The sequence below is a fragment of the Dendrobium catenatum genome, unplaced genomic scaffold, assembly GCF_001605985.2.
Source record: "Dendrobium catenatum unplaced genomic scaffold, ASM160598v2 fragScaff_scaffold_740, whole genome shotgun sequence".
Lineage (NCBI taxonomy): Eukaryota > Viridiplantae > Streptophyta > Magnoliopsida > Asparagales > Orchidaceae > Dendrobium > Dendrobium catenatum.
In genome coordinates this window covers 585,922-726,582 of record NW_021319202.1, presented here as the reverse complement: position 1 = coordinate 726,582, position 140,661 = coordinate 585,922, and the positions used below count along the sequence as shown (strand labels likewise).

The window sequence follows — 140,661 nt, the reverse complement described above, 5'->3', positions numbered from 1 at the left end:
TATATATATATATATATATATATATATATAATTTTTGATAAAATTTTATTATTATTTAAATATTAAAAACTTGTGTTATGATTCTAAATATTATATCTTATTTTTTGAATATGAATTTATTGTGTGTCGGAACATTTATGATGTTATAGATATAACATTTAACATTAATTTTGTACAAAAGTCCAACGCACAAGCAAATAAAAGAGTTGAGATGTGAGAGGCTGAGAGCCACAAGAGGTATTAGATTTTTTATTTAAAAAATCAATGAAAGGGAAAAACCATTGGGTAGACTAATTGAAATGATTATAAATAATGATTTTTTTAGAAGGAAGGCATTAATACAATATATCAAATATATATTGTACAAAGCATATTATATAATTGGGGTTGAAATAATCTAATAACATGATAACTACTCTTAAGATATTTAATTTGACTAAAAATTTATTGAAATCGTAGTTTTGAAGATCCCAAATTTAATTTCGATAGGTTCAATTCAAATATGCCTCTATATTCACGCCCCATTAAGACTTTGATTTCTTTTGGGATGGCTTTCTTACTACTTCTTGAAATAACTTTTTAATAAAATTTTTTAATTTATATACTAAATGCTGATTTAAGAAGTAGTAAGAATGTCGTCCCAAACGAAGCCTATATTTGGCGCCGTATCAAAATTAAATCAAAATATCTTAATATTATTTTTTTTTAAAAAAATTACTATGTTAGAGCATACTAATCATTTTGGTGATTCAGGAATACATGTCCTCTTCGTAATGACCAAAAGAAATAGTTTTGTTGCAATCGTATGATTAAAGGCTTGCATATAATTCCAAGAAACTAAATTATAATTTGATTGTAATCAACTAATCATAATAGCTTAGATGTTTTCATAGTTTTAATAATTTCTATAATATCATTAATGGTAATTTGGATAGAGATGAACTGGAATTGTCTTCAGATTAGAAATGATTATAAAAGATGAATAATGCAGGCGTCCACATATACTTGCTTAGTTGCTTGCAATCAGTATTTAGTTATCCAAGTCATATATAACAACACCAGCAATTGTATAAAGGACGACGGATAAAGTTGATTGCTTTGAAAAAGACAACGGGACGAACAGCCAAACTGTAACAGCACCAATAGATCTCAAGGAGGCGATAAGCTTACACTATATCCATATATTTATTATTTTTATTTTTATTTTTAAAGGGAAACAGGATCAAAGATCCACCGCAAAGTTTATAGGTAAGTAAAATTATAAAGAATAGATCATAGATATGTCTAAGAATAGAGAAATTATTCTGTGCGGAGACCGGATGCAGAACGCCGTCTAGAGACCAATCAAAATTCGTCACGTCAGCGGTACCGAGCAGTATTGAGCCGCAGTACCAAGCACAAAGGTGATGTAGTGCATTCTAGTTGGTCTCCGGACCGCATTCGGCGTCCGCACAGCATAATTAATACTAAGAATAAAGGGAGAAATAAAAAACCATAAAAAGACTCCTCATTAATGAAGGGTCCACAATTAGGTAAAATGAGCCGCGATACCGAACAGTATCGAGCTGCGGTACGGAGCCACAGTACCGAACATAGGGGTGATATAATGCATTCTGATTGGTCTGCGGACCGCATTCGGCGTCCGCACAGAATAATTAATCCTAAGAATAAGGGTAGAAATAAAAAACCTTTAAAAGACTCCTCAGAAATGAAGGGTCCACAATTAGGTAAAATGATAGAAGTTGCGGAGCAAATAAACGGGTAGAGGCCATATTCAGCAGAGTTTTAAGTTGGTGGGATCCTTTTGAGCGCTGCTGGTATCAAAGTTTGCCTTGACCTTCTTGGCATTGGAGCCACGAGCATAAGCTGTTAGAGAAAATAAAAATAAAAAAATCAAGTGAAATATTGTGAGTCAAAGAGCTGGGTAAACAGAGTCCGAGTTCTCCAAAAAACTGTTAAAAAAAAAAGAGAGAAGAGAAAAGAGAAAGAAGACATTCTAAGAAAATGAGGGCTTTAGATGATTGCATTGATGTCATACTATATAAAGAGAAGTATATGTATGATATAATACAACATATTGAATGACTTCTGTAATATTAAGCACTCCAAATTCTATCATAAACTAGATGACGAACAAAGATAATTGAGCTATTCTTTATATTATTAATCCAAACAACTATCTATAGATGCCTAACATTTATCCACACATTTAAAATTGATCTTTCCCCTAAGGTAGAATCATATAGCAAGGCGAATACAAAATAAGGATCCCATGCATAACATTCAAGTCAAATAATGAAGCCGATTATGCTGATGAAGCTACAGGTGGTAGGCGATCATCAAGCCAAACTTTTTTTTTTTCAGATTATTCGTAATTGACCATTGAGCTCTCCACCACTTTAATTGATTTATATAATAGTGATTTGGGTTGGCTTGAGCATGATAAGAGTGTCTTCAGAAATTACAAGTTATAGAAATTGTAGAGGGAGTTTAATGTTAGTTTGAATCAAATAATGAACTTGAATAGGAGCTTGCATTGCCAATGACATCAAGCAAGGAGCTTGAGAATGCCCTTCTATTTTTTATTGGACCATTGGAGTCAAAAAAGATGTGTCAACGCTAGGTTGAATCACACAAGGGGGTCAAGTCGATGATTGTTATTTGTTAAGTATCTGAATGCATTGAATATCACATGCCAACCATCAATGAACTAAAAAGCTATAAGGAGTTGCGTTAATTCTAATGATATGGAGGAGGAGCTAGAGATTTCTTTTGGAAAATTGGGATATAAAAGTTAAGCATGGCTCAAACTTTACTTTGAGCATAGTCAACCATCAATTGATATTCGACATAATTTCTAAAACTTCTAAATTTTATTGAACTTTGCGGTTAGTTGTCCGCAAAGAGTTGAGTCGATTAAATCTACGAGGATCAGTGCAAGTGTGAGTATACATAGAGGGTAAGATGAGTGCGTAAGGGAGTTCAGGAAGGGTGTCAGTCTGTATTGTTGGAAATAGGAAAGCTGTTGGCATTGACATCAATGCTGGTAGATATGATAGAGAGGACGAATATATGACTATAAGGGACAATCGACTCTATTTTACCCTGTTTTAGGGAGATCTAGATAGGAAGATGATAAATTGAGTACAAGTAGAGGTATTGAAGAATGGATAGATGATGAAATGTTGGGACTAACATAGATGGATCGACAATAGGTTGATGGTCACTGATGGTGTTGATCTCCACAGAAGTACCAAATTGTTAAAATCCTAGAGAAAACATGAGCTCTAATTTACTAGCACCTCTATGAAAATGAAGGGTTGATGAAGGGGGAAGAAAAAATTCTTATCAAATAAGTGTTTAGTTTATTTTAATCATGTTATACAACTTTAAAAATTATTGCTGCAAAATTGATTTCAAACCATTTTAAAAAGATCAAGGAGGGTAGAAGCAAGTGGGAACATAGTCCAACTAGTTATCCTTCCAAAATAAGAGTGAAGTATCTTTAGAGAAAGAGTATAAATTTCTATTTAAAAAAAAAAAAAACATTGTACTAATTTCTCTGATAAAAAGAGTCTCCTTTCTTTTGATGAGATCATGTTGGTTCTTGTCAATCAAATAGGGAAGAAAATTAACCAAGTGATTAGCGATAGTTTAAGTTAAAATTTTGAAGTAATCATTGAAGAGAATATTGAGACGACACAGCTTAGGGGGAGGAGGAGATTCTTTTGAAGTTGAGACAAATAAGGGCAATATCTATTTTTTTATAGAGAAGTGGTACAAGTGTTCCCGTCCAAGAAAAGGCAAATAAATATTCTTCCACAAATTCCTGAAATTTTTAGAAAAAAATAAAATGAGTGGAACCACTAGGACCAATAGATTCCTATATTTTCAAATAAAAATAGCTAATTTTATTTCATGCATGATTAAAGAATTATCAACGGTTCCTATTGATGGATACATGCCATTTAAAAAAAGATTTACATATGTGGCACTAAAATTTAAGCATTTATATATATAAGCTAAAATTCACTATTTATAAGGTAAAACACTTGGTTAATCTATCTTAATGGGCTCCATAATTTTTTTTTATGAAGACGAGGAAGTCAACATGAGGAGGGATTATTCTGTGCGGAGGCAGGATGTAGCACTACATCCAGAGGTCAATCAGATGCATCCACGTCAGCGGTATCGAGTCACGATACCGAGCGATACCGAACTGCAGTACCGAGCGAAGGGGTGACAAGGTGCATTCTAATTAGTCTCCGGACGATGTTCTACATCTGCATAGAATAATTTCTTCAAGATGAGAGAGAGGAGCGACAGCACATGCATCATATAAAGGGCTTGTGAGGATTCTTGTGGTAATTGCAGCCGAAACCAAGGTGCGAGACAAAGAATGTGATGTACTCAGCTTTATTTCTAATCCTTCATTTTCCCTACTTCTCATTTTATCCTCCTTTACTCCTTTGTATTTGGCAATAGAAGTGGCCAACGTTCCTAAGTTTCTGGCTATAAGATCAATGGCATGTGAAAGAGTGGTGAAGGATGACTAAATTATAACGGATAAGATAAGAGGGTATTAGTTTTGATGTCATTTGATGTTTTAAATGTTATCTGAGTAGATAAGAAAAATCTAGTTGTTAAATATGCAAGTGGATGAATTTTTAATGATATATGTATAAAGATTATCCAAAAAATAGCCATTAGGTCTAAAGTCGGAAAAAAATATTATGTGCGGAGATCGGATGCAGAACGTCATTTGGAGACCAACCAGAATGTGTCACGTTAACGGTACCGAGTGAAGGGGTGATGTGGCACATTCTAGTTGGTCTCCAAACATCGTTCAGCGTCCACACAGAATAATTAATCCTAAAGTTGAATCAGGGTTGACTTTTTAGCTAAGTGCGATCACAAATTTTTTGAATTTTAACAATGCTAGTAAGGTTAGTTTTTTTTTAATGAAAATTTTGAAGCAATTAAGTTAAATTCACACATATATCACATATATAAGCTAAAAACTTAAAATATCTTCGAACATAAAATCTTTTGATTGCTATTCAAAACTCTCAACCAATAATAAAGGATGGGTTGAGTCTAGTTAGGTTAGAAAGAAAACTTATGGGACTCTGCAGCCACCGGGCAGAGGGACGGCAAACCCGTTCACACGTGCCAGGTACGTGCTGAACCAGTCTGTGATTATCTTCCAAATCCTTATTGGTTAAAGAATGCAACGGCTACGGCTAACAGGCTATTTAAACCCTCCGCAGTCCCCCTTCTTCTTCCCCTCCTCCTGCTTTCTCTTACTCTGTTTTGATTATTATCGATTATTCAGAGCTTTTTCCGTTTTTTATCCTTCCGCATTGAGCCTCGCCTTGTTTTGCCTGCATATTCCGGTAGGTTCCTCTAAAAGAATCATCTTCCTTCTATCCTTTTTCATCATAAACAATTCAAGGCTTTTGAGATTTCTTACATATATTTATCCAATTTTATTCTTTTTGTTCTTGGGTCTTTCAAAGTTCTCTTTCTTTGGGGCAGCTTTGTATGCTTCGCTAGATTTTTCTAAAGAATGTTAGCATCTATGAGATTATTTTGGCTTCCTATGTGAAAAAGATGAAAATAATACTTATTTCCGTTAAGCAAGATGATTAAGATTCTATGCCAATTGGTTTTCTAAGTTTTATATGTTTGGATTTGAAGGAATATTTTTTTCCAAATGGCCTACGAGAATCTGTATCATAAGGAGCAGAGGTCGTCGAAGGTGGATTGCCTAATCTTTGGTACGCATTTTGCCCTGAAACTTTGTTTTTTATATATCAAAACAATAACGTTTGTTATATGTTCCCTTTTATTTATCTATATTTTTTCCTTCTTTTTGGCGTGAACATAAAGATCTTGATGATACTTTATACCCTCTGAGCTCTGGCCTAGCTGGCGAGTGCCTCAAGAACATTGGAGGTGTGTTTCTTTCCAAGCTTTCTTCTTCTCATCCTTTTAGTAAACCCTCTTCATGTTCTCCTGACATGCTCTTTGAACTTATTCAATCCATAGAGTATATGGTGGAGAAGCTTGGGATTGAGAGGAGTAAGGTCTCAGAGCTAAGCAACCTGCTTTATAAGAACTATGGGACAACCATGGCGGGATTGAGGGTAATTTAGCTCATTCTAATGTCCTTTTTATCTAGTTTATGCTCATTATGAAATGTCATTCTGAATCTCTTATGCTGTTTGCGCCATTTATTTTCAAGGCAATTGGCTATTCTTTCAACTACGATGATTATCACAGGTTCCAGCTAATTCCCATATATTTTTTTTTCTTTTCTTCTTTTCATGTCATATTTGCTTAAATGTTAATGCTGTTTTCTTTGCCAAACTTGTAGTTTTGTGCATGGGAGGTTACCTTATGAGAAGCTGAAGCCGGATCCTATCCTTAGGCATCTTCTACTTAGCCTGCCAATTCGCAAAGTTGTAAGACTTCAGCAACTAATTACTACAAACAAAAGTACAAAACCAATACCCTCACTCTTGTGCTTCTTCACTAACTTCTGTTTTGTCTATAGATATTCACCAACGCAGATAAAGTTCATGCCGCCAGAGTACTGAGCAAGCTTGGTTTGGAGGATTGTTTTGAAGGAATTATATGCTTTGAAAGCCTGAATGATCCGAACTACGAATTGTGTGGTTCGAACAATCTATTCGATATTTTGGAGCACTCGGCCAGGCCTATCGCCGGTGCAGAACTCCCAAAGACACCAATTCTTTGTAAACCATCGGAATTTGCCATGGAGCTTGCTCTTAAACTAGCTAATATTGATCCTCAAAGAGCTGTAAGCATACCACTGATGGCCACTTAGGTTTCGTTTGGGACGTCTTTCTTAGTGCTTCTTAAAGCAACTATTCAGTACAAAATTAACTAAAAAGCCGTTTTAAGAAGCAGTAAGAAAACAGTCCGCAAACGAAAACGTTAAATATCCATATAGCATGAGGTTAAAAGCTTTCTAAATTATGTTTCAAATTAACGTTCTGTAGATATTTTTCGATGATAGCGTGCGAAATATCCAAGCTGCTAAAAGGATCGGTCTTGGTACAGTGCTGGTGAGATTCCATAACTATCAGTTTCTGTTATGGAATTGCTTAACTGAATTTTCTTTTTAATAATTTGATTGAATTATTTATTACATAGGTGGGTTCTTCACATGCGGTTAAGGGCGCAGATCACATCCTGGAGAGTATCCACAACATTAGAGAGGCACTGTCTGAGCTTTGGGAAGAAGATGAGAAGTCAGAAGATGTGCTGTATCAGAGCAAGATTGCCATAGCGACCTCGGTTACAGCCTAATTGATTAATTAACCGGCTTTGTTTCCGGTTACTATACTTACTATATATTTAAGTTGGTAAATCAGGGAATAGAGGGAAAAAAAAAAAATCGTTGCAGGATTTTTGTGTCTCCCAGTTCTGATTGTAATATAAATAACTAGTTAGTTCAAATTCTTCTTGATTTCGTGTTGTTGCTTTTGATGTGATTTTATATATAATCATTGATGCTGAATTTAGACATTTGAGAGAATGAAAGAATAAAGATGACCGGTAGAAGGAAAACTGAATAAGAAATGTGGAATTAAGAAGAGAACCTCAACCACATGATTGGGGTCTTACTATAGAGATCACATATTGTTGAGTGGAAAGTACAACTATACATGGAACAAAGAAGAAATAGAAAATTGTAGCGGAAAGAAAAAAATGTCGAGATTTAATGTGGAAAAGTTAGAGACTCAGAAAAAATCATGGAGCCACACCACATCGTGTCTAACCCAAAAATTTTGGGTCGGGTTCAGGTCGGGTTTTTGTGTCATGTCAAATATTGACACCCCTTGTTGGAGTGCCGCGACACTCAATTCTATGTGTGTTATCTGCATGACAGCACCAAGGTTTGGAGCGTCATAGTGCTACAGTACTCTTTGTCTTTTTCAATCAAATTATGCAGTGCTGAGGAGCTCTGGTACACAGTGCTGGGACGATGTGTGGGAAAAAAACTTTTTAGATGGAAAACCCCCTACAACCTCCAGTGAGATCAACAAATTGAATTGAGGTGTGAGGTAGCAATACAACTCGATTGATCAGCATAATCAGATTCCACACAAAAAACCAACACAGATTTGAGGGTTGCACACAATTTTGAGGATTGCTTTCTTTTCTTTTGGATCATTTCTTGTAATAGATTGAATCAATGGCTCATAGGTTTTGTTTTAAATATTATATTCTGAGAGAGCTTATGATATATTAAGCTTATAATCCCTTTTTACTTTAAAACATAGACCCTTTGTAAGTTTTATTAAAAAAAAAAAAAAGAAAGAAAGAAAGAAAGAACAAAAAAAACCAATTGAGTTTTTATATATTTATCTTCATAACGGGTTAGTATGGCATATCTGTGATAGTTTAGAGAACACAAATTCAAATTGAATTATCATAAATTCAAAATTTTCATAAGCCAAAAATATAATTCCTTGATCTTCAAAATATTTGGCCCAACCAACAGCCCATGATATCTGGCACTTAAAACCTGTAGCTTAGGCCCATTGGGACATTACAATTGTTCACAAGGCCTGTTTAGCTATTGTCGACTATGTCGTCTACAGTCAGCACTCACCATCGTATCGTCTCTCATGAATTGTTTGTTTAGTGCCCATTTAATTGTATGGAGATATAAATATATTTCAATTATCGTATGCATGAAAAGAATATTACATTTGAAAGGATTTGAAGATTTTTATCAAAAATAAAATAAATATTTATTGATTAAATTAAATTTAATAATAAAATTTAGCAAATTTAATGCTTTTTTAAAAATAAATATCCTAAACTATGAATATCCCAAATGTAAATTAATTATTATGGGGCTACTTTATTGAGAGTATTTGACACGACCCGAAATAGGATACGAATCCGGCCCGGAAAAATTCGGGTTCGGGTCAACCCGAACCCGTAACGAGTCGGGTTCGGGTTGAACAAATCAACCCGTTTTAAAAATCGGGTCGGATTCGGGTTGACCCAGCAACCCGAAATTGACCCGAAAACTCATATTTGACCCGAAAACTCGAGATTGATCTGTTTTTTACCCGATTTTGACCTGAAAATCGAATATTGACCCGGAAATTAGCAATTTTAGGTCAACTTCGGGTCATTCGTGTCGGGTCGGGTTGACCCAGACCCGAATTGGGTCGGGTTCGGGTCTAGAAACCCGACCCGTTTTTAAAAACGGGTTGGATTCGGGTTGACCCGAACAGTGCCGGATCAGTTCCGAGTTCGACCCGAATCCGACTCGCTGATCCGAATTGACACCCCTAGTATTTACATGGAGTAAAGCTTTAGATTGAACTCACCTTATAATTCATTTCCGATGTATTTCAAAATTGTCCGGGTAAGATAAATTCAAAACATAGCTAGTCTCACAGCTCCGCACACCCGCAATGTCCAGACTCTTGTGAGCTCCACACACCATGACCTCCTGCACATACGGCCTCCGCTCTCGTCCCAATTTTTAACAACATGCAACTCTCACTAATCCCAAGTACAACCATCAAAATGAAGCTCAGCACATCCGCATATATGCCCACATAACGACCTTTGCACGGTTGTTTTTATTTTATGGCTTAGGTTAAAATATTTGTAAGAAATTGAAATATAATTGAATTAGAAAGTAAAAATAAAAATCATAAACATACATATCATAATCTTAGATAGACCGTTTGAGATATTTTTGAATAACCATTAATATTTTTTTTTTATCTATAACTAATAAATCTAGAATGAAAGTTAATATAATAAAGCTCAAACATGTTATATTATCACCGAAAGAAACCAACCTAGTTAGGGTTCAAAACACTTAAGTTGCTTTAAAATTTGAAATTGATATTGAGGCCCCACAAAAGCAATGAGCATAGCGTTCTAGAACGCTAAAAGTAACCTAAATGTAATTAAAGGATTAGAGTACCATGGACCATGAGCTTCTCCGTGTCCTAAATAACTCTTATTAAATCATTTATATTTAGGCTTTGTTTGATTACCCGACGCCTTCTGTAAAAAATAGTTTTAAAATTTTTGTTTGAAAGAATTAAAGTTTTTAACGGAGAAGTCAATATTAAAAAGTTTTTGAAAACAGTACAAAAATGAAATTCCGAAAAAAAAAAAAGCAGTTTTACAAAAGAGTCAGATACATACAACCCATAAATAACTTTGCCGTTTCGAAACAGAAAAGACAAAATTAAGCCGTCTCAAACAAGACCTTAGTAACCTACCTAAGAGGACATCACTATGATGGTTGACTGAGCAAAGCCATATGTTTAAGTGGATCAAATTCTCAATTGAATAATCTTTTTTTATTTTTTTATTTTAATGTTAGTTTACATTTATATTTATTTGAACCATGTTAATTAAATTATTAAGAAATTTTGAAGTAAGCTTAAGAAGTCACTGATTGTGTATAAACTAAAATTTTCTGCAAACTAAAATTTGTTAAATCTGATGTTGCATAGAATTTTGAATTGGCAAGAGTAATATCTCGTGCAACTTGCCCGGGCTATATCTCATTTTGCCATTTACCAAGGAACTTTTATTTGGTCCGGTCACAGGATGTAGCTCTAAGTTCAGCCGCTAATAGAATCGCGCAACGCGTTCTCACTATTTACCTCGCGGACCGACAACCCGACCCGGAACGGACCCAGGATGGCTCGGTATTTCTCAATTTTGTTAGGTATTGCTCGATATTGCTAGGTATTGGTCGATTTTGCTCTGCAATAACCAATACTGAGCAAATACCGAGCAATACCGAGCAAATACCGAGTTGTACCGAGTTTTCTAGAAAAACTCGGTACAACTCGGTATTTCTAGAAAAATTCGGTACAATTCTGTATTTCTAGCAAATACCGAGTTTTTCTAGAAAAATTCGGTAAGAAAAAACTTGGTACAACTCGGTATTTGTCTTCACAGAGCCGTATTTCTCGTTATTGTCAAGCAATACTTAGCAATACCGAGCAAATACCGAGTAATACCTCGTAATACGCGAACATAGCATTCATGGGTTCCGGTTCGGGCAAGTCATCGGGCCGCGCGGTAAAGAGTAAGAGCACGTGGCGACATGTTATTGGCGACCGATCAGAGGAAGTAATAATTGTTCTTTACCAAAACGTTGAATTCGTACAACAAATTTATGAAGAATGCATTAGCTTATTTAGAGAATTCACCGATCTACTAAATGTACTCGCCAAAAAAAACTCATTGAGAATAGTAAGAGGTCCTTGCACAACAAGTGAAATAATGGCTATGTCATGTCTTAATAACAATAGTATATAGTTGATAGTTTGAAAAAGGTGATCCAAAACATATTCGACCATTTTGCACAAGTTTTTCCTCTTCCTTCTTCCCCTCATAGTTGAGAATCAACTATGTCTATTAGACAATGACACTGCTTAACTTTGAGAGTTTCTACTATGATTATTTAAAAATGATGAGCCTTATCTCCCTAAGGAGAGTACCATGGAAGCACAATTCTCTTGATGAGAAATAAAATATAAGGATCGATTAACAAATGCTTTCTATGTTTTAATTGTAGAGGTTTTGGACCCTTCGAAGTTATTATGTTGGTACTTGATTTCTATAATGATAAATCTAATCCCACTAACCATGTCAATCAATTTGGGTTGCTGATTTCTCTTCTAATTGTTAGTGACATGTTGAAATATTTTTTTTTTCTTTGCTACCTTCAAGGAGGCACCACTATGGTGGTTCTATAATTTTTCTTTAAAAAGCATCATATCTTTTATTGAATTTAATTAACAATTTACAATTTAGTTCATTAGTGCTTAGAAGTTTTGAAAATTTGTCAAGATCAACAAACACAAGAGCTGAATGAATCACTTCAATATTTGGTAATTCAGCTCTTGCCATAAATGTTGAATATGTAGAACTATGAATCTCCTAATACTCAAAAGGCACTCATTTAGGGCACTCATTTATGGCCTTCAAGAGGGCCAAATTTGTTATGCTCTTAACTTGCAATAGTTGAAGAAATTGGTCAATAATGAGATCGACATGCTTTAGAAAAATTATATGACATTGAAACCCCTTCCTCTCTAAATCTGTGAGAGATTCATAACAACATCCACATGCATGCTAGCATCAATATAAGTCAATTGACAATCCATATTAGCAATTTCAATAACTAATTGAATTATACATGAACTAAAGCGATTTTGCAATTATTGTCAATGGTTTAAAGATGCGGCTTCTTTTTAAAATGGATAAGAGTTGGATAACCAAATCAAAATGAAGTTGTGAATACACCAGTGGAGTCAAAGATTTTTTAGATTTTGCTAGTCAAAGTGTGAATCTATTAGAAAAAATATTATGTCCATGTAAATCATGCATCAATAGATTTCCTTCAATAAAAGATGTCAAGAAACATGTTATCTTCAATGGATTCTTTACATGATACATTCTTTGGAATCGACATGGGGAGGATCATTATGTTGTTGTTAGAGGTGCAGTAAATGAAGGTGTTGACAATACGTCTAATTTTGAATCACAAACTATTCAACTTGAGCAATCAAATATATATGATATTGAAGGATTATTAAGGGCTATATTTGCTCCAATCAATGACTCGGTTAACTTAGTTGATCAGCATCAAAACCTTAAGCAAGATTCAACTAAAGAAGATGAAAAATACTCAAAATTATTAGAAGATGTGGGAGCATAATTATATACGGGATGTAAGATATTTTCAAAGCTATTGTTCAATTTATATTTATTTTGTTTAAAATGTCTAAACTCTTGAACTACAAGATCTTTCGATGTGTTATTAGAGTTATTGATTGAAGCATTTGCATAAGGGACTTCATTGCTTAGAATTACATATAAAGTTAAACATTTAATGAAGGTTTTCAATCTTGATTATACAAAGATACACTCATGTCCTAATGATGCCCTAATGATTGCACATTATTTAGGGACATAAGTCCAATCAAAATGCATATGAAGCTTATGGAGCCTCAAGATGGGTTCCTAATCAAAAGACCAATATTGCACAAGAAAAGAAAGTTCAAATGAAGCTCACAAAAATTAATTGTTTGATATTTTTTCTTTATTCTAATACTTCAAAGATTATTTAAAAAAAAAAAAAATCTACAAAGGATATTATTTGGCATGCTACGCAATCAAATACATATGGTATGTTGTGACACCTAGCTAATGGGAAAGCATGGAAATCATTCGTTTCCAGATTGCCTAATTTCGTCGTAGATCCACATTATGTTTGTCTTAGTTTAGCCACTGATAGTTTTAATCCTTTTAATATTATGAGCAGTACATAAAACATTTTGCCAGTGCTTTTGGTGCCATACAATATGCCCCTGTAGAGTGGAATGAAGCAATTATCTTTTAGTCTTTCAATGATTATGTCAAGTGAGAAAAATCCTGGAAATGACAATGACATTTATCTCAAACCTCTGATTCATGAACTACAATAGCTATGGTAAAGTGTTCAATGTTATGATGGAGCAAGCGAAGAAAATTGTATGATGCGTGTATCGTTATTGTGGGCTATAAATGACTTTCCCTCATATGACATGTTATGGGGGGAGGACTAAAAATAGGTTTGCTTGTCCATGTTGTGCGCAAAATACAAAGTCCTTGTGTTTGAACAAGAATAAAAAGTTTGTATTTATGGGCCACTAACGAGGGCCTACATCATCTCATTTATTAATTCATAAGCATAAATAGTACTTTGATAATATAGATGAACTCAAATCTGCGCATGCAATGATTTTTGGTAGTGAAATTTTGACTAAATTATAAATTATTAATTCACTCTTAGAAAAAAATAGTAAAGACAAGTTAAAAACATAGATGAGAGGGTACAAAACTGCAATATCTATCAACGAAAGTGTTGTCAATAAGTGGAAGAAAAAAAATAATATTTTTTATTTTATTGGAAATATAACTCATTATCTCGTAACTTAGATGTGATGTATATATGGAAAATTGTTTGTGATAACTTCATCTCTGCATTAATACAGGATCTTAATAAATCTAAAGACAACTTGCAAGCTCAACAGGATTAGGTTCAAATTAGAGTGAAGTCTGAACTGCATTCTCATGATCTTTTGGATGCTAGTTATGTTTTACCACTGCGTTCTTTTACCATGTTGAAGAAAGATAAGTTGAGATTATTGAAGTTCTCAAGAATATGTAGTTACCAAAGGGTTACTCATCAAATATTTCTAAGTGTGTTAATATTAAATAGTACATAATAATAGGCCTAAAAAGTCATGATAGCCATGCACTACTAATTGAGGATATTTTTTCTGTTGCATCAAGATCATGTGCACTATCGATTGAAGTAATAACTATCATTGTTGGAATTCACATTTCAAGAAATTCATTTATGCAAAGGTGATAAATCTAGTTGAAATCGACTAGAAATAGAAGGAAATTGAGTTGACTCTATGTGATATGGAGAAGTACTTGCTGAGTTGCTCCCATCATTTTTTGCTATCACAAATTCACAATCCACTTGCTCATCCAGTTGATTGAAGTGAAACTTGGCAGGCCTATATATTCTAGATTGCTGTATCTTTTTGAGATGTAATATTTATTTAGTCATCACTTAAATGTGTTATTACTTTGTGGGGGATGTTCATATATTTTTATTTAATATATAGATTTTTCTTAGTATTGAAAGATTTTGTTAGCAATAAGTCACAACCTCAAGGGAAACAATGATCAATTTTCCCTAACAGACATCAAAAGTGTAAAAGAAGGAAATGAAAAATATAAAATGGTATGCACAATATTTTTCTTATATATGACTGATATTTTGTTTTGAAATGTTATCAGAAATTTGATTTTATATTTGTTTTTAAATAATTATATATATTATGATGTATGATAATATGAATTTTATTATCAGGATTATTACAAAATTTGATGTTACTTATTATGTCCAATATTCCTCGGCCGATTCACTTATATTTGCTCATGTCATTTGGTTTGAGTTGATATTATCATAATCATCTATTGCTTTATTTGTACATTTCTTTAACTATGATGGTTTGTATGTTAAATGAAATTGCTTTTGACTTGAGCTATTATTTGCACACCCTCATGAATTGATGCATGTTTTCAAGTGCCAATTTAGCTATATATTTTGTAGAAAAGTTCATTTAATTTTTTTAGTATTGAATTGTAACATATATCAACAGTTACATGGTTTTGTTCTGTAGAAATATATGTAGCTTGCCATTGGTGTTAAATTTTATTAAATATTGCAAATATAATTCTATTTGATTATTTTATTATTGTATATAGAATGATAATATGATGGAGGTTGTTCATTATGTTTTTTTTTATACACCAAATTCTAAAATTGCACTAGATAAACTAGTTAATTTAATAATCAAGCAGCACTAATAATAATAATAAAATCTTACAAAATGACAGCGGCTTTAATCAATGTTATGTGGTGAATCGTTTAGCATAGCAGCGATTTTAATCTTTGCTATAGGATCATCCATATAGAATTACAACGGTAAAAGTAAAAAAATATGTACCTAATGCAACAACTTCGGGAGCGTCGGGGAAACCATTTGCAACAATAATAAATACAACGGATTTGTAATTGTTCTTAAATCACTACAACGAATTTTGCAGGGGTTTAAATTGCTGGTAAAAAAGTGTTGCGAAAGCCATAGTTAGTAGAAGTGATAGCTCATAGGATATCAAAAATTAAAATTAAAAAAAAAAATACAATTTATCAACAATCCATCTCCATGTTCATTTTTTTCATCAGCTGTATTAGGTCGCTATACATAGGAATCATCCATTATGGCAAAGGAGCAGTTGGTAACATCAGCTTGTCAAGCAAGATGACAACTAGTCTTGCCAAAATCTACAAGCAAAAGATGGTTCATTTTTAGTACTTGATAAAAAAAAAAAAAAAAAAGAATCCAATTAATTTTAGATTTTAATGAATTTTTGTTGAATAAGATTTTATTTGGGATGACTTTCTTAATTTTTTTGAATTTTTTTCCTTAGTAAAAAAATATTTTGAACTAAAATTTTTTGTTCTTAAAAACTAATTTATAAAACAGTGAGAAAGTTGTCACAAATATAGTCAAAATCAACTTCAATTGGAACTCAAGCCAACTTATCCTTCAAAACTTTGATTTCTCACTGGCAAAATACATCGCTTTTTCCAACTCTCTTCAAAAAATTCAATGACTTTTGCGGTCCTTCAAACCTTATGCTATAGACTTCTTACTCCACTCAGCTTAAACAATGTTGATTCCTCTATATTTAGGAAATTTTGCAAAGCCATTTGATTATATATTATCAAGTTCTTGACAAGCTCACTACTTTTGATTACTAATCAGAACAACTGTTGCGTCCTCCTCAGGCAATTTACTCTTCATATCATAGGTGACATCCAAGGCTTTGAACTTTTTAGGGTTTAGGCAATTTAGATTGAAAAGTTCACAAAAGTACAAAACTGACATCAAACTTGGCATACAATCGCTTATGATTTCTATCATAAAAGAAACCTATCTGCCAACAATCAACGTGCTTCCCTCTTGCTTTCATACGGTGTAAGGCTGTCGGGATTAGAGGTGCAAACGAGTCAAGTCGGGCGGGAGTCAGGGGGTATTCGAGTCAAACTCGATCGTCAAAAGTCGAGCTTGAGCTCAACTCAACGGGAAAAAAAGAGCTCGTCGAGCTGCTCATCGCATGGCGATTCGAGCTACTCATCCGCGTCCGTCTATCGCCACTTGCCATTGTTCGTCTGTTCACGTCATCTTCGCCAGAGTCCGTTCGTTCGCGTAGTCTTCCCCAACGTCCGTCTGTTCGCGTAGTCTTCCCCAGCGTCCGTCACGAGCTATTCAACGTTCGTCAGTTCACGTCGTCTTCGCCAACATTCGTCTTCGTCCTCTCTGTTCGCGTCGCCTTCGCCATCATCCGTCCGTTCGCATCATTTTCCCGCCGACAAGATCTCGCATTTCATTTTCCCGCGTACACGATTTCTTTTTCCTGCTAGCCAGCGTTTGTCTCGAGCTGCTCGACGAGCTCACGAGTCGAGCAGAGGGTTGTTCAAGCTCGAGCTTGATAAGTTGTCGCGCTCAAAATCGTGTTCGAGCTTGACTCATGAGTTCGATAAAGCTTGACTCGTCAAACATGTTACCGAGTCATGCTCGACCCTAAACTCATGAGTTGGCTTGACCCGTTTGCACCCTAGTTGGGATTCCCTCTTGCTACTCACGCAACTTGCGCGGAAAGAAAACATGGCTTAACCTTGTTCATTAGCTTAAAATTTAAATGCTTTTAATATGTTTATTTGTAGAATTTTCCAATACTGCTGACCATAGCGTTAACCTAGCTTATTAGTTTTCCACATAAGCGCTAATCTTGCTATTAGATTTCCACATAAAGAACATTTATTGACCTGGAAGCGCTTAACTAGTATTTGGCGTCAGTAGACGAATAAGCCAAGCCTAAGGGCATCTCCAACCGAACGGCAAACAAGTGTTTGCCGTTCTTATTTTGCTCCAACCGATCGCCATTTTTTAGGCCATTTGATTGCGGATGAAAAGTGCGACGCCAATATTGGCGTCGCACTGTTCACTCACGCCATTTTTTCTCTCAACCGAAAAAACGCGCGAAAGGGAGGGCGATCGTTACCTTCTCAAAAACATCTAAAATGGCGTTCGATTGGAGCATCACCGCGCCATTTTGAAGTTTTGCGTTACTTTGCCGTGAAAAATGAAGTTTTCGGCTGGAGATGCCCTAAGGAGCTGAGAAAGTCGCTTTCATAACAGTAAATGCCCATTTGCAAAGCCGGACTGACCTCTGGCAACTCCTCGTAGGGACCTTGTCCTTCTTAACTCGGCCGTTGCAACTGAAGACATCAAACCTAACCAGAGTAGTTACAGATTTTATTTTATTTATTAGGGAAAATAGTTAATTAATAAAATAATAGAAGAAACTTATTTAGATTTATCTTTTCAAACTAAGTTATAAATATTAATATTTTATATTTTAATGTTTTGATATAATGTATTAAAATTGTTTTATATAATTTTTTCCAGAGTTTTGCACTCTTCTTTGTCTTCTTTCATGCCAAAATGGAATGCTTTTAATATTACGCTGGTCCTCAAAGACAGACTTTTAAAAGAGGGGCAAATTATTATGTCCGGTGTCCGGATTCGTCCGAACACCAATCCAGATGCGTCACGTCACCAAAATACACAGGGACCCAATATATTCGGGTGACATGACGCGTCTGGATTGGATGTCCGGACGTCCGGTGACCGGACGTAATAATTCGCCTAAAAGAGGAGGACCATTTGTAAGAGAGAGGGATGGAGGATCCTTCCTCTCCTTCCTCTTCCTAAATCAAAGTATAGGCAATCTGAGTGTATTATAAAATAAATATATAGATTTTAAAATTCTAAGTGTATGATTGGAAAAAAAAAAGCTTTGTAATTTTATGAAAAATTTATAATATATCCCTTAGGCTAATTTTTTCAATCGAGATAATTTGTAATACATTGCATACAGAAAAAGTGGTTGTCATCCACATGTTAATGTTGTTAAACCCCGTTTTATTCGTTGGATGATGATGGGCCATACTTCATGCTATATGTAGGCCAAGAGCCGTTGGGAGAATATAAGGAAAGAAGAGAGGAGGTGGGTAAAAAAAAAGAGGTGGATTGTAGAGAGATACAAATTTAGAGAAAATTCTTATTATTCAAATCAGAGATACAATAATAGAGAAAATAAGAGCCCTACACTATGGAGCTTAAGCCTTGTAAGAAAAATAATACAATGCTTTGTGTGTCTCTTTCTTCTATGGATTCTCTTAAAAATAACATAATTTTAACTTTCTTTTTCTATCTCTATAATTTGGCACATGTTCTTCAGAGTCTCCTCCCTCGTCCCTCCCTTTTTTCTTCTCCCTCCCCTTTTTATAGAGTTTGGAAGAATGTAGTTGTCCCTGCATATAATTGTCTCATTAATCTATAGTAATAAATTGTCAGTGCTAATCTAGTGCGCAGTTAAAGAAGGCGATTTAGATAGGATCGAATGATAATCAACAGTCGGTCTATCGAGACGCAAGGGGGTGAGTGACATCTAACTGCCGTTAGTGAGAGATGGCAGGCCGATCTGGATCACCCTGTTGAGGTAAAAAAGGCGAGTAACATCTAAGTGTTGTCTCCAAGCATATGTGAGAGTGAATTTCTTTAAGAGGTGGCAATGTGTGATGGCAGCTCCTTGACTTATAGAGCATGGGAGAATTAACTTTGGCTTAAATAGAAAAAGATTTGCCTGGTTGAAAAACAACTTATGAGATTGCCTCCACCCCCTGCCCGATGCAGGGCAATCGCTTGGAGGATGTGACCGGCCGCGATTTTCCATGCTCTAATTTTAAGCTCATTTTAGCTCCTGAGCGAGACCCTCAAACGAGTTGTCTCGAGGGAGGAGTATATCCTCATTTTGATCAAATTGTTCGTAACCTATAAGATACCTATGAACAGATACCTGCACAGATAATTATGGGTGTGCAAACATGACCCTGCACATCATTATAACCCCTCTCACATACAACACTACCCATCGACATAGTCCTACCTACCAATCGCCAATACAATCTGCCCACCAATGCAACCTCATACTTGTGATCCTACATGTGAGATGACCTCTTAAACAAAGCAACCACCACTACCGATAGCTTGCTATCACCCTCATGTTGGTTGTCATCATCATTCTCAACCTTGTCACCTTATATATATTTTCATGCATTAATAAAAATAGATATTAAGCTCTTTGCTTTAGAGATACTAGTTTTGCATACAGATGTATGTAGATTATGATCTTATTGGAGATCTTGATGGTAGGAGCACAACTGGTTATATCTTCAATTTGGGAAAGACTTCAATGAGTTAGGTTTTCAAGTTGTAGAAGATTATTGTTGTCTCAATCACATAAGCTGAGTACATTGCTATCACTGAGGTTAGCAAGGAGATGACATGACTGCAAAGTTTCATGGCAGAACTTAGTAAAGGGAAAAGGAATGGGAAGTTAAACAATGATAGCATGATTGTCAATTATTTATCAAGCTAAGAATATTGCATTCCATGTTAAGACAAAGCACATCCAATTTCGATATCATTTCATCATATTGCTCCTAAATGATTACTATTATCTTTGGAGAAGATACGCATGACACAAAATCATGCTGATGAAGATGTTGACATAAGATAAATTGAAGATATGTGTAGCTTTAGTTGGTCTTCATGAAGGTTGAGGGCAAGGATGAGCTACACTACATATATTATGATTGGTGCTATAGATCGGGAGAAGGATTAATCTCAATTACTTTCAAATTAAAAGATTGTTAGTTCTGTGGCGAATCTGATTGTGTCGGTCCATCGGATTATTACATTGCCTCGAGCCTTAATTATGTTAGTCAAGCTCGTCCAGGGGTTGTAGGGGGTCCTCCCCATGCTTGGATTCAAGTTCTTTGCACCTAGAAAAGTTTTTCGTACAACAATACAATGTTGCAACGCTGTGTTCCCGAGCAGTACAACACTGTTTAGTCTAGTTGGAGATAGACAGATATCAGAGTGCCATGAAGTGTAGTGATGCTTCAAACCCTGGCATTTACAGTCATACTAGAGATAGAGAGTAGAGCTTCGTGTTCTCCCAACTTGGTGTCACAACACTGCAAGTCATGTTGGGCAATTTTCCATATTGTTTTTTCATGTTTAACTTGAAGAGTTGTATTTCTTGGAGTTATTGAAATGTTCCTTTTCTAGTTCTAAGTGTAGAATGGTGCAAGAGTGACGAGATACTAAGGGACATAGAAAGAGATTTGTACAATTTCCTCCCAAATTTTATAGTGAATTTCTTTGTGGTGTGACTTTGTGATGTGATTTTTTTTTTAGTTTTAAAATTTTCCACGTTAAATTTTGATGTTCTTTCTTTCTCGCTGTATTTTTTCTTTCTTATTCGTGTTTGCTCTAAGATTTTTGTCCCAACTCCATATTAACAAAAGAAATTATTAGAATAAATACTAAACAATTTGATTTTCATTCTTACGTGGAACTAGTATATGACTGGTACTAAGATTTTCTAATAAGTATATAATCCAATCAGTATCTTACACAGAAGTTTAAAGGAAAAAAAAAAAAAACTTTTATTTAAATACCTCAGGAAGCTTGCCTCAAAATTTTTATTTTTTGGAGATCCCATGGTCAATAAAAAGTTGCATTTAGTTGCTTGACATAATGTTTGTAAACCAAAGAAACTTGGTGGTCTTGGCTTACCGTCCTTGCCTGCTCTCCCTTTTGGGTTTAACTGTTCCCTTATTCTCAGGATTTATAACAGCAATTCCCCTTTAGCTGCTTGGTTGCTTTCTAAGTATAATTCTCCCTAGAAACCGCCTAACTCTAAAGCTACAAAGTTCTGGAAATTCATTTGCTCTACCGCTATTACAGCCAAAACAAATTTTAATTTTTTTATTATATCGAGTTCTCCTGTTTCTTTTATATTGGATTATTGGTGTAATGGGAATAGGTTGGTGGATAACACTGTTGCGATCCACTCCTCCCAACTGGCTCGTTGTAATGTGGGCAATTTCATTCTTGGAAGGAGTTGGTGCCTCCCTTGCTCTCTACCCACGGCTGTTACTGATGAGATTCTCATGGTCAATATCCATGACCAAGGTTCTAAAAGCCTTTTTTGGGGTAACTTACCTAACTCTAAATTCAGAGATTTTCGTACTTAATTCTACAAAACTGCTCCTGTGTGCAACTGGTCCAATTCCCTTTGGCACAAGGGTCATGTTCTGAAATACTCAGTTTTCACCTTGATGGCTTTAGTGGGAGGTCTAAAAACTGCTATGGATCTCATTAAACACAATATTCAGGTGGACTTAACATGTTCTTTATGCCATTTCTACAATGAAAGCTCTATGTATCTCTTATTTAAATGCTCTTACACTCATAGTATTATTACCTCTTTGATCCCTGATTGCTCCTCTATCCTGCTTAGATCGAACTTGTTGTAGTTGTTTGATTGGGTGGATGGACATCCCACTTTTTCTTTGCAATAAAAAAGATTTTACTAGCTCATTATATGTTGTACGATTTACCATGTGTGGAAGGAAATAAACGAAATGAGGTTTGCACATTTTGCTTCAAGTCATTCTACGATCTCCCTTAAGATCAAGAGCAATTTTTTCTAAAGTTTATAAATGGAAGGATGGATATATTACTATTGGATTTGTTATAAGGGGATGTTTCTTTTAGTTAAAGCCCTATCGGTTGCTCTCTGATGTTGGTTTTTGGGGCTTGGATCACTCTCAGTCGCTGCTGCTGGTTGTTGGATTTATGGATTTTCAATTTTGGCGAGTGCTAAATGATTTTTTAGCTGTTTTTGGGGCAATAATGCTAGATTGCTATAGCCTCCCCCTGGATGGCGGTATCTTGCAACATGATTACATCTTGAAGGCATTCCTCGCAACCAGGGGTGTTGTTTCTGGTCCGTTAGGCAATTGCAATATGTTTTTCTACTGAGCCCTTTTGCAGCTCTTCCTTAGCTGCTTTTTTTTTTAATTTCCCATTAATCTTTTTTGTCATGTGTATTTTTGGTGCGGAAAAATGTAGTCCTATTTTTTGTCTCTAGGTGGTTCTTTTCCCTTATCTTTTTTTTTTTTTTTTTTTTTTTTTTTTTGAATAAGTCTTTTGGTATCAGGTATAGTGTGATTAATCACATCAAATGAATATTGACATTCAAAGAATAAGTGATTAATGCTTTCCATGTTAACATTGCAAAGACTACAGATTTCAGGAACCAAGATCTGTCTTTTTTTCAGAACATCAGCAGATTTCAAACCACCTTTAAGAGCAAGCCATGAGAAACAGGAAAACCTCAAAGAATGATGGGGATGCCAGATAAATTTGTCCCAATTACAGGGGGACAAGGAACAATAATATTCAAACATAAAACTTCCAAATCTACCAGATTTTGAAGAAGCTTTACCATCCCAGATTAAACTGTCGGTATTGCAATCTACTATAGGAATATCAGAAATCTCATTTAATAGCGATGCAGGCAAGTATACAGGAAGAGTCCAGGCACCATTAGTAATGAAAGAGGATACTAACGTGCTTAAATTAGAGGTTTGAGACCAAGCATTACCTTGAGGCCTATCAAGAATATAATCATTATTAAGCTAGTGATCCCAAAAAAAGGTCAATTTCTGGAACCCGAACCCGACCCGTTTTGAAATCAGGTCGGGTTCAACCCGGATTTTTTGGGTCGGATTTTCGTGTCGTGTCAAATATTGACACCCTTAAGAAACTCATCTGCTATATAGCAAACAAGAACTGGAAAAACTGAATAAGCCTCATTTTAGTGCAAATAGAAATGACGATAAAATAAACCAGTACAATACCAGCTTCTATTACATTCTTCCCTACCCATAAGCAAGCTCGAAACAGCAGCAAACAAGAACTAAGAACTCAAATAATAGCTAGGTTTCCAAGCCGATAGACAAATAAAGATTCGTCCTCTCCATCCCAGAAGCAGCCACTTACCGTCTTCATCAACGCTGAAATCCTTGTGGTAATGAACTCTCACTCGACTCTTTACCATCTTCGTAATCTCTGAGCTAATATGAAACTGCTCGAACCCAGCCCTCAAACACCTCACCTGCGTTTGCTTATACGTCTCCGGCCTTTCCAACCTGTCTGCTCCCTCACAAGAGATAATATTAATGGCACTCTTTCCATACAGATCCCTCTCAACCAGCATCCTCTGCTCGTGCTCTCTCGGCATAGTCACCTCTAACATATCAAACAATGCAGAGAAATGGTACAAAGCCTCACGAAATCTCGTCAAGAAAAATGGAGCTCCTAAGGTCCCGCTTGCAGTCACATTCACAAACACAGCAGGGTTGAGTTTTCTTATGTTGTTTAAAAACTTATCTCTCGGGCAATCTACGTTCATGGTTTCATCGCCCAAACAATTTAGACGGAACACGCAGTTAACGATTAGGACCTCCTCTTCGTCGAGGTGGAGGTCCTCAACCTTCACCTCATCAAGCTTCGACGCCAAAACTTGGTAAGAAAAAGGGATGTGGAATCTCTCGGCATAATGATGCAGCCGGCGACCAGTCTCCTCTATTCTTTCTTCCGGCCGGAATCCGGGCTGGGGGACATCGATTCCGGTGATGCGAAGCTTCGGAGGCCCGCCGGGTAGGGCTGATAGCATCTTCATGAAGGGGGGCCACTGGAAACCGAAGTATATGCCGAAGTCCAGAATGTGGACTCTGGTTGCCTTCCCGATTGCGTTGATGATCGTCTGGTTTGAGAAATGGTAGGAGACCATCTTAAGGGGGCTGGCGGCTAGGTAAATCTGGTAAGCTTTCAGCACATCGGAAGCAGTCTTACGCTTAGAAACTAGGGCGTTGTAGATCGCACTCCCAGTTCCAGCCAAGCGAGCTTCGAGGCCGTCGGCGAAGTAGTGAGCCAGTCTCTGCCAAGCGTCGCCGTGAGGGTTCGAATGCTGCCGGATTTGTCTCAGTAACTCGTAGGCTCTTTGGTGGTCGCCGGCTGCTACAGTCTGTGCACATTGCATCAGTAGAGTTTGGAGATCCACAACCTCCTTCTTTGGTTGCTTCTTTTTGCTGCGGGATTTCCGGCCTTTTCCTGGCTCTTTAACTTCAGTGATTTCTGAAGAGTTTTTGTTTGCTGCTTCGTTCTGGATAGTTTCTCTAATGGTGGTGATAACTTCGGGAAACTTTTGGTTGCTGCAGAGGAGAACCATGTCGAACATCTCGGAGGAAACGGTTGGTTCTTCATACGAGATTGCAGATTGTTTGCTACTCCTCTGTTCTTCCAAATCAAAATTAATGTCGTGTCGGCCTTTCTGCCGCCTGCCACTTGCATCGTCGGCCCTGCCCTCAATGGAAGCAAGATCTTCTTTCAGTTCATGGGGCGATTCGAATCCGATATCGCCTGCATCCAACTTAACTTCGTTGGGAAGGAACTTCATTGCCTCTGCTACTCCTTTCTCAAACTGGGATGCAGGGAGATTTTTGTAAAGCAGATCAGAGAAATCATCTGCATCACCTTCCAGGAAACTAGCAACGCTATAGTCTGAGCTGATTGAAGTCTGGTAAGAGTAGATCCGAGAGTGGGGGAGCTCAGTGGATTCTGGATAAGCCGGATCTTGATTGTTGTCTGCAAAACCATTGACGCCGGTGATGCCGCTGCTGTGGAAATTGTGGCTCCGATGACCTTCTGAGCTCTCGGAGCTCGGACTAGAGTATATTGGAGGACGATCCGGAGAAGGAGGGTACTTCTCACCGATGATTTCGTAAAAGGGCTTTTCAGTGGCTTCGAGCGCTGGGTTGCTTTCAAGCATATCGAACTTATCGTCCATTTCTTCCTCCATGAGCATCTGACCGATGTAGTCCAAAACCAAATCGGAAAAGACATCCGAGTTTCCCTGAGGATCCACCTCATGACTAAGATAAGAGGAGTTTGGAAGCTCATCAAAGTAATTTTGTTCATTGAAGAGCTGCGGTTCTCCAAAATCAGGATTCGTCGCTAACGACTCCTCCTGCGCAAGAAATTCGTCCACCGAAAAGAAATCTTTGTATTTGAAATCATCATTGGCTTCATTACTCATCGGATTCTTCATCATTTCTACGAAAATTACAAGCAAATTTGTTAAAACAGCCCTCCAAATCGAAGATCAGAGTCGTTTGTCATTATTAAACACCTTTTATGATATCTTTTTCATTAGGAAATCTCGATTTCAAGCCAAAAACTAGGTTATCAAAAACAAAACAAAACAAAGCCTAAGAATTTAACGAATCCACTTTGCTCCATCCACAAATGAAAGCTCCAGACAACGACGTAGCTCTACTTAAATCATCGGAAAAAAAAAAGAGAACAAGCATCAGAGTTAAGCGACCGATCATCACTCCAAACAAAAAACCAATAGAAGTTGATGAGATTTAAGTTGTGTCCATGATTAGTTAAAAGAGTCATTGAGATTATGGTAGTCTACTTTTATCCAATATGCCTTTATTTTAATTCCAACGAAATCTTTGTGTCAGTTGGGTTCAATAATCCTATTCACATCAAACTGGATAGGGTTCTTGTCAACGATCATTGGCTTCAATGCTTCCCCAACTCTTTTTACAAAGTTAATGATCCGGATTGCTCTGATCACTCGCCCTTAATCCTGATCAACTCCTCTGAATGCAAGTGAGGACACCGTTTTTTATTCAAAAATTACTGTACCAAGATGCCTGAATTTTGGAGTTGCCTTTTGGATGTGTTTTCTCAACCCAATGAGAGTAGCCCTCTTAGCTCTTTCAATTACAAGCTCAAGACACTTAAGAATGCTATGAAACACAAAAGCTGGACAAATGCGTCTCTCATCCAAGGTGATGTTGACACACTCAAAGATCTCTACCACTCAATCCTATCTCAGATTCAAAGCAACCCTCTTGATCCTGATTTGAATGAAAAGCTTAACCTTGTTAGCTCTAAGCTAGCTTACTATCAGGAGACTCTTTCTAGTTGGATCACGCAAAGAGCTAAGATTAAATGGTTAACCCATGGTGAAGACGATTTGAAGTTTCTCTATTCAAAAATCAACATTACCAAAAATCAAAGCCGTATCAAAAGCATTACCAATGAGCAAGGCACTTTCACCAATCATGCTGATATTGCCACTGTCTTTATCAACCATTTTAAAGATCTATTTAACTCCCCGGCTCCCATTGGTCTTTTTCAGACGGAGTTGATTATCCCTCCGGGGAGTTCTGTTCCTGCTCACCTCACTTCTTCTCTCACTGCTCCAGTGACTATAGAAGAAATTAAAGCTATTGTTTTTTCGGGTAATCCAAACACAGCTCCAGGACCTGACGGTTTTACTTTTGGGTTCTATAGATCCTCTTGGAATGTAATTCAACATCATCTCTGCAGAGCTATCTCTTCTTTTTTCACCACTGGTTTCATGCCTAATCAGATTAAAGCAACTGCTGTTGCTCTCATTCCTAAGCAAGCCCATGCCAGTAATGTTAAAGATTACAGACCTATTGCTCTTTGTAACGTTATTTACAAAATCATTGCAAAAATCATTGCAAACCGTATGAAGATGGTGCTTCCCTATATCATTCACCCCAGCCAAGGTGGTTTCATCCACAAGAGAATTATTTCTGATAACATTCTATTGGCTTCTGATATTCTGGGTTGTTTTAACCTTAAAGCCAAACACAAGTTTCTATGTGCCAAATTTGACATTACTAAAGCTTTCGACATGGTGTCTAGAGATTTCCTTTACAAAAGATTAAGTGATAAAGGCTTTCCTAGCTTATTCATTTCTTGGATTAGAGCTTGCACCACTAATGTCCATTTCTCTATTTGCATCAATGGGATTTTGGAGGGCTATTTTAATTCTACTTCTGGGATCAGGCAAGGCTGCCCTCTATCCCCCTACCTCTTTGCAATCATTATGGATGGGCTGTCCTCAATTTTTGAACATGCTGTTGCTAGAAATGTTTTTCATCCCATCAGATCTGGGACGTGTGAGATCTCCCATCTTATGTTTGCTGATGACTTGCTTGTTTTTGGAGCTGCCACCACTAGGAATGCTTGCTCTATCAATTCTATTCTGAAGGATTTTGCTGCTATAACTGGTCTTAAGGTAAACCCCCTAAAAAGCTCCATTCTGATTTCCAAAAATACTCCTGCAGCCAGTGATATCTGTGATATCCTCAATATTCAACAAGCTAACTCTCCAATTAAGTATTTGGGATTGCCCATTTTCTTTAGAAAACTCAGGCAGAGTGACTTCGGGCCTTTACTTCAAAAAATTTCTGCACAGTTAGAGGGCTGGAAAGCCAAAACGTTATCTATGGCTGGGCGTGTGCAATTTATTAAATTCACTATCTCAAACACTTTGGCCTACTGGATTCGGGGTTCGATTATACCAAAAGGCTGCTGTAAGCTTATCACTAAGTTGTGTTCCAGATTCGTTTTTTACGGGAAAATTAACGAAAAGAAACTGGTAACCGTAGCCTGGAACAAAACTGCTTGTCCTAAAGCTAACGGAGGATTGGGTATTCCTTCCATTCAATCTCTCAAGCATAGTTTTGCCTGTACCACCATTTGGAGATTCCTAAACTCTGACTCTCTTCTCTTTTCCTGGTGGAGAGCTAGATATCTTTCTCTGTGGAACCCAATTGGCAATAAAAAATCTCAATATTGGGATTATTTAAACGCTAAAGCCAAGGAGATTCAGGGCTGCATCTCTTTTACTGTGAATGCCCTCAGCAAACTCTCATTCTTTTGGGACCCTTGGTGTGGGGGAAAGTCGGTTGCTGACTATGTTGGAAGTGCTAACTCTTACTCCTGTTTTGCCTTTCTGTTTGACTGGAACATTTCTCAGGTGATCCAAGGGAATTGCTGGTCCATTCCGTCTTGTTTTGACAACCAAATCACTGCTCGGATAAACTCTGTTCACATTAATCCTGAACCTGAGAACCATTTCTGGATAGGCACTCAAAACCCAAGCTTTAAAGATTTCAACTCTCATTTTTATGCTAATGAATTGGTTGTTCCTTGGCATAAATACATTTGGCACAAGAATAATGCTTTGCGTTTTTCTGTTTATGCTTGGATGATGTTCCATGGGGGTTTAAAAACTGCTGACATGTTGGCTTTGCGCGGTATTATGGTTCCTAGATTATGCCCCTTCTGCCATGCTGATTTGGAATCTAACACTCACCTCTATTTTGAATGCATCTACACTTTTGATATTGCTAAAAGGCTCTTCCCTTGGATGAATAATCTTTTTATGAGGCCAAACTTCTATCAGGTTTTCGACAGCATATTTGAACAAGGGTTTGATATTAAAACTAGGAACAACTATCTCCTTATTGCCTCTGCCATGATTTACTATGTTTGGAGAGCGAGAAATGACAGACGTTTTGGTAACACCATAGACAGCAAGGCCACAATTATAGCTAAAATCAAAAAAGCTGTGTTGATTAAAGCTTTAAGATGGAAAAAGTAAGTTTTTGTGTTCTCTGGTGGTGGAGAGAAGCTGTTTCTCTCGGTTCTTGCTGGAAGATTTTTGCTCTGTTGCTAGTGCAGCCATCTACTCTGGTTATTTTGGAGATTCTACAAGTCATGCTATATCCTGGGGAATCTATTTTTGACAGGACGATGATGATCGCCGATCTTTTCGGCACCCTCTTGGATGGCCTCTTTAGGCAACCAGAGGTCATGCTCTTTATAGGCCCTTCGATCTCCAGTCCCTCTCGTGAACTTGAGCATTTTCTGAGTCCTTGGCTTCCATTGCCATTAAAACCATTTTTGCTTTTTACCAATTGTATTTTTCTTCTTTAGAGTCCTTAATCTCTTTTTGTTTGTGAGATTAATGGACTATAGTTTTGTTTTTTCTTACTTGTAATCCTTTTTTAGCAATATGATGGGCTTATGCCCCAAAATTTCCCCAAAAAAAAACTATACATTCACTCAATAAATTCTTTACTACCAAAAGAAATAGTCAATGATGGTTGCAGTAATATTTTTGGTAAGAGAAATCCGAAATTTTAGGAAACTCAAATTAATGACATGAAATTTAAAATGAATTTAACTTTGACGTGTATAAACAAGGGGGTAAGAGATATACCCTAAAATTATTATTGTTGAATAAAGAGGATGAAAAGAGAAAATTTAAGAAAATATTAATTAAAATTATTTAAAAAATTTTATGAAGATTAGCTTCTTTTGATCACTATTTTTATGTACTAATAATTTATTTTAGGAAGTAGTAATAAAGTTGTCTCAAATTAAAGTTTTATTTGGGACAACTTTCTTATTGCTTCTAAAAACACGTTTCTAATTAAAAAAATTTTATTTTTAAACTAAAAAATTATCTTAAGAAGCAATAAAAATATACAAAAAATATTTAACTTTCCATTATAACCACTTAGATACCGTCATAAAAACTGAAAGAATGTACAGAAAATATTAAATTCAGCTCATGGGTTTAGTATTTGATCAAAACTAATCTAGTTTGGTTGCAATGATGATTTTGTCAAAATTTTAAATAAAATTAATCTGGATAACAAATATCAGCTAGTGATTTAATTACATTGAAAGAACTTCCAACTTCCTCAAGCTTTTGCAACATTTATACTCATCGAATTGAAAAGGCTATTTTTATGTACCTTGATGAAGTGCCTGCACATGCATGATACAAAGTTGTATTGGAAACATAAGTTAGGGATACCATGAACCTTAAAGATTCTCTCTCTTGGACGTAAGATAAACAAAATAATGCAGCTCCCCTGGACTTCGTTTGGCACGACTTTTCTTCTGCATTTTAATGCAACATTTTCGTAAATTTTTGTACCATAAAGCTGCATTAAAAAGCAGTAAGAAAGCCGTCCCAAACAAAGCCTTAGACTACCAACCAAGAGGTCTTGGATTCAAGTCTTGTATATGCGATGTGTGTATGAATCTGCTTTAATTGACCTAAATGTCCAAAAAAAAAACAAAATAATCAAGAAAACACGTCAGAATTCAAGAGAACTGGCTATAAGCACGCCACATAATTCGAAGTTGAGAATAGTTTTATAACTCTGGCTGAACGACATAACAAATGGTTGAATAAGAAAACAAATAAAAAAATTAAAATTAAGGTCACTGGATGCCCAATATTCTAACAGTATGACTTTATCACGATGTAATAGTAGGAAGAAGAGCTTGTTTAACTAAGAGTCAGCTATGTCACTGAATATAAAATCCAGCAGCAGTACAATGAGCAAAACAATTAAATTCGCTCAAAGTTTATCATCACGAATCCCGCAGCAATCTAGGGCCAGCTTCACGATTTTTTAATGTGTGCAGATGCCGAACGGAGAGAAAAATAGGATGATTCTCTTTGTCTGATTTTCTCTTTGTCTATAGTCAAAGTGCAACTACTACAGTAATTGCGCTTTGACTGTATTTTTACTCTAGATAGAAAAAAATAGAATGATTCTCTACATCTGGTATCCGCACACAAAAATCTCTTGAGCTTCACAAATCGTCCTCTTCATTCATTCCCAATGAGTCAAGGTGCTAACTAGATTTGCACAATCTCTAGCATTACTTCTCATGGTAGCTCTCTTTTCCTGCATGATTCTTTGGAATTTTTTCTATTTACCTGTCTCGTTGGTGCAATTTCATGTATCTTTTTCACTGCGTTATCTTCAATATGTGCCTCATATTCCTTTATTATAATATAATCTAATTATAATTTGCTCTAATTTCCTAGCTTTATTACATATCAGTCTTAATATCCTTATTTCTGCAATAACAAAAAAAAAATCTTTATTTCTGCAATACTCGAGTACAGTCATGTTGCTACACCCAAAGGACAATTGTATCCTTTTTTTTAATAACAAAAAAGTTTTAAAATGTGGAATTAAATAAAAATAAATAAACCCCTAAACCTATTTTCTCCTACAAAGTGTGTGAAATAATTATCCGACCTGAAATAAATTGGGTTTGGGTTTATTAAACGGGTTAGATTTGAGTTAACCCACCAGTTAGATTTTGATCAGAAAATGACCCGTTTAAACTTTTTTCTCAAATTCTTTAGATTTAATCTCCTTAAATTTTTAATCAATTTATCTAAACTTTATAGTTAACAAGTTATCAAATTTCTTTTTTAATCAAAACGAGTTATCAGGTCAAATTTGGGTCATTTGAATTACCAACATATCATGTTCGGGTACATCATTTTGACCCGTTTATTAAACAAATCGAGTGAATTCGAGTCGGGTCAAATTCGGGCCAGAAGCACACGCGTTAACCCATTTTGACACCCCTACCTAGCAACAGCCACCCCCATTCTTTCCCTCTGGATTTACTTTCATTTTCTACAAGACTAAACTCCTTTATCATTACCTCCTCTTTGCCTTAACTATGTTTGTGCCTCCCCAACCACACACATCACCTTAGCTCCCTTTTCTAGCTAGCCACCCTAATCGACCACTGCTTGCAGCTCCCTTGCAAGCATCCCCGTATCCATCGCAGCCCTAGCTACCTCCACACCACCGTCGACCAGCTCTGGCCGACCACTTTCTTCCCTCTCGTTCCCTATACCTTTCTTCCTCTCCCACTTCCTCCACCTTTCTCTCATTTTCTCACTCTAAACAAAGAGAGATCTCTTTATCTCTACCTCATCCTCACCACCCACATCCATCCAACCACTCTCACTCTTTACTTTCTCTCTCTAAACAAAGAGAGAACTACCACTTTCTCACTCAACACAGAAAAAATACACTCAATTCCCTTTCTCTCTCTACTCTCTCATTTCCTCTCTAAACAGAGAGAAAACTCTCTCTCTAAAAAAACATCACTCCTCATTTTCTATCTAAAATAATAATAATAATTAAATATAAAAAAAGGTTTGTGTTTGTTTGCCAGCTCGCTTTATCACCGTTCACTTCGTCAATTCATTCGTGCACGCAAGCATAAAATGCAATAACGGGAAAATCTTCAAGACCAATTGCCGACGCATTTATGGTGCTGAGTAGAACTCATATATGTTTTACCGAGGTGGTAAGGAAAAACTCGTAAGTGACATTTGCTACATGGGGAATAAACTCTGGAAACTTCATTTATGGTGTGTTTAGCATGACAACCAGAATTCATGCACACTTTTCTAAACATAGTGAGAGAAAACTCGTCAAAAATATTCATGAAACAACGGGTAAAAAATATAACACCCCATTTGCTAGTGTTTGGCACGATGATCATAACTCATACATTTTCTCCTTAGTGTGGCAAGGGAAAACAAACAAGTGACCTTCGCAACACGACGAGTAAATCCCATTAGTGATGCTTTTGATACAACAAGCATAACGCATACATCCTTTTTTTAGAATATCGAGAAAAACTCTTAGGTGATGCTCGCGGCATAGCTAGGAAATTTATATGGTGCCAACTCTCTTGTGCAAGAACCTTATATGCGTCTTTTCTGACGCAGAGGGATTTTAATAAATTTCTCTAAGAGTGTCATAAGAGGCCAACCATATACATATTTCTTAACGTGGTGCAAGCTAAGACTCCCCATAGATTTCTCCTATGCAAGGCAGTCACCAAGAGGCTGATGCAATTTGATGAATTGAACAACACTTCAAAAAAATACATATAAGGAACATAAAAAAGAATAAAATGCAGCTACATAAAGTGATGAATATAAAGCCAAACACTAAAAATGCAATGCAAAGAGCCATAAAAGAGCCAAATATTGAATAATTAATTAAAAATACAGAATTTATAGGGTATTTTGAAACGCTTGTGAGTTCTAGCACTCAAAACCTTGATAGCCCATAATAATGAATTCGAATGAACCAAGGCATTATAAGAGCATTTACGGCATTTCCAGTTGGTTTTTTAAACCCTTTGAGGCCAAGAGATATTTTCCAATTCCATAAAATGCTAATTTTTTGCCAACAAGATTAATTTCTAGGCTATATTATTTCCATTGAAGGCGAGAAGATTGACCCATCCAGAGTTATCATCATCCTTGAATAGTCAATTTAATCGCTGTCCCCAATCAATGAATTGCTCAAGCAAGAATGGCTCCAATGAACTGAAAAGGCCTAGTCAGTTCGGGAAGCTGAAATAACAAGTGACCACCACCCCTATTTAGTTTTGTCGGATTTCAACTAAGTATTGAATGTGAAATGTGGCGTGAACAATATGTGAGTAAGAGCCTTCCTATTTTAAGGAGAGCATCCAATTGCCTTTTTCAGTGAAAAGCACAGCGAAGCTCAGAAAAAATGTTCCACCAGCAACAAAAAATTCTGTCTTTCTGCCAGCACTGACCCAGTGGAGCCATTACTTGCTATCTAATGAATTTATTTTGTTTATAGGTCATGAAACCCTCAAATATTTGCATAGTTAATACACGTTGAAAGGCAAGCATGCCAACTACCCTGATTTCCTTTGGCGTTCCATTATATAATGAAACATAAATATAAAAGCCTTAATAAGGTGGCGGATGTATTGAATAGGTGGTTGCATGCATTAATTGTAGATCTCCAAACAAATGTAGTGGTATTTGCGATTGAGAAATAGTTGTATTCCATAGATAATGGCTTCAAGAAAATATGGGAACTTACAGACAATCTAACTGTAACAATGGATATACCTCTTCCGTGGCAAACAATTATGCCTCCCAAAGTATTATTTACAAGAAGCTATGATTTTCAAATGTCATGATAGGGGACTAGTGAGCCATTTCGAACAAGACAAAACTCTCGCACTCATTTAGGAAATTATTATTTTAGTTGTTACTTACCAATAAACAGATCACCATATCAAGCAGCGTCGTATGTCACTGGGCCAAAATTATTAGAGCATAATAATACTGATGCTAAGAGACGTGTAGACTAATTGTATTTACATTACTTATGTTGTGTTGTACACTTGTCTGTCTCCCTATAAGGAGTCTATATATAGTATGTACTAACTTCTATCTGGATAATGAAATCATTTTCTTCTTGTCTTGTGTATCTTGCTATGTCTGGTTCTTCCTCTGCATCTTCAGTTCTCTTATCTTCTTCTCTCAAGAACTCATTCAAGATCTCTCAGTTCTTCATGGTATCAGAGCGGGAGTGAAGAAAGCCTCGTTCAATGGCGGATTCGGCCACATCTGGACTCAGTGATCACTCATATCACATGGCATCCAATGTTGTGGGCATCTCTACCTCGTTGAAATTCGTTGTTTCCAACCACAAGACATAGTCACTACTCAACTATCTACATATAGAAGCTAGTACATACTATATATAGACTCCTTATAGGGAGACGGACACATGTACAACACAACATAAGTAACATAAATACAATTAGTCTAAACGTCTCTTAGCATCAATATTATTATGCTCTAATAAAAATGAGTGGACAAAACATGACAATGAACATGCCACTCTCTGTGCCAAAATTTTCATGGGTAGATGTGAGCATGGACTTCGTTATCGGCAAACCCAACACGTAGAAAGATAATGATTCAATCACGATTGCAATCGATTGGTTTCTAAGATGGCCAATTTTCCCCCCTTAAATAAGTCGAGTGATGTCACATATACAGTAAAAATTTACTTCAGGGAAATTGTGTGATCATGAGGTATCCCTAGAACAGTTACCTCTTATCAAGATGTTAAATTTTTTTAGCCAAATTTTTTAAAACACTATTAAGAAAATTGGAAACCAATTCACAATTAAGATACTGCCCACCACATACCAATAGGCAAACTAAGTCAATAAATCGTAGCTTGTGGAATCTCTTAAGATATTTTGTGAGCAAAAAAATTCATTAGTGGGATTAAATCTAGCACAAGTAGAGTTCGCATATAATCACTCCAATAATCAAACTACTACTCAGAAGCCCATTCGAAGTTGTCTATGATCGTAATCCCATTACACCCATTGAGTTACCGCCCCTTCCCATAACCACCAAATTTAACCTAGATTTATACAAAAGAGCCCAAGCAATTCAACTATTGCACAAACAAATTCGTTAAACAATCACCAAGAAAAATTCTATATTCCAACAAAAAGGAAATAACTCTAAAAGGTGGTAGTCTTCTAATACGCCTTAGTATCAAAAATAGCCCACAAACAAGATGAATTCACTGCAAACATAATTTTATTACTAAGAAAACAAACAACAAAAAGCAAGATTCAATTGATCCTCAATTCGAGAAGAGGACCAATCTCTCCTAAGTTTAAGATGTCGCCAGAGACCAAGCAACAAGACACTAAGAAAAACAGAACTATCACAAAACAATAACATACCCCTAACTCTCACCTTTCTCTCTTATTTAAAGCCTTCACAAAAATCAGCCCCAAGAATCCCCAATTCAACTGTGGGCCCCATCCATCTTGCCTAAACCAGAATTCTACTTTAGGTAAGGGATCTCCTTCAATCAACCTCCCCCTCCATCATGCCAAAATAAGCTTCTCAATTTCAGTCGTCGGCCCAATCAATCAGCCACCCCCTACTCTTGCCTAATTCCCTCTTTCCCTTTCACATCGTGGGCCCCATGGGCCTGATTTGCTGGCTAGGCGGAACAGCTTGCCTACACCAACTGTAAAACAGGGCTCGACCCCAGGTCTGAGTCGGCTGGACCGGTCTATCAATACTCAATTCCCAAAAAACCACATTGTCCTCAAAGTGGAAGGTCGGAAAATGCTTTTGTATATTGATTTTGGAAGAATGAATATAGTGGAATGTTTTGATACATATGATTATTAGTTGCTTCATCTGAACATATAGATTTATATTGATGATTTATAGAAAATTTGATAAATGATTAAAACGATGAAAAAAAATAATTTTTCTAAATTTGATTCTAGGGCGTGACACAATCCAGGTCAGAACAAGTACAACTACGTGTTGCCACAAAATGTATTACAATCCTCCTTCATTAGAAAAAATATCATCCTCGACATTTCAAATCACAGATCAGAGAAATAAATCAGGGTATTATTGTCTCACCTCAGACTCCTCTCAAGTGACTTCTCTTTCTATCATGTGCTTCCACTATACCTTGACCATTGGGATTTGCTTATTCCTTAATTTTCTAATACCATAACTCAAAATACTTCCTAGTTTTCTCTGTAACTTAAATTTTGATGCATTTCAACTTCATTTGCAGATACTCTATTCCCATAATCAAATACTAATTTCTCATAGATGATATATGAAACATATTATGAATATCAGATATGTGCTCAAACATGAGACAACTATAATCTATAAGCAAACTTTCTAATACTTTCAATTATTTCAGATACTCCAATGTATTTTGAACAACTTTTCTTTCTTTTTGAATATACTTTCTGATCTTCACATATACAAAATCTTCAACATAAAATGAGTGAAAACTAAATCATCATTTTATAAAGCATATTTTCTATCTACAAATAGTCAAATGAACCATTTCAAGAATTTTAAATCAATTGTATGTGAGCTTGGAATCTCCTAAACAATCACATCAACATGAGGCATGCATGTACATTTAATATGACTTATTTTTTTCTTTTGGGTTTATATTCCTTGATCAAGTGTAAGACTTGAAGCATTAATTTTATCTCTATACTCTCCCTTTTAAACTTGTCGATTAGCCACTTTTATCTCTATACTCTCCCTTATTACCCCTTCTGCTTCTCTTATTATGCTCAAATGTTATATATGTGATTGATTTTTATCAAATTCTCAACCATCAGGCTTTTTCCTTCTTCTTTTTTCTTTTTTCTTTTTTTGCACAAATTTTGAATTTTTGAAGTGTCTTTTGTGATCCATAATTTTGATTATGTTAGCTTCTACTAGAAGGCTAAAATCATTTCTCCTGAATTGTATTTTTTTCATTTTCAATTTTAATAAAAAGCGGTAAATTGTTACATTAAGAATGATTCAAAGCTTGATTTCCAATAAAATTTGCATATTTTTTGCATTAGTTGATCGCATATAAAGCTATATTACATGGTAAATGTATATTAAAAAGCCTAGACCCTTAAATATTCTACATCAACACACAACTGCTCACATCAAAATCCTTATGGCATGCTAAAAGTACATTAAAAAATAAACCCTAAAATATTTTACAATAGCTCACATGCAAATTCTTCACAGTCCACAATATCTTTAAACTCGTGCTATTCTACTAATATCCAAATTCCAACTCAAACCACCTTTGTGTTAGTTACTATAACTTTGCTTTCAGATCCTTGACTCTAAGGCTTTGTTTGGGAAGGCTTTCTTATTGCTTCTTAAAGTAACTTTTTAGTACAAAAATTTTGATTTTTGTACTAAAAAACTGCTTTAAGAAGCGATAAGAAAGTCGTCCCAAATGAAGCCTAAATGTTTGTAAAATAATGTTTTATTTAATAATAAAAGAATAAAAACCTATCTCAAATATTTCATTAATTAAAAATATGCCACAAGACTAATTACAGATAAGTAAAAATGCAACAACTTTTAGATAAAAAAACTCCCATACAATACTTAATTTAAGACGGTAAATGACTTGCATTTATAACCAGTTAACAAACAAATATAAAGACGACTAGTTTTTTGAGGTTTGATGGCACTTTCATCTTACCTAGCAAAATATGAGTTGTGATTATTTTCTTTGGCATTTTTATCCACCATACATAATCCTGATTTTCAAAATAAAAATCCTTCAGTCACGTTAGGACTGCTATAGGGTAACAATTCCATGCTAAGCAGCTTTGACCAAACTCACATAGAACCAATTAAGATTCCATATGCCATCTTTCATTTATTTGGCAAATAATTCAATATCAAGCAGCCTTGAACCAAATTCCCATGGAGCCAACAAATGTTAACCATCTTATATCCAGGGGTGGATCCAGCCTTAATTTTCAAGGGGGGCAAATTTATAAGTAAAAGTGTAGAGTTTTTTTTTTCCATAAATATCCTTACAACTAAAAATTGTTCCAAGGGCGCTACCTCTCTACCTCTATTTGTTCATCGTTGTATGCTTCGCATATATGTCAGGGGTCTAAGGGGGCAGCGCCCCCTCGCGGGATCAAGGGGCAGCGGAACAAATTTTGGTTGTAAAGATATTTTTGGATTCTCTTTACTAATGTTCTTTGTATTTGGTTTATTGTTCCCTAACAATAACATATCCGCACAATCTCTTTAATTATATTGGGGCAATTGCCTAAAGACCATAGTATTTTAAAACTTTTAGGGGGGAGGGCAATTGCCTAAAAACTCTTGTAATAAAGACTAAAAAATACATAAAGTGAGACAAATTACTTAAAAGAATCATATAATAATTTTTTTTTTCCAGGGTGAGACCGTCGTATTTTAAAACTCCTAATACAATGCAAATCGCTAATGATGTTTCTCTTGGAACAGATGTGAATAAGCAGAGAATATCAATTTATATTAGGTTTGATTTCATATCTCCCTTACAAAGATCCCCATTCCAGTCTGGCACTTTCGCAGTCACAAGAAACCATCTTTTTTCCTCGCTTTAAAGACCTCCCCTCGATTTCGTCTGAAACAGCGAAAAATTGTTAATTTCCTGAATAAAATTGAGATCATAATATTTGGGACTGTTTCAATGAAACATCATGGAAAGATTCGAATCAAATGCATTGGAAGGATTTCTTAACCGGAAACAAAACAAAAAAGAAAATCCAGATGCTACTAGATATGTTTCATGCCCTAAATATCACGACGCAAAGTTTCAGAGGAAAAGAAAGCATTGGGATGTAATGGAGACGACCTTGCCGTGGATCAGACTTTCTAGTTAGAGATGGACAACACCGATTAATATACTGGGCGAAGTAGAGAGTGGCCGCCGTAGGGAAATTTTCCTTCTGCGCGTTCTCTCGCCTATATAAACGCTCTTTCGGATGCGCCGTTCGAAACAGAAATATATAAATTCAAATTTGATTTAATGGTTGTTTCTTGTTTGTTACTAAAAAAATTATTAAACACGAAGCGGGAGAAAATTATTTTCTGCTAGTGAAAGTTTTGATTATCAATTAAAAAATTTTGAATTTGAATCTCGAATATATGGGTTTATCTTAATTAATCTAAATATTCTAACAAAAAATCAAATATAAAAAAATTTAGTCTAAAAAAATTATATTTGAGTTATTTGAATAAATATAAAAATAATGTATGAGATTTTTTTTATTTGAAGAAAAATGAATGCACCATAAAATTTGAAGAGGCAGCTAGTTTATGGCTAGCGATGGTGATGATTGTTGAAGGTGGCGGACCATCAGCGAAGGTTGTGGTCGACGACGATGGAGGCCAATGGGAGGCAAAGGCTGTGGTGGGAGGTGGTAGTCAGACGTGGCAACGAGGGTGTTGGTGATCAGCAATAGTGGGTGGCCAACAACAACGGTTGGATGAAGATGGCAAGTGATCGATTGAGGACGCTGGTAGTTGGCAATGGCAAGTGGGTGGTGACGGCAGCGATGGAGAGGGTGGCCAATACGAGGGCAGTGGGGCAAGTTTGTGATGTCATAGGATCTAAATGAATAATTGAAAGTCTAATCCTATAATTATGACTCAACCACCAACAAAAATAATCAAATCTATTTCAAAATCTACATAATAATAGACGTGCAATAGTATTTCATTTCATCAAAAAGTATACGTATAATAATTCAATCCAAAAGAAACTATACATCAAAATAATAAGAGTCGGATTACAAAAGAATATCTCGACTATCCCCATCTAGAAGATCCTGCCTCTAACTCTTCATATTCCGTCGGGCCTTCACCTTTTTTTCCTAAAATGCCAAAGAATTTTATAAAGTAAGCACAACAAGCTCAATATATTTTTTTCCCACCCATCACTGCATCACATATATTAATGTCCATTTAAAATAAAATATTAAACCATAATTTAATTAAAACTCGATAACTTATAAATAATGAATAAAGTATTAGAAGAATATGATTTTCTAGGATTTGGATATGTAATTTATTTTGGAGTTCTTAATTATACTTTAAAGTTATGTTCACAGAGATTTTAGATATATCACAAAATACTTGTTATCAGAGGTTCATTAGCATTTGAAATTATTTTCACCGGGATTCATATAGAAATTCATGATTTATCAACACTTAGTTTAGAATATAACTTGTTTGATTCATTAAATTATTAGAATATGCAATGTATGATTATAATGCATATGTTCTTATATTTATTTATAACTCTCCACTTTCACTTTTGCCTCCCTTTAACCTCCCACACCGGCATATAGCAAGTGGGGTCAGAATCAAAACATAATAGTACAACATAACCTCTCACACCCATTTTCGACAAGTGAGACCATAATCCCTCCCACATTCACATGATGAGATCAATTTCTTATTTTTAGTATAGTTTTTTAATTAAAATAATTTACTCGAACTCAAACATTATGATGTGTTTAGATATTCATTATTACAATTGAAAGACTTCAAAAATGTTTTCAAAATATAATTAGTTTTTTAAAACAACTTCCTTTATTGTTTAAAATATTATATTTATTTATAAAGTGTCATAAACTCATTCAATCAAGCAAAAATCTTAATGTAAGTATCTGTATTAAAAATTTTTAGAATCAAATTTAGGAACATCCAAACTTAATTTTGGCGGAGTTATAATTGAAATATGAATTCCGATTAGGCAAATTTGACTAGCTCGTGATTGTTTCATTATAATGTCATTAATACTGTTAAATATTAAAAACTATCAAATGATAATGAGGATCCTTTTTTAACTTGTTTGGAATGATGTTTAAAATTTTATCAAAATGACTAAATTATCTCAAATAAATATTATAAATAGACAATCATTATCCACTTGGAGGAGACATTGAGTTAGAGAGAGCTTACAAATTTGAAAAATTCTAAATTGATGTTCAATGACCAACACTAATGATCACTATCACTAACCATTATCATCTGACTAAGATCACTCAACTTTGTTCACCCAATTATCATCACTTAATTAATGCCATGTGATTGTGTTTGCCTAATTAAAATACTACTCACATCACCAAGTATATTAGGTATATTTGAAATACTAAATAAATATTAAATATAAAAAACTTCATGTATTTCTTCATAAGTATTCATGTGTGTTGGAATAGTTTGTGGCGGTAGAGAGATGGTGAGTTTATTGTCCTAGTTTTGCTCGAAGATTCAACACATGTATAAATGAAAGAGAGGGGTGGAGTAATCATAAGATACATGCATGTAAAACCTTAAAAATGGGTAAAAATCATGGGACTTTGTCTGTTTAAAATGAATCCACTAGTGTTATTATTGATTATAATGCCCTTCCTCAGGAGAAGGTGTTGGCTCAATGTAACAATTAAAAATCATATATAACACATTATATAGTTGGAGTTAGAAGAATCAAATGACTTGAGAGCTGTTCTCAAGTGAATGTTGTCATGTTTGTTTAGTTAGTTGGATTGTAGTCGGACAACAGTGGCCGGAGAGACTCTAGTCTAGTGACTGAGGTCGAAGGGATTGTAGTCAAGCGACAGAGGTCGAAGGGCCCCTTAGTCGAGTGATTGAGGTTGAAGGGACCTTCATAAAATAATGGTGGTCAGAAGGATCGTAATCGATGGGCGACAAAGGTTGGAAGGCCTGTAGTCGGGCGACTGAGGTACGTTGAAGGACCATAATTAGGAGACAAAGGTTTGAGGGACGTACTACAGTTGGGAGATAGATATATGTCAGAGGGATTATAGTCGGGCGACGGTGATTTGAGGATTATGGTCGGGTGATGGTGGTCTAAGGACCGTAGTCGATAGGCGATGGAGGTCAGAGTGACCATGGTCGGGCGACGGAATCAAAGAGATTATAACCGGGTAATGATAATCGAAGAACCTTAATCAGATAACAAATGTCAGAGAGACTGAAGTCTGACAACAAAGTTTGGAGAAATATAATTGAGTGACTATTATTTGAGGACTATAATCAGAGGGTGACAGAGATTAGAGAGACAGTGATCAGGCGATGGTAGTCAAAGGGATCATTATCGAACAACCATGTTTAGAGGGTTGTAGTCTAGCAATGGAGGTCAAGAGGATTGTAGTATGGAGATAGAGATTTGAGGGACCATAATCGAGTGATTGTGGTATGGGGATCATTGTTAGTGGACGACATAGGTCGGAGGGATAGTAGTCGGCGAGCGATGGAGGTCGGTGGGATCGTAGTCGGGTGACGCTAGTCCAAAGACCATAGTCGGGCGCTTTAAAGGTTGGAGGGACCATTGTCATGTGATGGAGGTTGAATGAATCATTGTTAGGCGGTAGAGATTAGGCAAAGACCAGGTAGTGGAAGCCATATAAAATTTCGATGATTATGGTCTAATGGAGTTCCAACAGCCGTGGCTGGGTGGCGAGAGTTTGCCGACGGTGGTGCTGAGATAAAGCTCTGGGATTCTTTAATCCTTATAGCTCTCTTGAGTATATAGACCCTTTTATGTTGGAAGAGGGGGTCTATTTATAAATTTTGAGAGTGACATGCTCTGTAAATATGGAGATAATTCTGAGTAAATTTGGAGTGCTCCATCAAATGACACATTCCCTTGATCATGGAGTATTTATTCAACATTTAAGCACCTTAATAATGTTGCAATTAAGTTATCATAGGCTCGTTGCATTAGTCTCATCGAGTTGCTTGATTCGACTATAAGCATGCTATATTTTGATATCAATTGGTTATTCAATTAATGCTTTGGAGCTTTCAAATATGCTTTAAGTCCTTGATTTAAGCCCATTTGGGCTCAGATTAGATTGATTTAGTGTTGTCGGGTTTATCTCTCCGAGACATCGAATTTGACTATAAGTTTGTTAAAATTTGAGTTTGGATGGTCCCCGAATTTAATATTGAAAGGTTAACTATATTTTTCAAGATTCATATTTGATCAAGGTGATTTTTGATAACATATAATTAAAGTATACTAACTATATTTGAAATATTAAAAACATTATTAAGCACACGTAAAGCACACATATGGTTTTGAAGCAGTCTTCCATTCATCCCCAATCATGCTCCTAGTATAACGGTTATTATTATTCAAATCAATTTTGGAGAAATAGTTTGTACCATATATCATATCAAGCATATCATCAAATTTCAATCTAACAAACCTATACTTGACAATTCTTTTGTTGATAGCCTTGTTTTTAGTATGCATCATTTATGTTCCATCTTTCTTATAAGTTCAAATGCCAAGATCTACACAAGGATTAAAATGACAAGAACTACATAAGGGCTGAATCTCTCTTGGGGCAAAAAAATTAAACATTTCTTCCACCTTCCTCTTTAATTCAACATGAGCTTTGGGGTTCATCATACAATGGGGGAGCTTAAGAAGTTATGACCCTATCATTATGTAAATATTATGTCACATATCACTCAATCATGTCAAATCATTAAGTCTTCATTAATAATAAAATTAAACTCATATGATAGGGATGATGCCACAACTAACAAGTGATTCTCAAATGGATTAGATGTAACTTCTTTCATTTGGAGCAAGTGAATGGAAGTAATATAAGAAAACTCTCTCTAGAAACTACCAAATCTAATTCTATTATTAAATAAGGTGCAATCATAAATAGAGTATGTTAACCAATACTAATATTAGAAATAAAATCAATTACTCTATTAGCAGGAGACTCGATTATAATTAATAATAACTTAGCATTCTTCTTTTGACCTTATTTAAGTTGAGTGCTAGATCTTAGCTTGCGGGGTGTAATTTGCAATGTGTATTTTCTTAATAAGTTTGACATGTAAAAAAATTATGATCTTATTATTATACCTAAACACATGATTGTTATACCAACCATAATAAGTGACACTAGTCTTATAATGTCAAGTTATTCCTGGGAGAATGTATGATATATCCATAAGAAGGATATCAGTCTATATATGATCATCACAACTATTCACCTTAATGGATAAAAGATAAACTAGTAATGGGTAGAAATATATGATTCACTTGATTCACATGAAATAGTTCAAGATGTGGTTCAACTTTTAAGTTAGCCATAAATAATGTAAAAATGGATACAACATGCATTATACTATAACAATTCAACTTGCACCCCTCTTATTACACTTAAAATAATTAATTTTCCAATTAGTACTAATATCCCCCTTAAATGAGCCATGATGTCTTGTGTACTTCCAATGAAAGGGCTATGCCTAGTATTAAACCTCTATGTGATTGAGAAAGTGGCCTAATTCACGGACTTAAAAATAAAGGCTATACACTTTAACTTTTCCACCATCAAGGCATAATGAAAATAATTCTCAAGTTCGATCTCAAAGATCAAACATTTCCACATTATATTCATAATGTCAATTATAAAATTGATAATAAATTTCTTAGTGAGTTATTAATCATCATTAACAAAGTTAGTCATAACAAATAAGTCCTTAAATGTATTAAGGTATTCAGGGACTTGATGAATCTCCATACTTTAAGGTTATCAATTGTTCATGTAATTTATTATTATAGTATCCAAAAAAATATTTATCCCTAAGCATCTCCTTTAACTCCATCTAAGGTTGGTTACTTATTAAAAAAAAAAAAAAAAAAGGTTGGTTGATTATAATATATCCTCCATTATTAACATATTAGTACAATACATCTTTACATGACCAACTAATTTTATTTTGATAAAGTTGACCCTCAAATATTGATCCATCAACTTCCACTAAAAAATATTTATTTGAACTATTCAATTCAAGAATTTTTTTGAATTATAAATACCATCATAATAAAGTGACACTATTTTAATAATTCTAAAATAATTATTGAAGTCTGCAACCTGCCTATTATGGTGATCTGGCTAACCCATATTTTGCTAATTTGATGGTCACTTAATATGTCTTCTTAATATTTGGATATATATGATCATCAACTAGTTATGGTGAATAGGTTATGCAAGAGCAAGAAGTTGAGAATGTACCTTAGCGGTAAGATTTTACATATGAGTCACAACTTATATTTAATCTCTTTCATTTGATTTCTATTCTCAGAAGATATATTTTTTTTTTATTCTAATCTCAATTGTTTGGAGTATATTATCTAAATTTTCTATCATTTTACTTCTCTATTTGATACGTAAAGGCTGACTTGAGTGGCATATATACAAGGGTCATATAAGAAAGATGCTAATTTATTTCTTGATAAAATTTCCTTATAATAAATAATCCTATGTTAGATCAATGCAAGGAATGCTACCCTAATTTTAAAATCTTTTTTCAATGATTTTAACTAGCAAATTAGCACATAAGCTTTACTTAGTATTCTTTGAAAAAAAAAAACCACAAGTTAAATCAATCTTTCATAAATTGTTTAGTAAAGAAAGGTGCCGAGGAGTGGCTGAGGAGATTGAAAAAGACTTTTGACGGAATGCAGTGTCCGTCAGACAGGAAGGTTCCTTTAGCAGTGTTTCTGTTGGATGGAGAGGCTGAGCACTGGTGGGTTGGCCAGCAGGAGGCTAAGTTTCAGGGCAGATTGAACTCTTTGATTACCTGGGAAGAGTTCACTGAGGTATTTCGAGATTGGTTTTACCAACCATAATAAGTGCATGTAAAAAAATAAAAATATGATCTTATTATTATGCCTAAACACATGATTGTTATACCAACCATAATAAGTGACACTAGTCTTATAATGTCAAGTTATTCCTAGGAGAATGTAAGATATATCAATAAGAAGGATATCAATTTATATTTGATCATCACAACTAGTCATCTTAATGAATAAAAGATAAACTGGTAATATGTAGAAATATATAATTCACCTAACTCACATGAAATAGTTCAAGATGTGGTTCAACTTTTAAGTTAGCCATAAATAATGTGCAAGTGAATATGATATGCTTTATACTATAATAATTCAACTTTCACCCCTCTTACCACACTTAAAACAATTAAATTTCCTATTAGTATTAATATTCCCCTTAAATGAGCCCTGATGTCTTGTGTACTTCCAATGAAAGGGCTAAGCCTAGTATTAAATCTCTATGAGATTGTGAAAGTGGCCCAACTCATGGACCTAAAAATAAAGGCTATACAATTTAACTTTTCCACCATTAAGACATAATGAAAATAATTCTCAAGTTCTTAAAGATCAAACATCTCCGCATTATATTCCTAATGCTAATTATAAAATTGATAATAAACTTCTTAGTGAGTTAGTAATCATCATTAACAAAAGTTAGCCCTAACAAATAAGTCCTTAAATGTATTAAGGTATTCAGGGACTTGAAGACTCCCATACTTGAAGGATATCAATTGTTCATGTAATTTATTATTATAGTATCCTTAAAAATATTTAGCTCTAAGCATCTCCTTCAAGTCCATCCAACTAAGGTCAGTTATTATAATATCTCATTCATTATTAACATATTTGTACAATACATCTTTACATGGCCAACTAATTTTATTTTGATAAAGTTGACCCTTCAATACTGATCCATAAACTTCCACTAAAAAAATATTCATTTGAACTATTGAATTCAAGAATTTATTTGGATTATAAATACCATCATAGGAAAGTGCCCCTATTTTAATGCTTCTAAAATAATTATTGAAGTCCTCAACCTGCCTATTATGGTGATTTGGATAAACCATATTTTGCTATTGATGGTCTCTTAATAGGATGTCTTCTCTATGTTTGGATATGTATGATCATCAACTAATTATGATGAATAGGTTATGCAAGTGCAAGAGGTTGAGTATGTACCTTAGTGGTAAGATTTTACAAATGAGTCACAACTTATATTTGATCTCTTTCATTTGATTTCTATTCTCAGATGAGATTTTTTTTTATTCTAATCTCAATTGTTTGGAGTATATTATCTAAGTTTTCTATCATTTTACTTCTCTGTTTGATCTGTAGGGGCTGACTTGAGTGGCATATATACAAGGGTCATATAAGAAAGATGTTAATTTATTTCTTGATAAAATTTCCTTATAATAAATCCTATGTTAGATCAATGCAAGGAATGCTACCCTAATTTTAAAATCTTTTTTCAATGATTTTAACTAGCAAATTAGAGCACATAAGCTTTACTTAGTATTCTTTGAAAAAAAAAACCACAAGTTAAATCAAGCTTTCACACAACTCTTCTTGGCCTATTGGTTGAAAGCTTAGGCTTTCAACTAAGAGGTCCAAGGTTCGAGTCCTTGTGTATGCGTTGTGTGTGTGAGTTTGCCTTAAATGGCCTAAATGTCCCAAAAAAAAAAAAAAAAAAAAAATCAAGCTTTCATAAATTGTTTAGTAAAGAAAGGTAGCATGTGAAATTCTTGTAGTCACTTTCCCATCTAAATCTTTATAATTTTCAATTCATTTTCACCAATTTTGAGAAATTCACTACACTAATCTAAAAAATATTTATTGGTGTAAGAATATGGACAAAAGTGATGAATATTAAGGCTTCGTTTGGGACGGCTTTTTTCGTGCTTCTTAAAACAGCTTTCTAGTTCAATAATAAAAAATTTTGTACTAAAAAACTGCTTTAAGAAGCAATAAAAAAGCCTTCTCAAACGAAGCCTAAATTTCATGGATTTCTTGGATCCTATACATGCAAGGAGTAAAATCACAAGTTATTCAAATAACACATACAGCAAAATGTGATCTGATACCCAACGAGAAAGGTTTGACCATATATAGTTGTACGCACCTAATCTTGCCACTTAGAACCAGATGCCCAAATGCTCGACTTAGCGTTAGGTGGCTAAAAATTAAATCTTTTAGACATCTATCAATTAAAAACTGATACATTTACTCAATCAGGCACATATGGTCATTTTTCTCTATTTTAAGGCTTATAATGAAAATTTCACTAAAATATATACAGGATCCGATTGGGTAACGTGGTTTTTAATGCAACGTGCAAGACTAAAAAAAATTAAGGATAGACTCTGAAAACCTTAGATATGCAATAAGATTCGTAATTTATTGATAATCTAATCGACGCACAAATTGAAAGCAATAATCCAACAGACGAAAATCATTCAGCCTAGTTTTAAATGAACAGCATTACCTGAGATTTTTTAATTCATTTCCGATGGGTCCCGCGGTTTCATCAGCCAGTGGCAAAATCGTCTTTTCTGTTGACCAAGTTCTTAGATTTCTCCGTTCAATGGCCGTCGCCCCCCTCCAAGAAGGCAGCGCCAATATCTCTTCCTTCTTCCCTCTTTCCTCTTCCAAGAAGGCGCCTTTGTCTTCTCGCATCCCTGAACCATCCGAATCTATCCGTGGTATATGATTGTCTATTCGTCGGACGATTAGGGCTTTAATTGTCCGAATTCCAAATCTATTGAGTGTCAGTTTGCCGGTCTCGCCTTGAATTAGGGTTTGCGTGATGAGTTCGAAGGACGAGAAGCCGGAAAACGGCGGTTTCCTTTCTTCGATATCTTCAAGCGTGAAGTTTTGGGGCAGCGCGGTGCAGAAGTCTGTTACCGGGTAAGGAATTGTTCTAGATCTGCTCATTATCATTGTTACCTTTGAGTATGAGTAGTTACAAGTTCGATCTGTGGTCGCGATGGTTGTACATGTACTTAAGAGCTAGGTGGATGAGATGTTTACTTTTATCTAATTTTATACAGATCAACTGTATTGCTGATTGTGTTGTAGTTGATCAGAAATTGATTGCCTGATATAATATAGTTTACCTGCTGCTAATGCCTTTGCAATGTCTTGTATGGCCTTTTAATCCTCAATCTCAGTCAGTTTTATTATTGTTTCCATCAGTTACATATCCAGCTTCTCTGTCTGTTTGCTTTCAGAAGCAATTGCGGATGTTTTTTTGGAGTCCAGTTGGGTATAGTCAAACACGACCCTTAGATGGACGTTGTGTGATAACCACCTTTTGAAATAGATTGTTGTAAACTGTGAACAAATTAACAATGATTTATTTTTTAAATTAATGTACAAAATATCTGCATGAAAAAAATAATGATTTGAATACGCTTATGCAACAAAATTTATGAACATTTGCCATTTCGTTAGTAAACTTACCAGTAAATAATGAATGGTTACTTGTGGCTTTTTGGAATTCTGCTTTTCATGCTGATTCTGTGGTCTTGCTTATAAATTTTCATAGATATCTGCATAGCTATTTAGTGGCCAATGCCTTCCCTTTGTAAACTTTGTTTTAAAAGTTTATTCTTTAAGAGCTTATCACAACCCTGCTTTCTCAACTGATAGTTGGTGGCAGCTTTTGTTTGTTTTCCATTAGCCTTGTTGCAGTAAAATTTTTGAACTGTAAATGACATGCTAGGATAGCAAAGTCATCACTGTCATGCTTGTTATCTTCACTTTTGTTGGCATCTTTGATATAACTACAGTGTATCAAGAGGATTTGCTACTTATGAATCTTGTTCATCCGTGAAATTACTGTTGTCCTGGAAATGGAAGAGTAAAGATGTTAAAGGATGTGTTGTTTTCAAGTTATATAAATTAATGATTTCTCGTACATTAGAAAATAAACATTAAAATATCCTTGATTGCAGATATTGCAGTATTGTTTTAATGACCAGCCTCTCATGCTTGAGAACTTCATCAAAATATGAAAAAGAAACATTTTTTATGAATTTTATTTTTATTTCTTGTGACGCGTTTGTAAACCAAACTAGTGAATGCATTACAACTGTTGTGCTTCCCTTTACTGTTGTATATCTGATTGGTTAAATCATTTTGTTAATCCAAAATCCCGTATTTTCTAGATTTAGTGTTTTGAATTTCATATTATTCTTGATGACAAACTTGAGAACACCAGCTTGGCTGAGTTATTCAAGTTGAGAGGAAGGTATACAAATTTTTATTTTTTTTGGCTTTATGTGTTTTAGGTTGTTGGGCTATGAAGGGCTTGAAGTTATTAACCCTGAAGGGGGCACAGAGGATGCAGAAGCTGAGGCTGAAAGAGGAAGATGGAAGAAAGAGGTACTTCTTCTATTTCACTATGATGCAAAACTCTCCCAATACATCTGACAACTGCTAATGTTGCAGAAATATTTCTTTAAGCATTTATTTAAGTGATTAAATAATTTGTCCTTTCCTTGAAGTGTTATATAACTTGTTTATTGTTAGCTAACACATCTGTATTGTCAGCTTATATTTATGTCAAATGATGTTAGTTTATGCTTTAGCATAGATTCTCGATGCTCTTATGTTGATACTTGGTAATTCTTTCTATCTTATTTTTTGTTATGTGATTGGCAACTGTACATGTTTTCAAGGACAAATTTGCTTCCTATTATTTTTTTTGGTCCATATCAATATTTTATATGTGATAGCTGAATGAAGAAGTGATCTATAGAGATGTAGAATATCAAACTCTTTGGTATTAATCTTATTTGCAAAAGAAATTAATTTATATCTTTTTGGTATTGCATCAGGCTAGGAGTTTATAATGTTTCACTTTTTTTGCGCTATTGGCATTGTTTTAGTTGTTTTTTTAGCGTTCAATGTTCTTTCTATGGTATATATTTTCTTTTGATTCTTTCCTCTGTATCACTGTATGCAATAGTTTTAGGGCCAATTTGGCATTGCTACCTTAGTGTGTTGTTTTATATTGTGTTGTGCTGTGCTGTACTATGATCTAAAATGGAGGACTGTATTGTGATAGATGAACTGATTTGGTAAAAACAACTTATATAGTACATCAATTTGTTAAATAGTGAAAATACACATTTTCTAATTAAAAAATATTGTAAACTACATTTATCTTCAAAATATTGCGCATCAAATAACTGTGTAAGATTTGTAATTTGTAAGTAATTATCGATGAATACACTTAAATGTAGAATGCTAAGTACAAATTTATAGAATGATGGAGATAGTAATAATAGGTCATTTTTTTAATAGAAAAAAGGTTTTATAATCCATCCATCAAAAGAGCATCTTGCATGATAACTAAAAATAAAATAAATAATACTTGAATTTCTTTGAAATATTCATTAAAAATTTAATATTGCAGTAAAACAACACAGTCATCTACCAATTAACATCTCTTTCTAATAAACTCTTGTGTGATGTGATGAGTGGTTTTAGGGGAACAAAAACAGGATATTTTGGGAACGAGCATTCTTAGTAATATCTACAGAAATATTCCCCTTTCCAATCAAAGCGATCCACTCATCTGGGAAAGAGCATTCAAGAAAAAGAACCTTGATAGTTTTTTTTATCATCATCAATCTTGTTTTTTGTTTTGATAGTTTGTTTTATCATCATCAACCTTGCTTTTTTGTTTAGAAACCTGAATTAGCTTGGTGTGTTGAAACTAGTCTGCTAATTTGGGTTAGTCGATGTAGTGGATGCATATCCTTTCTTACCTATCAATTTTTTCATGGTCTTTTTTTGTTATGACATATCAGCAATTTTCAATTTGTTTCCCTCCACTTTCCTTTTTTCATTTTTCTCTGACTAACATCCATTCATTAGATTACTGTCATCTCTTGTTCCTTCCTTTTCTAGTCCCATTTTCATCCTTTAGACAAAGAAGCAGATGGAGGTGCCAGTTCTGAATGACTGAGGAGCTATGTCGATTTTCAGTTTAAATAAGTGTTTTCATCCTTGCAAAATGAATAAAGGCCTTGTTTACTATAGCAATGCTGTCGAGCTTCCTACATTCTGGGTTGCACCTGACGTTGTGTTTGCAGCTGATGGAAAAACAACTGCTGCTGCTTGGTTAAATAACATCTTTATTTCTGTCATAATTCGTGGAATCAATTTTTCCATATCTTTGAAGATAACAAAAATGTTGTGCGTTCATTGAACTTTTTTTTTTTTATTGCTTGACCTGCTTTGACCCATCAAAGTCATGCTTCGTCATATCGGCCACATTTGAGCAATTCAGACTTTCATTGTTGATTGTTATTTGTAAATCAAAATGAATGTAGACCATAATTGGCATCTAATTCTTTGAGAAGTTTGAGCTATTCCGGAATTTATCATTTTATGAATATTCAGAACATAATTGAAGTTGTCATAAATATTATCACCTTACTAACAATATTTTATCCCTATTATTTATAATTTTTGAAATGATTCAGAAAATCAGGTGGGCATTTTGTCATGCTTTATATTTGGTCGGGTTCCCTTCACATTTGATTATCTCTTGTGCTGAATTTGTGCTTATGATTCTCTTTTATAGGACAGGGATAGTTATTGGAAGATGATGCAGAATTATATAGGAGCAGATATTACTTCATTGGTGACCCTTCCAGTGATAATCTTTGAACCAATGACCATGATTCAGAAAATGGCCGAGGTAGATGCTGCTTTGCCTTGAAAGTCGCTGCCCAATCTTTTTTTTTTCAAATATGTTTCTAATTCGATTTTTTCTCTTCAATTATATTGAAATCAACAGAACTTTCAGTTTAGAAGGTATTATTATTCCATGATTTTTTTTGTTATGATATGGCTCTTAACATCTGCTTGTGTTCCGAGTCTTCATTGTTACTTGTTTATCGTTACAACACAATCTCCTTTTATTTATTTTTTTCAAACTATGATCATTTTGACTTATTGTGACTCAATAAGATGCAACATAGTTGCAATACTTTATACATTAATTAATGCTTTTAAGTGGCAACATTTTTTTCCACTACTGCATGCTCAACTGAAGTGGGCACGCTGACCCTTGATATCAGCAATCATTTCAAAATAGCAAGAAAGCTAGTTTTCATGATAATGAATGAAAACAGTTCAGCTAATTGTGAATACAATAGTCTTGTTCTATAATTTTAAAATTGAGCTGACTTTTGATTTAAGCAAAGGAAAAATAGTTTTGCATGGAGTGCATTTCAGTAGTCATCTTATTTTTACTTTTTGTATGTAGCTTCTGGCAAATTTTAAATTTGTTCATGGAATTTAGATTTTGAAAAAACAAGAGCTAATTGTGCTTGATATATATTGAGTGTGTGATCATTTTTGTCCTTGGCTAGGTATCATCTTTATAGCTTCTGATTGTTCTCGAATCTGTACTTCGTTTATTTCAGTTCATATGTTTCAAAAATTTTGAAAGCCTAATTGTTGACATCCCCTCTTTTTCTTGGTGGAGGGGATGGGGTGTGGAGTGATGAGGAGGGCCATGTTGTTATAATAAGAATTTCTTTAATACTAATTGTTTGAACAATAATTTGTTTATGCGAAAGCGACTAGTGGGATGAATGCAATGAACAAACAAAGTAAATAGTAAAGGGATCAGCACAACAAAACACTTCAATATTTATATGGTTTTCTTGTAGCCTACATCCATGAGAAGAAAATAGAAATAGATCTGCTATTAAAAATATACATATGAATGCAGCAAAATAAATTCTTCACTAAATTTAAACACACAATATCAGCACAAAGAGCTAAAGTTCTATAAGCAAACTTCGAACAAAAGAGATTCACCTGGATGTTGTTTGAAGGTTGCATCACGCAATTGCCTATTTATTGCTCTAAATGAGATTGAAGAAAAGAAAGCCACAATAGCCTGTAAGGGAACCAATGTACTTAAGAAATAGCTTGAATATGGCTCGATTAATGCTCTATAAGTTTATTTGAATTACTAATTGGAAAATTTTGAATGTTTTTTAAATGCGTAAAGGTTAAATGAACCAAGTTTGAGCACAGACTAACTCTTTTATTACATTTTTAATTACAATTTATTTAAATATAACTTATATAAATATTTATGATTATTTTTTAACCAAATTTAAACACACAATATGATGGGGACATCAGATATTGGAAGGTTTATCAGAGACGTGGCCGCCGATCTACGGCCACGATCGAGTCTTTATATTTCTGAGTCATTGGTGTATTTTATTATTCATGTATTTTCTTTTTGCTTAGGTGTCTTTTGTTATTTCTCTTTGTACCCCACTTATGGGAGTTGTCGTATGTAAGCCCAAAGGGCATTTGAGTCTTTATTTCTTTGAGTCCATTGTACTTGGCTATATATAGCCATTTGCTTATTGTTTCATGGTTAATGAATGATTATGAGATATTTTCCCACACTTGTCTTCTTGGAGCTTTTGAGAGAGCTTGAGAGAGAGAGAGTTAGAGATCTTGGTGGAGCCTAGGAGAGGCCACCCGTCGTACCCAACAGTCACCACCGGTGGCTCTTGGTTCTACCTCCCTTCATCCCTTCATCCCCTATCAATCTCCCGGCCTTAGCCCCCACCTGAGACACCCCTCTTCCTCTCCCAAACCCCACGGCCTCACCCTTACCCGAGCCCCTCCCTCCATAGCCGCCGGCCACCCCCACTTCTCCGTCCCCTTGAATTTTCCTAATTGGGTTGATGATTAAATTGAGATGATCAAAGATTTCAAATCCTTTTGAATTTGAATTCGAAACCTTTCCTAATTTGATTGTTCTATTTTAGGAAAGTATTTGAATGAAATCCTTTTGAATATTTTATTCATTTGGATTTAATTTGAAACTTTCCTAATTCCAAAACTTAAATTAGGAAACCCAAATTAACTCCACAAATTACGCCCAATCCTATGCTAGCCGCCGACCATACAAGGCTCAAAACGCCGGCCCCACTTCAAGTCTTCCCCTTTTGGATTTCTAAATTTAATTCTCTCAATTGGGAATCAATTTAGGACCCAATTAATTAGAATCCGGAAATTCAAATCCTTTCCCGTTTGGTTTAATTCTATTTCAGGAAAGTTTCCTAAGAAGAGTCAATCTGATTTTAAATTAGATTGGACAATTCCCAAATTTTCCTAATTCCTAAATCCTATTTTGGAAGCCTCATTTAACTCCCCAAGTCTCTCCCCCATCTCCCTTCATAACCGCCAGCCCCCTTACCTTACCCGCCCTTCCCTCTCTCTTACTAATCTCCCCTCTCTCAATTATTCTCTCTCACACAACAAAAATCTGAAACTTATTTCAGATTTTCTTTTGATTGTTAGCTCTCATCCTCTCACCAACTCAAGAGAAACTTCTTTCTCTTCCTTCACCTCATGAGCCCTAAGCAAGACATAGAGGAAAGTTCTTCCTTTGTCCCCATGCATGGGGGATCCGGCAACTTACTACGGCATCACTTGGGACGAAGACGGCTTCACCGATATCCTACAATCTACTTTCTTCGACGTGAACCCGAGTATTGATCACACCGTTGAAGACTACGTGGAGCGCATCTTGTTTGCATTGACGGAAGCCATTGACGAACACTTCGTAGGCGTCGAGTGGAGGATCTCCACCTCTCCCTAACGAAGGTTTCTCTTTTCCCTTGCGTCTTATTCCTTTTAGTCTAAATTCTCGTTGGTTTGATTGCAGTCACGACGGGCTCTTCTAATTGCTCTTGCTTAAGCTTAGTAATTGTAGGACTTGAGCGCACCTCAATGCATCCTAAGTCTCATTGTTATATTAGGGATTAATTTGAAAACTACTATTGCTCATTGTGTTGTTTTCTATTTACTTTTTGGAAGCTTCAAAGTTCTTCTCATGCGATTTAGCCTAAGCAGATAACTACTTCTAAGTTTTGATTCATCACTTTAAATTGCTAGTAATCATGTTCTAATATTATTCTGATCATAACTTGTGCAAAATCTAAATGAATTAAAACATCGCATACGTAGTCCTGCATCACAATATCAGCACAAAGAGCTAAAGTTCTATAAGCAAACTTCGAACAAAAGAGATTCACCTGGATGCTGTTTGAAGGTTGCATCACGCAATTGCCTATTTATTGCTCTAAATGAGATTGAAGAAAAGAAAGCCACAATAGCCTGTAAGTGAACCCATGTACTTAAGAAATAGCTTGAATATGGCTCGATTAATGCTCTATAAGTTTATTTAAATTACTAATTGGACAATTTTGAATGTTTTTTAAATGCGTAAAGGTTAAATGAACCAAGTTTGAGCACAAACTAACTCTTTTATTACATTTTTAAGTACAATTTATTTAAATATAACTTGTATAAATATTTATGATTATTTTTGAGCTTTTTGATTTTTCAAACTAATTAATGTTATATTGATTTGATACTATATTGTTCTTGATACTCTATTATATTTTGTAAAGTGTGAGTTTGAGCTGCTTTGTTTTTAAATTTTATTCATGAACATAATGCTTGTTTGTTTGGAATGTTTATGCTTGTTTCAAATTTCTTTGTCCAATGATCTCTTCTCATTTCTCTATTTCAATAAGCTTGCTAGTACTTATTTATGTTGTATGATTGTTAGAAATTTATTCGTGACTTGTTTAATTTGTGTCAATTAGATCATTTGGTTAATATCTTGGATTCAAGTACAAGTCATAATCATAGACAATTTTAAACTAGTCATATATAAATATGTATATATATATATATATATATATATATATATATATATATATATATATATAATATGTGTGTGTGTGTAGTGAAATTTTGACTGAAGCTCGAGCTGAATTTATATTATGACATACCCAAGTACGATACATGGTGTACTTGACTCGATTACAACCCTAGCTATGACTATCACCATTTTTTATAAGAGGAATTAACTTGATCTCCAATCTGAGTCACGACCGCAAAATTGCCGTCAAATTAAATGTCAAAGCTTCAATTCGCTCCTCATTAAGGAGATCTTCTATGCAACATTATGGGCTTACAAAAATTGATGCAATGTCACATTCCTACCTTTACTCAATAGTCTGGTGATATAGTTTGGATCTCCTCTAAGTCCCTAGCTAAGCTCTTTAAAGCATCCAGACCCCTATAGAGTTGAGCCTCAAGCAACGACAAAAAGCTTAATGAGTGCGTAAACTTGATACTTACATGGCCAAAGTTGTTGATAGAGAAAGAGAGAAGCTATATTAATGTGGTGGATAAATAAATAGATGATCAATATAAGTGTAGATAAATTAATCATTACCAAATGATTGAGGTGGTAATGTTACCAAACCTATGCTGAAGACATAAGCAATAAATAAGTTCAAAGAAGATATATATATATATATATATATATATTAAATGGATGGCTTCATGAAGCAACATGGGATGTATCTCCATTTCTAATGGTCAAAATTTCATCATGCATGTATCTAATGGCAGGGGGATGAACCATCTTTTTTAAGGAGAGATGAACCCAATCCTATGCATGCTTTTCAAAATTAGCTTTTAATTTTCCTCTTCTTTATTGATGCAATTATGCCTTGGATAGTTGGATGTCCACGAAAGATAAAAAAAATTACAATATGTTTTAATAATCTAACGGAGGTGGCCGTCCATCAAACCACACTATTGCCTTCTATTCTTCAAGATCTTCCACTGATTCCATAAGCTTGTGATGCATTAGTTGAACTGACTGAAATTGTACATGTTGAATCTTATCTCATAGGTACTTGGTTCTTTGTGTTTTGTTATAATACAAATTAACATTAAGAAATAATTTGCAAAAGATCCAATTAATCATTTCCAATGATCTTTCCTTGTGCCTATATTATATTATGTTTAGAACTTCAAACTACAACCATGAAACCATCTGCTTAAATTTGCATTTAAAAAGAGCTTATCAACACTCTTGGTCATCATGGCCACCACTGCATCTCTACATACTTAAGGGGTGCAATAACTCATGAGAATCTGCATCATATTATGCTTACAGGACTAAAATATACAATATTCTTAGGTCTAGCCTGTCTAGTGCATGCCTCTCCACAATCAATACCTTAGTCACATCATTATACACCTTCATCCTTTCTATGTCATAACCATATGTATTATATATTATATTATTTCGTGCAAAAAATAACCCTATGAGGACATATATGGTATGAATAAGCTATAATTTTAGAATCTATTGTGCTTTACATCTAGCCCCTACTATTACAAAACGAAGATCACATTGACATATGTTAATTTGTCTGTGGTTGTCATTGGCATACTTCTTCAAAAGTTGGCAATTTTTTTGATACCCTTTATTCTTGCGTTAGAAGCAAATTATGCCCTTATTGCTCTCTATGGAACTTTCCTCTATCGACCTTGTGTAGTATTTGACCCCCTCTTTTGTTGATTTTTCCTTAACTAACAACCCCTTTATTGACTTATCTTCTTCATCCTAAAGGTTAGAAATCATATCCTTAGAAAGGAATGAATATTTAACATCCGCTTAGCTGATAATATCACTATCATATAAAATGATAGCACCAAAAAAAAACAAAAAAACAAAAATGGAGGTAAACAGTACATGAATTACGACGCTTGATCTTTATTCAAATGATGTACTTGAATTCATTAAGATTTGACTTACTAGATGTATTATCTTTCTTGCAAAGAAAGTTACAAACTTTTTTCTAGTACAGCTTGTTGGAAACTCCATGGGTCATGTATTTTGAATCATAATCCTATGGCAATTGTTTCCTCAAAGAATTTTGTAAAAGGCCTTATATGCCAATTGTAATTGGTTCGTCAAGAGCGCTTTTTCATCTCCACATTCTCTACTTCACTCATATTGTCAGACATCTTTGAACCTTTGGTGTTCTTTTGCAAATCCTTTTGGACTAGCCCATCTAACATATGTGTTCTTCAAAGCTCAAACTTACTGACGCATTAAACTTTTTCATTTGTATTTGTTGCAATCTAATTCTTTACTTATGATACCAATTTGTCAAACAAGAATCTTCTTGCACCAATTGTTATAGCGAACATGTTGATGTGGAAATGCCATCCATGATAGAATTTAATGAGCACACAATAGAAATTTCATAGAGATGAAGCACAATAAAATGCATCAAAGTTTATGCTCTTTGACCATGTAGAATAACTACGCTGGAGATGAGAAAGGAATTAATCCTCTAGTATGAAACATCATAGGCGTGCTAATCATTTATTAAAAAAATTCCCAATCTCATTACTAAGATAAACATTTTATCTGTCAAAACAAACCACTACGAAAGCCTCCTACTATTTTGTAAAAAATAAGAATCATACAAAGAGGAAATAAACAAATATATCTAAATCGTAACAAAAGATCACTTAGGTGATCCTCTGAGACGACACAACACAACTGCCTATATATGACACAGAGTGAGACCAAAGATAAGAATGGCGCAACCTAACCAAGTGAAAAGTGCTTTGCCCCTTTGCAAACTTCCCTTATCATCTTTTATAAGAGTATTTGACTTTACCCCAAGCTGTCACAGACAAAACTGTCCCAAGTGAAGGGGGTCCCAAGCAACGCTGCAGGCTCACAAAATTTGGGACAACTTTCATATATGTCAATAGAAATATTCATGTACCATTTAAAACTGCATTGTTTTTGCAAAGGATAAAATCAAAGGAGATTTTTTTTGTGGTCATATTGGCAAAATACTAGGAAAAAACCTGATTTAGTGTGTAGCTATCTAGTTGTTGTACAAATGAGTATTTTCAGTTAAAAGCCTCTGCTTCAATAATTCAAAAGTAATTTATTCACTTTTTAATATGCATGAAGTTGTTATTTTTGCTGGGAAGTCAATCATATATCCAAAAGCATTTGAATGTTAGTTCACTGCATTACTTTGTGCTATATACTCATTTCTTTTGTTACCGTTTACCACTGGTATGTTACAGCTAATGGAGTACTGCCATCTGCTGGACCTGGCTGATGAGACAGATGATCCTTATATGCGATTGGTCTATGCTTGTAAGTAAATGCTGTGGTTCTTTGTTGATGCTGCCTTCGTAAGGAGCTACTGATGGTTTCTGTTATTTTGCAGCTTCATGGGCGATCTCCGTCTACGTTGCCTATCAGCGAACATGGAAACCTTTCAATCCCATCCTTGGAGAGACTTATGAAATGGCCAATCATGGGGGAATCACATTCATTGCAGAGCAGGTTTGTTTCTCGGGGCTTGTATGAATTTGGTTTACTTTTTTTAGTTGGCCAATAACTATCCTGCTCATTTTAGAGAAGGGCAGCTTTTGTTATAGACTATTAAGTATCTATGTGAATGCTACTTATGATTGTTTCTTGGTTTCTTTCAATTTAAGGCCTGAAAATGTTGAGAAGCCTAATGTTGATGACGATGAGTAATTTTTTGTGATATGAATATTCTTTGTCTGGTTTTAATTTTGTTTATTGTTTTTCAATCACGGAGTTTAATTATGTTTAATTGCAGGTGAGCCATCACCCTCCAATGAGCGCTGGGCATGCTGAGAATGATCATTTTGTTTATGACATTACCTCCAAATTAAAAACCAAATTGTTAGGGAATTCTGTCGAAGTATACCCTGTGGGGAGGTGAGTTATACCGTTTGAGTTTCTAATGGCCATTTTATTGTCTTTTACATGACACCCAGTTATACTTTGTTCAGCAGCTGAAACTAAAGCTTTTCCTGTGCAAATTTGTGTTTTTTATAAGGCTGCCATTCTAGGCAATATTTAAATCTTATAGATTTTTAAAATTTGATGCAGAACAAGAGTGAAACTGAAAAAGGCTGGCGTAGTCTTGGATTTGGTACCTCCTCCCACAAAAATTAATAATCTTATATTTGGTCGTACTTGGATTGACTCTGCTGGGGAGATGGTAATGACAAACTTGACTACTGGAGACAAAGTTGTACTGTACTTTCAACCTTGTGGTTGGTTCGGGTATGCCTTTGTTCATATCTTCCACTGTCACGTCCATGCATCTATGCCAATTTGATCTATAATTTGATATTCTCTGCTTTCTACTGTCCCTCTGTAATATTTAGTAGCTTTTGGTAGTTTGTGTTATGTTAAAAATTGCTATTATGTTTGAAGAACTTCCTGGTTACGTGTTTAATTTATCTATAACTGCTGATTTGTTGCACATGACCTGCCATTACGTATTCTTTAGTGATGCAGATAACCAACTTCCTGTCCTATTATTTAAATTGGATACAATGTGGACTAGTTTGCTTTTGTTTTTGTTTTTGTGTTTTTATTCTTTAGAAGTGTTTCTTAATGCTATTGGTACTTGCATTGCACGACTTGACCTTTGTTAGCTGCTCATGTGTACAGGTCTGGCAGATATGAAGTGGACGGATATGTATATGATGCAGCAGAGGAACCCAAAATATTAATAACTGGAAAGTGGAATGAATCCATGAGATATCAACCTTGCGATGGTGATGGCGAACCACTTCCAGGAACTGAGCTCAAAGAGGTTATTTCCATTTCCAAGATCTCCATTTCTATTATGTTTTGCATTGACCAGATATAACATTCTAATCAAATTATTCGCTTAGTCATATCATTGATCCGAGAATGGAAAATATGAGTCATTATGCGTCAAGTCTCTAGCAATACACTGATTCGAATCTCAGTGCCATTATTAATTTGTCAAAATCACAATTTCTTATATGTTTGTCTGTATTTGAGGCCATCATTACTTCGTTTTTATACATGCACAAATAATTTCTTAGTGTTTATCATCTCAATCATAAATTACTATTTTGACGTATCCCTGTATGTTTTGATCAATTATATTGCTTATTGAAGAGTTTTTTGTTATTTCTGACATAGTTGAAGAATCCAAAAGTTCATGCCTAGCTTTGCTAAGAGAGTTTGGTGTTCCGGGTGGAATTTTTAGGTGTATTAGATTGCAGATACAACACTACAAAGAGATTTCATTCTCGTTTTGCAAGGACTTTAAGATCATGAACTAGGTTTCTCATAGGTGCAAGCCTATATGGTTAATTGCCTATGCTGATGACCGGCAAGAACTTTCAATTAAGGCTAGTGTTTAGATGCTAAATACTTAATGTATAGTAGCATCAATTTAATTTTAGATTGATGAAATGTATTGCCTTTTGCATAAAGTGGATAGTTTTTTTTTTTTTGCATAAAGTGGATAGTGTTTTTTTTGTTTCTTTGTTTATTGGTGGTGGTGGGGTGATGATGAACTGGATCAAGATTGCTTTCTTCCATTATTCCTAGTTGTCATGGACTCTGGTCTATTTAGTTAATAGAGGTAGTCGATCCAACCTACTAAATTATTCTTGTCAATATCCATGGGTTGATTCGTCCAATGTAATTTTATTGATTTGTAATGTATGTTTATCTAAGGAGACACACCTAAGTCTCATAGCTAACAAAGAACTTTATGCCCCATGAAGTGCCCCCTATAATTCATAACTTAAGACTTTTTTAACCCATCAAGGAATTAACGAGCTTTGATCGTGATCATAATTTAATGGTAAAATTATCTAGTTAGAGTGCCCCGATCATTAGTTGTGGTGTCATTTGGAAGCAAAATCAATGGTTAGAGGACAAGTTTCATGTGTTAATCAACGAGAAATCATTTGAGATTGAATATAATGATATATTTTGATGCGATACCGGATTTTTGATAGCTGAGATTATTCTTAAATTGATCAAGCTTAACAAATGGTTACAGATGATAGATGATTATTGTTTTAAGTTCAAGAGAAATAGATTCCTATGTCCGATTTGATTATCATCATTTTGTTCTTTTTAATATAGTTTATATGACATATTTAGGATGTTCAGACTCATTCTTAACTTGCATTTTTGTTATTTTATTTCATTGTATTAAAGTTCAAATACATTTTTTTTATCGTTTCTTATGGGTTCATTCAGTATGAATTTTAGCTGCTTCCTAGCATTTTTCAGCATATGGGGGTATCTATTAAGGAATTTGGGCCTTCCCATCATGTTAGTTAAGAAAGGATCACACAATCGGTATCCAAAGGCACCACGACTGGGGGTATTCTATCCCATTATGCTTAAAAAATTACACTTGAGCCTTCATCTATTTATTGAGAGAGTACGTCAGATTTATACTCTACATTATAACAATGTGAACAAGATCTTAAATTTGAATTTTTCCGTCATGCTAAGAAAAACACATATGCGACTTACCTATGACACTGCTAGTGTCGGTTACAAGTTCTCCCTGTCATGGTAAGAAAAAACTTGTATGAGTTTCGCTCGTCTAGCTAAACGTGTTGCGTTAGTAATTTTGAGAGTTTTGAGTTGCATTTTGTACCTTCATGCACATGCATTTTGTTGACGATGAATCAATATGAACTTGCAAGAACGAATACATACACTCTTTTTTGAATTTTTCTTTTCTCTTTTTTTGTTTCTCTAATTTTTTTACTTTTTTGAAAAGAAAAAGTATGAGAGAGAGAGAGAGAGAGAGAGAGAGAGAGAGATGGAAGTAGAGATTGAGGGGGGAACGAGATAGAGAGAGAATGCGAGAGCTAGATAGAGAAAGAGTTAGAGAGGCAAAGTGTGTGTGTGAGAGGTGAGAAAGAGAGGGGTAGGGAGATATGGCTATTGGGATTTTTGTGTCTACATAAGTGATGCGAAGCAGGAGAAGTTGGAAACTTGTCAATGATGAGATGAGTTGACACCATCTGTGTTTTGGTTGCTTGCAATGAAGAGATAACTGCGAACAAGTGACATAGTCGAGTGAACTAGTGTTTTGTGTAGAAGGTTGTTGTTGGAGAAGCAAAAAACTTCAGGCCAATGAGCTTAAGTGTTGATTGTTTATAGGGAGGGTGAACAATGTTGGAGGTTATTGAATGGTGGGGTTGGCTATGGTCTGGGTGGGTTTGTGGGATGTTTAAGCTGAAGAGATGAAAGATAGGAGTGTTGTTGGCGGATGAGAATACCCGTTAGTAGATTACGAGCAAGACCAATGAACTGCTAGGTCGAGAGAGAGAATAGGAAAATATGAGATAAAGCATGTTTGTAGGGATTTTGCGTTAGAGAGGTCCATGGTGAGTTTGAGCGAGTTGGGGTTTGTGAGGTTTTCAATTGGAGAAAAGAGGCTGCTGTGCAATTAGGCAGAGATGGGAGATGAGGGAGCCTTAATGGAGGGCTATGGTTTTTGGAAGCCAAGGAGAGAGGATCAGCCAAGCACATGGAGACTGCAGGGATTAGATTAGGAGATGGTAGGTGTTGGGAAGGGTTAGGCGCTGTATAAAGTCGAGGATTTTTGGTGTAGGGGGGATTTAAAGCGATTTGATTTTTTTAAAATAAAAAAATAAGTAAATTAAATATGCGTGCTCATATTCTCTTGAATTTCCTCGTTTCTCATGCATATTGAAATTTGTGCCATCACCTCATGCTCGAGCAAATTTTATGTTTTGCCTTCGTTCATTAAGTATGCCAATGTATGTGTCTAAGCTATTTTTGACTTTTCATACGAGTCAACGTAGTCCTTTTTACAAACGGGCAACATTTAATTAATTATGTGCGACATTGGGCTTATAGCCTGTCTTTTTTTCATCATGTGGCTATGTGGCAATATGATTAGTCCTTTTTGGGTATTTTTAGCATCTTAGACGCTTTGATGCTCTCCATTTTACGAAACGAGCTATGGTTGAGTTGTTTTGTGTGGCATGTTGTCCATCTTTTATTATTTTTGTGATGTTTGATCGAATTGCGCATGAGAGGTCATTCCTTGGTGGTTTCAATGCTCCAGACTCATTAGTAAAGTTTATTTCGCAAAGCAGGCATTTGCTCAATCAATCCTTGTGCAATGTTGTGTCTGACTACTATTAACGCCATTTTTGGTTGGTTTTAACTCTTGTTGCATTGCGACGCATACACCTAGGTCAACAATAAGTGTAATCTTTATAACACTCAATGCTCAAGCACTTTGTGATGCATGATATCTTAGGGTCTAAATTATTTGTTATTCTAATTCAGGATAATATACCTAAACTACACACAAAAGATTAAACTTTGCAATACATTAACTCTAGTTAGTCAAAATTTAGTCTCTTTTGATTCAAATTAGAAAATATACAATTTGCTTCAAATAGTAATTTAGATATGGCTTAATTTGAAATTAAATTAGAATATTGGAGCGAAATATAAACATGCAATGTTTAGAATTCACATCGCAAATGAAAATTAGATTGTAATAAATTCGATCATATTTCAATTACATACAAAATTAGCACATAATAATAGATAGAAACGAACAATAATAAAAAGCATCGAATTGAAGATTCATGCTTCATGCTCATGCTAGAAATCTTTCCCTTGGATTTTTTTTTAAAGATTAGCATCGCTTCAAAGAATTCACATCTAAAGTTTTGAGTGGAAAATTAGAATTTTATTGAGCATAGATTGAATCCTGATCAACAACTTCTGGAAATAATTATGTTTTATATTGTTTAGGAAGATTTTCTAAATCAAGAGCCACTTGCCAGGGCTTCGAGGAGGGAAATAGGGTTTTCGAATGGGGGATAGCAGGAAGGGAGTTTTATTGTGGAGGTGGTGGAGTGGTCGACCATTATGAGAATCTTTTTTGGTAAGGGGAGTGGGAAATTGGAGGGGGACGGCCCAAGCCATGGGGATCGGGTCATGTGAGGCGGATGGAAGAAAGTGGGACCATCCTTGATACACGGGGGAAACATGGATGGATCATGACAACCACTACACAGGAGGAGGAAGAAGCTGTTGGAGCCGTGGCAATCCTAAAGTGTGAAAGCTGAAGATGTACATAATTGATGAGAAGAAGAGTGAGAGTTCAATAAGTGATACACAAGCTTCTTTCGAGGATAAACTGACCGACAAAGAGAAAAATGTGAATGAAGAGGGCAAAGAAATAAAATTGCAAAGCCAAGCTGATGATGATGATCAGGAAATCTACCGCATCAAATTACCTGGAGTAGCAAAGATTGGTGAAGGTGAGCCAAAAAAAATCAAAACCATGCAATTGTCTTTACTAGAGGGGAGGCTCTTCAGGCAATTGATATGAACCATGATAACTATTTGAAAGAGGCTTTGAAAATGAGGAATATTTTGGAGGAATTCAATGAAGATCATGGACTACGCCCACCAACCATTCTTGGTGTACGTGAGCACATTTTTACAGGAAGTATTTCATCTTTGGGATGTTGAATGTCAAACCAAGAAATAAGTTTTGAGACAATTGAACAAAGGGCTCTGGCTACTCCGCAGAATTTCCGCTTCTAATATGGGCATTTAGATGTATCTGACAAGAATTTTCACATCATTAGAGGTGGCATAAGTAAGGCTTCTTGTGGAATCAACCTAAGTGAGGATATCTTTGCAGGATTCAATTCGACATTGAGGCAAGGAAATATCAACCACCGTGAGTATATTCAGGTTGGGAAGGATCGTGATGTTGGACTCAACTAAATCTTCTTGTTTGAAGCAAAGGTTGCCAGTAGCAATGGAGAACAAATACTTAGCAGATATATCTATCGCTTGGGCCACCAGTTTGACTTGTTCCATATGCTTTCTTACTACTTCACAACTGTGGAGTTCTATGTCAGTTCAATGATGGTTGTTATCATAGTTCACCTTTTCCTCTATGACAAACCTTACCTGTCATTAAGTGGGCTTGAGACTACCATTATGAAGCAGGTACTGTTGAGAGGAAATAATCTTATAAAGACTGCTGTGGTATCTCAATCTACCGTCCAATTTGGCCTATTGATGACCTTACCCATATTTATGGAGATTGGGTTGAAAAGGGGATTCAGAACTGCATTGGGCGACATAATCATCATACAACTTCAATTGTACTTAGTTTTCCTTACATTCTTGCTTGGAACAAAATCCAATTACTTTGGATGGACAATCCTACATGGTGGAGCAAAATATAGAGCTACCGGACGAGGATTCGTTGGGCGACATGTAAAATTTGCAGAGAACTACAAGATGTACTATAGTAGTCATTTTACAAAAAGGGTATGTAACTTATGTTGCTGCTAATTGTTTATTAAATCTACGTGTTTGTAGCTGCTGATTCAACAACCTTTATGCTTCTCACTACATCCATGTGGTTCCTTTTTTTTTCACCTGGATTTTTGCGCCATTTCTTTTAAACCTTTTTGACTTTGAGTGGGGAAAAATGTTGATGATTGGGATGATTGGAGCAAGTGGATAAAAAGTGAAGGCATGGGCAAAGAGGTTAAACTGTTGAAAGATTGTATATTCTCTAGAGTGAAGTATGAGCAGATAATGAAGGATGTAGAATTGGATCAACCGATCAAGTGCTAAGTGGTTCTCGCAGAAAACAGATTTTATTGTTAAATAGATGATCAGGAGACAATTTCCTTCTTTACACCTTGAGGACAATGTGTCTCTTTTGGGAGGGGAGTATTAATATGCTAGGGGGTCCAGCAGAAGGTATTTAGAAGGTTCCTAATCAAGGGATGTTGTTTAAGAAGATCATAGATTATGTTCTATATAGACATATTGCTTATTCTTCTTGTTATCTTCATATTGATATTTTCAAGCTATCAAATGTCGAACTATATCATACTTTTTCAAATTAAAAATAGAGGGAGCTTCCTAGGAAATCATTTGTTTTCATCAAAATGGCATTCCATACATGTAATAAACAGTTGGACCCGTACTACGACACCAAGAAAATTAAATAGATAAATCCCGCAGAAGAAAAGTGTTTCACAGTTGAGACTTTTAAATCGCTTATGTCTATTCTTTGATGCCAATGCTGGCTAACATTCCATTCCCTACCACATTCAAAGAGGTTTTACTTGGTTAAAACCAGAGTTAACGTAAATAAAAATAAGTTCTAACTGAAGCGGTGGTTTCACCATCTAACGGAAGGAGCTTTGAAGTGACAAAACAGAATGCAGGCATTTTTTGGAGTAAAAAAAGACTGTTTATGAGCAAAAATCACCAATCTTACTATGTAGAATGGATCATTTGCTGTTTTTAGATCAGATCGCTGTTGTTCCTTTTATTAGAATTTGGTTCGTGCTTCTTTTTCCAGGCAATTAAATGGTTGTGTGAGTATATTGATTATTCAGAGGAATGAAATATCCTATCATCTGTATATTTAATAATATCTTTCTATTAATTGTTTTTTCCCTATCAGAAGCATGGCACCTTGTCTTGTCGCAGCAAGAAACAAGTGGTGTTGATTACTAAACATGCTTGCCTAAATCATCTTAAATAATATAATGCTATATGGTCGAGGAATATATCTAACTTTTGAAGAAATCTCATTACTTCACTCCATTATACCAATTATTTCTTAGCTTTGCATTTTTTTCAAATAAATGAGCCATACTTACATCTTGGCAGACCTTTAAATGCTTCAGAAACTGTATGTTACTACTTATGACCTTGACTATGGCCGGTGTAAGTAGTAATAGCGAGTTATCATGCAACATTTTACTGGAAACGTGCCTTATAAAATGGAAAATGACGCATTATCTTGCTGTTCTAAACTACTTTCTCAATGAATATGTGTAGTTATAATATTTTTTTGATCTCCTTGTGTAGGTATGGAAAGTTGCGTCAACCCCAGAGAACGATAAGTTTCAGTTTACTTATTTTGCCCATAAAATAAACAGCTTTGACACTGCGCCTAAGAATTTGTTGCCCTCGGATTCCCGATTGCGACCTGATAGATATGCGCTGGAACTGGGTGAACTGTCCAAATCTGGTTCTGAAAAGAGCAAGTGAGTTTTTTTTTTTCCTCATGTTTTTTTACATATTCATGGGCCTTATGAATCTCTAAAATTCTGGGAAATGTGGAATATGTTTTAATCTATGTTGCACCGATACACCTATTTATAAATGCATGTTGTATCTGATACACCGATACACCTCCGATACGTGTCAGATACGGCTTTGCCGTATCCAATTAAAATACTATTTAATTTCAAAAGGACACGTGTATCCGATATGCGTGTCCATTGAAAAAAAAAAGCCGAAAAAGACCCGTCATATTTACTTCCACGGTTGCGAGTGAGATTCTCTCACTTCCAAGATGGATTTGAGTCTCTTGATGATATGGAAATATTAGAAATGGCTAATCTTTCACTTGATGAGCCTGAATTAGAAGCTATGATATTTATTGAAGATGATATAGAACTTCAAAGACAAACCACTGAAGAAGCAAATCATATCATTCCTTTCATTGAATAGTTGAAACTTCATGTGTTAGGCAATTTATGTTTATGCTTTGATTGTTGTATCAGACATTTAACGCTTACTTTTATTTTGATATTATAATCTACAAGGCTACAAATGATATTACTTTCATTTTTTTTTTTGTAATTTCAAATATTATGCTTTGATTGTTTTCTTAATTTTTATATATGATTTATAAATTATAATGTCGTGTCCGTGTCGTATCCGTATCCTATATTTTTAATAATTGACGTGTCCCGTATCTGTATTGTGTCATATCCATGTCTCCTTGTCCGTATCGGTGCAACATAGGTTTTAATGTAACCTCACATTAGCAAAACTTGATCGATCATCTACACGCAATGTAATGCTGCCATGATTTACTAGTGTTTCCATTTTCAAATGTTGATAATATTCATGGCTAGTTCATATCCTTCTGTCCCTATTCTTTCAGATTGGAAGAGCAGCAGAGAGCTGAGAAGAAACATAGAGAATCCCGGGGAGATAAGTTCACCCCAAAATGGTTTAATATTACAGGTGAAATCACTCCCACACCGTGGGGTGATATTGAAGTGTACGAATACAATGGAAAATACAGTGAGCACAGGGCTTCCGTCGACAACTCGGATACGATAGAAGAGGTCGACGTCAAATCGATCAAGTTCAACCCATGGCAATATCCAGACCTCCATTAAGTGAGCCTTTCTATCTCATGTCAAATCCTCTTTCACCGTCGTTTGTTGGAGTGGATTTCGTTTATTCTAGTTTGCCCAGGAGGAATGATTGGTTAGTTTATGTAAACTTGAATCTCTTTGTTGTTTCCTCTTTGTTATTTTTACATTTTCTAACGAATTGTTAATTCATAGAAGCATATAATTTAGTTTCCTTTTTGTTTTTACTTCACTCACTTCATGGAGAGATTATTAGGTGCGGAATGCGGACGGGGAGAACCGTCCGCATAAGTATTGGGTACCTAGCAGTACCTGCATTGGGTACCCAATATTTGTACGGACGGTGCGCACTCCGCACCTAATAATTTTTCCACTATGGCACCGGTTCCTAAATCTTTACTAGCGGTCTCCGAAACTGTTTGCAGTAATATATTTTTAGGACTAGTGTATTAATTATGACGTATGATTTTATTTTTCTATTAGTAGTTGTAATTATTTGTTTGTATTTCATATGATTTGATGAAAATAGCTAAAATCAATAGAAAAATATTGAAAAAGGCTTACCAGCTTACCCTTCTATCCTTATTTTGACGACTTTGAGTTCATGATATTTGAAGTTCTTAATCCAGGAAATTTGAAAATTCGCATGAATATAATCGTGTGTGGTTGTTCATTTCACTCATAATTTTTTTTTTTTGCATTAAAAACTGAATCTGAGGGTTCATTTTGAACAGGTGAATTAATCAAATATCTATATTTAATTATTTTCCTTGATATAAGCATCTCCTAGATTTTGAAGAGTATACTAAGGGCTTGTTTGTGACTGATTTTTTATTGTTTTTTAAAGTAGTTTTTTTAGTACAAAATTTTTAAATTGTGTATTTGAATGTTGTTTTAAGGAGCAGTAAGAAAGTCGTCTCAAACGAAGCTTAAAATATAATTCATATTTTTGGTTCATTAAATATTTAATGATATGTGTAGATATGAGTTATGTCAATTTTTTAAGATTATTAGGACAATAATAAATATTTTAATGATATAGCTGTTATTTTATCAAATTTATAGCAGTTTCAACTTTCAAATGATAGGAAAAAAAAAAAACTTTGGAAGCATTTCGAAAGGATAACCTACTAGTCTTTTGTAAATGCTGGGAATTTAAAGGCCGGCAAAATTATTCAATGTGGATATGATTCATAGTGATTAGAAACTTTAGCTTTGGCACTTGTTACACTAATATTTTTTTTTTTAGTGGTGAAGTTATCATCTCTAATTTTACATAAAATCATTTAAAAAACTCACATGAATAAGAACAAGCATGTTGATAAAGTTACATTTTTTTTATCTTTTGATGAAGAAGAATACTAAAGTGATGGAAGCTGTCAACTTCAATGATGGATTTTTTTTATAAAATTTTGTTTGAGAGGTTGTTCTCATCATTCTCAGGAATCTGAAGAGGGAAGTAATGCTAACTTAGCGTTTTTATCTTTTTAAAAATAGAAAAAACTATTACTTGCAGTGTCTGTACGCATCCGAACTAACCATAATAATATGCATTGGATGATGTGACGTGTCCGGATTAGTTTCTGAATGCATTGGGACTCCACACAAATAATCTCTCTAAAATGAATCAAATGACATGACTTCTCTCTTATTGTCTTCCACTTGACTGTAGCATTTTATGAAATCGAGCAAGAAGAAAAGGCTTGTCATTTTTTTTTTAAATAGGAAATATATTAATAACACAAAAATAAAGGTTACATCAGCATAAAAAGAAAAACTAGCAGATAAAAAAATAAACAACAGAGAGAATTAGAAAACAAAAGCGAGCTCAGAACAAAGACAAAGCTTTCAGCGTCCAGTGTGTCCCGCACGGAACCTCCAGAAAGCGAAGAACACACCCCGAGAAAGCACACCTATGGTTGCCACCAGCAAAGAAGGACTAGGACGCGAGCCCCAACCACATCATAGCCCAAAGCCTCACGTAGCAGCAAATCAAACAGTAAATCCGCCAAATCCCGAGAAGAAACAGCAAGAATCAACAAACATACGAAACGAAAAATCATCTCCTGCGTCGACCTCTACCCCAAAATTTTCTGCGAGAGCCAACATTTGAAGTACGCACAAGAATAAAATCATTGTCGGACTCAACAGACTGCGAATCCGACTCCACATCCGACGAATCAACCAAACAATTATTCTGATTCCTAATATCCAAACCAGAAGAATTACCCACACAATTGGCCATCACTTGGGAATCAACCACGCTTACAGGGACCACAACTAAACTGTTGGTAATCAAATTAACTTCCTCTCTTCCCTTCTCAATTTCAGCCGGCACCACCGCAACAGGCATAACACTATCAGAACCACCATCTGCATCTTTTAAACCTTGAACACCCCCATTAGAATTCACAACACCCATAACTAGCGAGCCATCAGAATACACCAGTACACCACATTCATTGCACCAAAAACCACCTCCGGCACCACCACCGGAGAACCATGGTCACTAACATCAGTCACAACCGGAGGTACAAAAGGAGCTGCATCGGGGGATTTAAAGGACCCATCCAAGAAACCGGGGTCACAAACACGACTAACCACCATAATGAAAGGAAAAGGCAGAAAAATGAGAGGGCAAACTTCCCTGGACAGCAACCTGAAGAAAACAAGCCCTAGCGGCGGAGACGAGAGTCCGGGCGGCGGCGCGAAGCCCAGCCGTCGCGAGAGTCCAGGCGGCGGCGCGATGCCCAGCCGTCGCGAGCGGCGATATGCCCTAGCCGTCGCGGGCTTGATGCCCTAGCGGGAGTTTTTTAACTCCCAACTTCTTGTATGCGTTCTAAGAAAAGGCTTGTCATCTTTGTCCATGATGAGCAATTCCAAATCAATCGACATGCTTTTTTATTCGACTTTTATTTTTTTAAAAAAAAGTGTAATATCAATATGTATAGAGTTATTTATCTAAAAGTAAATTTAAAAGCTTTGAGATTTATTATGATTATTTTTTATTAGAATATTCTCATAAAAAATTTTCATTCTTGAGCTGATTGATTATTGAATTTCATTTAGCCTGTAAGCATGCTGGAATTCTTAAAAATTTGTAATTATTAGATAGGAAGCTGTACCAATTCCAGGCAGATCGAAATTAATAAAACATAAACGATGAATGCTTGAGACTAATCAAATGATGGAGTGCTATTCATTCCTCTTTTTTACTTTTTTTTTTTCAACTAAAACTATGTAAGTGTGAAAAAAAGTCTTAACATTGAATGAAAATTTAGTGTATTAAGTATGAGAAATCTTTAATAAAATGTAGTAGGCATGAATTATGAGAAGTTATAGGGAATGATAGCTCGTGCACGTAGCTCATCTTGGTTTGTTAGTTGAGAAATTTGGTTATCAACTAAGAGGTTTTGGGTTCGAGTCTTGCGTATGTATTGTGTGTATGTGTTTGTCTTAATTGGCTTATATGCCCCCAAAAAAACCCCTCGTGCAGTAAAGTATGGAGTATGTACATTTTTTACCTGAAGTTTCATTTGATACTATTAATTTTTTATTGCTTTCTAAAATAGTTTTTTAATACAAAAATTTTTAATTCATGATTTGTTTTTGTAGGAGGAAGCTATTTTAGAAAGTTGTCCCAAACAAAGCCTAAAACAATCACTATCACATCATGATCCCAACAAAATATCCATTAATCCCCCACTAAAAAACAAAATATCCATTATAGTATAGGTTGTTTAGGAACAAATATCACTTTGCGATCCCAAACGGAAATTCTTTTTTTTTTTTTGGTAATATTTGAATGAATTATTTTATATTTTTTCCTGCTTTCAAGAAATTTTTGTACTAAAAAATAAATTTTTAAAAAGGTAAAAAAGTCCTCCCAAACAAGGCCTAATCTAGGCTGAGCCATGTCATAGTGGCCTGGCCCAATCTTAGTACAAGAAAGAAGCTTGTCGATGTTCAAATTGGAAGAGATTAATACATACTTGAGGCCATATAAGCCCTACCTACATATTCACTTAATTGTAGGCCTCCTCAATGTGTAGATTTGTATTGTCTAAGCCCCTTTAGTCTAGGGGAGGTTGAGGAGCACTACTCCATCACCAAATAGTACTTAGTGCGCTCACATTTGCACAAATGTGTCACCCGCATTAACTGTGATTTTTATTGTCTAAACTAAAATGAAGAATATTCATTCTTGTATACTTGATATATTATGCACATATATTATTCGACCGATAATACTAAAGCTATTGCACTTATTCAAGGACTCAAAATCGCCTTTTCACCAAGGTTGTTCACTGAAGGATTTTGAATACTTGCATGAAGTATTTGTAAGCCAGTTAGAGGTTCTTTCCCATAGAACTAAGCAATTATAATTGCCATCAATTTGAAACCTACATGAAGTTCTTCTATTAATAGTTGACTACAAGTTAAAATTGTTTGCGATATTGAGTTCAATCTATATAACTAAAATGTATTTTGCCATACAACTAGGGCTACAAACGAACTGATCTCTGTATCAACCATGAATCAAGCTTCTTAATGAGCTTTGTATCAAGCTTTAAACAATGTTATTTATGAATATAAACGAGTCGAATATATAGATGTTCAAGCTTATCATTTAACCTTCAAGTATTTAAAAATAATTTGAAGCTTGTTTAATTTCTTAATCAAATGATTAGAAATGACCTATAACTGAGTCAAGTTATTAGTAACTTGTTGAATGCTTGCTTTGTTTGTAGCCCTACATACAACCAATTTTGTAACCAATTGAGACTTAGCTTTAGGATCTTTGTCATCTTTCTACCCCTCATGCTTCATCTATTTTTTTCTAATAAGGTCTTACTATCTTTTCATAAACAACAATAAATCCAAATTCCTCTAAGATATGTTGTGTGTATCAGTTGATGCAGGCCGCTCTCCCTTATCTTGTGCCGGCGGAACATCATTTTGGCCACTTTCCATTGCTGCTTTAGCTACAGGCGCCACTACCCTTGTTTCCTGCATTAGCTGCTTCTGTTACTACTTTTTACTAGTCCTAGTATCATCTTTGCTTTAGTTTGCTTTTCTAGAATTAGCATTTTCTTTGCTTATTATCCGGTAAACTGTAGATGAACAGTTAACTCTTGAATATTACACATAGTCTCTGGTTTTACTGTTCTATTGAGTTTGTTTTGTGGTGATCTCCTTCTTTGCTGCTGCACCATCAGTGCTATATTGTGGCGTTCTTAATTTACTTATAGTAATATTCATGTTGCACGCATTGTAGTTATCTTAGCCCCCATCCCAAAAATTGAAGTTGTAAGGATATTAGTACAAGATAGTTATTTAAAATATGGGGAGCTTGTAAGAAAACTTCATGAAAGATTAAGGCTTTCTTTGTAATGGCTTTCTCATTGCTTCTTAAAGTAATTTTTAATACAAAAATTTTAATTTTTATATTACAAAATTACTTTAAAAAGCAGTAAGAAAGCTATCTCAAATGAAGCCTAGATAGTGTACCACAACATTAAATATAAAATCATGAATTAAAAATTTTACCCACATTTGATCACATATTTAACATACTTTTAAAAGAATATTTTATGAATTTTTTTACATGTAAATGCTTATTACGAGGAGGAAGATTTATTACTCAAAATCTCCTATTTAAAAGGGTTTCTTATTGTATGTTTGTCATTGTCAAAATAAAGGGGATTGTTGACCCCATTGAGCTCTAAGTTTTTTAAATAGATTATAATGATCACAAATATCATTGAGAAAATAGTACTATTGGTTTCAATGTAGTGTATACAAGAGAAATATATATCATCAAGATAACTCAAGCACAAGAAAACAATCCCAAATTGATTGGGAAAATAAGTTTAAGTATGTGTAAGAGCAAACTAAAATAAAAATCTTGAAGATAAGTATGAAAAGCAAGCTAGTAATGTCGACATAATTTTAAATATCTAAATTAACATGTCATCTGGTAACATTATATCCTTAAATAATATTTCTTACGAATCTGATTATTTTTTAAATAATATTAAGACTTGGTACGTCATCACAAAATTAGCTTGATCGGGCATGAATCTCGAGGCAAAAGCTAGTTGGAAACTTCAAAATTTAATTTTGGGAGCACCCAAACTCCGATTTCAGCGAGCTTATAGTCAAACTGAGCGTCTCGGAAATACGAACCCAACGACACCAAGATCAACCCAATCCGAGCCCAAATGAGTCCGAATCAAGGGCTCAAAGCACTGTTGGAAGGTTCAAACCGCAATTTGAGTTACCAAACGGTCTCCGATTTTGACGAGCTTATACTCGAATCGAACGGCTCGACGAGACGAATCCAACGAGCCCAAGATCGCCGAATTCCGACATCATCAAGGCCTTCAAATGCCCAACGAACGGTGCATGATCAAAGGATTCAATATCAACCGTCCATTCAAAACACTCCCAATTCGCCCCTGATCTCACGCCTATTTACGGGCTATGCCACCCTAGAAAAACTATAAATAGAGCCCTCATTCTACACCAAAGGGACTCAAGTGAAGAGAGACAAGAAGAAGAAAAAGGGGAAAATACGATTCATCTCCTCCTCGACCACCGTCGGAGATGTTCCTGCCGCCCGAACACGACGGGATTCTGCATGATATTGGGGAGAACGCAGGAATTCTTCCCAACTTCCACGGGATGTGGAAATTTCCTTTCAATTAAAGACAGAGTTCCCTCATGACTCTGAAACTCTGACCAAGAGAGGCAAGAGTTCTCCTCTGCCACCAACAGACGTCGGAATTCTACCCGACGTCGCACCTTCACTCTTCGCCAAGTTTCTACCCGACGTCGGGCTTGTACCGGTTATCGGACTTCGCTGGATGTCTATGCGAAGATGCATTTCTTTCCATTGTTGGACTTCTACCTGACGATGTCCTTCTGATCTTCGTCGTCAGACTACAGTCCTTCCGACCTCCGTCGCCAGCCGACTACGGTCCTCCTGACTTACGTCGCCCGCCGACTACAGTCTTTCCGACATCCGTCGCCCGTCGACTACGATCCTACTGACTTATGTCGCCCGCCGACTACAGTCTTTCCGACCTCCGTTGCCTGCCAACTGCGGTCCTCCTGACTTACGTCGCCCGCCGACTACAGTCTTTCCAATCTCCGTCGCCAACTGACTACGGTCCTCCTGACTTCCGTTGCCCTCCGACTACAGTCCTTCCAACAAAGCGAATATGTCAATAGTAGCTCTTTGTATTTACATCATGTAATGTACTCTATAAGATGTACATCAAGCTAAGGCTTTCTCCTAAGGAAGTGCCTCATTTGTAATCGATTGCAAATACTAGTGGATTCGTTCAAACTGGGTTAGGCCCCGTGTTTTTTTCCCCTTTTCAGGGGTTTTCCACGTAAAAATCTTGGTGTCTCATAAATGCTAGACCCTCTCTCCTTATCTGATTGCGTGCCGGATTTTCGTACAACGCCAAGACGATAAACTTTATATTTCTCTACCGCCGCGAATACCCCTGGACACAACAAGACTCTACATATAATAAATTAAGTAAATTTAATTTTTTGTAGAAAAGATTAGAAGCATGCTTAAGGAAAATATTTAGTTAATAATATATCTTTCAGAATTAGCAGAATTCCACTAATGTTTATGGATTGCTATAGACTCTTTGCTGATTGCTAAGCTCCGCTGGTTGTTAAGTTCTATAAAGATATAATGATTCTGAATTTTTGAAAAATAATCATTACTGTAATATTCATTACGACAATACATAGTATACTTGAAATAAACCCGATAAGAATTATATGTTTATTCAGGTATTTATGAATTCCTAAGAATTTGATTTTAGTAGAAAATTTTATACATTGCGGCGCTAAGCACTCTGCCTGGATGAATAAAATTTAAGTCCATGGGAGTGTTGTGAAATTGCCTTCTCTGTTCATTTGAAGCACTTGAGAGCTGAGAGCGTTGTGTTGTTGAGGGAGAGGTGTTGTGGCGCTGAGGTCTATCTTTATAAGAAATTTTTAGAAAAAAAAAAAAATATTGGGAGTGCAATATAGTTGGAGAAGTTAGCGTCGTGATGCTAGGTTAATTTTGAGATTGTTATATAAATATCTCAAAGCATTAACCCAGCACTAAGTCAAAATATAAACAGTAACGCCTAACCTTAAGTCAAAATTTTTTTTGCTCATTCAATCTAACCATAGCCTCCTTAATAAAACCATCGACCAAGTCCTCTTTGAAATAATTTTCAAGTTAGTTTTATCATAGGATCTTATGAAGAGGCTAAGAAGTTTGTTAGCTATGAGATCTTACTTAAAAGGTATTTATTTCTCTTGTATTTTTTTTTGGAGTGTTATGAAGGAAAATATTCGTGGGAGATTGTTTTGGTGAAAGGGGAGGTTATCTCTAAAGAACGTTGGTATAAGAGCTTCTTTGCCTATTGATTTCTAATTTATTTCTCTTGTACTTTTATTTCTTTTTATAATTTAATTTTCATAGCTCTTTTTACCTCTCTGCATTTTTTATTTTATAAAAAAAATTAGTTTAATCTCATTGAAATGAGTTGGAATAAAAACTTGATCTTTATTATTTAGTCAATGTGAAATTGAGGATGGCTTGGGCTCCTTTGTACTATATTACTTTCCCTTGTGTTCGTCTTCTCTATTCGTTATGCCTGATTTGACATGTAGTTGAGTTAAGTGAACTTATGAGCTAGCTCAGTAAGTAGTTGATGAGCCAAGTGTGATGAGTTTATGAGTCAAATTTAAGCCAATCTTAATTTAAGTCATCATCTAATAGTAAGTGATGTGCATTTGATTGATTTGGATGATTTGATCTACAAATTAGCTAAACTAATTGATTTTAGTTATAAGATTAAAAAATAATTAAAGAAGCCAATCAATTTTCCAAATCAAACCAAATTAAACTTTAGTTAGACTAATTTGTTGGATTTTGAATGATTTAAAAAGTAGCTAATTTAAAAAATGAACTTAAATATCTTTAGTCTACATAGCATATTATAAGGAAAATTATAAATAATATCTATTGAATTATATAACTTTGACATGAAATAAATATATTTATGCTATTAGTGTTCATGAGTTTTATTGAATTAATATTAAAAAAGTAATATAATTTGATTTTTGATTTAATCAAATTTATAATAAAAATAAATAAAAATTGTAACAAAACTTTGGGGTCATTACTATCATATAAATGTCATGTGTCATATATCACTATCATATATCAATATAATGCATTTTATATAATATATTATGTATAAATCTCATCAGTCTTATTAGGTATTTAAAAATCTGGGCCATTACACACTTTCTAACTGTCCTCATTGTTCCCCAACTCTCCTCTTTCCTCTTTTGCTACTCCCTATCCATGAGCCTTCTAACAATAATTGTTATAACATCCAATTTTTTGCACAAACCTTATTTGATTAATCATGCTTAACTAATCCATTCCTCAACTCTTGTATAATAACAAAAAGCTAATTCATATTTGCTCCTTAATTATTTTTTGCACCCCTTTTTATCTCCTTAGAAATAGATGGTCTGCTATCTCCTTCAAAAATACAAATAGAATGGATTGAATGTGCATATGTTGATCGGATTTCTACAAGTCTTGATCATCCCTATGAGCACCAATGTATAATGGACAATTACCTACAAAGAATATATGAAATAGTTTGATATTTATATTATAATGGATATAACAAAGCCTAAGTACCCACACTTATTTCATCTGTAGATGTTAACAAATCTTTCTAGTTAGCACCTTATTACCCTTCCAGCTCAACATCTTTGGTACTATCTTTCCAAGGAACTCATCACATCTTTTTTTTTTTTAATCTTTGGTGTGGGTTCATAAGTTTAAAACTATCGAGATGCTGCATATCCAATTATAGTGTAATGAGTTGGTTGCACTTTTCTTCAAGGTAATGGACTCATAATGATGATATCTCTATTCATGCCATTTAATATTATCTCCCATGCCTCCCTACCCCATGTGCATTTAAAGAATCCTTCATCATCCTCAATCATGTTAAGTATGTTTTTGAAAATAACTCTATGTTTTTCATGGATGAGGAATATATCGTCTACAAAGAAATATGGTCAAAGGTTTCACACATTAGTTGGCGTAATGTGCATCAAGAAAGCCCTATCTAAGTCTGTATTCTTGAAATTCTTATACCCATTGAAGTAGTTATTGAATAGTCTATTGTTTCTGCTCATATCTTATAAGTCTTCACTAGATAACAACTTCCTAAAATTCAGGCTAATGAGTAAAGCAAATTCAAAATTTAAAATCAATGTACTTCTCGCCAATGTTAATCATAATTGAGTACCACTTATTTTTAACAATTTTAATAATATTTGACAAATCCATGCAACATAAATTATATTTCATAAGCTTTAAAGAACTAATCAAATAAATATATTTCTCTATACAAAATAGTGGGCATATTTCTTTAGTTTCAAATATTATAAGGCAAGTAAAGTAAAAAAATTTAGTTAAATCAATAACTTGGCAACTTAATCAATTAATTGAATAAGACCAAGTTTATTAAAAAAAATTAATTTTATCCTAATAACATACCCCACCGCCGTCGTGGCTGTTTAGCGAACGACGATTGGCGGGAGACGTGTGGGTTCCAACGGATGGACCGATGGCGTGGTCAATGGTATTAACTGATGGGGTTTAAGCAAGCAAGAGGGGTGGTATTCTGGGTTTTGGATATCTCGTCGGTAGAGATCATAGAGAGAAAGGAGAGAGAGAGAATGGGGGAGAGAGAAGGGATGGAGATAAATTACAGCTAAACAAATATTCAAAGGGAAATTTTGTTGTCGGATTGGAGATTTGGAAGAAACAAAGAGCAGCATAAGCTTTGGGACCGGGATCACTGAGACGCTTTTCAAAGTTCTTCGATCTTCTCGATGTCGGACGCCAGCGGATTCTGAGTTTTTCCCGACGATCTATTGCTCAGGCGAGAATCTAGTGAATCTGATGCATTTATAGCGCAATTTTTTCTTTCGGAGGTGAGCCGGACGGTTTTCGGTCCGAATTTCATCGAAAGGTTTTTAATGACAGCTTTGGGCGCAATTTGGCAATAGTTTTGTCTCCGATTTCGGCGACGTTCGTGCGTTTGGCTGGTTTTCCTTCGAATCTTTCTTTCGTTGGTTTCATGATTACATGGGATTTGCTCATGGAGAAGAAGCAAATGTTTGCACGAGGCTAATGGTTTTCCTAATCTTAAATTCAATAAATATTGATATTGATACTTTAATTGGCGTATCAATAGAAATTTTAAAACTTCCATGATCAGGTTAATAGGCTTCCTCTTTTGGATCTAATTCTTTTTTCTTAAACCTTGCGGATTCCTTCCAGGCGCTAGATTGCGCGATCCCTTGAGGGATTTGTGTTAAATTTCCTTCCTTTATCCTCGCCTGGGAAATTTTTTTTTCTTATGGGCGCAGGAAGTTGTGTGCAGAAGCAGATATTATCTAATCTAGGCTGATTCATCTTCAAACATGGCTTGATCTAATATCACTCAAAGTGCTTTAAGGTAAGATATTTGATCTGCTAACGCTGGAAATCTCTGCATATATTAATACATGTCTCGGTTTTAGGAAGGCTTTAGGTTCTTTATCAAAATGTGCTTGGTATAACCTTTTTACCCATAATATTTGTTATATTCTTTATTTCATCATACATTACATGAAGCAGCATAGGTGAAGGTTTTCCATCTGAAAGCTTAGTAGCAAGCATCTGTGCTGGTGTGCCTACTGCTTTCTAGTCTTTCTTGAAAAAGGGGTTGATCATTCTGTGAAATTATGTGTGGTTTTATAAACTAACCAGGATTTTATCCTCATTCTGAAGAATTTCTTAAACATTTTACCATTTTTTTTCAACTTTAGATGTTGTTAAGATTGTTTATTTTATTTTATTTTATTGAAAGTGCAGTTTCTAAATCAATCATCTTATCGGATGTGTTGTTAAAAGACACTGTTTTTGCTCTTGTTATATGGATTCATATTTTGGTAATTTGATTTTGTATGTGATTTGTAATGTGGCTCAGATGCTGCTGTATTTTTCATCGGTTTATGCTGTAACATTTTGAGCATTGTGTTCTAAGCCAGGACTGTTATCTCTAATATTCTAAGTCACAATTCTATGTCAGCTTAACAGTGTCAAGTTGTTATGTTGTAGGCTAAGGCTTCGTTTCGGACAGCTTTTTTCCTGCTTCTAAAAACAGCTTTCTAGAAAAAAATTTTAATTTTTGTACTAGAAAGCTGCTTTAAGAAGTAGTAAAAAAGCCGTCCCAAACGAAACCAAGTCTTTTGTGGAACCACACATTCCTTCAGCTGCTTAACAGATAACGTTCTTTATGTATTTTGTGACCTGCAGTTTCATTTCTTGGTCTGAAAATGGGATTCTGTAAGCAGTGTTGATAGCAAAACTGCAAGTTCTGCTGTATATCTTGTTAACATGAGTGTCTAAGACATGGTGCTGCAGAGGAAACTAGACTATAGAGTCAATGGCTATCATTTTCCTTCATTTCCTCATGTCCCTGTATCAGCAAAGGTATACTACTAGCTGCTTTGTTAATTTTACAAAGTTATTTGAAGGGTTCACCGCTCAAAATGGTTAATTTTTAAAGGGCAAGAGATCTGTTAGAAAGAGGAATCTGGGAAATCGGATATGTGCATTCGACTTGCTTGCAGCTGTGGCAGGAAAGTTACTTGAGAAAGATAACTCCTCAGCTATTTGTGATGTTCCAGGATCCTCAATATCTGATTCTAAGAAGGAGATATTTAATGAACTGAAGATATGCAATGATGAGTTTCCTGTTCAGGATAGCCACCCTAAGGCGAGTAAAGTAACTAGTGGCTTCATCTTGGAGCAGAAAACCTCTTCTTGGAAGGAACACTCAATGACTCTGAAATTGTTAGAAAATTCTTTAGTTTCCCTGTGTTCTGGCTCATCAAATGAGGACGTTATGGGAGAAAGAGGATCTTCTATTTCTGGTGAAGTAGGTATAGAACCTGCTATAGCTGGAAATTGTAAGGCAACTCATTCACTTGAGCGTCGAGTATACAAAGCTGTAACAGATGGAAATCCTTCAAGCTGTTATAACTTAGATGGTTCAGTTGAATCTGATGCTAAGCCTCCTTTAATTAGGTGTGAGAGCAGCATGAAGGTTCACATTTCTAGGGATAATGATCCCTACAGTAGTTCTTTCCCCAATTCTTGGGATGGTTTCGAACTACCTGTAAATAGTGATGATGACGAAAACTCTTCCCGGTGCGCTCATCCTTGCACCACTACTATTAAGGCTTCAAAGCCACATTTAGGAGAGCATAGGTATAGAAAGCATTCGACAAGCAGGTGCTGGAAAGTAGATCTGGGTGATGCAAAACATAGCGAGCTTTCTAAATCTGGTAAATCATGATTTTTTCCTTCCACATGGACGTTAATATACTAAAGGACGTTTGTTAATTCTAGGATATTTATTAATTATTATGTTTTCTTTCTTTCTCAATAACTTTGAATTTATAATTGAGAATAAACAAAGCATGTCATTGCTAGGACTGAGGAAAAAAAATCAAATTGCTTTTGAAATTTTCCATAATTGATAGTTAGACACAAAATGGCAAACAAGTTAACGGAATATTTCCTTCTAAATTTTTGTATGTTTTTGTTAATTATTTAGTATCGTCATCAAGCATTCAAACATTTAAAATTAGGATCATCATTAATTCCTTCATCATCCAATCCATGCTAAAAAAAAATAAAAATATACTATTACGAATTAATTAAACTCATCTCTTATTAAAGTAGTAAACATATATATATATATATTCTTATTCTACAATAAATCAAAGATAGTTTAATTTTTATCCTGCACTTCTGTCTAAGCCCATTAATCTAAAGATTAGTTTGATTAAGGCTTTGTTTGGGACGGCTTTCCTGCTGCTTCTTAAAATAGCTTTCTATACGACAAATAAAATTTGTATACTAAAAAGTTGTTTTAAGAAGCAGTAAGAAAGCCGTCCCAAACGAAGCCTAAGTTAAGCTACGATCATTCTGCTTGCTTGGAAAACTGGTTTAAATGGAAGCGAAATTATTTTATTCACCAAATTCTATTAGGTTTCTATTTATAATATTCATGTGAATGTACTATTAAGACTATTATTGGATGTGAGTATAATGAGTTTTAGTTTGTCTTGAAGTTTTTGATGGTTTCTAAAAACATAATATATTTTGATTTTAAGTCCCTTTAAGTGAGTAAAATAAAATTTGTAGGATGTTTTAAAAGTCTACTTCCCATGCACGCCATTTTCCATGCACAAGGCTACTTACCACGACTGCTGCAACTTCTGCAAGCACTGTCTTTTCTCCCTTTTTCATATTAAGTGCTCTTTATGCATGTATCCACTTCCATCCATGTATGGGATAAGAACCATTATTTCTTTTCATACAAGATTTTGTGAAGTAGAATAATTGAAGTAACCAAGGGACATTTCTTGTTAGAGTTTGGTGTGAGGAAGAAAGAAGAGTAAGAGAGAGAAATTAAGGTCTTGAGAGAGAAAGCTTGGTAACATTATAAAAAAATACAATGATTCATAATTCGGCCTTTGTTCTTGAATGTATACTATGGCCATTCAAATTTTGTAGGAAATTCAGTGTTTATCTTTTTAATGTAAAATCTATGGTGTTCGCATGCATTTTATGCACAGTTATATTTTTTTTAATTATTCACAATTATTATGTTTATCATATGATGTTCATAATTTATGTTTTACTTAAGAAGATAAATAGACATTTTCTATTAAATAGATTTTTTTAAGCATAATAACTATAACAAAAAAAACATTAAATAACCATTGTTCTATGTTTTTAAGTTACTAAGTTAAAATATAAGTAGTTTTTTATAAATATCACTTTAACACAAAAATGTTTAAGTGTATTGCATGCAAGTATATATATATATATATATATATATATATATATATATATTATGTATGGGTCTTTGTGAGCATATTTTATTTTTTAGTTTCTACTTCCTTAAAGGCCTTTACAACCAAACGTGCTTTATATAGATATAAGTATGGGAGTTTTTTATTTCTTATGAGTTTGATAAGAGGTTATAGTGACCTGTAGGTTGCTTCTTTGTTAAGATTTAGTCTGGTTATTGTAGCCATCTTAAAATTCTGCTAAGTTTTTAACAAAAATATTTATATATGTGCATCAATCAATTAGATCTTTTAGTATAATAATAGAATTTCCTATTGAGTTTTATGAGTCACCCTACATTTTTATATTATTATTTTTGGATCCTTCTGTAGGACATAATATCCAGTGAAGCTAAGAAAAGGTTTAGGTTCTCTTAGAATATTTGATATTGTGTCTTTGTTTTTTTGTATCTTCACTACTTTGCATGAACTTTCTTGATGAGTAATAATACTGGTCTAAGTGCATCGCTGCATTGTCTGATGAATGTCAATATGACCTACAATCTTGTGAAAAGCTTCTAGGATCAAACAGAAAATGGTTGTATTTACTAAAATCAGTGGTCAGAAATGAAACATGAAACGATGAATAAAACAGGTTAATGGAACATTTTCTTACAAATTTTTAAACTTTTTGTTAATTATTTCGCATCCTTAACGAGGATTAAAACAACTAAAATTTGGATCAACATTGATTCCTTCATATGAGAAATATACTATAACTAATTAATTAAACTCATCTCGTAAAATAATAATAATTTTGTAAATTTATTTCATTTTTAGTTTTACAATACAGCAAAAGATAGTTTAGTTTTTTTCTTGCACTTTTGTTTAAACCCATTATGCTAAATAATTTGACTAACTTCAGCTGTAGACAGTTTGCTTGTATGAAAGCTGCTATAAATGGAAAAGAAATCTTTTTATTCTCTAAAATTATATTTAGGTTGTTATTTATGATATTTTTATGAATATAATTCAAAGGCTATTATTTGATGGTACATACTTTGTATTAGTTTGTGTAGAGAGAGTTTCTTTTATATATACATATATATATATATATATATATATATATATATCTTTCCATCCCATGCACACCTCTTTCCATTCACAATGCCACTCATCATGCATGCTACCACTTCTCCAAGCATTCTGTCACTTCTCCCGTCTTCAAATCTAGTCCTTTTTATGCATGATTACACCTTTGTCTATAAATGAAATATAAGAACCATGACTCTGATAGGAAGTGGTTGCACTTTTCAGCATATCAGTGGACAAAACACAAAAATTGGAAAGAACTCCCAAAAATAACTTTTATTGAAAAAACTATGAAGAGAAAAGCATGATACAATTAGATCTTCAATTGAAAAGGAAAATCCGGCTCTCCCAACTCCTTGGCCGCCGGCTAGAGCCCTCACAACCTAAGAAAATATAAATTCAGCCAAAACAAACATAAAATCTAATCCTAGGAAAAGAAATATTCTTAAAGCATACAATAATCCATAACAAAATACCAAAACAGCCCCTCCCTTTTCCCTCCTAGCGCCCCCTTTCTCATTCAAATTCTTACATGGGTCCCACCCCAAAGGGGGGTGGGAATCACTGGGCGGAACAGGAGTTTTTCCTCCTTTACACGAGGGTTGGTCCCTCTTGGATTTATCTAACAATATCCTTCCTCCCAAAAACTCATCTTGTTCTCAGGTGGAAGGATGAAAACTGATGCTTCACTCTCTCATATGGCTCTCATGTTGCATCATAGTTGGATAGGTTCTTCCATTTTATCAGCACTTCTTGATCCCTCTCCCTCCCTGTCTTACCCCTTTCAGTTCCAGTGATTCCAACATCATATCCAAATCCTTTGTCAGTGTCACAATTAATTTTGAATTGGATACATGATCTTTGATAGCTCTCCTCAACTATAACATGTGAAACACTAGATGTATAGTATCAGTCGATGGTAACCTTAATCAATAAACCACTTCTTCAATCCTCTCCAATATCTCATAAGAACCAAAATACTTTAGTCGCAGCTTCTCATTCCTCTTGTTAGCTATCATTCTTTGTTTGTAGGAACGAAGCTTTAAGTAGACTCTATCCCCCATCTCAAACTGGATGCCCTTCTTATGCCCATTCACCTGCTTCTTCATTATCTTTTGAGCCCTCAACAAGTGTCTTTTTAGTTCAACCAACACCCACCGTATCCCTCTCCTCTAAGTACTGCTCTACTGAAGAAATTGGTATGCTATTCTGCCCAAAGTGCATAGGGCTGCAAACGAACCGAGCCGAGTCGAGTATGTGAGTGTTCATGTTTGTGTTCATTTAATATCAGCTTGTTCAAGTTTGGTTCATGTTTGTTCGAGCTTTAGCGTCTGTGTTCATGTTTGGTTCATTTAAATTAAGGAGTGTTCATGTTTGGTTCATGTTCGTTCGTTTAGTGTTTATCGAGCTTGTTCGCGAACATATTTAACGAATTTTTTAACTATCAAACAAACACCTTCATGAACATATCTATGAACAAATACATTTATAATAAAAGCAATTGTCTATGTAACAAAGGTAATGATTATTTATATTTATTAATTCTATAGTCAAATATTAATTATTTTTATCGAGCTTATTCACGAGTTCAAAATCGAACATGTATCGAGCTTTTATTGAGCTTCTTATTGAGCTTAATGTCAAGCTTGTTCACGAACTTCAAATGATGTTGTTCGCGAACATAAATGAGCCGAACGCATTAGTGTTCAAGTTTGTTTATTTAAGAATTGAGTATTTAAAATATTGTTCAAGTTTGTTTGTTTAGTTAATTAAACGATCGCAAACGAGCTTTAATCGAACCGAACAACGAGTAGCTCGCCGAACGTTTGGTTCGCTTGCAGCCCTAAAAGTGCACCAAGTGAGGTGGGTCCGTTCCATACAACACTTAGAAAGGAGTCATCTGTGAAGCTGAATGATATGAAGTATTGTACCTGTACTCTGCCCATGCTAGCCACTTGTCCCATAGTTGAGGTATCTTTGAAGCAAAGCATCTCAAGTACGTCTCAAGGCTTCTATTTACAATCTTTGCCTGTTTGTCCATCTGTCTGGGGGTGATAAGCAGTGCTCCTTTTCAATATTGTCCCTTATAGCCCGAGCAACTCTCTCCAAAAATAATTGAGAAACACTTTATCTTGGTCAAACACTATAGATTTTGGTATCCCATGCAATATGATCACTACTCTGATAAAGGTCGCTGCCACTGTCACTATCATGTATGGCTGTCGTAGGGGAATGAAATAAGCATACTTGCTCAATCTGTCCACCACCAACAAAATCACTATAAACCCCTCTTATTTGGATAACCCATCTATAAAATTCATAGTGACCTCTTCCCACATTCTGTCTATAAGAGCTTGAGGTTGTAGTAGTCCTCCCGGGGTTAAGGCTATGTATTTGTTCCTCTGGCACACCTCACATCTAGCCACCATCCCCTTTATATCCTTATGCATCCCGTTATAATACAACTTTGCTAGCAATTTCTTGTACATCTTTTGCACCCCTAACTGACCCCCGACGACACTCCCATGGAACTCCTGCAAAAGATGAGTATATTGACCGAGGTACATGGTAACATAAATCTCCCCTGGTACAACAGCCTCTCCCTCTCTAGGGAATAGCCAGGGTGGCTAGTCTTGTCCCTCTTCAACTCCTTTTGATGCATACTCTCCTCCTTAATAGCCCCCCAATCCAGTATCAGTTGTACTAAAATGGCTAACTCTTGGAGCTCCACAATGCATCTGGATAAGGCATCAGCCGCCTTATTCTCTAGCCCTAGCCTATATTAGATTTCAAAATCGTATCTCAATAGCTTTGATAGTCACCTCTGATGCTCCTCAATCACCAACCTATATTCTAACAGATACTTCAAGCTCCTCTTGTCTGTTTTGATGAATAAATGTCGACCCAATAAGTAAGGCGAACACTTTTGAATAGCTAATACAATGACCACCAACTCCCTCTTATAGACTGACTTCAACCTAGCTCTAACTGTCAACACCTAGTTGAAGTAAGCTATGAGTTTGTGATTTTGTATGAAGATTGCCCCCAATTCATACCCTGATGCATTAGTCTCCACCATAAAAATATGGCTGAAATTTGGTAGGGCTAGGATCAGCACCATGGTCATGGCTTTCTTCAGTCTCTGAAAGGTCTGGGTAGCTGCCTCTCTCCACATAAAACTATTCTTCTTCAGCTGCTTTGTCAGTGGCCATGCTATAGTGTTATATCCCCTCACAAATCTCCTGTAGTACCAAGTTAACTCTAGGAAACCCCTCAGCTCCATCAGATTCCTAGGTAGCGGTCATTTCAACATTACCTTAATCTTGGTCTGATCACCTGCCACCCCCTCCTGAGACACCACGTGCCCCAAGTACCCCACACCGGGTTGTGTCAAAACTACTTTTTAGGTTGACCCTCAGCTGATGCTCCTATAACACCTCTAAAATCACCTTTAAGTGTTCCAAATGCTCCTCATCCGACCTGCTGTACACTAGGATGTCATTAAAGAAAAGCAATACAAATTTCCTGAGATATGGTTGGAACATCCTGTTCATGAGGGGCTGGAATGTAGCAGGGACATGGGTGAGGCTAAACGGCATCACCAATAACTCATAGTGTCCATCATGTGTCCTGAATATAGTCTTGAGGACATCTTCCTCTCTCATCTCATCTTAATATGATGGTATCCATACTTCATTTTCATTTTCATGAATACCACCACTCCACATAGCTCATCCAGTAACTCATCTATCACCGGAATATGAAACTTGTCTGGCACAATCTCCATATTCATAATCTGGTAGTCCACACAGAATCTTCAGCTCACATCCTTCTTCTTGACCAGTAAGAATGGGTTAGAAAAATGACTCACACTAGGCTTGATAATCCTTGCCTCCAACATCTCATGGATCAGCTTCTGGATCTGAGGGTGTGGTAAGTTCGAACATTAATCGGTGACATCCCCTCCCTCAAGGTGATAGCGTGCTCCTGCTCCGTTAGTGGTGGCAATCCTTGAGGTGCTGAAATATCTCATTAAACTAATGTATAAGCGGCTATACTTAAAGAGAGATGTCTCCCTTTTCCAATCTGATCCCTTCTAAGCTTTGCAGCTCCATAAAAATCTTCCCACCTCTTGTATGATCCTCACCATGGTTTTGAGAGACACAATATCTTTGGATACCTGACATCTCTCCTGATCACCTCCCTTTTTCCTTCCACCATCAGTTCCATAGTCAATGCTCTCCAATTGACCTTGGTATCCCCCAAGGTCTATAGCCATTTCATCCCTAGGATGACATAAGTGCTCCATAATTCCAATAGAAGGAAATCCTCCTTCACTTTGACCCCCTATAGAGTCAGAACCACCCCATGTACACTTTTCTATATGTCTCTACCTTCCCTATTGTGAGACTTATTTGATTGTGGTGATCAGTTTCCTACGGCGCAAGCCCCCGTAGTTAATTACATCTTAGACCTTGATCTAAGAAAATTCTCGATTAAGGATGTTAAATTATCTTCTCAAATGGGTTTAACAAAAAGGAATTTCTAGGCTCTCCTAATCAAGAGAAAAGAGAGGCTCAATTTGGTTTAATCAATCATGCACGGCTCAATCATCACTCGGCCGGTCTAAGGAAGAAAAAATTAGAGAAAAGAGGACAAATTACATCCAAGCATACGTGAGAGAAGGAGGGAGGTGGCGCCATCTGTGTGACGCGGATGGATAGGATTTATAGCTTCTGAAAGGAAAGAAATCTCGCCCACCGATAAGGCGTACAGTGGTACACTCGTACCACTAGCATTTAGACCCTAAATTTATAAAAGATGTAGTATCATACAAACGATACTAACATTTACGACCTAACTAATACAATCCTGGACTTATTCCTTGCCTGAAAAGGAAGTCAGCTAAGACCACCTAAGCACAACTAATCGTCCTATATGTATGCAAGATGTGGAGGCTCTATCCTAAAGAAGCAAGGATTTGTAGTTCAAAAGATTTAAATTAGAGACTCTATAATATGCAAATGAATAGATCTAGCGTTGTATGATGCATGAAAAAGATGCATGACTAAGAAATATCCTTAGGTCTACTAATGTAATGCATGTATATAAGTAAAGTACATTGTGGAGAAAAGTGTGTAAAAAAATGCATGTATAACATCCAGAGTACAGAAAAAGTAAATAAATACATTAAGGGTACCCTTCAGGTAAGGTACCCGCATCACACGATAATAGAAAATCATCCTAGTGGTGCCCACTTCGTGTGGGAAAATAATAATGCCCAATGACACAAATAGGTGGCCTACTCTACAGGCCTAAATGACCCTAATGGTCTCTAAGGCTCACAGAAGGTGGGGGGTATCATACCCAAAACCAAAAAAATGCCAAAATTATAGCGATGCCCACTTCGTGTGGGAAAATAATGATGTCAATGACACAACTTGGTGGTCTACTCTACAGGCCTAAATGACCATAATAGTATATAGGGCTCACGTAAGGGGGGAAAGCTTTGACCTATAGGATCAAAACTTCGTTAGTGCACTAACCTATGGCTGACTATTTAAACATGCTAGAATACCTATTCACAATATGTGTGTGAAGTGTAACAGTTCTGCTATATAATTAAGAGCTTACTTTACAAGTTGCAGAAACTATACCTGACTGTGGCGCTGCCACTTAATAGCTCCAAGCTAGCAAATTATTCTCGACCACGCAAAGCCTGTGGCGCAACCACTTAAGAGCTTCAAGCGAGCAAGTCATCCCAATGTACCTCGCAAGACAAAATAAAAGAAAAATACACAAATGAACGTAGATGTCATTCAGAAAATAAATGCAGGTAAATAAAAATATAACAAACAGGAAATCTAATTATAGCATTAATATAACATGTGCATTATTTAATTAGAGTTGCTTGCATTTGATTTGTTAAAGGATAAGAGAGATTTTAATTAAAGTTTAAATATTAATAGTTTAAGATTAATTTTAAAGATATATTTTCTTATTAATTGATTGATTATCACCCTTGTTTCACACTGAGGCCGTGAGGTTTATTTCACCCTCCTTGGAGCTAACTTAATAGCCTCGTAGGCCTGGGTTACCCAGTGATAATCAATTTTGTTAAATTATTTTAGTTGGTTATAAATTAAAAAAAAGAAATGTATATTAGGTAATTTATTATCAATTAAGGTTTGATTTAAACCAATTAAGAAATTAATTTTAAAATTTAATACTCCATTAAATCCATTCGTGGCGTTGTGTCACCAGGCTCGAGGAACCAGGCCTCCTTAGGACACTTGGCCCTGCAGCCCGGAGTAGTCCATCCCATAAACTTCATTTTTGGAGTGGTTGTTATGTATTAAGGGGTTTGTTTATTGATTTTAAAAGATTAGTTTAAGGTTTGATCTTTTAGAAATCTTTTATCCTAAAGAATTTTAGTTTTATGTTTGATCTCCTAATTTAATCTACATCTTTTAAATTTTATGTTAGTTAAGAGTTGATTATTAGATTAGTTAGATTTGATTTAGGTGTATGTTTTAGATTTGTAATTTAATGATTATATATGTTAATAATAAATTGATTATGATTGAATATTTTTTAATACATTTTATGAGTTAGATTATGATTGATTTATTTATTATTAGTGGATGAAAGAAAACTAAACCTAAGAAAACGTGTCACTAAGTTCTTGTTTTGATATCTTTATCCTATAGGGAGCATGCACCCCAAGTCTATGTTATCTAAGATTCAGTCCTTAATTTTTATCCTTAGATGTCACTAAAGTTGTAGGACTAAAAGATGTTTTGTTTTCTAACATTTATAATATTTGCACATGTACCAATAAGCTTAGGGATTTATGCGTGAAAGTACGATAATATATAGAAAAGCAGTAGAAAGACGAGAAGTAAAAAGAAATGCGACTAAATGCAATAGAAAGAAAAGAATAAAAATCAGAAATAAAAGGAATGTAGGCATTGTTGTTGTTGGGCACACTTTTTTGAAGCCAAGTGTGCCTCTAAAACAACCTTCTCTCTAATTTGATGTGATACGAATAGGGAGAAGGGTGCTTTCAACGCCATTTGTTGTCCCCACATTCCAAACACAACACTTGATACATTTGACTCGACTCAAATAACTTAACCATTCTCTAAATAAGGCTCAAAATAACGGAAGAGAAACAGTTTCCCAAAACCCGAAACTAAAACAAGCCCTTTCTTTTTTTTTTACATTTACCCGAAACCCCACTTTGAAAGCAAGTGCAAGCAAGAAGAAAGACAATTCTCCCACGAAATACTACCTCGTTCTAAAAGACATCAACGAGTCTACAACACAAAGCTAATCATAAAATTATGAATCCTAAAATAACTTATAAAAAATTTCAAATGAAATGACACATGAAATTCCAACAAAACTCTTTCCGACACAAAACAATCAAGTGTCTTTTATTTAAATTTGGTGTGGGGTAGGAATCCATCAAGCTTTACAACAAGAAAGTTTTATAAAACCTCTCATTGTAAAGCATTCGAGAAACTCAAATCATAAAGCCCTCTAATACAAAAAAACAAACAAATCTAGAGCCAAAGATGAATCATCTCAACGTAAGTAAAACAAGACTTCTTCCAACAAAAAACAAATTCACAAAACTTCTTCCATTATAAAACCTTCACAAAACTAAAATCCATTCAAAAGCATTAGTTCTTCAAAGAAAGAGAGCTTCATAGCAAGGCTTGCAAACCGAGAATCAGTCCGTCCAAAAAGAAATGCCAAAGTGCAACAACTGGAGAATGACTCCCGTACAGAAGAAAACAAGGCAAAAACACACAAGTTAATTTTCAACTAGTATGATCCACCACAAACCCATACACACACCAACTTTTACAAATCACCATTCCACCAAATATTGTTAGGCTGAAGAAGACTTGATGTAACCTCATTGCTCTCTAAGGCTTAAGTTGGTATTACACTCAAAACAAAATCACATTGAATCCATGCAAACTCATTCAAGAGAAAATACATGAGTATTTCTCCAAGAATAGTTGCCAGCAAAAATACTTTTCCAAACATATAAATCCACAAGTAATGCCAAGATGAATTTCTTTCTCAAAACATACTTAAAGCAAAAGGTTTGTTCTCTAGAAAAATTCTTTACAATGAGAATTCCAAATGAGAAGAAAACATAGAGAAATGGAACTTGCACATTCAAAAGTGAACCCAAAATTTGATTATACAAATTGACCACAAGTATTAGAAGATCTAGATTACTTTAAGCTATCATGCCTTCATCAACACAAAAGGGAAACAACACGTGTCATACCTCTCATTCCTTGTTATATTTCAAAAGATGACATAAAACTATTTCAGGATAACATAGACTTAAAGTAAAGAAAATCCGGCCACTAGAACCATGAATCTCTATTTGAAAATATATTGTAGGGTGATCTAAATAAGCATGCAACTTCTCTGATTCAACCATAACATACAAATCCTTTGTCATTCAACATGCTCTTGTGTCAAACATACAATACTTGCCAAAGGTTTGAAATCTATTTATATACCATTGAGAAGAAGAAAAGTAAAATGAGATAAAACAAAAAGCATGTTTTCTCAAATTGGCCCAAACTAGCGATCAATATCATATGGATTCCTTAACAAGCACTTAAGTTATTCCTTAATAAATTACACTCAAAATGCGATTGAAAATAACATTCATGATATTTTATCCATGTAACAAAAGTGCTCATGAGGTGAATCATCCATGAATAGTAAGCAAACATATCTCAATAGATGAGAAGAACTTGCAAGCCACTACGTATGTAAATAACCAACCCCTTTGTTTTATAGCAATTTCTAGATTTCCAAACAAAGCATAGATAATATGGGATGCAAATAGGTTAACTGCACATCATTATTTATTTTACTCAAATACATGTACTTTCCTATCAAGCATTACCACAAACATCATAGCTCTTCCAAGAGCAATTCACCAAACACAATCGTTGCCATTGTTTGAGAAATGAAAGAGAATAAAATAAATGAGACAAAAAGAAATATGAATACGATAGTGCTTTGTTGTAAGCTCACAACACCTTCATGTAGTTCATAAAGTGTATGAAGCCTTCATAAATCATACTAACTATGCTTTGTAGAAACCATAAACGAGAGGACACGAACCATATGAGATTTACTTATGCCGGCGATGCAAACTTTCCAAAGAAACTCATGAAATTCCCACTTTTATCAAAGAAAACTCTATCAACCCTTAATAGGCATTATCACAAATAGTTTGCATGCAATTTCAACCATAAATAACATAGCCCTTTTTTTTATGATCTCTAACAACTTATACATGGGATTTCAAATCATCTATCACATAAGAATGGTAATGAAGAAGCATAGGTTCTGCATACATATCAAACAAATAAATTTATCCTCCAAATAACATGAACCAACATACTCTTTAGTATACTATGTTGAAATCCAGCCATTCACAGTGCAAAGGATCCGACAGACACAAAGATCAATCCGTGGGATACTCTCATGGATCACGCCATAATGAAGGAGCGAATTTAGGAAAGATTTTTATGTATTATTTATGTATTAAATCTGCAATTTATTATTTCCTCATTAGGATATCCTGTATAGATCTATAAATAGGGAAGATTGTAATGAATAATTTCAAGCTTTTCCCTCTCAAATTCTCATTTTTAACATGGTATCAAAGCCACCGGCCTTACTTGCTGTTGAAGAACGATCCTAGATCATCGGAGTAAAAGAAGAAGAAGCTCGGAGCATCTGACACCTGATCGTTGCCGACTCCGTGTGCGCCGAAGCCGGACTGGACGAACAATGACGGAAGTCGCTGCAGCAGACCACAGCTTACGCCAAAGACGGAAGCTGTGACTGAAGTCGCTGCAGCAGGTAAAACTTCCGATTCCGCTAACGTCGACAGCAGGATAGTCGAACATCCATGTAGGAGATGGAGCCGAAGAAGCATCGTACCTACCCGATCCGACAGGAAGAGAAGATCGGCGAAGGTGTTCCGACCTGATCGGAAGAAAAGACTCCTGCCGAGCGGCTCCCCATGTGCGTGTGTGCCCTAACCGAGCGGCTCCCTGCGACAGCTAATCCTGCGTGCAAGCAGGTGTCGTCCGATCGCATTGATTTTTGAGCTTTATGGATTTCCTACTGGTTATTGATTTCATTGATTTCTGTTTCGTATTGATTTCTGTATTGCATTGACTCATTGATCATGTACGATTGATTGATTTGACTTGATTCGATTAACCTGCATATTGTTTTCAATGTCGTGCTTTGATTTCAGTTGTAGGCTTTGGTGACCTGCTGGGCTTTGTAAGCTCATTATATGTGGTTAATAATTTCAGGTGCAGGGCCTCCAGCTTGAAGATCTTTCTGCTGAGTTCTGTAGCTTTTTCTTTTGTAGCCTGTACGGCTAGTGTAGATTTCTCTTTTGACTGTACTGTGACTGTTGTACTATATGTGAATTATAGTATCCGCTGCTGTTTCTTTTTTTTTGTAATGTAATTATCTCTGGCTCTGGGTATATGTATGTATGGATTGATAGATGAGGAAACCGATAGAAAGAAAGAAAAAAAAAAGGGGGCAATAGAACGATCAGATGAATCCTTTCGCTACACGGATCTTGGGGTTGTTACACCTATGCCCATTATCACCCGATAACACCTGTGTCTATCGGTTTCACCCCCGATTAGTCTACAACCTAGTTGGAGATGAAAGTGTAGGTAGCCCTACTGCCTATCAGTTCCACTACCTCCCTATCTGCTATTTTTCCTCTCACTTTTATAGTGTGATTTGGAATGAATACCACCACTTATAGTATGATTTGGAGTGAATCCCACCGCTGAGCTCAAGGAGACCTCTATCACATCTAAATGCAGATCTTTCTCCTTCGTCAATGCCTCACTCCCATCTCCCTCAACTTTCTCGTCATCACAGATGGTGAAAACCTGAAGAGTTCAGTCCTTACACTTGTTTCCCGGTATATACCTCTCATCACATATGAAACATAACTGTTTTTGCCTGCCTATCCTACACCTATGCTTTTGTAAGGCACTTGAAATTGCCTCCCTAGCGAACTCTAGTGTTCTTTTCCTTTGATGTTTCCATCTGAAATAATGTCGTCTGGGTCCTCGGTGCCGGGGTCGTAGAGGTATACACGTAAGCCCCTCCCATGGTGTTGCTCTGGCTGGCCTTCTCCCTCCGATATTTCTCTTCCATCCTCTAAGAAAACTCTATTGTTTCACTCAGCCCTCTAGGTCTCCAACACCCTGAGCTCTGCTCGTATATCATTCCTAAGCCCCTTCATGAAATTCCCTTCCAACATTTCCTCCAAAATTCCTCTGTCTTCCTAACAGCAGCTCAAACTTCTCTCAGTACTCCATGACTTACTCCCATCTTGAGTTAAGGCGTAGAACAGTTCGTGAAAATCTCCTTTCCAAATGGCTCAAAATGTTCTAACAAACACTCCTTAAATTTTCCCCATGAATAGATCAGATATCGAGTTTCCCTCTACTAAAACCAAGCTAGGGCTTTCCCCTCCAAACATAGCCCTATCGCCATGATTTAGACCCCATGGCTCCGCCCAACCCGTACCTCCTCCTGTCCACCTCTCACCATACCTGGGTGGTCTCCCTCATTCTTGCTGTCCTTCCTTTGGAATACCCCAATCCACCCACCATTGGAGCCCCTCGTGGTGGTCCATGAGAGAAAACACTCTCTACTTTATCATTATCTTCTGGAATTTCCTTCCCCTTTGGTTCATCCCTACGAACCGCCGGTGAGATTTTTGAATGCATTTCAATCAACTTCTTTATCGTCTTCTAAGTTTTCAAAGCGTTTTTCTATGGATAACCTAGGCCCCACCCCAAAGTGGGGTGGGAAGCAATGGGTGGAACAGGAGTTCCGCCTGCTGTACACGAGGGTCAGCCCCTCCTGGACCAGTCTAACAAACTCTTTTCCATGCAAGGAATATTTTGTAAAGCAAAATCAATGGAATGAGTGAGAAAGAGAGATTTCAGGTTATAGTTAGAGTTTAGTGGAGGATGGAGGATGAAAGAAGATGTGTTATAAAGAGAAAAGGTCTAGAGAGAGAAAGCTTGGAAAAATTATGGGGAAATTCTTAAAATTTTTTAAAAGTATGCATAACTTGGCTTTAATTCATGAATTTATTCTATGGTGATGATTGTTTATTGAATTTAGTTAGCTTATTTTAAAGTGTATTTTATAGATGCTTAGATGATGTTCATACTTAAGTGTTATATTTAAGAAGATAAATAGATGTTTTCTATCAAATAAAAATTTATTAGCATAATAACTTAAATTTAAAAAAGACACTTTATTATTAAATCAATATTGTTATTTTTTTCTAAGTTAAAATTTGAATAATTTTTTTTATCAATTTGATATAAAAATGTTACTAGTGTTTTGCATGAAGGTTGTATATATATATATTTGTCCGCATATTCTATTTCCAGATGCAGCTACTAAGGACCTTTACAAATATAAGTTCCGGAGTCATCCATTTGCTTGCTCGTTTGATAAGATCGAGTTTGTTCATCCTAGCACGATCTCAAAATTCTGGTAAGTTGCCTATAATAATAGTTATATTTTTTGTATTAATTAATTAGATGTTTCAGCATAGGAATGTGTGGGAATTTCCTTCCAATTTCATGACTCGCCCTATTTTTTAAATTACTATTTTCAGATCCTTCTGCAGGACGTGGTGCTAGTAAAAACAAGAAAATTTTAGCTGTTCTTAGAATATTTGATACTATGCCTTATCTTTTATGTACTTTCCTGAAATTACTACTTCGTACAAACTTCTTCATGTGTAACACCCCTAAATGTGTGGCTTCTTTTCAAATTATTGCTGATTTCTGTCTGACAAATGTCGGTACAACCTTCAATATCGTGAAAAGTTTCAACAAGTAAACAGAAAATTAGCCTATTTTATCTGCATGCAAATAAATGCTACATATGCTTATCTGGTTGGCAGATTTACATCTGAAGCCTGCTTTCCGAAGCAGGAAAAATAGTTACACACGCCAAAGGACTCGAAGGATTTCTTTTAAAAGGAAGCTGTTCAACGGATACTCGGTAACAGCATCTCACAAAGGGCTTAATAGAGCTGGTGTTTTGAACCTTTTTAAAAAAAAAGAGATTTTAGAAGGAAGTAATTCGGCAGCTTTGCATGGAGGTATCTTTCCTTCCTTGTAAGCCTTTAACTGCACCCGACAGTTTTACGTGTTGCATGTTGAACACTGTCAACCTTCCTCTTGCAGTAAATCGGATACGCTCCAACATCGCAGAGCAACTATCATCCCACACGCCAGAAGATTTCCACGGTAAGTTGAGTTTTGATTCTATAATTGTGGTTTAGTTCCTTTAGTCCTCGACTTTATGAGCCTTTAAAAAGCATCATTTTTTCTTGTGCAGTAAAACTCAGTATCAAGTCTTTCATGGTTCCCGAGCTTTTCATTGAAATTCCTGAAACTGCGACTGTTGGTTCTTTAAAGGTATAGATAGGTTCCTTGATGGCTTTTGTGTTTGAAAAGTTTGCTTTGACTGACATCATTTTATTGAATTTGTAAGGTACTATGCACACATGGCTCATCTAAGTTTTAAGAAACTATGCGCAGAAAAAGTGAAAATTGTGTAGGATAAGCTTCAACAATTCATCATACTCCTAGTTAATAGGTGATTGTGTCTGATTGTAATGGTTGTAAAAGGATAAACTTTCTAGGATGTCATGTACACAATGGAGGAGTTATAGTTTGTCAGTTCAACTAAATGAAATAACTTTTCATTGAATATGCTAATCGCTTTTGCAGTTGAAACTTAAGATTGCTCCTATTTGCAGTATCCAAATCAGCTTTTGTATTTACCAGTTTATCTCCTCGTTCAAACAAACATATATTGCTTAAATTTGCTACAAATTTGATTTGTTGACTCTGTAAAGGTATTGAAGTGTACTTGATGCTTACTATTTGGGCTATAATGTATTTTCGTTTTTTATAATATTTCTATGAGCTTATTTCTTTACTTTCCTTGCTTTGGGAAACTTTCTCATGAGCCTAAATGCAGTTCTCCCAAGCTTTTAATTTCTTTCCCTTGCACATGTGTTGTAGCGGACAGTTATGGAGGCAATAACTGCAATTATTGGGAGTGGATTGCATGTGGGTGTTCTTCTCCAGGGAAAGAACGTCAGAGATGATGATAGAACTTTAATTCAGGCTGGAATCTCGCATGCTAATGAATTAGATGAATTGAGTTTTACACTGGAGCCGAATTCTGGCTTCTCCCCCTCAAGATGCTCAAATACTGGGAAGCCATACTTCGTTCTTCCATGTGATAGTACCGAGCCACTGACTAGGTAATGATAATATTATTCTGTTTGCAACTTTTCTTGCTGATTGGTTTGTAAGTGCTCTGAAATTTCCTGTTATAAATCCGCATGCATTATGTAGTTTTTTTTTCTGAGTTATAATTAGCTTCTTTAACCAGTAAATTCTATTTCAATTATAATGGGGGTCTTGTGATGATGTTATATAATAACATTGATTTGATTGTCTGTTATGATTTCCATGCTATGTGATTTCTAAAGACTTTTTCTGTATGAATGTTAGACATCAACATATTCCATTGGATCTTAAAGTTGTACAATCAAATTTTGAAGCATGGGTCTACAAACACGATAAATCAACCGACATCCATGAGGTCTATCAACTTAGAAGAACTCCAGGACATTCAATATTGGCAACATAAAATTTAAGCAATTGGTCTACAAATATATAATATGTATTAATTTATTTTTATTTTATTTTACCTTGAGGTAGACCAGTTCTATTTATTCTATCTTTAGTTTGTTCTAAGTAGACCGGATCTATCTTGTAAACTTAGTCTACTCAAACAATATAAAAAGCCTCTTATTGTAAGAAAGGTTATGAAATGAATAATTTCTGATTTCTCTTCTCTTCATTCTTCTCTTTTGGAGTCTACACCTACTCTAAAGGCGCCCTTCCTTCTTGGATGCCACAAAGCTTATCAAATGATGCTCTCAGTTGCAATAACTTCACACCTCCCCAACAACAATCATCTCTTCCCTGCAGTTTTTCCTATCTCCACGGTGCAGTCAACCGACCAGCAATCCTCCTGCACTCAGCCACAGGGATCTGCATTCACACAGTCATCCGCCTTCATTCATCCACATGGCTCGGCCAGCCACCTTCGGTACTTCCCCTGCCTCTTCTTGGGCTGTTTTCTTTTCAGTTTCAGCCTTCTGCACCTATCCACACCTTGTTTTTTCCTTTCCGACCCAACATACCTGTTTTCTTGCATCTTCAAACATTGCATCAGGATCAAGAATTGGTTCCAACATCAAGAACAGGCCCAAAAATCAGATTCAAGAACAGTTTCAGAACTTGCATCAGCTTCAGATTCAGAAATCTGCAGCAATTAAGAACCAGCCATCTGTGGTTCAGCCATCGGTAGCTTCTCAAGAACCAACAGCCACCTCTGTTTCAGACTTTCAGCCTCAACAACCAGCCACCATTCTCTGTTTTTTTTTTCACCAAACACATACAACAGTTTGATCCCCTTGTTCTCCCCGCCAAGTCAGCATCTAAGTCCTCCATTTTCACTACAACTCAACGACCAGAAACTGTTTTCTATCCACGATTTGTAAATGTCGTTTCTTCTTTTCAAGATTTCTTCAGGTGCTCCGTTCCTTTGCCCTTCTTGCTTAATTTTTCTTTATTAAAATTATATCTTCTGCTAGTTTGTTTTTCTTTTTGCTTCCAGCTAAAAATACCAAAACCGCCATATTCTGCGCACATCAAAATCAATGTGAAGAACGCTGATTTAGCGGAAGCTCTTCGGGCAATGCAAACAAGTCAAGAACTACAATTCTCCAAATCCAAAATTCTCTACAAGAAGTTGATGTTCAATTTGCTTCCATTAGATCCTCCCTTCAACAATTCCATGCTTTAATGGATTTTATTGATAAAAGACTTGATTGTTTGTGTATTTAACCGTCCATCTATATTCCATCAAGTTCCTTCCTCTTCCGCTAGCACACTTGATTCCGCTGGCCGAATTCCTTCTCCACAACCGCATCCTTCTACAAGTTTATCTTTTTTTAAATCTATGAAAATTGAATTTTCTTGCTTTAATGGATCCAACATTGAAATATGGTTTGTTAAAGCACAAGAATATTTTGATTTTCACAACACTCTTGATTGTCATCGTTTTAAGATTGTTTCATTTCATCTAGAAGGTTTTGTGGCTTTAGTACCAATGGTTGCACATGAAGGGTCAATTACTTACTTGGTTTGACGTTATCATATCCTTACACCTACGATTTGGTATTTCTATAAATATGAAGATTTAAATGGAAACCTTTCAAAATTAACTCAACAAAATTTTGTTCTTGAACACCAAACCGTCTTCGAAAACCTTGCTTTTAAAGTCCCCAATTTATCTGAATCCACCCTCATTAGTTAGTTAATATATGGACATAGACAAGAATTACGCCGCAAACTTTTAAGTCAATAACTACAATTCTCCAAATCCAAAATTCTCTACAAGAAGTTGATGTTCAATTTGCTTCCATTGATGTTCATTAGCCATCGCAAGGCTTACCCCCACTTCTTACCACTGACTATCGTATTCATCTTCAATCATTATCTAAATCATTTAACATCCGCCCTTATTGTTATCCATATTTTTAAAAGGTTGCTATGAAACTATTAATTTCTGAAATATTTCACTCCATTATTTGTCATAGTCCCAACCCATTTTTTATTTCAGCATTGTTTGTTAAAAAACAGGATGATACTTGGCATTTTTGCATTGATTATAGAGCCATGAATACATTCAGCATTAAAGATAAATCTTCTTTTCCAGTGATAAATGAATTATATAGAGTTTTTTTTTCAAAAATGTATCTCTAGCTATGAGCAAGTTATGATACATTCTAAAAATATTCATAATTGTCACTATGAATTTCTCGTCATGCCTTTTGATCTTCTTCTATTCATATTTTAATGAATCAAATGTTCCATTCTTTTCTTTGTAAAATCATTATAATTTTTTGAGACATCATTATATAAAGTCCTACTCTTCAGCTTCATTTTGATCACCTTCAATTAGTTTTCAAATGCTTACAGACAACTACTCTCTTTCTTAAACCTAATAGTGATCTAGTCATGGTTAGACTCCAACCATTCAGACCTGTCGTTAGTTGCACATATTCAGAATCAACCAAACTACCCCTTCCTCCCGATAGTCACATTGGTCATGTTTCTCTTCTGAAACCTTTTGAAGGGACTCCTCTTGTTCCTTATGCCATTTTAGCTTCCCATATTATATAGATTCGCGGTTAGCCTCACCATCACGTCTTCTTACAATGGAAATTAATTACAATCGGATGATGCCTCCTGAAAAATTTTGCAGCACTCTCTTTGTATTTTTCTTCTTTCAACCTTGAGGACGAGGTTCCTTTCCAAGGCGACGGGAGTGTCATACATCAATATATTCTATTGAATCCTAAAATTGTACAATCAAACTATGAAGCATGGGCTACAAACACAACAGATCTACCGACATTCCTGAAAGACGCCCTTCCTACTTAAATGCCATGAAGCTTATCAATGAAACATGAAACGCATGAGCAAGTTGAGGTGTTATTATGTATGACTGAACGAGTTTTTATGCTTTGAAGTATGTACACCTACATGTGACGAGGGCATGACAAGATGGAAAATATCCTAGAAAGTTGGAGATAATGCACCTAGTGATGACCATATATGTTAAGTGACAATGATATTAATAACGAGTGGTAGGGAGGAAGATTGAAAGGATGAATTTTAAATTATATTTGTTTGTATATAAGAAATTTATACTGATATAATTTGAGTGTAATTTGCGACCAACATATGTCCACCTTGCATCCAAGAGGTCCCACTCGAACATATTTTAATCAGACCATTATTGTTGCACAATTATATATCTTTTAGTTATTGCTTTTGCTTATGAAATTCAAGTTTAGAAATAGTCTCTTAGTTCACTTGGCATCTTTTTATCTATATCATTTCTAATGTTTTGTTTTACATTTTAGGCTTCAAGCTGGACCTTCATTAGATCAGGGGAAAAATGATTCCAGCGCATATCATGCATTGACTTCTACAATTATCTGTCACGAAAGTAATCGTAACTCAGTTCACTCTCTATTAGATGCGCCTTTGGTGGATAAAATAGCATCTTCCCAGGCACTTCTTGCCAATCCAGCGACAAGTGTTGAGGCACTGTCAGTTGTTCCTGCGGATAAGCCTAGACGTTCTGAGCTTGTGCAGCGAAGAATCCGGAGACCTTTCACAGTTTCTGAAGTGGAGGCACTTGTCATGGCAGTTGAAAAGCTTGGAACTGGAAGGTTCAACGCTTCTATCTCACTCCTTTAGCTTCCATCTGGGTCAGTTTTTCTTATTCTCTTTTTCTTGTAGGTGGCGAGATGTTAAGATTCAGTCTTTTGATAATGCAATACATCGCACTTACGTTGATTTGAAGGTGAGAGAAGGATGTCTCCATATTCTTCGGCGTTTTTGGTCATTTTTAACTTTGAAGACTCATTTTTAGTGATCTCATCTTGTCTTGGGTTGCCATCATTAATGCTGCATTTGGGCCAATTTTTTTTCATAGCCATATTTTCTAAAAAACTGCCTTAATCTTATATAACTATAGCTTTGTTATTGCTATTCATAATTTTTTATGATATGAAGCAACTTTTTAAGACTAAGATTTCATTTGAGATGATTTTCTTATTACTTTCAAAAGCAGTTTTTTAATTAAAAAAAATTCTTGAAAGCTCTGAAGAATAGCGACTAAAAGTTGTCTCAAACAAAACGAAGATCTGTTAGTGCAGAAGCTTTCAAAAATTTTTTTAACAATAATTCTATAACTACTTTTACAGCCAGCCACGACTGACCCCATTGGATTCTAGGCTTTGTTTGGCATGGTTTTCTTATTGCTTCCTAAAGCAGTTTTCTAGTTAAAAAATTTAAAATTTTGTACTAAAAAACTATTTTAGGAAGCAGTAAGAAAGCCGTCCCAAATGAAGCTCAAGTTTCTTTTATTAAAAAGCAATTTACCCTAGTCTTTTCACATAATATTTCTAGTAAAACGCAACTGTAGTTGTTTCTCGGTACAAAGTTGAAAGCTATTATATTCTTTTCTGGTCAATGATTTTTAAGACCATGATTGGCCATAGTAATGGTGTCTAAGACACCTGGATGTGCTAGAATTGCTTCATAGACCCTCTTCCAGATCTGTTGAAATTGCCAACCTTACATTGAATAGCTTCCCTTGCTTAAAATCAGGCATTAATTGCTTCATCTCGTGGTGGTGGTGATCATTTGCAGGACAAGTGGAAGACATTGGTGCACACAGCGAGAATCTCCCCTCAGCACAGAAGGGGAGAACCTGTCCCTCAAGAATTACTGGACAGGGTTCTCCTTGCTCATTCTTACTGGTCCCAGCGGCAGGCGAAGCTTCAGGCGAAAACATCTTCGATATCTTCGCCTGAAGCTTGTCTGGGACTGTTATCTGAAGTTACCATTAATTAACAGCAGATAGTGCGATCCATGTAAAAAATTCTACAAGTACAGGTAAACATTTATTTGAAGATATTGGTTAAGGCAATAATAGGTTATGTTTCTGTAATTTTCTGTAACAGACAACATAATTCTTGAAAGCCAGGCGTCCTACTCTTTGTGAATTCCCTAAAGGAGAGGGCTTTCTTGGTGCTTGTACATGATTTTAGTTGGGAGATTTACTTAAAATAAGTCTGCTATTCTGACAGTCTTTGCTGCTGGTTAGTTGGATTGGTTTTCTAATATGTTCATTTCATTCTTTAATCTTACAATGGTTTGACTGAAAAGAAATTAAGTGACGAGCAAGCACTGTCTTTAGGCCAATCAAAATTCCGGTCGACCTAGCATGCAACCCTTAAAACTTTCACTGTTTGATAAGGGATTTGAACTAGGGACCTTAGCTTTGTCCAGCCGGCTCTTTACCACTTGGACAAGCAGCTATGGGTAATAATTTGATTTGGAACCTAATATGATCTCAGTCATTCCTTTTTGGTGGTTTGGTAAAATCTTTTTATGAGTTACCGACCAAACACATTTCCGTTTACTTTTTTCCTTGGAGTCAATTATTGCAGAAATTTTTTTAAACTGCGCAGAAGTTGTATGTTCTGTAAGGATATATCAAGAAAAATTTGATTTTATATGCCTCATATAATATAATATAATTATAATTAGAGAAATATATCTTCATTTTTTTTTAGAAAATATTTTGAACAAAAATGTTTCTGCTTTTTTTCACGAACAACTTATTTAATGCATTCAAAACAATATAGATTTAAATAATGTTCAAAGCATATTTTAGATTATGTTTGAGCATCTTTTGAACTTTGTTAGAATGCGATCTGAATCATATTTAAGCAATGTTTAAATAAGTTTGAGCAAGATTTGTACATGAATTGGAGAAAATTCAAATCAATTTTAGGATAATTTTTTATTGTTTTTTAAAACAGTTTTTAATAAAAAAAAATTTGTAATTAGAAATTTAATATTAAAAAATTATTTTAAAAATAATAAGAAATTTATCTCAAATAAAATCTAAGATATGATGGTAAATTATAATGATTTTCTTAATTACTCCCTCAGCTCTATATGTGACTCAAGCCGTATCATATCTCTTTATATGTATGATTAGAGCAAATGTTTATGTACATAATACATCAAGTGGAGCAATAATATAAATTGAACAATGATCGAACATTGTTTGAGTACTATTCAATCTTTGTTTTACACATGATCAAATCTTATTCAAATTATGTTCAAATCTTTTTTGAGACTTATTCAAATATTACTCTCTTTTTTTTTTGGATAAAACCCACATAAGGGTCTATGAGTTTCACAAAAGAAAAAAGAACAAGTCCTTAGAGGATCAAAAGCTTACTAAAAATACAGTCTTGAAGAAAAACCTATAAGCTAATGATCCAACTAAATATAATCAAATATGTAGGAAAATAAAGGAATAACACCATCACATAATGAGGAACTAATCCCATAACAGGAAGGATATCGCAAATGTTTATGTACATAATACATCAACTCGAATGAATCAATTACAAAAGAGGTTTTGATGGAACAATAATATAAATTGAACAATGATCGAACATTGCTCGAACACTATTCAATCCTTGCTCTACACATGATCAAATCTTATTCAAACTATGTTCAAATCTTCTTTGAGACTTATTCAAATATTACTCTCTTTTTTTTTTGGATAAAACCCACACAAGGGTCTATGAGTTTCACAAAAGAAAAAAGAACAAGTTCTTAGAGGATCAAAAGCTTACCAAAAATGCATTCTTGAAGAAAAACCTGTGAGCTAATGATCCAACTAAATACAATCAAACATATAGGAAAATAAAGGAATAAAACCATCACAGAATGAAGAACTAATCCCATAACATAAAGGATATCAGAAACACAGTAAGTAGCAACCGATAACAATACAAAAATATCCACAAAAATATCACAAAAACAAAAACACAAGGCTACAAGCCAGTTGGGCTCAGTCAATGGCAATGTTTACTGCAACCAATCAAATGGAAGGCACGGACCATCCAGAGGAGGAAACAAGCAACATCCCACACCATCAGAAGGACAAACATAGTCTCACATCCCAAACAAAGGCTACCAAGTAGGATACAAAGCACATCACCTATGGTTGCCAACAAGCCAAGCTAATTAGATGTTGAGTAAATCGCCTCATTATTGTCTGTCCATAAAACCTCCAGCACCACAATCATTACTCCAATCATGATAAAGCCTTACTCAAACTAGGGTTCTAACTTTTATCGAACCTTATTCAATTTGTATTCAAAACTTATCCAAGTTTTAAACAAATTTTGTTAGACTCTTCTTCGATATTATTTGAACCTTATTTGAAAATATGAATAAGGTTAGAATAAGATTTGACCAAATGTCAAAAGTAAATAATTTGATATCTAATATTATTATGGGTTTATGATCTATAAGTATTTATTTCAAACATAAATAACCAATCTTTTACTCTTCAAATGAAAACATGTAAAAGGTGTTAAGCCAAATTAATGATAAAATGATAATAAAAACTTATGATTTTCTATTAAAATTTGGAAGCAAGTAAAATCAGCAAACAAATGAATTAGTCTTAACAAAATTAGATTTTGGTGCATCATTTTTTTGGACCAAAGTAAATAATTTTAAACCGACAAGTAACAATTGTCAAATAGAGAAAACTCAAGTCTCATAATTGTTTTATAGAGGAGGTTTTATCCACGATTAGTTTGTTGTATTTATACAAAACTTGAAAGTTTTTTATATCTGAGAATTGGTGGATATACAAAATTATCTCAACTTGATTAAGAAATATTTAAATATTCAAATATTTATTTGCCCCAAAGCATTTGATCAACTTGCTTTCAAAGGCAATTTATAACTTATAATATGAACTCAGTGCTTCATATATCACTACAATTTATTTATTTATTGTATTATTTTATTCATATTCTATCATGAAATAAATGTTTATTTGATATCCTATCTATTTAGTATTTTCATTTTAAAAGCAATCCAACTAATTGTTCTTTATAAGTTGGTCCCATTCAACACTTCTTGGAAAAAAAAACTTTAACGAGTTTAATCCCCTATGGAGTTTATACTTTGCACATGTGATGCATATTTTCCTAATTTAACGCATATAGTGGGTTAAATTTATTATAATAAATACAATCTGAATGATAATATTTATTTCCCTCAATAGTCTGATATTTTAAGTCTTAATCATAATCATTGGAATCAAGATGAATATTTTGATTCAACTCCTTCTATGAAAATCTTTTGTAAGTTAGAATCCTAAGGGGATTGTTTGTATTTCTTGTAACATAAGTCTCGATGGACTTTTTATGAAAGCCAGTTTTCTTCAATGTTAAGTTTTCTTTTTAGGTTCGTCCGGATGAAGGGAGGTTCGTCCGGGACGAATAGTAGAAACATTGGCAACCTGAGAGCATCATCTCAGGACGATCATAAGTACGAAGGCAACTCGAGGGCATCGTCCAAAGACGTAAGAAATTTTCGTCTAAACGATTGGAGTCCAGAGGAGATCGTCCTGGGACGATTGAGGCATATCGTCCGGACGATCGAGTTTTATAAATATCCGAATAGTGATATTTTTGAAGAGAGAGAAAGGGCAAGAGAGAGAAAAAAGGAAAAGAGGAAGAAATTCGTGTTTTGAGTGTCTTCGGTCCGTTTTCGTCCGTCGTCGTAGTTGGGAAAGTTGACCGACTCAAGGTAAGACACATTATGCCTATCTCAATTTTCAAAAATGTGGTTTTTGACGGATTTTCTGTTTAAAATTTTATTTCCGTTAGCGGAAAACGGATATAACTTTGCACCGGTTAAATTTCTACCGCGTAACTTTTGGTATGCTTTTGAGATAATGATTTTACACGCTTTGAGTATTTTCTGGAAAATTTTCACCGGATATTTTGAATTCTACAAGGTTTTTATCGAATATAAAATTTTCCGGATGTTGAAACATGTCGCTTCAGTACAATGAAAGTCTTAGAATGATGTTTTACACAATCTCTAGTAATTTGGTAATTTTCTGAAACTGTGAATTTTTGATATGTTGAATTTCTGTTGTCTGTTGTTATACCCTCTAACGATTTTCTGATACGAATTTGATTTCTCTGAATCTAATATGATTTAATGTTTGATGTAATGTACTAATATGATTTGATGTTTTGATGTGATTTGAATGATATCAGAAGGGAGTTGTAAGGGGTCAGAATCCTTTGAGATTCTGTCTGTGTCAGGGAAGGGAGACATAAGGGGCCAGAATCATTTGAGATTTTATCTGGGTCCGGAATATGAAAATGAATTCTGATCTGATAATTTTGTATATATGATATATTATGGTGCTATAAGCACAAAGGGAGGCATAAGGGGCTAGAATCCTTTGAGATTCTATCTGTGTCAGGGAAGGGAGGCATAAGGGGCCAGAATCCTTTGAGATTCTATTTGGGTCAAGAATATGTGATTTGAAATATGCTTTGAATTATGATTTGAAATGTGATTCTGAAATGTGATTTGAACGATTCTGTGATATGAATTTGATTCAGTTCTTTTGTATATGTTATTTGATTCCGTATGATTATATGTTCTGTACCTGTTATATGAATTATATCTGATTATCCGATTCTGTACAATCATCTAAATTCTATTTGTATATCTGGATTTATGATGAATATTTGACTTTTGTACGTTTATCTGAGTAAACTATTCTTTTAAAAGTTTATGGGAATTGTTTTGATATGTGAGAATATGAAAATTTAGATCGGCTAGTGTAGTCTTGCTGAGCTGTTAGCTCACTGTGGTTATCTTCATGATTTTCAGGTTTTGAAAAAGGGAAAGAAGTTGTGGACTAGCCGTTCAGGATCTGATTTGAAGTCATATGTATTTTTGTTCTTTTGATTTTTGTACAGTCATAACTTTTTCTGTTATGTTATATTCTTTCTGTTTAAAGCCATGAACTGGAGTGTATATGATTATTTTGATGAATGGAAAATAAGAAAATGTGGGATGAGCTTTTCTGTATATTTGAATGTTTATATATAGTTGCTTTGAAAAATTTTTTGTAGACTCGTGTATATTGGAAGAAAGTCTGAAAACAAATTCCAAAGTTAGATCCTGGATTCGTCCGTCGCGACTCAACACGATGGGATTTGTTCCGGTCGAGTTGGGTCGTGACACTTTTGCACTTTGCATTTAGTGTATAATCACTCACTAAGAATGTTTTTAATTTTATTTAGATCATTGAGTCAAAAGTATTTATATGCTTGAGATATAACTTCTCCTTTTATAGGAGTAAGATTCTTTTTTTTTTTTCTCTTTCCAATAGTGATATGATTTTACTTGATTTCTCATTCCATAAAAGTAAGATTCCCTTTTAATATCCTTCCATAGGTGACATAATCTCTTGGGTTCCTCTTTCATAGGTATATAATTATCTTTAATTAGTTTTCTTTCATATGTGTAGAATTAAACCCCTTGATTGTCCTTCCATAGATGTTAGTCCAATTAACATCCTCCTTATTATAGGTAAAGATAAAATCTATCATTATTTTTAAATGTTTTGATCATAAATTGAAAGATGTTTTTTCCATGGTTGGGTGTCTGGACCATGTCACAGTAGGTGGTACATCTTTCCATCTTATATATTTTTATATGTTCAAATCTTAGAATAACAAACATGTTGCCCTTGATTGGTTGTTGGAATATTGACATGATGGGTACATTATTTGATCTTATATTTAAACATTCCAATCAAAAGTTAATGTACATTTCACCCATTATTGCTTGTTCGAATAATGGTACAACATTTCATTTTATTTTTAAATGTTTGAATCTTTAATTGGTTGAAAAACATTATTCCCTAAGTTGGCTGTTGAATTATGATGTGATGAATATACATTGATTCTTTGAAAAATAATATAATTTTAATTCGTTGCATAGATCATGATGGAACATGCATGTACGCTATTCCATCTTATCTTTACAAGTCTGAATCATATTTTGGTAGACATTATATCGATTTATTAGTTTCCTATCTCATGAAATGTTGGTACACCATTTTTCAAGTTATGATTTCTTAGATCATAAGTTGAAGGGACTTTCATGTGTCAATGGTCTTTGGTTATCTTTGAGGTAGGAAATGACATCCCGAGCAATGAGTAATTCTTATATTGAAAGTTATGTAGAGATGTGTCTCAATAATAGAACACTTGAGATATATCCTTACTTCCATAAGATAAACAATTTCCATTGCGGATACTAAAAAATAGTACAAAGACTAATTAAGTTAGAACAAAAATATCATCCATCTCATCCTCAAATAGTCCTCTAGCCTCAACTCTTCTTGATTAGGTTATCCTCTTGCACATAACCAATAAGTAGTTAGTTACAAGAAAATAATAGTTAAAGATTAGAATGCTAAGTTCTAGTGATGAGGCCTTCTTCACCTGTTTGTAGTTTTTAGGTTACTTTTGGTGGACAATATAAAATTCACCTAGCCAGCTAATAGCATCCATGAGTTGGAATAATTCTTTATCATCTTAATTTGAATCATTCTTATCCAAAAATATAAGATAATTTGTATTGAAAATTTTGACTTTATATGCCTCATAATAGCATAAATTAGAGAATTATGCATGATATTTATTTCTTCGAGAAATATGTCAAAAGTTTATCTCGGTCTCAATTATTCACAATGAGGGATAACTTCTTGTATTCGCAAGCTGTATTGTGAAGTCGAATATTCTATAATGAGTCGAAAATGTTAGAATTTGAACTTAGTTCAAACCAAGTTCAAATTGGTTCGAACTTTGTTCAAATAAGATTCAAATTTATCGCCAACTTTTATTTGAATTGACTTTTAACCTGATTATGAACTCCTTTTCTCCTCATATGCTACACTCTATTGATATCCATAGCAAGCAACCATTGCGAACCACTCTTCTATTCACATGCTCTCGGGCTTGTCAATAGCTGCCCCAAGCAAGCTCCCATCGCCAAAACCTCTCATATTCGCACACCATCGATCCTATCGACACCATCCAGAAGCTAAATTTTGTGGCAAACAACTCTCATATTTTCATGTTGATGATCAATCAAAACTATCATCAAGCGAGCACTTGTCACAAACATATCTCAACTTCACATGTCGGTCCCATCAATGCCATCAACAAAAAAGTTGCTATTGCAAACCTCTCTCGCTTCATATGCCATGACTAGATAACACGATTTATAAATATTATCGGATGAGCACGATTTAAATTGTTTTAACCAGCAGATTGGGCCAGGCCCCTCTGGGCTGGGCTTCAGCCGGTCCAAACCCAGCCTTTTTTGATATGTTGAAGGGCATTTTGGGAATTATTGGTGAAATGATCGGCTATAAAATGAAGGGCAGAGAAACGCCTTCAGCAAATTTAGGCCGTCAATTTCCTTCATTACGATCAGTGCAGGTGATCAGCGTGTACAACCCAACGAAATCTGGATCATTCAGTGCCTTTCGAGGGTTTTGAGCCGGTAGTAGCATTTGAGAAGCCACTACTCTAGCCTCAGTCGCCGATTAACCCTCTTCTTCTCTCTTTGCTCGCTAACGCATTCGGAGCCTAAGGTACTCCACAACCCTATTGATTCTCATTTTCTATGTTATTTTGCTTTGGTTTCTACTTTTTTCCTTTGATTTCCATCATTGCATGGTAGATTCTTCATGCTCTTCTTAGGGTTTTTATTTATAGCTGTATCTCCTGTTCTTATAATAGAGGGTTGAAGGAGGAGTTACTATTCGTTTTCATTTACCCCCAAATCAGCCACCTCTCCATGGTTTGTGATTTTCTACTATTTTAACTGGAAACGGACTTTTAGTGGTATTCTTTGAATTTTCTCCTTTGTTGTGCGCTGTGTAGTTTGAGCTTTTTGTTGGTGAAAAATTGGTTAGTAAAAATGTTGAGGAGAATGCCCTAATATGTAAATCATGTTGAATGATATATTAATACTTTGAGGATTTTATTTGTTTCCAAGCGGTAGCTGAGTAGTTAGGCGATCCCCTCCTAGTATAAGTTGCTTATTCCTAAATTTTTAAGAATCTATTTGTCTTGCTCTCAAAAATGGCATGCTCTTTTGCTCTAGTATTGCAACCTTACCCTATATTGCAAAAAAGTAGGGATTCTATGAATTCGGATTGATATGTATTGTGTACAGTCATATTTATGAACCTCTGTGCAAAAATTAAGAAAATAATGATGTTAGCTATCAAAGATCTCCTGAATTAGACTTTTGAAAAATAGAAATCTGTCCTAAATTATGCAACAAAGAAGAATCATAACAATGCATGGAATCATCCCACATAGCCAAAGAACCAATGCATAATAATACATAGAATATTCTTGTATAAACAATGAACTAATCATAATATTGCATAGGATCATCTCACATAGGTAAAAAACCAAGGAAATTCAATATTCCCCATACGCTGGAGTTTGTATGTCAATGTCATCCGACTTATAGACCAAGAAGTGGAAGTCATCCTTTTCTAGAGCTTTGGTGAAGTTATTTGCACAGTGTAGTTTTGTTGGAACATGCAATATCAATATCGATGCCTACATCATTTGTGTGTTCATGAAAAAAAGATTGGTAGTAATGTGACTTGTATGCTTATTTTATTACTTTTGAATTATTAAAACCATGAGGAATTTATGCGTAGGCTTCCTTCTTTATGTTTCCATGCATGAATGAGTTGTTTATATTCAGTTGATGCATTTTCTAATTTTTTACTAGCTATATGGTAAGTAGATGCAACACACTTTATAATCATGCCCCTTAACTTAGGTGTACCCTTTACAACTAGGTGTGCCTTGTACCATTTAATTTTTCATCTGTGTGGCACTTGATTTTATAAACCCATTTGCAATTGATGGGTTTCTTCATGAGTGACAATAGTTTAATGCTCCACTTCACATTCTTTTCTAATGTTTTTATTTCTTGTTCCAAAGCCTCTTGTTATTGAGTATCTTTCATAGCTTGAAAATAATTCTTGGGTTTTGTTTTGAACATCTAAGTTGCCATGAATGCCTTGTGAGGTCAATCAAATGTTCATAAGATGTGTAACTTTGTATTATAGACATAGATAAGAGATCCTGGGGATGGATATGAGGTTTTATTTAAATTTGGTCGTTTGGCATGAAAAATACTTTAAGATGAATAATTGATCTTCAATTCTTAATTGGATTCATTTTTGGAATTGACTCATTATTGATTACTCTACTTTTGTGAGCTCCATTGCATTATGATATTTCCTAATTTGACCATGTAGCTGCACATGTGATCTTTCATGTGTCTTAGTTGATTATGGGTTCTTACATAGGGTTATTGCAAAATTAATGTAACTTGTGAGTAGTGGTTAAGAGCCCAAAAACCTTGAGCTTGTTTGTGCTTCAAATGTTGGAAGTGGAACTATTGGAGCATTGCAATTTTCTTCTTGGGTTTATGCAAAAATAATTTTTTTTTAACCAAATACTAGATTTGTTAAAGAAATTTTTTTAGCATCAATGTCAAATAACTTCCATCATTTTTAGGCAAAAGAATATCCAATGAATTTTTTTTTATTCTATTTTGAAATTTGTCTCTTAATCTCATCCTCCAATTAGGTTGGTAACATGATCCAAAATTAGACATGGTCATATAATATCACTCATCAAAACAAGATTTCATAGTGTGTTTTACCAATCAATGAATTCGTGAGTGTGTAGTTTAAAACCTAAGCCCTAAGAGATAATTGTGATTAAAATCTCAAAGCCAACTCCATATTGAAGATAATATGGTGTTTGTGTTTGACTTCCAAGTTATCGTGGAGGGTTAACACAAGATGTTTGGTTTATTATTCCATTGTTTGAATGAGACAATATAATTTTAAATGAAATAAATTTCCTTCTATTATTCTTTGTGAGTAGGGGTGTCAAAATGGGTTAACGGGTCGAGTTTGGATTTGACCTAAAATTAATGGCCCGAATTCAATCAACTTGAACCCAAGTCATTTAATAAATGAGGTCAAAATTATAGACCTGTACCTAACTCGTTGGTAACATGAATGACCCAAACCTGGCCCAATAACCTATTATGATTAATTTTTTTAGAGTTGGTCAACTATAGATTAGAGATAAATTGATAAAAAATAAGCATATTATACCAACAAGTAAAATAATTTTAGGAAAAAAAGGATAATTTTTGGGTCATAATCGGGTTCACGGGTTAACATGAACCTGACCTGTTTAATAAATAAATGGATTGGAATTGTGAACCCGAACTAGACCTGCTTCTTAAATGGGTCAGTTCGAATGGATTTTTTAGGTTGGGTTTGTGGTCATGTTGGCTGGTTGGGTCGTTTTTTGACACCTCTGTTTGTGAGCACTTTAATGATATGTCAAAATAGAGTTTGTTTTGTTTAAAAAAAAATCTAATTAAAGGCTTATATGTCCCTAATTTTCTTTCAAGAAATAAATATAACCATCTCTGATATGATAACTTGTAAATATTTGAAAAAGTATTATGCAGATATGCGGAGGGTGTGTTGTAGGGTCATTATATATTAAGTTAATAATGAATTAAATGAAAATACATGGAGGTTTTAGTCACCAAATAATAAAGGTTCTCTAGTTTGCTTAGCATGTAAACAAAAATCCTAATAATTGTGTGAAGAAGCCCAAAGTAGTCTCCTGAATATTTGTATGTGGACAATTTAATTCATGAGTATTACTTTTCTCTAATTTAGCCCATTGGCTATACAAAATTGATCCTCAATGGTCTATTAGGTAAACATTATGAAAAATGAGTTTACAAAATTATCCCAATTTAGTCCTCAAGGAACCATTCAGGATCAAATTTGTATAATTGTGTGACCAAATTGGAGAAATGTGATACTTTGGGCTTAAATTGACCACATATGAATATTGGACGGACTATTTTGTGCTTCTCCCTAAAAATGTTGTTTATTTTATTTATCTGAAGATATGGGAATAAAATCAAGACTTTGGGATGACCATGTTGGTGATGTTGTAGATCATAGTTCTTTGAATTGATGACGGTATAGGAAGATAATGATTCCATGCATTTGAGATGATCGACCTCAACCACCCACCCACACATATTTGATTCTCAGAGGTGATGCCTTGCGCAATTCAAATTTTATAAAATGCTATAAGCGAAAAATTTAATTGGCTATCCACCTCCAGTTGAATATGACATTGCAAGCGAAATCATGAATGCATAAGATATTTTGCAATATTAACTTGGAGCACAAGTACACTTGATCCATTATCTCAGCACAGACGATTCTCTCATTTTGGAGTTGTAGAGAGCAATGCACGCACATCTTATTTGGCTTTTTAAGGTAAATTCATATTTCTTACTGTATGCATTGAAGCATGAATATCAAGTATCCACTCATGTTTATATGAGGTATAACTTTTACCTAATATTGGCCAATTGAGACTTTCATACCATTAACATACTTGGAACTTTCATGCTATAAAACTTAGCCAATAGTTGTTTATTGCTCCCTTATGACTCCTGGAACCAGTTGTGCTTGACTTTACTGACTTGAATGAGCTACTGCTGCAAATTGAGGTCTGGCAAGTGAGGTAATGTTTGTAGGCTAAGTTATATCTTTGTTAGTTGGACTATTGTAGGCCCACACCCTTTGTTCTTTCTGCGAGATCCTAATCTTGATTTTGTCGGAGCACTTCTTCTTTTCATGTCCTACTTTGTGGTAATGTTTGCACTATGGTTTGCTTCTTTGATTTAAGTTTTTATTGTTCTTTCATTTTCTATTCACAAAACAAGGAAGGTCATCATCTTGACTCATTCTTCCTTTCCATTGGCTATCTTCCTTTGTCGGTCTAGTTGAATTGTCATTGAATATGGCTTGGTCAAGGATGGTAAATATTCAATGCTTAGGATTTGTGAATGGATCATTCTGTATGTCTGAATATTGAGCCCATGAGAAACTGGTGATTTTTTTAAACTTTCTTTTCTTTCAAATGCTCATTTTCTGTTGCCTATGTGCAACCTTGCGTCCTAAAGTTTTCATATAAAATTGTCTCTTGTGTCTTTCAATTTTGTCTAATAGCTTGCCATCAATAGCACCTATTGAAGAATAGTTTCAAATTTATTTTGGGAAACTCACATATCATTATCTTGAGAGAATCTCTCTTTCAGTTTATCCTATACAGCTTTTCCTTCTTCGGGGCAGGCAATGCTATCATTAAGACTTGTCAAGAGAGTTAAAAATCCGTCAGTAAACATGAATTTACATGCCTCCAGATAATTGAGTTCAACTGTATGTGCTACTCTATTTAGTGTTCCATTAACAAAACACGAGCTTATTATTTGCTTGCAACGTGTTTCTCATCTTCCTTGGCCAGGTCAAATAGTTGTATTTGTTGAGAATACCTATGACGGGTGGAGTTTTTGGATTAGCAGAGGATGTAGCGGGTGTTCTGTGATTTTTTGAAGAGCTCTTAGGGTTCCTTTCGTGAGTGGTGTGGAGGTATTTTTAGGGGTCCATTGATCTCAATGAAGTCAGCTCTGATTCCTCGTCGAAATAGGGATTTAACAAATTCTCTTTTATGTGATATGTATCAAGTACAACCATGTTTATAGGTCTTTGTATGTGCTATAAAAGAAAAAAAAAAGAGCTACAAAAGCATTCCTAGAATTCGAAGTTATCCGAAATAAACAACTAAGTGAACCATAGTGCTTAAAATAGAATCATCCTACATAGGCATGGAACTAATGCATAGAATAATGATATGTAGGCAATGAACCAATGCATGGGATCATTCCAAGATGGACAACATAATAATGTATATAATCAGTCAATCACAATATAGCCTAGGTAATTCAATGTGTATGTCTTGCAATTTATTTTCCTCATGATCCAGTAAGCTGTTAGACCAATTTAGGTTTACCTTTTGATACATAATGCAGATCTTGAGTTTTGGATTTAATTTGTCCTTTTGTGTTTGTTCACCACCACATGCTATTTCTATCATCAAGGAAACAAACACGGAGTTTGTTAAATGAATAGAAGAATGTAAAAATCCAAGAACTTTTTGGTTTTACTTGATGTTACCATTGATTAATGCACTTTTAGGTAATCTGTGGTTTGGCGATGCTACATCATCATAGTTTCCTTCACACTTGTTCCATATTTTTTTTTCCAATTATTTGGATCGCATAGAAGATTAACATGCGTGGTAATGATATAGATGGCTTTTTCATTTATCACTATACTTGTGGGAGGTGTATTTTGCTTAATTTAGTGAAACCTTTTTCCTTGATCGGCTACATTAATTGGAGATTTTTCTATTCAAGCATGTGATGAGCGTCTTCCCATTGCTATTGATGGCTTGACCTATTGCGACATTAATTATAACTACTCTGACATATTAACTGTTGTGAATTTTAGCAAGTATGGCAACAGAAGATTGTAAGGAGTTGCTTACCAGTGGTAGTCAACCTGATAATGTTGAAAATGACCTTTATAATGATGTCAATATTACGGCAATTTTAATCACTGGTGAAAAGAAAGGAGATACTGCACTTGAAGATGACAAAATGGCTGAAGTAGTTAACGTAAATGCTGTGCAAGAAATTGCTGCAGAAATTTCTACGGCTATAGTTGATGGGCATGAGAAGGCAGATGAAGTGGGTGGCATTGATGTAGAAAATGACAAGAAGGTTGAAGCAGTAAATAGTTCTCCCAACAAGGAAACAAAGAAAATAGTAAGGAAAAGGAAGAAGAATGCTGAAGAGGCCTCTGCTCATACTGTGTCATCTTCTCCCATGACAACAAAAAGGAAAACGATTGATGCTATTCCTGAAGATGAGGTGGAGAAAGCAGATGGTAAAGATGTAGAGGTTGGTAAAAAGGTAGAAGGGGCAGCAAACAAATCTGTAAAAGTAGCAAAGAAGAAAATTGTTGCGAATGTGAAAGGTGGGAGTTCCAATGCTGAGTCAGCTCCAACTAAATCACCAAATGTTGCAGCTGTAGAAGATACTTACGGTATTGAAGAAAATGCAGAACAAAATAGAGAAGTTGATGAAAATCATGCTTCTGCTACAAAAAATGCCACTCCTGCAATTGAGAAGAAGGACGCAGAAGGCACAAAAGGTAAAAATATAAAGAATAGAAAGAAGAGGGTAGCTGGTAGTTCTTCTTCCTTCTATGCTGATAAAATTAATACTGCAGATAAACCAAGTCCTTCGGCTTCAGGGAAACATTTAAAGAAAGATGGCACTGCAGAGAAAATATTAAAGAAGGTTGATGGTATGGGCTTGATATTCATGTGTAGCGCTAAGACCAAGAAAGATTGTTTTAAGTATAATGTCTTTGGTCTCCCTGAAAGCAAGAAGGCGCTAGTAGCAAAGATTTATAAGGGTATGAGGTTATTTTTATTTGATTTTGATCTTAAGCTGCTATATGGAATCTACAAGGCTGCAGGTCCTGGAGGCTACAATATTGAGCCTAAGGCATTTAATTCAAAATTCCCATCTCAGGTTAGGATGTGTTCTTCCCTTTACTTTTAGTTCCAAGTATTAACTTGAACGTGCTTGTAATTTTTCATTCCAAACAAATATTTTCCTTTTGACATGTCATTGAGTGGCATATGTGGGTAAAGGTGGGGTTCTTGTCTAACTAAGATTGATGCATCCCTCTAACAAGTAATTTAGAGTTAGATTCGATCTACTGATACACCAAATATGCAATTTTGGTCCAAAAACAATCTATTAATCACAACATATTTAATAATTTTGATGAAAACCTAAATGGTATTCAATTCAAGTGAAATGATTTGACTTTATGATTGAAACTACAACAAGAATCAAAATCACAGCCACACAATCAATTGAAGTTTCATGCAAATGATTTAAGAAATATTAGTTGCACTCTCAGCCAATACGGTAAAGGAAGAACATTAAATTAAGAGAAGGGATGAAACAGAAAGAAGTAATTGATAGGTAAGGCTCCTAAGGAGATTATCTTATTTAGAATGTTGCAATTGTCATACTTGATAAATGATTAGAATCTCAAAAGAAGAAAGTTGATTTGCACATTAAACAAATATTATTAGCAAATATTATTTCATAAGAAAAATGATTTATACTCCAGATTCCAGACACAGAATATGATAGAATAAGCTCCATTCAACAACCCAAATCATAGAAATAGGAGGATAGGAGAAGCCATGCAAGACGCATAACAATGTGAACCATAGCTTAGAATTGTGTAATTATGTATTGAGGTATTTTTTCCTGTGAGGTGAGGCATAAGCCTCATAATTAAACAATTAAATTAGTGAAAAATATGAAATATTAAGTAACCTACTAATATTAAAGTAAGATGTTAAAGTAAAAATAATTATAATAAGGCCATTAAAAATAATAAAAAGCTACAAGCATGTTAAATAAATAGAATCCCCCACTACGAGTTCAACATAAACAATTAGTCTAAGATTATAATTTATGAATTCAAAAATCTTCCTTATCCTCATCACTTAGTGTTTTGATTAAAGTCATCATTATAGTAATATAGTTAGTTACTTTCTTCCCTCTATTATACTAAAAATAAGAAAATGAATTTACAACAACAAAAGGAGAGACGTTGGAGGACTAGTGGCGGTGCAACAATGATGGTGATGCAACAGGATTGAGTGTAGGAGTGAGGGTCATGTGGTGTGCGTTGTGAGTTTCAGGTTGTGTGGCTTTTTCATGTTTGATATGATTTTAGCTGTAGTAAATAGGTTTAATTTTACATGTATACATATGTATATTTAAATTTAAAATGATTTAAACTCTAATTTTTAAGGCTTATGACTCTTTAAAATTGTGCTATGGCGTGCCTTTCTTTAGGCATGTTTCACCCTTCTAAGATGTTTGCTTCTTCTAGCAAGAGAGAGGCATCCTCCACATTTTTTTTTGGAAATTGTATTTAGGCTATAGCCTTAAGGAGAGCATCTAATTGCTTAATTTTAAATAATGATTTGAACCATTAAAATACATCACAAAAAAACTACATAATTAATAGAAGCTACATGAACTACAAAGCAATGACAGAAATAAGAGAAAAACCTCCATACTTGTTGTTTCCATCTTGGAAAAGTTTAACTTAGATGAATGATTAAGTAGTAAGATTGTGGTTGTAGAGCTGTTAGAGGTGTTGCAACTATTTTAATTGTGGTTGTAGAGCTGTTGTGGAGAAATTTACTTGTTTAAAAGCTGCTGTAGATATTATAAATACTTGTTTTTAAAGTTGGATAATATATTTCATATAACTATGTCATTTTAGTAAATCTGGTTCTCAAAAGTAGCTTCTCACCATAGAGTTTTCTAAAAGAAGCAAAAAAGTAGCCATATTGATGTGTTCTGAGAGGTTTGAAAAGCAAAGTAATGAGAAAGTTGCCCAAATATACCCTTAAAGACTCTACTAAATGCCTTATGTATGTAGCTTTGGAATTAACTAAATAAATATGGTTTGAATTTTGTGTTTTTTAAGGCATTTATCATGAAAATTCCAAAAAATGTTGACTTGATTTGACTTTCTAAAAAGGGTTTTGAATTTTTTAAATCAACATAAAAAGCACCAACAATAAAATGAATATTGGTTTGATTGATTGAGATTGAGGATAATACAAACAAATAATTTCTCAATAGTTTTATTATTGTTGTTTTATTAAATATATTCTTAAATAGTTAATTGTTTAGTCAAAGTCGAATATTGATTCATATTTTTAACTTGTGTTTAGGGGTAGTTACTATGGGATCAATTTATATATATATATATATATATTATATATAATATATATATACTAATATTATATTACTTAAGTTAGTTTATGCGTCGGTGGCGGTCCATAGGCTGTGACGACATGGAGGGTTGGTGTGGAGGCAAGTAGGACAGCTCTGGTGACAGAAAAAGTGGTGACAATAGTAGACGTTGGGGTGACTACAGGGTGAGGACAGCCAATGGAGTGGGTTGCTGAGAGTTCTTGTTTTGTAAATATTGAAAACTCCTAAAAGTTTTGGGTATTTTAAAAAATATCTTGATTTATGTGAAAAATAGGAAATAATATTTACAAAACACTAACAAAATATAATTTTTTACAGAAAAAATTAATGCCAAATAGGCCCTTAGGTTTATATATGATATCATATTCAATTCTAGATTTTTGTTTTGATTTGTGTGCAATTTAAGGTTTGGTGCATGAATAGGCTTTGGTGCTAACTGTTAGACTCTATTTCTATAATAAGTCTAACTTTAGGCACTTCTTTTGGTAATAATTTTAGAGTTTGGATTGGTATTAAAAAGAGATTCTTAAATATCTTATACATTTTTAGAAGGCTTTGATCTTATGGGCTTTTTATCCTAGTTGAGGTAGGTTGCTGATGAGATGAGGAAAGATGTTCTAATCAGAGGAAACTCAATATCTATCAAAATTTAAACCTCTATAATCATATATTATTTTTTGATGAACTTTTACTTTAATCTTACTTGATTTTTCGCCTAAGACTAACAATAAAATAATCAATAGGCAAATAATATTTGGCTATAATTAAGTTAATTCTCATAAAATATTTAAACACAATTATGGTCATCTTTTTTTAAAGATATTAAATTGATCATGCCTTTGATCTTTATTTTAGATTTAGACGAAAAACATTTATTTTTTAACTTAATGTTTCATATTAGCCTAAATAAGGTTTACTTTGCTAGCAATTTCAACATAATGATTGAATAAATTGTTTCATTATCTTAGAAAATTTAGTTCATTGGAAATCTGACATATCATACCTTTCAAAGACTTTTTATAATTTATCTAATCAAATTTGATACTACCTTATGATCATAACTCACTTTGAATGTATTAATTGTCTAAAACCATTCCCATAATTAAGATAAATTGCATTTCAAGTAATTATTGTTGTAGATCAGTGAAATTGTATTCCCTTGTTAATCATATAATTGACCCTAGTATATGGAGCATTACTTTTAATTGGCATTGTAATGTAATCTTAAGCTCAAATACCAATTTGTTGTAGGGCCTTCTAGGGTTTAGGGGTTTTAATGCACATCTAACATTTAATGCAGATATAGATGAGATAAAATTATGCAAAATAAACATGCAAATGTGGTGGGAAGACATGCTATTATTACTTAAAGCAGTTATTTTCTAATTTTGGTGAAGTTGGAGATGCTTCAAGTTTAAGTTAAGTGAAAAGTTTTTGGTTGTTTGATTGAAAATGAAAAAAAAGAAATTAAAGATAAAAATGCCACAAGCAGTTAAACCATGTAAATCATACTTTCAACTTATCATCAATGAGTCATAATATAATGTGATAGAGGAAGTAGAAGTAAGCTGCACTAGAGTAAAATTCTTAAAATAGGATACGTATTGCAGCAGCACACTATGCGAATAGGAGAACAGGAGGAAGAGCCATAAGAATAGGAACCACTGGAGACCATAAAAAGGTTAGCAGAAGCTGCAGAATCATAGAGTAGTTGCATGAATAAGTGAAGAAACACCATCAAGTGAGCTAGGAATTTTTGGTTATGGGATGACGGTCTTATGAAGATTAAGCAGTTTGTGACTTCCTGCTAAGACTGATGATGATTGGAAAACATGTTAACAACACTTGAATAATAGACGTGACAGGGAACATGCAAGAATGCTTTTGTGTGCGTATGTGTATTGTTAAGGTATATTATTATTCCAACACATCCTTGTGAGCATATGTTAGTATATGTTTATATAGGTATATCAGTTGAAGAAAATTTTTGGAAGTAAAGCTTTAATATGAAAATTTACATATTGATTTTTTATCAGTAGAGCCATATCAAGCAACAATTTGAATAAATTTTATTTGAATTCATTAGTTTACTTATTTTATTTTATTTACTTTTAACTTTTTGTTTTTTTAACATACCTGTGAAGAATATTTATGAGGACATGTTCCCTATTGGGTTGAGATTTTTTATTGTTTTTTTTGCCTTGTTTGGTGGTGAAGGCTTTTATATTTCTATGAGCTCTAGTTTTGGGAGTGGGAAGTTTTACTTTACAATGATAATTTAGCCAGATTTATTGTGATTCCAAAAAATAACCACACTTGTTCATGTTGTGGTTATTTGTTTTTATCAATTTTGCGGTATTCTGATCCTTCAAGTTTTAGTTTCAGTTATTGTTATTGTTGTCTTTTGGCATAGTTTCGTGCTATTCTAGGTAGTGGTTGGTTGGCTGGTTTCTAATGCTCTTTGTATTGGGGACTTCATAGATTATATAGAAAAGAATAACAAATGATTGCTTTGCCTAAGAATCTTTAAAATTTAATATTTTTGTATCAGATGTATGTTGCCCATGTAGTTGGATAAAAGTTTGTTGTTGTTGTTGTTGTTGTTGTATAAGACGTTTGCTTAAAAAATGAAGGGAAAATTTTGAATTTTGTAATTTTTGGTAATTAAAATGAGTTGACTTGGTGCTAACCATATCTACTAATGTAGGGATATGAAAAGGTTGTTTGAGGCATGTCATTTTTTAACATTGATTGAGAAAATTTTATTATGGTTTGAATCTTGCATGTGTAGGTTGAATGTGTCGTAACTTCAGTTTTAGCATAGTTGTGGCTATCTAATTATAGGATAAGCCATTTTCTTGTACAAGTATACTGTCTAAATTTTTACTTTAGGGACTAATGGATTTGAAGTAAATTGAGTGTAAATTATTCAAAACGTAGTTTTGAAATATGGGTGTTTAGATTGAAGTAAAATGAATGCAAAGTAAAATTTTGAAGTATTTAAAATGCGCATTTTAGTTCATTTTCTATGTATTCAACCTTCATCTGATTTTGGATGAATTTTAAATACACTGCAAGAGTAAAGCTTTGCTTGTCGTCGACGCACGTTAGTTGTTGGTTGTCGCTTGCCCACTGTCATTGGTTGTCGCTTGTCACTGCCTTCCATCATCATCCAATGGCAGCCGATTGTTGTTGCCACTGTCGCTGCATCCTGTTAGCTGCCATTGGCCACCATCATTATTGGTCTTTATAATTCATTCATTTTATTTCAAACCAAATGGAAAAGTAATTATCTTTATTTAATCTGCAATCATCCAAACAATTTCTAAACTTTTGAAACACATTGCATTTTGTTCTACTGTAGTTCATTTTACTTGGCATTCTTTTTCAACAAAAAAGAACTCTCTAGTGAATTCTTTTGTTGACCTAATTCTTCATATCTTGTTGTCGGTTTAGGAGCGTTCATGATTTTGTTCTAGTTTGATATAATTGAGATCGTAATTGCGTTGAATAAATTGCAATTGACTTTTTTGTGGTTCAAGATTTAGTTGATCTTTGTTTTATTATTTGGGTTCTAATTTTGATTTATTCTAATTTGCACAATTTTTTAGGTATTTAGTAGTCTTTGATTTTCAAATCCTAAGTTTTCTTATGTAAAATGCATATATTCGATCAGTCTATTTGCATTAAGAACCCCTATTGTAAACTATTATGCATCAAAATTAAGTATTGGAGCTTTAGGTTGTGCCAACATGTGACTTGGAAGTGAGGCTATTGATCATGGTAGTTTAATAAATCATGAAGGGATAGGATTTTGATTCCTTTGCAAAATCAGTTGGCTAAATTTTTGAAGAAATAAACAATTGCATGATGATATTAATTTAATTAAATTTTTTGAAGAAATGAACAATTGCATGATGATATTAATTTAATTAAACATTAATTAACACATTGGAATAAGGATATCATATTGATAGTTAATTTAGGATGTTTAATGCTGATGCTTATGGAAATCATAGATGTCTAAATTTTACTTTGATGGTGACATAACAAGAAAGTAAAAGTTAAAGTGTCTATTTATGATTGTAAAATTAATAATAAATTTTCACCATCTGGACATTGGAGTTATCTAACATATTTAAAACAAAGGGAAATATTGAAAGGAACTTGTTATGATTTTGAACTTCTAAAAATGAACCATTTTCCTTTTTTCTAATCATATTTGTTTGCTTGATGATTTAATTCATGAAAGTAGTAGACTAGGTTTGATTTGAGATATGATATTAAGAGGTTCATGAAACCTCATCCAAACCTATCACTTGAACATGCTTTTTAACTTGCATTAGATTTTGAATAATGTTAAAATTTTGTCTTAAAAGGTTATTAATATTTTGCGCATGTATTTTTTCGGCAAAGTAATTAAGAGGCTGTTTGGTTTGCAGAATTAGGAGGGTAAAGTAATGTAAATACGTGCATTTCATAAATTAGGTTGTTTGGTTGATTTTGAGCGGAACATAAGAAAGTCGTTCGATTCATTAGGGGTGTATTACCGAAGGCGATCATGAGACTTTGAAAGCCGCTCAAATTGAGCGGGTTAGAAATTCTCTGGCGTCACGATGGTTTCATGGAAGCTTAGCTTATAAGCTCCTCTCTTCTTCTCCATTCTTCCCATTCTCTCTCCGGCTCTCTAGTCCGAAATCCCCAACAGAAGCTCTCTCCCTCTCTAGAAGCCGAAGCCTTCTCTCCGAGCTCCCCCGATTCACACGAGCATAGGAGGCGAGGCCCTGTTTCACCGCAGCCAGGGATCTAACTCCCCCAAACCCTTCGGGGCCTGAGAGAAGTTCGTGAACCAGGCATGACCTGTTCATCCCTTCTCCATCCGCACACCGGAACTAGACCTAAAAAGAGAGTTTCAAAGCGCGGAAAATAAATTTCGATCCACGGCTCCACGCCAAGGTTTGTTCTCGTCAATGGGCCAGTAGTAGGATTTAGGCTTCTGGCCTTTCATCTGTGCTTTTTCTTTAGTCATCATTCTGAGATTTCTCTCGACAGAGCATTCATCTTTGCTCGTCGACGAAAAAAATTTAGCAATTTCGCAATGACGGGCAAAGGGAAAATTTTTGCGCAGCTTCTCTTTTAAAAAAATTATTGAGCTTTCCATTGTTATTTGAAAGAAGAAAAGTTTGTTGAGCTTCTTATAACCTGTTATGGTTGGTGAGAATCCCACGAGTTGCAGTTGTCAGAGCAGGAGTTTTTTGAATAGAGATGGTTGGAAATTTTGGTTCCACGGAGCAGATTCTATGGCCGGTTTCGTTTATTTCTGGCATCTTCATGTGCAAAATCTTAAGTATTATCCTTCTGTTACCACCCAGTCTACCTGTTGGATTCTATTGCGCATAGTAATTAGAACAAAACAAAAATCTATGATATTAATTGACTTATTCTTTTGGAGGTTGCTGTTAGTGTGCGTCATGAGAAAACTTGGCAATTTGCTTACATGCATGTTTCAATCGCTAAATGCTTTGTATTATATTTTCATTGTTTTGTTGCATACTTTGCTTCGAAGCATGCTTAGTAGCCATGCCATCCTACTCATTTTCAATTTTAAGTTACACCAAAATTAATTGGGCCTTTGTCTTGTCCTTTAACATTCTAGGCTCCATATTCATGAAATCATCGTCAATGTTTATTCTTGCCAACCTTTTAGGTGGGGTTTGTGAATCCTAATTCCCTATCCATTCGTATTGTGGTTGTTTGAGATGTTAAATTTATTCTATGTAATTTTTTATGCATAACTTCTCTCTCTGTCAACTTTGTATCTTTGTTACATTGCCCCACACAACCAATTTCACTCATTTACATGTGGTATTAAGTTCAAAACTTTAAGGTCAAGGTAGAAAGGTGTCAATTGTGAATTAAATCTTTGAATAAAATGAATAAAGAGATACAATACATGGTATTGATCAAATGTTGGAGGTTAAGGATGTTATTGATTGCTAAACGAAAAAAATTGATTATATTGCTAAATTAAAGATATATGGTTAAATTGTCATCAACATATATGGTTAAATTAATGTTTTGCTTTGGAATACTGTTTCAGATAAACAAGGCCTTAGGCCCCCTTTTTTTGTTGAATGCTTAGGGGACTCCATATAAAATTTCCAATTTTATTGATTGCCAAGCTAGTTAATGCAGACATAATTCATGTGTGTTGGCTTCCAGGAGAAGCATTTGAATACAGCTCATTTAGTTATCTCATTTACTTTGGAACTGAGTTTTGTAGGTCTCAACTGTTATGAACTTCATGTTTTGCAGATGTTCTTAAGGAAAATGGAATTATTGTTCAAAGCTTTAATTGAAGCCCAACTCTTATGATGTCATATTTGTATGAGACATCATTCTTTTAAAAGTAAAATCTAAGCTCTCATTTTCTAGTTGTTGCGACATCATTCTTGAACTGTTCTAGTCCAGTAATCAGCTCAACTTCACCGCCCAATGTCATATTAGATACATCATTTCTACAAGCAGCGAAAATAAAGTTATCATTTCTATGATGATCTTTATCATGATTTATTTTTTGCTGTGCGAGAAGCATTTTTCATGCCTATAATGATTGCAATGTGGTTAAACACATGGTCTGGTGATCATTCATTTTCTTTTGGAAGGAATTTTTTTATTTTTTATTTTTGTTTTGGTGGTGCTTGAGGAGATTTTGTGCTGCTTTGTGTTGTCATGCCTCGCTTTATTGTGGTGAAATAATTTCTCTGTACCATAATATTTGAAATTGGGTTTGTTTGAACATGATAAGGTCATGCATCATCCCATCTTTTATGGAGTTTTCAATATAATTTATGTACATGTGATGAAGTTTTGTGGCTCTGAGAAGTGATGTATCTTGAAGATGTGTAATATCATAATTTGTTACTATGATAAAAAAAATGTAACCACATTATAGTAAAAAAACTTTATAAAAAAATGTAACTACACATTAACATTTTTATTTTTTTGAAGAAAATTGTATCCTTTGTTTTATCTCTATCATGAAGTATAGCTGGGAGGGCTAAATCATGTGTCAGTTATCAAGTTTAATGCCATACACATTAAAATTCGGTAAAGTGTTGTTGATGTCTCTTTCTAGTAAGAATTTGTGAGGAAGATAACAGTGATTCAGAATTTTTCCATGAGTTGCTTATGGTTCCTATGGAATTTGTCTATGTTTTATATGGTAATGATGTAGCATATTTGGATGGTCTAAAGTTTCTAAGGCAACCATTGCAGCCATTATAATAATGCAAGGAATTTTTAAACCGCTCAATTTGAGAGGGTTAGAAAGCTTCTCGCGCGAAATAACTATGGAACTTGCTCAGCATAAAATTAAAGAAAGAAATCAGTATGAAAATTTAATTAACTGAATTTTCTTTTGTAAAAAGCATTACTTGAAAAATAAAATATTTAAACTTTCACAAAATTAAAATTTATGTCTATCACAAGTTTATTTACGTCTAATTATTATAAATACACTACTTTTATAAATATACTAGTTCTAATGCCAAAATAAATTATTACAAATATATCACTTTTACTTTACTCTGGATATACCTAACCAAACAAGGGAAACGTTTCTCCTGTGTTTATTTTGCAGACAACCTAACAGTAACAAAGTATTCAGAATACAATGTATTTACTTTATACTGCATTTCTTTTTCAGGCAACCAAACAACCCCTAAGTTCAATCTGTTGTATGCATCTAAGGATAGTAATATTATATTAAATAAGGACATTAAGGGAAAGTCATCTCCATTTATTTGTTGGTTTAAGATTTCGGCCAAGACATTTTAATTGTCATCAAAATGCTTTGATGTTGCCCATGAATTCAATGAGAAAATAAGCTATTTTAAGGATTTTTTAATTGATAATTTTTAAAATATCATTTGTTTCACCATAGCTATTTGTAAGATTGAATTTGATTTGTAGTTAGTTTTTTTTTTTAATCTATTTCAAACATGAGAAAATTTATTGAATTCATCATTGATAGTTGAGTTATATGAATGTCATGTCTAAGTCTTGACCTCATGAATTTTCAATCTAAATCATATCCACAACCATATATAATAATAGCTTGGATAGATGAAGCCACTTATTTTGTGTCTCAGGGGTTTTGAGTTCATATTCAATTAGCTATTTATATTTGTAGAGTATGGTGCAATGTGCTACCCATGGATGTTGCTCATAAAATTTTGGGTGCCCCTTGGTTATATGATTTAGATGTTACTCAAGCAAAACTACTAGGAGAAGGTAGTTTTGAAACTTATAAAGTCTAAGAGTAAGCTTGGTTCTGCAAAAGAATTTAGTGCTCTCCTATTGTGAAAACAAAATCTTTTCATATTTTGAATCAACCTGCATTTGACCAAAAAAAAAAGAAGGGTGTGATCTATATGCCTTGGTAGCAATCGAGTTGAATGATGCATGCTAGAGATTGGAACTTTTCTTTATGATATTAAGTTCGCTAATTTTCAAGATATTTGCATGATTTGCTTCTTGATTAATTTCCACCATTTAGGGATATTCAACAACCATAATTTAGTTCCTAGATCATTATTTTCAAAAATTCATTAGTGGATAACTCCAACTAAATACATTGAGCTTAAAAGATGGGTTGATGATTTACTTGAGACATGATTTCTTAGGGAAAGCATGAGATGAATGCTTACACCTGAAAGAGGATTGGGGTTGGCTATCAATAAAATCATGATCAATTAAGGATTTTTATACATCATTTTGATCATAGCTACAAATAATGAATAAATCTGTCATACTTTTTTAAGATTGATTTGAGAAGTGCTATCATCAAGTGAGAATGAGGGAAATGTGATGAGTGAAAAATAAGTTTCAAGACTAAAGATGGATTATATCGATGACTAGTAATGTCTTTTGGATTAACCAATGCCCACATTTTATGAGAAAAGTCTTTTTTGTTTACTTAGATGATATTTTAATTTATAGCAAGGCATGAATTTGATCATTTGATAGATTTTAGAAAGTTTTTGAGGCTTGACAATCTAATATTTTTTTTTGGGACATTTAGGCCATTTAAGGCAAACTCACACACACAACGCAAACACAAAGACTCGAACCTTAGACCTCTTAGTTGGAAGCCTAAGCTCTCAACCAATAGGCCAAGGAGAGTTGTGTTTGACAATCTAATATAGTATGCGTGAATCTAAAGTTGTTTTGTGCACCCATTTTTAATCTTCTTAGTATTTGTTGTGTATGGTGATGTATTGTTTGTTTATTCTGATAAGTCTGAAGCTATAAATAATTGGCCAAAACCCACCAATATACTTAATATTCAAAGTTTTCATAGTTTTATCTCTTTTTATATACAATTTATCAAGGATTTTGTTATTAACATATCTCTAATTACTAATTGCTTGAAAAATGAGACTTCAAAAGGACTAGTTTTTTAATTAGACTCTTGTTGAGCTTAAGAAAAGGCCTATAAATAGATCTGTCTTAATTCAAGAGATATATCTTATTAAATTCTTCAATTAGAAATTGAATAAAGTTAAATGCAATCACTCAAACTATGATAGAGTGATGGGGACATCAATGCATGGAAAGTTTATTATAGAATGAGTCGTAGATCGACCCATGATTGAGTTGTTATATTATTTGTTGTTATGTGTGTTGTATGCGATTTAATTTAGTTTGTGAACTTTTCCTTAATGTTATCCAAGGGCATTTGTGAACTTTCCATTAATATTATGCTATAAGCCCAAGGGCATTTGTGTCTTTTGCATTGTCATGTGGTGGAGCCTATATATATGGCTCTCCCCCTTGTAACGATGATGGTTATTTTTTAATGAATTCTGATTTCAGCCGTCTTCTCTTGTGTGAGAGTGAGTGTGGTGGAGTGGTGAAGCCTTAGGATAAGGCAAATGAAGTACCCAATAGCCCATTAAGGTGAGCCCTTGGTTTTCCCATTGTATCTTTCCCCTTTCCCTCCTCCTTCCTCCCTAACCACTGATCAACTCCTCTTCCCCTCCCTTTCTTGGCCAGCCACCCCTTCCTCTTCAACCGCCCACGATAAGCCCACCACCACCACCTTCCCATCCAAGTTCCTAGTCCAAAATTTCCCAAATATGAAATTTTGACCTTTGGGATTCCAATTGGACCCCACTTGTCTCTTGGAACTCTTCATGTTAATTAATAGGAAGTTCACCCATTAATTGCCTCTCATTAATTTCATTTTCAAAATTAGTTGGAAATTGGAAAAGCCATAACCCCTTCCCTTTCCCCATGGTTGGCCCACTCTTGGAATTTTTCATGTTAATTAATGGGAAGTTGACCCATTAATTGTCTCTCATTATTTTCATTTTCAAAATTAGTTGGGAATTGAAAAAGCCACAACCCCTTCCCTTTCTCATTGGCTGTCCCACTCTTGGAACTCTTCATGTTAATTAATGTGAAGTTGACCCATTAATTGCGAAGTTCACTTTTCCCTCTCCTAAAACTACTTTTCCGTTTTCCAATTCCACTCTCTCCCATTCCCCTAAGCCCCACCACTCTAATTAACCTCTCACCATTCCTAATCTCTCCCAAATAGCAAAAACCATGGCCTCCCTCCTGTCACACCCTCGATGTATTGATGACTAGCGTAGGACTTCCATTTTTCAGACCTACTCCAAATTGAAAGATAAAAATTGCAAAGTCATCACCGATAGTGGCAGTTGCATCAATGTTGTCTCCTTTAGCTTAGTGACCCGCCTTGCCTTTTTTGCTGTTCCCCACCCCAGTCTATATAAGGTAGCTTGGGTCAATTCCACTGCCTTGGAGGTGAAAGAACGAAACCTTATACCCATATCCTTTTCCGATTATAAGGAGAGTTCTTATGGATGTGGGTTAGGTTATATTGGGCCGCCTCTGGCTTTTTGGTAACGATGTCCACATTTATGGTTGTTCAAACATCTGTGTGTTTGAACATGGCGGCAAGAAGATCAAGCTCTTGCCTAGTCAGCCAAAGTCTAAGGATGAACCTAAATCCAATCATGTGAAACCTAGTAAAGGGTTCAACCTTGTATCTGCCAAGATTATTGATTCTTGTGCGGCCCAAGGGGCGCCCCTTTATGCCTTAGTGGGTCGTGAGGTTACTGAGGAGCCTGATAGGCCCATTCCTTAGGAGGTCCAGCCCATCTTTCTTGACTTTTCTGATATTTTTCCTGAGGACCTTCTTAACCAGTTACCACCTTTGAGGGATATACAACATGCCATTTACCTTGTCCCAGGTGCTTCCCTCCCCAACTTGCCTCATTACCGTATGAATCCCATTGAGGTTGATGAATCACACCATTGGCCTGAGTCCTGCTGAGATTATTTATGGGTACAAGCCTATCCAACCGTTATATCTTATCCATATGTGTCCTAGGTATAGAGTATCTGAGTCTGCATTTACATTTGCATCATATTTGCATGACTTACATGAAGAAATTACAACCCGAATTGAACAAAATAATGCAAGCTACAAAATTCATGCGGATCTTAAAAAAAGATTTAAAACATTTGAGGTGGGTGATTCTGTGATGGTTCATATTCATCCCGAGCGGTTCCCAAAAGGAACTATTAAGAAATTGCATGTCAAACGTAAGGTGATAAAGAAAATCAATGATAATGCTTACGTGTTGGATCTGTCTGCAGATTTTGGCATTAGTACCTTCTTTAACATTGAGAATTTAGCAGCCTACGAGAGACCAAATTTTAACCCACCCAATCCACTATATTATGAGCCTTGTGTGATCCCACCTTGTGAGCGCCCTAGCCTACCTCCACTTTCCAATTTACCCAAATCACCCAATGCGGATAAGATTGACATGATCTTAAGTGATGAAATCATTTCCACAAAGGAAGGCAGACTAACAAGATATCTAGTCAAGTGGAGAGGTAAGCCAAAGACTGAGAATACTTGGCTAGATCGTGAGGAACTGTAGAAGATTGATCCAAATATGTTGGAGTTGTATAAGAGTTCACATGGCGCCTACTCGACGCGGTCAAGATCTCTCCCATCTTGGGAGAATGATGGTGACATCAATGCATGGAAGTTTTATCATAGAAGGGGCTGTAGATCGACGATCACGATTGAGTTGTTATATTATTAATTGTATGTGTGTTGTATGTGATTTAATTTAGTTTGTGAACTTTTCCTTGATGTTATGTTGTAAGCCCAAGGGCATTTGTGAACTTTTTTGTAATGTTATGTTGTAAGCCCAAGTGCATTTGTGTCTTTTGTCTTGTCATGTGATGAAGCCTATATATATGGCTCTCTCCCCCTTATAAGGATGATGATTATTGTTGAATGAAATCTGATTTCAGCCCTCTTCTCTTGTGTGAGAGTGAGTGTGGTGGAGTGGTGAAGCCTTAGGAGAAGACAAATGATTTGTTACTATTAAAAAAAATTATGATTTTTTTGTAGAAGATTGCTTTTGTAAAAAACGATTCATTTAATACTATGCTATAAAACTATTGATACATCAAACATTTCTAACTTATGTTTTAATGTAGTTCAGTAGCGTGAAATGCAAAAAATAATTGTTTTTGATCGATATGTGAAATTCATGTGCTATTTGTTGGAAAACTCTTTGAAAGAAAATGATAATAAATCTTAATACTTTATTTTAGATAGATTTTTTAATGCATCTGTGGCAGGGAAAACAATCAGCAAAATGCAAAGTATATTTGGATGAAAAAAGTCTACATATTTTCATGATATTTGCTTTAGAAAAGCTACTTTTGAGAAAGCATAATAGAAACTACGGTCGAGAAAAAAGATGCTAGCAAATTTTGATAGCAAAAATAGGAAAGCATCAGCCGCCCCAAATGAAGCCTAAATTTTCCACTTCACCCAAACTGATGAACAAAGTTAAGTATTTAACGTTTATTTGAGAGATTTGTTGTGTTGTTTGAGAAAAAATTATGCATCTGATTGGGATTTGATATTGCTTATGGTTAATCTGTACACAGTTTATTTTTCTATAGATATATTGGCTTGATTACATTGAAGGTTGTCAATGGATTTCGACCTAAAAGCTTCTAGATCTTTTTTTTAGTTTCTTATTGATTTTAGGCCTTATATGTTTACACAATCATTCACACAGTGCATTATAAATTTCCTAAGGATTTTCATAAACAAATTGCTCAATTGAAGTTTTTTTCTTGTGTTAATTAAGTTTAAGTTGAGTTTAAATCTAGTGATAGTTATGGTGCGTTAAAATTCAAAAAGAATTTCATCAGATATGTTTTAGAAATTAAATGAGGTAAAGGAAGGGCCATTCAAAATCTTGAAGCGCATTGGAATTAATGCATACAAATTACAAATTCTAGTAAAATCTAACATTACTCTTGTTTTAAATAATACGATTTGACTTTATTTCATGAATATGTTGTTAATTCTTTGAATTTTTCTCTCTTTCGACCTCGTGTGAATAGGGGTCTATATTCAGTTGGTTTGGAATGGATTGTCTAAACCAATTGGTTTTGAATTTAAAATCCAATCTACCAAACTAATCAAACTATTAGTATAATCGAACTACGTTTAAGTTTGGTTAATTTGGTTTGGATTGTGATTAACCAAAAATAGAGACACCTTAGTTATATTTAATTAAAGTAGAAATTGCTGACCATGGTTTGACTATGTAGAATGTATAGTTCTTGAATTGCATATTGATTTATTAATTGTATTAATCACATACAAAACTATATATAAGTATAAAATAAGTATCCACATTGTATAAAACATTACTTTAACCAGATGAAGTAAATTGTTCTATTGATAAAACATTAAAACATTAGATAAATACCCAATACCCAACTAACTCACATTGCATTTGATTTTAATGATACATTTGAATTAAAATATACAAGAGGTGAGTAGTCATTTAAATTAGCCAATAATATAAAATAATTTAAATGATTATGAGCGATGGGTGTTTGAAATGGGCTTTTAGATCTAATAATTGAATGGTTATAAAGATGGAATGGATGATATTGAAGATTTAATTATTTCAATTAGATACATGGTGCAAAATTTAGTAGTTTATTACACTTTTTTTAAAATAATTTATTTCTGATGAATTTTGAACTTGGAATATAATAGAACTTGGATATTTATATTTCCCTTATTTTAGTGTGATGATTAACATTGCATATCTTAAAAAATATGCAAGTTCTATTATAAGGATTCACGAAGTTCTTTGGCGGTGAGCGAGATCCCATCTTGGAGGCGAAGATGGTTACCTAAGCAACGAACGAGCACTTGTCGTGACTTCCGATTCGACACCTTCGAATGAGACGAAGAAGCTACTTTAGCGACTCTATCAAAAACAATTTCTCGTGAAGCCAAAGTAGCCACGAAGAAATGATGAAGAGGAAAAGCGACAGCAATGAAGCACGGGAAGAAGATGAAAAACAAACCTAGGCAGTCTCCTAAATTAAAAATTAATCTAAGTTAACGTTATTAATATAATTCAAATATTAATAATTAATTAGATTAATTAAATAATTAGTAGTGTAATTAAGTAATCTAATTTAGCTTAACTAATTAATTAGTAGTATAATTGGTCATTAAATTAGTTTAATTAATATAATTTAAAATAAAAATAGTTAATTACATACTTAATATTGTAAATAATAATTAAATAATTAATTAGTAGTTGAATATTTAAGTGATCAATGAGATAATTAATAATTAAAACAAATTAAATAACATAAATAAAATCAGTTAAAAAATTTCTATTTTCAAATTATAATTAACAAATTAATTAGGTTTTAAAAAAATAATTAGATAATCAGTAATATAATAAGTAATTTGATAATTAACATCTAAATAACTAATTTGATAATTTCTAATAATTACATTAGGTCATAATTATATTATTTATCATTATAACTTATTAAAGATAATCAAAATTAAAGTTAATAAGTAACTCATGCTTAACGTGCAAATTAATTTCAAAATACATAAAATTTAATTTATAAATGAATCAACCATCTTATATCCTGGATTATGTTGCCAAACAATTTCTCAGGATTTAACATATGTAATGCCAAATTGTTTTCAGGATTTAACCCCCTTAGGATTTACTAAATCCGGATTTACAGGATTTTCTAAATCCGGATTTACTAAATCTCACTAAAGTTAAATCCTACTTGTCGCCAAACAGCCCATTAACTTTCTTTTAGGTGGGATTATAAGGAGGCACATAAATGTTTGTATTTTTTGTCGTTTGTCTCTATCAGGTTCGTTTCACTGTTTTAAGGGATTGTCTGCCCTTACCAGAGGAGAAGTTTAAAGCAGCAATAAAGGAAAACTATGTAAGAAACAAGTTTGATTGCCAGCTTTCAGCAGAGCAGGTTAGCTATGTTTGCATTTAACTGTCCATTCCCTCCCCCCTCCTAAAAAAAAAAAACTTTTCCAAATATTGTTTGTATATTATTTATAGGAGTGTTGCATTACTCATTCCCAGATATTGCTGTGCAGGTGAGAAAATTATGCAAGTTATTTCAGAATCCAACAAGCGGCGTCTCAATTCAAAAGCACAGGCCTAGAGCTGGCAGAGAACTGAAGCATAGGCATGAGAGGAGAGAAGCTTACCCATTACCACCTCCTCGAGTTCTTCGTCTATCTCCGCCGCCTCGAGCTTTGCCTCTGCATACAATTCCTCGACCATTGCCTGCTCCACCACTACCACCCTATACTTACGAACGACCTGTTGATGACTACTTTTACAGGGGAGAGCGTCACAGAGTTTTGGATTTAGAAATGAGGCCAAGGGATCTTCCTACAATAGACTACCATGATCCCTATAACCCCTACAGGGAGCATGTTCTATATCGCGAACCAGCTTATCCCCCAAGCTTTTCTGCTGCATATGCTGCTCGCCTTCGTGAACCACGTACTCCACCCAGGTACCTTTACTGAGAAAGCGAAGTTTGGTGGCTGATTCTGATACCACTTGGCATTTTTATTAAGTAAGAATTATCCATCTTTATGTACTTTTTGAGACTATTACTTTCTTCTGCCGAAATATTAACTCTGATCATTTTCGTAGCTCTTCAATTTAGATGTCTGTAAGCGTAGTGAGAGTTGTGGGGAGTATTTTATATCTATATATATGTTTTGCAACATTAGCATATCGTTGTAATCGTTTTATATGCATTAGAAATGACTAGATTGTCGCTGTTGCTTTCCTCGTGTTCTTTTATCCTGATAGTAACACACTGCGGTGGAATGTTGATGGTATTCTGTGGCTGTTTTGTGTATAGACGCTTGGGACTTATTAGGTAATAGTTGATGCAAATTGGTCTCACCATTCTTGTTGTTACCTTATTGGACGGCACTTGAGAGATACCACCTTTTTGTCATAATGATGATGAATGGGTGGTTTCTCTTTGGAAATAGTTAATTTTGACACAAATTAGTATTAGCATAGTTTTAAGGCAAACGTAAAGCTAGGTGTTGTTTGTATTGGGGTAGTCTATCATGATGGTCTGAGGCCGTATAACAAGAGTGAAGTTTAATAGTCCTTCGTTGCTCGGGCATGCTCATGAAAGGATTAATTATTCGGTGTGGATATTTAACATTGTTTTGAGATCAATAATAATGAATTATGCCATCTCTTGTTTGGTACCGTGGCTTTGTACTGTTTTGGTACATTCTGATTACTCTCCGGATTGTGTTATGCATCCAATCTCCGCACAGAATAATCTCTCATGAAGGGTTCGTAAGTTTTGATAATCGAGTCCTCCCAAGCGCACTCCTAATCGATCCTCATTAGGTTGTTTGCTCTGGTGGATCTTTTTTCTCCAAGCTTATCTTTTTTAATAATATTCCTGGTATATATTTACAATGATTGATTTTATTAATGCATTTGAGTTGAATTGATTGGCAAACAAGTGCTAGCCTGCTAGGCTTGACTTGGGTGGTAGGCGGTTCTCTGTGATGATGATTTGTGGCGTCATTAAAAATATATTTGATTGCCAATCTAAATATATTATATCGCAGCTCTCAACATCACAAACATATCAATGGTAAGACATCTAAGTTTTGATAATCGAGTTGGAGGGTCACCTGAAAACTTTGATAATATCACATCATTTTTATATGGATATGTTATTCTCCTTGAGAGTAGCATTTTGTTGCTCATGCAACTATGTCCTACAAGTTAAAAATGATTCAAAAGCTTTTGATAATTTGTGCATGTATGGAGGTCCAGAATGGGCATCAGCATTATACTTAACCAAAGCTGGGGAACCCTTTTGGTCCTCTCTACAGGCAAACATGTTGCGCCAAGAATGTTGCCATCTTATGCATGAGCGAGACTCACATGCTGACTGGAAGAATGCCCAAGGCCAATAACATAAGGTGTACATAGCTCATTTTGATCTATTGGTTGGGTGCATTGACAATCAATCAAAAAATTTTGAGTTTGAGTCTTGTGTATATAATATATGTATGAATTTATTTTAATATATATATTAGAATTCATGCAATGTTGAATTTGCCATTTTCATGTAAAGTTGGAGAATATTTTGTGCGGACATCTGATAGTTTGGAGATCAACCATAATACGTTACGTCACCTGGTATCGAGCATCGGTACCGAGCAAAAAAGTGATGTGACACATTCTGGTTGATCTCCGGATGCCGTCCAGAGTCTGCACATAATAATTTTTCGTAAAATTGAGTATTAATTTGATCATTTTGAAAATTTCAAGTTTTAAGCTAAGCTTAATACACTACTCTTTGATCATTCTTCAAAGATCAAGTCAAGCTTTCACATATATGTTCATATTTGACTTGTTTAGAATTTTCAAA

At 34.7% G+C, this 140,661-nt stretch overlaps 5 protein-coding genes and 1 pseudogene across 11 annotated transcripts; 5 read left to right on the top strand and 1 right to left on the bottom strand.

Annotated features, from left to right (window-relative positions):
• The first annotated feature begins 5,256 nt into the window (after positions 1 to 5,256).
• On the top strand, positions 5,257 to 7,515 carry LOC110110221 (uncharacterized protein C24B11.05). 2 transcript variants are annotated; one of them, XM_020841602.2, is made up of 9 exons: positions 5,257 to 5,396; positions 5,701 to 5,780; positions 5,893 to 5,958; positions 6,052 to 6,149; positions 6,248 to 6,285; positions 6,380 to 6,467; positions 6,560 to 6,826; positions 7,029 to 7,094; positions 7,183 to 7,515. In XM_020841602.2, the coding sequence occupies exons 2-9, from the start codon at positions 5,717 to 5,719 to the stop codon at positions 7,336 to 7,338; spliced, it is 843 nt and encodes a 280-aa protein (XP_020697261.1). In that variant the 5' UTR covers positions 5,257 to 5,396; positions 5,701 to 5,716; the 3' UTR covers positions 7,339 to 7,515. The 2 variants fall into 2 exon arrangements, with proteins under 2 accessions (XP_020697261.1, XP_028552199.1); XM_028696366.1 differs by having other exon boundaries at positions 5,698 to 5,780.
• Positions 7,516 to 23,435: 15,920 nt separating this feature from the next.
• On the bottom strand, positions 23,436 to 25,790 carry LOC110110231 (scarecrow-like protein 9). Its single transcript, XM_020841611.2, has one exon. The coding sequence runs from the start codon at positions 25,759 to 25,761 to the stop codon at positions 23,566 to 23,568; it is 2,196 nt and encodes a 731-aa protein (XP_020697270.1). The 5' UTR covers positions 25,762 to 25,790; the 3' UTR covers positions 23,436 to 23,565.
• Positions 25,791 to 48,821: 23,031 nt separating this feature from the next.
• LOC110110229 (oxysterol-binding protein-related protein 3A) lies at positions 48,822 to 70,399 on the top strand. Its single transcript, XM_020841609.2, has 10 exons — positions 48,822 to 49,135; positions 50,521 to 50,614; positions 52,827 to 52,943; positions 60,215 to 60,287; positions 60,361 to 60,479; positions 60,763 to 60,884; positions 61,059 to 61,235; positions 61,629 to 61,773; positions 68,877 to 69,055; positions 69,964 to 70,399. The coding sequence occupies exons 1-10, from the start codon at positions 49,035 to 49,037 to the stop codon at positions 70,202 to 70,204; spliced, it is 1,368 nt and encodes a 455-aa protein (XP_020697268.1). The 5' UTR covers positions 48,822 to 49,034; the 3' UTR covers positions 70,205 to 70,399.
• Positions 62,452 to 68,653, top strand: LOC114580013 (annotated as a pseudogene).
• A 10,518-nt stretch (positions 70,400 to 80,917) lies between the features above and the next one.
• Positions 80,918 to 106,132, top strand: LOC110110248 (telomere repeat-binding protein 5). Of its 5 annotated transcripts, none has more exons than XM_028696374.1 (11): positions 80,919 to 81,180; positions 82,602 to 82,778; positions 82,855 to 83,635; positions 98,752 to 98,857; positions 99,304 to 99,473; positions 99,559 to 99,621; positions 99,713 to 99,792; positions 100,405 to 100,649; positions 104,394 to 104,705; positions 104,776 to 104,839; positions 105,691 to 106,132. In XM_028696374.1, exons 2-11 carry the CDS (start codon positions 82,698 to 82,700, stop codon positions 105,892 to 105,894), a joined length of 2,106 nt encoding a protein of 701 aa, XP_028552207.1. In that variant the 5' UTR covers positions 80,919 to 81,180; positions 82,602 to 82,697; the 3' UTR covers positions 105,895 to 106,132. The 5 variants fall into 5 exon arrangements, with proteins under 5 accessions (XP_028552210.1, XP_028552207.1, XP_028552208.1 ...); XM_028696375.1 differs by having other exon boundaries at positions 80,919 to 81,232; XM_020841627.2 differs by having other exon boundaries at positions 80,919 to 81,759.
• A 7,241-nt stretch (positions 106,133 to 113,373) lies between these two features.
• LOC110110219 lies at positions 113,374 to 139,035 on the top strand. 2 transcript variants are annotated; one of them, XM_020841600.2, is made up of 6 exons: positions 113,374 to 113,566; positions 113,715 to 113,775; positions 119,417 to 120,121; positions 120,200 to 120,507; positions 138,085 to 138,198; positions 138,326 to 139,035. In XM_020841600.2, exons 3-6 carry the CDS (start codon positions 119,422 to 119,424, stop codon positions 138,764 to 138,766), a joined length of 1,563 nt encoding a protein of 520 aa, XP_020697259.1. In that variant the 5' UTR covers positions 113,374 to 113,566; positions 113,715 to 113,775; positions 119,417 to 119,421; the 3' UTR covers positions 138,767 to 139,035. The 2 variants fall into 2 exon arrangements, with proteins under 2 accessions (XP_020697259.1, XP_020697257.1); XM_020841598.2 differs by lacking the exon at positions 113,715 to 113,775 and having other exon boundaries at positions 113,375 to 113,566.
• Positions 139,036 to 140,661: the final 1,626 nt, after the last annotated feature.

Coding starts and splice junctions, on each gene's coding strand:
- LOC110110229 (XM_020841609.2), top strand. CDS start 49,035: ATGAGTTCGAAGGACGAGAAGCCGGAAAACGGCGGTTTCCTTTCTTCG. Junction 49,136..50,520: donor GTGCAGAAGTCTGTTACCGG/GTAAGGAATTGT, acceptor TATGTGTTTTAG/GTTGTTGGGCTATGAAGGGC. Junction 50,615..52,826: donor GAGGAAGATGGAAGAAAGAG/GTACTTCTTCTA, acceptor TCTCTTTTATAG/GACAGGGATAGTTATTGGAA.
- LOC110110248 (XM_028696374.1), top strand. CDS start 82,698: ATGGTGCTGCAGAGGAAACTAGACTATAGAGTCAATGGCTATCATTTT. Junction 98,858..99,303: donor AGCACGATCTCAAAATTCTG/GTAAGTTGCCTA, acceptor TTTCCGAAGCAG/GAAAAATAGTTACACACGCC. Junction 100,650..104,393: donor AGTACCGAGCCACTGACTAG/GTAATGATAATA, acceptor TTTACATTTTAG/GCTTCAAGCTGGACCTTCAT.
- LOC110110221 (XM_020841602.2), top strand. CDS start 5,717: ATGGCCTACGAGAATCTGTATCATAAGGAGCAGAGGTCGTCGAAGGTG. Junction 5,781..5,892: donor GGTGGATTGCCTAATCTTTG/GTACGCATTTTG, acceptor GTGAACATAAAG/ATCTTGATGATACTTTATAC. Junction 6,827..7,028: donor ATATTGATCCTCAAAGAGCT/GTAAGCATACCA, acceptor AACGTTCTGTAG/ATATTTTTCGATGATAGCGT.
- LOC110110231 (XM_020841611.2), bottom strand. CDS start 25,761: ATGATGAAGAATCCGATGAGTAATGAAGCCAATGATGATTTCAAATAC.
- LOC110110219 (XM_020841600.2), top strand. CDS start 119,422: ATGGCAACAGAAGATTGTAAGGAGTTGCTTACCAGTGGTAGTCAACCT. Junction 120,122..120,199: donor GGACGCAGAAGGCACAAAAG/GTAAAAATATAA, acceptor TTAATACTGCAG/ATAAACCAAGTCCTTCGGCT. Junction 138,199..138,325: donor GCCAGCTTTCAGCAGAGCAG/GTTAGCTATGTT, acceptor ATTGCTGTGCAG/GTGAGAAAATTATGCAAGTT.